At 35.7% G+C, this 144,179-nt stretch overlaps 1 protein-coding gene across 1 annotated transcript; it reads left to right on the top strand.

Moving 5' to 3' along the window:
* The first annotated feature begins 21,540 nt into the window (after positions 1-21,540).
* On the top strand, positions 21,541-85,283 carry MANEA (mannosidase endo-alpha). Its single transcript, XM_030315991.2, has 5 exons — positions 21,541-21,737; positions 35,393-35,971; positions 58,145-58,254; positions 83,429-83,505; positions 84,520-85,283. Exons 2-5 carry the CDS (start codon positions 35,431-35,433, stop codon positions 85,175-85,177), a joined length of 1,386 nt encoding a protein of 461 aa, XP_030171851.1. The 5' UTR covers positions 21,541-21,737; positions 35,393-35,430; the 3' UTR covers positions 85,178-85,283.
* The last annotated feature ends 58,896 nt before the right edge of the window (positions 85,284-144,179 follow it).

Here is a 144,179-nt window from a genome sequence, read left to right on the forward strand (position 1 = left end):
ATAGACTAAAATCTGTTGTTATATTTAAAGAAGAAAATCACTGGAGACCTTGAGAAAAGCAATTCCTGAGGAGTATTGGAAGCAGTAGCCATTGTACAACAGGCTCAGGAAAGAATGAAAGGTGAGGAAAGGTTTCTGTAGAGTCCTCTTTGATTCTTTTCGCTCATTTGTCTTCCGATGTTAATTCTAATTGCACAATGACTCTTGCTTCTCTCTTGCTTCTCCTTGTCATTGCTTTTAGTAGGACCACTCTTTTTCAATCTTGGGCTTATACTTCAGTTCCTGTTTTGGGAAAATCATACTATATGTATTATTTAAGGCCTAATCCAAATACTGCCTGTTTGATTGAATTTCCCTAATGAAATTCTGCTTAAATTTCCCTAAAGCAATCTGCTTGTCCTAAAGTCTTATAACACTTCATTGGTACTCTTTTGATAATATTTATGACTTTCTGCCTTGAGTAGGCATGTGTGTCTTACCACTCTTTCTAGACTGCTAATTTCATTAGGGAAGAAATTATATTTATTTTTACATTATACATAGTTCCCAAAATGGAACATCTAAGTACTTATTTTGTACTGTAATTTTGAATTATTAGAACTTTACAAAGTTTTACCTAGGCCTTTTGAATATTTTCCCTTCCAAAAAGTGATGATAATATTATCTGTTCTGCCCAGTTAACATTATAGAATAGTTTTCAGAATTTAAAAAAAAGAGGCATTTGAAAATGTAGCATATAGGGGCACCTGAGTGGCTCAGTTGGTTAAGCATTCAACTCTTGATTTCAGCTCAGGTCATGACCTCACGATTTATGAGTTCAAGCCCCACATTTGGCTCTGCACTGACAGTGTGGAGCTTGCTTGGTATTCTCTCTCTCCCTTTCTCTCTGCCCTACCTCTGCTTTCTCTCTCTCTCTCTCTCTCTGTGTCTCTCTCTCTCTCTCTCAAAATAAATAAACTTAAAAAAAGGATGTAGCATATAAATCACTGAAATATGGAACAAGTTATTCTTTGCCTTATTATTACCATTACAGGAGTAGTTAGTGTTGTTAGTAGTAATACTAAGAATATTTAGATATCAGCCAATTACTAGTTTAAAGCTAATCTCTTCAATTCAGAGCATACAACACCTATGGTGAAGTATCTGCCAATTTATTTTGATGAATAATTGAAGGAGCATAGATTTTACTTAGAGACTGTTTCTTTCCCTAAGGGTTCATATTAGGAGATGTAGCAAGTGATTTAGATCAAGTGTCTCAAGGCCAATTGATCAATTTATTTATTATTTTTTTAGTTTTTTTCAGTGCAAAATTAATGTGTGCTTATTATATAAATGCAAACCACTCATAAATATAAATATAGAAACCAAAACCCCAATTCCCAGAAATAACCAACTAAAAGTGTTTGGTATATTTATTTCTAAAAATTTGTTCTACATGAATACATATTTATCTTTTGTTGTTGTCCATATTGTCCTCCCTCTGTCTCTCTCTCTTTCCTCACCTCTGGAGAATGTATATAAATATATGCATAGATATGCACACTAAAGAATTTATATATGTACATGCATTCACACACATATATAATGCACATATAGATATAGTGGTAGGTAGACTAATGAGCCTACTAAATGTGGACTAAAGATGTTACATCCTATTCCCCAGAACCTGTGACTATGTTAGCTTATGTGACAAAAGTGCACATGAAATTAAAGTTAAGGATCTTGAGATGGGGACATTATCCTGAGTTATTTACTTGGGCCAACTACGATCTCATGAGTCCTTAAAAGTGGGAAGGGAAAGCAGAAAAATGGGTCAGATGAATGTGACATGAGAAGGACTTGACGTGCCTTTGCTGGCTTTGACAGTGGATGAAGAGTGTCATGAGCCATAAAATGCCATGGCGTCTAGAAGCTGGCACCTGCCCTAAGTTTACAGCCAGCAGAAAAATGCATACCTCAAGTCATTCATCAATGAGACACTGAATTCTGCCAACAATTGAATAAGGAAGAAAACTTAATCTGTCCTAAAGCCTCCAGTAAGGAAGGCAGTCCTGCTGACACCTTGACTTTACCCTAAGGAGACCCAAGTCTGACTTCTAACATACAGAACCATGCAATAATAAAATTGTGTTGTTTAAATCACTAAATTTGTGGTAATTTGATAAGATAGTGACAGAAAACTATACAGATATAAATGCATTTCTATAGTCATCTACATAGCCTGGCAGCTTCATTTTTCTTAAAAAAAAAATATACATGGACGTCTTTTCATACCATTTGCTATGTGTATATCTCACACATTATGGGTGTAATTTTGTAGGAGAAACTTCTAAAAATAGAATGGCTCACACAAAGAATAAACTTTACCAGATGTACCCAAATTAGCCTTTGGGAAGGTTCTCTCAACAAATATTTCCACCAATAATATATAGAGTGTCCATATTCTATGTCCTTGCCTGAACTGGATATTATCAATCATTTTAATGCCATGGCCTTTGAATTTTACAGGAATTAAAATTGCTTTTGTGATTATTGACTTCCATTATTTATTCTTTGTCTGAATCTCACATGGATTCCAAAGTGACACATTATGATTTTATAAGAATGGCCTATTGACCTAGTAGATTTTCTTAGTGTCTATGATGAATTGGCAGTATAAAATTAGTTATTAACTCAGAAAATATTTAGACAATTTTGAATAAAAGACCCATACTCCTGAGTCCCAAAGATTTGTGTTTGGACTTATCTGACTGGGTAGCTAACTATTCACATTCAATCAGGTACTTCATATATCTCAGTTGATGATGTTAGTAACACTTACCCAAATTCCAATGCCACTCTCCAGTCTCTTCCTACCATCATGATCCTTCCCACTCCAAGTTCTGAGAGTATTAGTTCCTAAGTAACTTAATTAAAAACATAGGAAGTGTCTTAGGACATTTTCTGAATGAATAACAGCTTATATGCAGCGAGTTAAGGTAAATCTTTGATCAATGGGGGACTCACAAGAAAATAGAATACCTCAGACAAAGAGTAGATACACTTTATCAGAGAAGACTTTTGTGAAGACTTTTTTTCAAATTACACTTGCTTAGGGAGGCAGGGAAGATGGCAAAGTCCTAAAATGGTCCTAAGTTCACCTTGTCCCATGGATACAACTAGATAACAGTCACATAACCTAGAAATATGACCTGAAGACTGGCAGAACAAACTACCCAACCAAAGGTAGGGAAGATGAGTATCAAAGAAGATAAGAAGTGTGAAGACACTGGGAGCGAAGAGTACCATGACCATCCATGTTGGGGAGGGAGCTGGTGGTGTGCAGAAGGGTAGAAAACAAACTATCCCACCAGGGACCCCACATGGGGGAAACGAATCCCCCTAACATTTGGCTTTGAAAGCAAGGAGGCCAAATCTTCTGAATTCTTAACCACTAGCTGGACTTAAAACCTGGAAATTTAAAGATTAGCAGGACTGGCTCTGAGAGAGCCTGGAGGGCATTAGGAAGTGCCTAAAATACAGCATAACAAAAGGTCTGCAGGGATAAAGGCTGGAAGCAGCAGTCTGGAAAATGCCAAGGGCAAATGGGAGGGAAGTTATTTACTCATCTCCAGCTTGGCCCAGAGAGGCAGAGATCATGAGGAGACCTTCCAGGAACAAAGGAGTTGTAGGTGCCCTTTCCCTCCCTTGTCTCCTAGCATAAACACATAGCCACCTGTGAGAACCAGTGCAGATTCCACACTTGTTACCTAACTTGCTTCTACCACCCCCTCCAACCTTGCTTTGGCAGGTCCATCCTTCCCAGTCATGCCTACTTCAGTCCAGGCAGTGTGGGGCACATCCCCAGAAAACTGCTGAAATGTCACCAACACCTCATTTCTCAAACTGCATGCTTTGTGGGACCTCGGTTCCAGTAGTGGTGGCAGTGGCATGGCAGGTCTCATTTTGCAAGCAGACCAATGCACACCTTGTTAAAAAGCACCCCACCTGGCCAGGGACCAAACACTGCCCATAACAGGCAAAGAGAGCCTCTGCAAGCAACTGGACTGAAGGAAAAAATGGCCAGGACTCAACAGCATGGCACATGTAACATACAGAAGAGACACTCCTGGAAGCCACAGGTTCTGGTGAGCAGGGGACACTGCACTGCAGGGCACTATAGGACCTCTTCTTCATAAAATCATTATCTTCAAGAGCAGAAGATGTCAGCAGGCTGACTTTCCTACCACATATTAAAAAACACATAAAGTTACACAAAATGAGGAGACGGAGGACTATCTTGCAACTGAAAGAACAGGAACAAACCACAGCAAGAGATCTATGTGAAATGGAAATAAGTAATATGCCAGAGAATTTAAAGTAATTTTAGTATTTAAAGTAATTAAATCATTTGAAGTAATGATCATAAAGATACTCACTGGGCTTGAGAAAAGAGTGGAGGACATCCATGAGACCCTTAACCATGAGATAACTGGCCTCTGGGTGGCTCAGTTGGTTAAGTGCCTGACTTTGACTCAGTTCATGATCTCACAGTTTGTGAGTTCGAGCCCCACATCAGGCTCTGTGCTGACAGTTTGGAGCCTGGAGCCTACTTTGGATTCTGTGTGTCCCTCTCTCTGGCCCTCCCCCATTCTGCTCTCTCTCTCAAAATAAATATTAAAATTTTTTTTTGGAAAAACCAATGAGATAAGAAAGAGCCATTAAGAGATAAAAAAAAAAACACAATAAATGCAATTAAAAATACCTTTGATAAGGGGCACCCGGATGGCTCAGTCAGTTAAGTGTTCGACTCTTGACTTTAGCTCAGGTCATGATCTCACAGTCGTGACATCAAGCCCTGTGTGATGCTCTGCACTAGGTGTGGAGCTTGCTTGAGATCCCCTCTCTCTCTCTCCCTCTGCTCCTCTCCTCAACTCACACACACTCTTGCTCTCTCTCTCTCAAAAAAAAAAAAAATTGATAGAATAAATAGTATGCTTGAGGAAGCAGAGGAATGAATTAATGACCTGGAAGACAGAGTAATGGAAAGCAATCAAGCTGCATATATGAGAGAAAAAAGAATTATCCAAAATAAGAATAGACTTACAGAACTCGGTGACTCCATCAAGCATAATGACATTTGCATTATAGGGATTCCAGAAGATGAAGAGAGAAAAAGGGGGCAGAAAATTTATCTGAAGAAATAATAGCTGAAAAATTCCCTAATCTGGAAAAGGAAACATATATCCATATCCAGGAGGCACAGAGATCAACCAACAAAATCAAATGAAGGATGTCCACAGAAACCATATCATAATTAAAATGTCAAAAAAATGATAAAGAAAAAAAAACCTTAAAGGAGCAAGAGAAAAGAAAAGAAGACAGTTGTATACAAGGCAACCCAATAAGGCTATCAGCAGAATTTCAACAGAAATTTTTTAGGCCAAAAGGGAGTGACACGATATATTCAAACTGCTAAAAGGAAAAAATCTGCAGCCAAGAATACTCTATTCAGCAAGGCTATCATTTAGAATAAAAAGAGAACTAAAGAGTTTCTCAAACAAAAAGTAAAGGAGTTTATGACCACTAATGCAGTCCTACAAGAAATGTTAGAGGGGACTCTGAGAGGAATGGGAAGACCATAAGTGAGAGTATAAAAAAGTTGGAAGCACAAAACCAGTAAAAATAAGTATATCTGTAAAAATCAGTAAAGGGATTCACAAAATAAAAGAATGTAAAATATGACACTATATGCCTAAAATATGGGGGTGGGGCTAGTAAAGCATAGGTTCAAACTTAAGTGATCATCAGCTTCATATAGACTATTATATGCAGAAGATGTTATATACAAACCTAAAGGTAACCACAAAGCAAAAACATATTTTTACATATGTAATACATATGCAAATAATAAGGGAAAAGAAATTAGAGTATACCAGTAAAGAAAGCCACCGAAGTATGAAAGAGAGAAAAGAGAGAAAGAATCTGAGAAAACTACAAAAACAACCACGATTAACAAAATAGCAATAAATACATGTCTATCAATAACTACTTTGAATGTAAATGGATCAAATGCTCAGATCAAAAGACATAGGGTGACAAAGTGGATAAAAAAATAAGACTCGCCTACACACTGCCAACAACAGATTCATTTCAGACCTAAAACACCTGCAGGTTGAAAGTGAAGGTATGGAGAAACATTTATCATGCATATAGGATGTCAAAAGAAAGCTGGAGTAGCTATACTCACATTGGACAAAATAGACTTTAAAACAAAGACTGTAACAAGGACAAAGGACACTATATAATTATTCAGGGGACAATGCAACAAAAGGATATAACAATTGTAAATATTTATCCACCCAGCATGGGAACACCCAAATACATAAAATGGCTAATAACAAACAAAAAAGAAGGAATTTATAGTAATACAACAATAGTAGGAGGCTTTAACACCCAACTTACATCAATGATGAGACCTTCCAAACAGAAAATCAGCAAGGAAACAGTGGCTTTCAATGACATACTGGACCAGATGGATATATTCAGAACATTCCATCTTAAAACACCAGACTGCACATTCTTTTAGAGTACACATGGAACATTCTTCAGAATTGGCTACGTATTAGGCCACAAAACAAGTCTCAATAAATTCAAAAATATAGATGTCATATGATGCATCTTTTATGGCCACAATGCCATGTAACTAGAAATCAATGCCCAGAAAAAAATCTAAAAAGAGCATAAATACATGGAGGTTAAATAATGTTCTACTAAACAATGAATGGGTCAAACAAGAAATCAAAGAAGGAATAAAAAAAAATACATGGAAACAAATAAAAAAGAAAATACAACAATCTAAAAATCTTTGGGATGTAGCAAAAGCAGGTCTAAGAGGGAAGTTTACAGCAATACAGGACTACCTCAAAAAGCAAGAAAAATCTGAAATAAACAACCTAACCTTACAAATAAAGGAGCTACAAAAAGAACAAACAGAAGCCAAACCCAGCAAAAGGAAAGAAATAATAAAGATTAGAGCAGAAATAAATGACAAAGAAACTAAAACAGAACAAAACAAAACAAAACATGAACAGATCAATAAAACTAGGAACTGTTTCTTTGAAAATATCAACAAAATCGAAAAACCTCTAGCGAGACTTCTGAAAAGGAGAAAACTCAAACAAAATCACAAATGAAAGAGGAGAAATAACAACCAACACCACAGAAATAGAAACAATTATAAGATAAAATTATGAAAAACTATATGCCAACAAATTAGACAACTTAGAAGAAATAGATAAATTCCTAGAAACATATAACTTACCAAAATGGAAGCAGGAAGAAATACAATATTTGAATAGACTGGTTAATAGCAATGAAATTGAATCAATAATCAAAAAATTCCCAACAAATCAAAGTCTAGGACCAGATAGCTTCACAGGAAAATTCTACCAAACATTTAAAGAAGAGTAAATACTCATTCTTCTCAAACTATTCCAAAAAAATAGAAGGAAAACTTCCAAATTCATTCTATGAGGCCAGTATTACCCTGATACCAAAGCAGATAAAGACACCACACACAAAAAAAGAGAAATATAAGCCAATATTTCTGATGAATATAAATGCAAAAATCCTCAAAAAAATACTAGGAAACTGAATCCAATAATAAAAGAAACTCAATCACCATGATCAAGAGGGATTTATTCCTGTGATATAAGTGTGAGTAATATTCATAAGTCAATCAATGTAATATATCACATCACTAGGAGAAAGGATTAAAAACCATATAATCATTTTGATAGATGCAGAAAAAGCATTTGACAAAGTACATCTATTCATGATAAAAATCTTCAACAAAGTGAATTTAGAGGAAATATACCTCAGCATTACAAAGCCCATATATGAAAACCTCACAGCTAACATCATGTTTAGTGGTGAAAAACTAACAGCTTTTCCCCTAAGATTGGGAATAAGGTAAGGATGTCCACTTTCACCACCTTTATTTAATATAGTCCTGGAAGTCCAAGGCATGGCGATCAAACAAAAAAAAAAAAATACAAAGGCATCCAAACTGATAAGAAGGTAGTAAAACTTTCACTATTTGCACATGACATGATACTCTATATACAAAACCCAAACACTCTACCACAATACTACTATGGCTCATAAATGAATTCAGTAATGTTGCAGAATATAAAAACAATGTACAGAAATCTGTTGAATTCCTGTACACTAATAATGAAGCAGCAGAAAGATAAATTAGGAAAGCAATCCCATGTACAATTCCACCAAAGATAATAAAATACTTGGGAATAAACTTAAGCAAAGAAGTGAAAGACCTGTACTCTGAGAACTATAGAACATTAATGAAACAAAATTGAAGACAACACAAAGAAATGGAAAGACATTCCATGTTCATGAGTTGGGAGAACAAATATTGTTAAAATGTCTATACTACCCAAAGCAATCTACAGATTTAATATAACCACTATCAAAATACCAAAAGCATTTTTCACAGAGCTAGAAAAAACAATCCTAAAATTGTATGGAACCACAAAAAAACCCTGAATAGCTAAAGCAATTTTGAAAAAGAAAAACAAAATTGGAAGTATCACAATTCCAGATTTCAACTTATATTACAAAGCTGTAGTAATCAAAACAGTATGGTACTGGCACTAAAATAGACACATAGATCAATGTAATAGAATAGATAGCCCAGAAATAAATCACAAATACATGGTCAATTAATCTTTGATGAAAGAGGTGATAATATGCAATGGGAAAAAGACAGTGTCTTAAACAAATGGTGTTGGGAAAACTGGACAGCCACCTGCAAAAGAATGAAACTAAACCACTTTCTTAAGCCATGCAGAAAAATAAACTCAAAATGGATTAAAGACAAAAATGTGAGAACCTAAACCATAAAAACCCGAGAAGAAAGTACAGGCAATAATTTCTCTGACATCAGCCTTAACAACATCTTTCTAGATATGTCTTCTGAGGCAAAGGAAACAAAAGCAAAAATAAAGTATTGGGACTGCATCAAAATAAATAGCTTCTGTATAGCAAAGGAAACTATCAACAAAACTAAAAGACAACCTATGAATGGGAGAAGATATTTTCAAATGACATATTCCATAAAGAGTTAGTACTAAAAATATATAAAGAACTTATATAATTGAACACCCAAAAAACAAATAATCCAATTAAAACAAAGTGGACAGAAGACATGAACAGACGTTTCTCTTAAGAAGACATATCAATGGTCAACAGACACATGAAAAGATGCTCAACATCACTCATCATCAAGGAAATACAAATCAAAACCACACACCTTATGTATCACTTCACACCTGTCATAATCGCTAAAATCAACAACACAAGAAACAAGTGTTGGTGAGGATGTGGAGAAATAGGAACCCTAGTGAGCTGCTGGTGGGAATGCAAACTGTGCAGCCACTCTGGGAAACTGGATGGAGTTTCCTCAAAAAGTTAAAAATAGAACCACCCTATGATCCAGTAATCACAATACTATTTAACTCCAAGATACAAAAACACTAATTCAAAGTGATTTATGCACCCCTATGTTTATTGCAGCATTATTTACAATTGCAAATTATGGAAACAACCCAAATTTTCATCAATAAATGAAGGGATAAACAAAGTGTGGTATGTGTGTATATATATATATATATATATATATATATATGCACATATATATACACAATGGAATATTATTCAGCCATAAAAACTGAAGTCTTTCCATTTGTAACAACATGGATGGAGCTAGAGAGTATAATGTTAAGTGAAATAAGTCAATCAGAAAAAGACGAATAGCATGTAATCTCATTCATATGTGGAATTTAAGAAACAAAACAAAGAGTGAAGGAGAAAAAAGAGAGAGAGGAACCAGCAAACAGACTCTGAAAACAGATACTTGCCAGAGGGGAGGTGGGTGGGGGGATGGGTAAACTAGGTGAAGGGGATTAAGAGTATACCTATCATGCTAAACACCTAGTAATGTATAGAATTGTTGACTTACTATATTATACACTTGAAACTATTATAACACTGTTAACTCTACTGGAATTAGAATTAAAAACTTAAAAAATAAAAAGTAAATTAAATAAAACTACACTCGCTTACCAAATGTCCCCAGATTCCTCTGAGATTTTCCTTAGTTGTTTTCGTTTTCTTTTGAAGTGTTTCAAGTATATTTAACATTTTAAATGACTGTACAAACTCATTTTCATATAAAGCACAGCATGAAAAAAGTGCAAAACGTTTACCATAAACATATGGTTTTGAAACTGAATACCCACAGTGGTTGCATCATCAATCCAAGTAGGCCCTTTTGCTCATTTTAAGAAACCACAGCTTTTTTCTGAAAATTTCTTGGACATTAACAGCTGCTACATCTTTGTTCACCTACTCTCTTCTGATCTGGTTCAGTTTGCTTGGCACACATTCACACGGTGTTAAGAAAGTTGTAAAAATCAGCATGAGTGCAACAGTCCTATCCACAATTTGAGGAGTGGGAGGTGGCAGACTGTGGGTGCATGCATTTCATATTATTAAGTACAGTAAACATATATCCTTAATGTTTTATGTTATAAAATATTTCCATATGCTCAAAACTATGAAATGCATGTAACCACCATCCATTAAAAATTCATTCATATTTGCCTGAGTCTTAAGTCTTTTTTCCTTGTTTCTTTGAACAGTTTTCAGTAGATTTTCTAAAATAGTCTGTGCCTACTGGGTGGTTGCTGTTACTCATTATATTGTTGCCTTTGTTGTTTGGGTTCAAATTCTCTTTGTTTTTGACCCTTAAAAGTATTCTCTCTCTCTCTCTCTCTCTCTCTGCTCTGATATATATTAAAACCAAACAGTTCGGAATTCCATTTCTATGTTGTGTGGGAAGGGGGCTATCTACATTGGTTAGTTCACCCAGCATTGTGTTCACCAGAAACTTGATATTTAAAGAAGGTGATGTGAAGAATTAGAGATTTTTTTCTTTCCTCTAGATACTGACAACTCAGGATAAGTGAGAAAAGGATACTTTCCAAAAAAGAGTATATTCTTTACTGGCAACTTAATTCTTTATTCTGCTACAAAGTCACAGAGGATTTTTAAAGGGGTCAAATGCTCCTGTCTAAAAATTTGGACAGAAAATTAGAAACATATTCATTTTTAGGGCTTTCTTCTAGAAGAGAGATTATAGTATTTTCTGCAGCTCCATAAAAAGAGCTAGGATTAGGGCATCTGGGTGCCTGACTCTTGATTTTCACTTAGGTCATGATCTCACAGTTCATGAGTTTGAGCCCTACATTGGGCTCTGCACTGGCAGTGTGGAGCTTGTTTGGGATTCTCTCTCTCTCTCTCTCTCTCTCTCTCTGCCTCTCTCTCTTTCTTTCCCTCTCTCAAAATAAATAAATAAACTTAAAAAAAAAAGGCCTAGGATCAATGTATGGAAGGGATAGATTTCGTTTAGACTTTGAGGGAAAATTTGCAGCAAGCAGACTTTGTGGGAGTCTGTTGCCTTCCAAGCAAAGTATAGTTACCATGTGTTTGGAGTGTTGTAGAAGAGATTGTTCTACTAAAAACCTGCTGTCCAGCTGACTTCTGGTATCCTCTCACAATCACCAGTAGATGCACCAGTAGATGCACCAGTAGATGCAAGTCTGGTGTAATCAAAGGGAGAGCTAATGAGCCTAAGCCAGGTACCCCCAGTCAGAATGTTCAGAACTGCAGATTAGTTTAGGTGGGAAATATCACAGGGCTTCTCACAGCAAGAACTGGAGGGAATAGAAATCTCAGGCCTGGAGGCAAAAATACCACAGGGAGAACTAGGAAGATAAGAATCATCTGGGGAGTTTGAACACATATAGGAGAAAATCAAAATCGAAAGGGAAATTTTGGAGAAAAATATTGGGGAAGCCAACGTATTATGTTCCTTGGTAAACCCAATTAAAAATTTCTTTATCTTGTTTTTTTAAATGCACTAAATATCATTGGTACTTGAAAAATAGTTTTTGAAGTCTGTACTTTCTAATTCGTTTGATATTTTCTTCTATACTTTTCGTGAACAAGTTGTACAAAATAGAAAAGTTAATGTTGCAAAATAAAGATATTTTATACTTTGAAATGAATTTTAAACATATAAAAGCAGTTAAAATATATGTGTAAAACTATGTTTCTAATCTTTCTGGGAGCATATTATATTTTTCTAATGAATCATGAAATATTAAGAGAGTGTTTAGAGAATACATGTTTATTTGTTTTATTTGCTGTGGGATCATAAATGGTAATTTGGTAAGTTCTGCCTTTGTTTTTGCACTTTTTTAATTCCAAAAGATGATTAAACATCATACTCAAGTAACTTACTTCGAAAGAAGCAGGAACATAAAAATGTTACTACCAAGTTTTTATCATACACATGAATAAATAAATGCGTGTGCTGCGTGCACACACACACACACACACACACACACAGTGCTTTGTTTTTTACTGAGTCAATAGAGAATGAATTTCTGGCCATTAATTTCTTTTCAATTAAAAAAACATGTTTTAAGACTTGCTATCTGAAAGGCATTGAGTTAGGTGCTATAAAAATAGACAGATGAATGAAGGAAAGCCCGCCTTATAGGAGCACAAACTCTTGAAAGTATAGACATTGGGGTGCCTGGGTGGCTAATCAGTTAAGTGTTGGACTTCAGCTCAGGGCACGATGTCATGGTTCGTGGGTTCAAGCCCCATGTCCAGCTCTGCACTGACAGCTAGGAGCCTGGAGCCTGCTTCAGATTCTCTGTCTCCTTCTCTCTCTCTGCCCCTTCCCTTCTTGCACTTTCTCTCTCAAAAATAAATGAATAAATGATTTAAAAAAAGAAAATATAGACATCTACAAATATAATTGAAGTAGCCCATAGAGTGGTAAGAGGATAATTAATATAAACCACATGCTGTGTGTCTCTGTATCTTCTAGACAGCAAGTTCCTAGAAGGCAGATGTTTCTTCTGAACTGATGAATTCTGACAGTAGGCACCACCATCCCCAAAACTGTGAATAATTGCATATTCAAATAAAATCAATTATTATAAAACTAACATACTGAGGAATCTCAACAAAATAAAACAGCCGGGGCGCCTGGGTGGCGCAGTCGGTTAAGCGTCCGACTTCAGCCAGGTCACGATCTCGCGGTCCGTGAGTTCGAGCCCCGCATCGGGCTCTGGGCTGATGGCTCAGAGCCTGGAGCCTGTTTCCGATTCTGTGTCTCCCTCTCTCTCTGCCCCTCCCCCGTTCATGCTCTGTCTCTCTCTGTCCCAAAAATAAATAAACGTTAAAAAAAAATTATAAAAAAAAAAAAAAAACAAAATAAAACAGCCAAAACAACCGGAATAAGATTCGATGAATCAAAACCCCAAGTTAGATCAGTGTGATTAACTTTAACTCTGTACATACATTTGACAGATAATTCTCTCACATCCAAAACAGCATTTTAACGTCCACAATAAAAAGAAGAGTAAACAGTACATCTACTGTTTTTCTTCTCACACACCATTTTTATACCAACCGGGGTATCTTATAATTAATATAATATTTACTGAATCCTCACTGTTCATTGTTTTATTTATTCAACACATTTATTGAACACTGTATTAGTTTCCTTTGCTTGCTGGAACCATTTAGTACAAACTTGGTAGCTTAAAAAAAAACATTCATTTTATTTTCTTGCAGTTCTGGAATTCAGAATTCTGAAGTCAGTTCCACTGGGCTGAAAGCCAAGGTGTTGGCTTGGTCACTTTCCCTTTGAAGGCTCAGGGAAGTATCTGTTTTTTGTTTTTTGTTTTTGTGTTTTGTTTGCTTGCTTGTTTTTGTTTTGTTTGTTTTGTTTTGTTTTGTTTTTGCCTTTTCCAGAGTCTAGAGCTGCCTTCCTTTCCTTCCTTCCCTTGCAGCTCCTTCCCCAATCTTTAAAGCTGCCAGCATGGCATTTTGCTCAGGAGCCACATTGCCTTCTCGGTCAAATTTTCCTTTCCCTGACTCTGAAAAGGACACTTGTGGTGATAGTTAGGGCCCACACAGACAGTCTTCATCTCAAGCTACTTAATCACATCTGCAAAATCTCTTTTGCCATATAAAGTCACATTCATAGGTTCAGAGGATTTGGACCTAGATCTCTTTGGGGACCATTACTCATCCTACCACATGCACCTGCTACATGCTGGATATTGGAGACCCAGCAGTGAATTAGACATCTTTGCATCTGTGCTCAAGGAGCTTGACATTGTGGGAGGCAGAAAAGATGTACAAGGCACAGACCTGCTTTTTAATTGCGTTCTCTAATAGAGGAATATTTTATCAGAGAATAAATGCATGTTCTTTCTTTTACTCTTTTAGCAAGAGAAATTGCCAGCTACTTCTTAGAATAAGCAGGCACAGAAAATCACCTTGCAGCAGACACTGCTGAGAAAAATTACTTGTGTTCTCTCTTATATAAATAGAGGATGAGTGGGCTCATCTATCTTAAGAAATAACAAGCCTTTTATTTTCCCTTTAGTGACTTTGCAGACTGCTCCTTTTTTTTTTTTTTTTTTTTATCAGGGGATTGTGGTTTTCTGGCAGAAGAAAGGTTAGGTCGATGTGGTTTAGGAGTCTATGGTATCCTGGAAAGGTAAAGAAAAACCCAAACCCTGATGCCTTAGAAAAGAACTCTGTAAAATCTGGACTATAAGTAGTACAACATTTGGGGATTTGCTAGTTAGGGTATAAAACTAATGCTCAATCACAACACATGAAACTCCTTCCCTTAAAACACTGACAGGCTCTGTACCAAGCTATATGGAGTAGTTTCCCCACTCAGGAAGTGCTGTTACCCCTTTGTTGACCCAGCTTTCAACTAAAGACATGCGTCTGTCTCAACTGCCATTTGGAATAGCGTCTTGCCAGCAGAGATGGCCCATACCCAGTCAGTATTGCATTCAATTCAGCAGCATCAATCGACTAGAAGTGAATGTTCTACTACCTCTGTATGGAAGGTAATGACACGGGAACTCTCCCATCTCCATCACTTGGAGTGCTATGACCTGGTCAAGTGCTGAAATCAGAAATGAAAAGAGCTTTTGTCAAAAGGACTTAGCCTATTTAATTGGTTTCTTAGTCTGTTTAGGGATGTTATAACAAAATATGATAACCTGATGATTTATAAACATCAAGCATTTATTTTTCACAGTTCTGGAGGCTGAAGTTCAAGATTAGGGTGTATGGTCAGGTGAAAGCCCTCTTCTGGGTCATATACTTCTTATTTTATCCTCATATGGCAGAAAGGGGCAAGGGGTCTCTCTGGATCCTCTTTTATAAGGGCACTATAGCCATTCATTAGGGCTCTTCTTTCATGACCTAAGCACCTCCAAAGTCTTCACTTCCACAAGTCATCACCTCCTGGTAGCATCACCTGAGGAATTTGGTTTCAACATATTTTGAAAGGACATAAGCATTGAGACCATAGCAGTTGAGTTTAATACTGGGGTGTGAATCAATTCTAGAAGAACCTCTACTAATGAGTAAAGAAGGCACCTTAGCCCCTGTGGCCACTACAAGACCTGGGAATTGACACAGCTCTGAGTTACAGACATGACCTTTCAAGGCCAGTTTCTTCTTTGACCTGTGTCACAATTCAGGAATTTATGTGAGAGAGTTAGACTGGATTCTTTGTTGTCAAGACCGGTAGGTACTCAAGATCTCAGGATACACATGGTGAAATATTAGAGCACTAGGGTGATGGATAAGAGTTTAGATCTCTGAATTGCCTGCTGCCATCAGCTGGTGGAGGCTTTCGTCCTCTATTCAGGGGACTTCTTGGGAGTTATATTCTTTGCATCCCAAATGGTGTCAAGATCCTAGTTAAACCTTTATAAAGCAAAATGTGATGTAAATAATGGCATGACAATTTAATTGATAAATTATTGGTGTGTTTCATAGTACTGCCTATAAATGTAATAGAGATTAAAAATGGACCATTCAGTGTGACACAACAGTCATGGAGAAGGTAGACTTTACATGAACATTGAAGTATAACATAATAAATAATTGAACTTTTTGTTTTGGGATTAATTGCATTTGTTTGTTTATTAGGATCCAAAAATCCTTCTGGTTTTGGAGGAATACTATAGTGTGTGTCTTGTGCCCCACTTCCCATTAAGGAAGTCAAAAGAACTGCCTTCCATTCAAGGAAGCTGAGAAGATATAGACATATAGCCTAGGCTCAGCTAATCAGATTTTTCCCAACAAAGACTTGAATCTTGAATAAATAAGGCAAATAATGCAGGCAGAATTGAGAAATTCTTCATGGTGGTGTCAATGATACTGAGAGGTCAGTGCGCACTTGAAAACATCAGTGCCTTAATCTGTACTGTTTTGTGAGGCTGTGCTCCCAATAGTCCAGTGCTTCTGGGTTCCCACCCATTTCCTAATTTCCTGTCTTTACCTTCCTGCTGTATTCTATTTGTGCTTTAGTTTGCCAGATTCAGTTTCTCTTGCTTGCAAAAAAGAAATCTAACATTGAGAAGAGAGGATGTGGACAAGAACTGAGAAGAAATGTCAGGTAAGTGGAGTGATGAACAAAGGGATAAAATGACATAATACATCTAGCAGATTCTAATGAAACTTCAAGGACTGGAGGGGAAAAAAGACATCAAGTATTCAGGTGACACACAGTAAAGACAGTGCTAGGACTAGAGCAAACAGTATATCTCAGAAAGTAGGATTAAATAATAATGAGTAAGTAACCTCTTAGTCTTTTATTCTTTTATCCCCCAAATAAATTATTTGTTGTATTCTTGTTATATGTCAATAACTATTGTGGCTCTGGACATATAAAAAGGGCAAAATCCATGCTGTCAAGGAGACAGTAGTCTTTTATAGTGCAGTAAGGGATTCAAATTCCCTTTTCCCAAATTTCAGGATACAAATTCCTTTCTTGTTTCAATTTAAACACTTAGATAACTCTCTCTCTCTCTAATTATTGCCACCAATTTATCAATTTTAAAAATTGATACAAGTAGAAATTCTAAAGCAACTTAGAATCCTAGTAAATCAAAGTAAGAGAGTGTCAGTCCTGAGGGCAGCATTCTCTGTTTTAAGGCCACATACCTATTTGCTAGTTACGGTTAATGATAAATTCATGAGTTTACCATGAAATAACATAGTACAGAAAAGAGGGGAGTGGAAAATCTACATATGAAAGCAGAAAGACCGGTGAGAAATTCTGCCCCACTAGTTACAACTTGACCCAGCTGCCGTTATGCACTTAATCAACTTGCACTCTCAGAAAGCCCTTCTTCCTAGAATATACAGATCTGGATCTAAATTCTATTACTACAATTCTGATAGTACTCTTGTGACTGTAATAAAACAGAATATAGAGTTTAAAGCATGAAGTGGTGTACATTCACTAGCCAAACATAAAAGAGACATGTCAAAACTTCTTTCTCATGGTCAAAAGGACATTGATGTCTCACCTTTTTCCATATCCCCCATTACTTCAATAGAAAAAAACAACTAGAAAGACATGCACCTAAAATTACAAGATGCAGAACTGAGTAATAATCCTAGTCTATGGAAGACTTACACAGCACTGATAAGGAGATTGTCCAAACTTAGTCCTCTCCCTTAATGGATGACTTCTCACACTATCCACAAGCCACAGGAGCATGCATTGTGTCTTCCATCATCCCATCAGCATACTTGCTGGAGCCCCAGTTCCCTGAAGACTCCTTATGTGGTGATATGTTGTGGTGAAGTGAATTTAATTAGCTAGGGAAGAGCTTCTCATTCAGGGAGCCAGTAATGTGTTACACGTATGCAGGATATTGACCTCCTTAACACCTTAGAAATTACTACATAGGGTCTGGGATAGTCACAACCACAGGGCCCACAATGTACACTCCAAGCAGGCTATTTAGTTCAGTTTTATGAAATATTTTCTCTGTTTTACAAATGTGAACTGTTATTTTAGTATTCTGTTTTATGCAACTAAAGCGTATCTTAACTGGTATACCTCCTCACACACTGTATATTTTGTGTGTTTCTGAGGCTCACTGAAATTGAGACAGGGAAAAGGATGACTGTAGGTATACAAGTTTGCACAAGCCTGGGAAATAAGGAGAAGGATCTTTACTGCTAATGCCAAAAGATAAATGGATGCTGTTTCACTAGTAGCAAGATAAGATCAACCCCGAGGATCTTGTCAGGTAGAGACTATTATAATAATAAATAGTAATTCAGAGAAGCCAAAAGCTACTATTAGTTTAATGTGTTAGAATAGTTCTCAACAAGAATTTGATAAGGAAAATTTGGATTATTTTCTCCCCATTTTTCCCGACCACCCTGATGCAATACATTTAAAATGTCTCTTTACTACACAAAATCAATTTACATGCAGCTCTCATGTTTTTCCTTCTGGGAATCCATCTTTAAATGAATGGCATATTTTCCAGTGCTACTTTTTTTAGTTAAGTATATATGAAAAATAGACAATTGAACTTGGCAGGAATTATAGCCATCCTATATTTGAGAAATTCAAGATTTATCACGTAAAAATATATGTGATCATTACGACAAAATATTGTTACCATACCTCCCAATAAGTAAGTAATCTACACAATAATATTTTGAAAAAAAAAGTGATGTGAAAAAAAAGGGTAACATTGTCTCTATAAGTGATATTTCAACATTTCTTGCCATTAGCAAGGGATAGGGGACCAACAGAACAGTAAGACTTATAGGATGGGGCATTAGCTGTGATCCCAATCCAATTTATAAATATTGTTATACATTGAAACTGATGGGTAGAAAAAGTGATGCAATGAGAATCTATTTACCCTAATTTATTTATGGTGGCAGGCATAATCAAACCATTTTTAAGAAGTAGGCATGCATTGGATATATTTATAAAATAAAATAACCTTTCTTTTATTCAACATCAGAATATTAATATAACTCCCATAAAAATATTAGAGGAGGGAATAATTATTTCAAAACATGAAGAAAAAAAATCAATAAAATAACCATTCTTGATTTTAAAAATTAGCAACTATAAATAGAAACCTTAATAAACCTGATAAAGTATCTACCAAAAGCCCATAGCAAGCATTATTTCATGATAAAATTTTAGAAACACTTCAGTAAAGTCAGGGACAAGATAAAGATGCTATCATTATTTCCACTAACGTTGTATGGGACATCTGGGTGGCTCAGTTGGTTAAGCATCTGACTCTTGATTTTGGCTCAGGTCATGATCTCACGGTTGGGTTTGTGAGTTTGAGACCCACATCAGGCTCTGTACTAACAATGAGGAGCCTGCTTGGGATAGTTTCTTTCTCTTCTTCTATCTCTCCCCTAAAAAAAAAAAAAAAAGTTTAAAATATTGTACTGAAGGTCCTGTTAATACAAAAGAAAACAAAATTGAATAAGTGGTTTAAGAAATGAAAAAGAAGGAAAAGAATTACCCTTATTTATACATGACATGGTTATTTACATAAAATATCCAGAGAGGTAACAAAGTAACAAAGCAAACAAAAAATTCAGCAAAATTTTATGGATATGAGACCAATGTACAAAAATTGGTGCCCTTTTTATAAACCATTAATAGCCAATTAGAAAATGTAACTTAAAGAAGGATAGCTCCAATTTTAGGAAGAAAATCTAAGACCCTGTGTAATGAAAGTTGTTTAAAACTTTAATAAAATACAAAGCATTACAGGCTATAAAAGACCTGAATAAATGGATAATTGTCCCATGTTCACTGATAAGACATTTTTTGCTAAGTTACTCTATAAAGTCAATTCCATTCCAATCAAAATCCAAATAGGGTTTTTTATGGATCTTAATGGACTCATCCTAAAGTTTATATGAGAGAGCAAAGAGCCAAGAGTAGCTAAGGCGATTTTAAAGAAGAATCATAAGAAAGAGGGGCTTGAAAAAATTTTCATTATGTAGAGTGCATGGGTGTTCACTATGTTATTATCTGTATTTTTCTGTGTCTGAAAATATTTCATAATTGAACTTCAAAAATGTAGAAAACAAAAGAGAATATCTCATGGTCTAAGGTTGGGAAGCCTCTTGTAAACAAGAAAGCAAAAAGCATGAAATTATAATGTACAAATTTGTTATCAGCTAGCAGTACCTTAAAATATACAGCTTTTGTTCACCAAGAGACCATAGAAAGTTAAAATACAATCCACAAACTGAGAGAAGCTATTTGAAACACATATAACTAACAACAGAGAAGTATTTAAGCTTTAAAAATATATAAAGATTATCTACAAATCAATTTTTTTAACAAATTAATTTTCAAAAGCAACAAGCCTATAAAAAGTGAGTCAAAATTGAGAACAGGCATTCCACAGAAACCCAAATAGCCACCAAGAATTTATAAGCTGCACAACTTCATTGGCAAAGGGTTAATGTAAATTGAAAGAGCAAATTAAAAAAGGATATTACCAGGCAAAAAGTTTTAAACTCTAAAAATAACAGGTGTTATGGGTAATCATGTGCCAGTCTAGTCCATGTGAAATGTATCTGTGTATCGATAAATCTCAAAACCCAAATGTGTAGTGAAAAAAGAAGTTAGAGGGGGAAAATGCTATATGATTCATTATAAAATCTACATCACCAGGATAACTATATTTTTAGGGAATTATACATATAAAACTATTCAAAAATGCAAGGAAATAAGTAATACAAAATTTAGCATAATGTTTATTTGTCTGGGAGGGAGATGGAAAGGGACTTCCGAGGTCTCAGAAATACTGGTATTCTGCATCTTCAGCTCTGTAGTGAGTAGCAGGGTATTCTTTTTATTATTCTTTAAAATGTGGACATACGGGATACATTCATATATGCATATTTCACAATGAACATTCCTTTTAAAAAATCTAGTCTGACTTTAAAGGCAGCCCTTACAAAATTGTTCACATCAGCAAGTTCTAGACTGTGAGTCAGGATTTCCTTGTTACCATGTCACCAAACAAAATACGGTATTCTCTTGGCTTCTGAGGCTGATGTAAGATGGAAACCTTCAGCTGTAACCTGTCTCCAAAGTACTTGTTCTTCCCACCGGCCTCATTGTTTTCAATCATTTCTCTACTTCAGAACAAATGTGACTTTATACAATATATTTGCAAATTAAATGTCATCTTTGATTCTGTACTTAGGGACTTTAAGAAAAGTTCTAGTTTTTTAAAAAAAGACAAAAAACGGTTCCTTAATTTAAAGAGCATGAAAACAACCGGTGTACATCAGTTAATGCAACTTTGGAAGGCCACATCAAGACCAGCTGCCCTCGATCAGTGGATCAGTGTGACTTTCGCAGAGAAACCTCAGAAGACCTGTTTTTAAGAGAGGGGTGGGTCATCTCTTGTTGGAGGGGGAGGTTGGGAGTTCGGCTAGAACCCGCTCCACCCCTTTTCTCCACCCGCACAGAACGCCCAGAAAAGCTCTCCCCTCATTCGTCCACGCCCCTCAGGCCCTGACGGATAAGAGGAGCCCCTGCGGGGGAAGCCTGCACCCCGCTGGCTCGCGGAGCCCAGCGTCAAAGCCCCGCCCCCTCGGGGTTGCAGGAACCCTCAGCGCGCGTCTTTGGGGAGGCGGGGCTGGATGGGCGCGCTGACGGGAGGCCGCGGGCTCTCTGCACCCGCTCTCCCTCTTCTCTCTACCCTCACGGCTCTGGCTGGATCGTCTGCTGGTGGCCGGATTCCCTGGTGAGTAGCTGGAAGATTCAGGGCCCCGCAGACGCGGCTGCGGCGGGTACGGGACCTACCCCGGGCGCCTGCGCGCTCTTCCGCCAGCCAATGTGCTCGCAGCTTCTGCGGGTGGCCTTTGACCCCGCGCCCCTCCGGCGAGCGAGAGGTGTCGCGTTACGTGCTTCGGGACCCCCCGGGGCAACTCACTCTGTCACTCTTAGCCCTTCTTTGTGTCTGGGTTAGTTTTATTGCCTTCTTTTATTGCCTGCTGTTTCCCGATCCTGCCGGCCTTGTGTCCGCCACTTCTTCGGAGAGGAACCTCCCGTCGCCTCTGTTTTCCCTTCTCTCCCCCAGCAAGTTGGGAATTCCGGGAGCGACGGAAGCTGTTCTAGGCCTTGTCCTTTTGTATGCAAACCTCAGCTAAGCCTTGAGCCTGCGGGGAGAGTGGGGGGGATCGAGGCCTACCGGGCTCCGGGTGTTGGCGGAAGGTCGCGGCCACCAACCTCCTGGAGCCTTTGGGCCACCGCAGCGGTGGTTTTTCCATTTGCTTGTTAAAACACTTTTGGCTCTATCTTCGTAGACTATTATCTTTTGTTAAGTTTCAGGATGCAGCTATGCCGGACTATGTCTTGTTACATTTTCTAAAGGAGCAAATTGAACTTCAGGCGTTTAGGACAGTTTTAGTTGTATTATTGTAAGACCCTCTGGGTAAGTGTCAAGGGAAAACCTCGAAGTGTTTAAAGACCAATAAGGGAGGATAATAGGATATGATGTTAAAAAAGACGAATAGGACTGGAATGGGTTTATGTTCAAGTATTTTAGACAGTTTGAGAGAAAAATACAAAGTAAAATCTAGGTATTGGTAATATTGCCACATTGCTTACTGGTCACTTTCACGACAATACGTTATTTCCTCCTTCTTGAGCTATATGTAAACTCCTAAAACCGGTGTAGTGCTGTGAATTTTGTGGATTTTCAGGCTCTATCTATGCATAAAACATTACCAGTGATGTTGCTGTTAGTCACGTGGTTAACAGTAAGTGTATGATCAGAAAGTAAACGGTCTTCAGATTAAATTTGAGCTGCAATTTATGAGTAGGTAACAGATAATCTTGTTTTCTAAGACCATACTACTTATTTATTTACTTATTTAAAGTTTATTAGAGAGTGAGTGAGCCAGGAAGGTGCAGAGAGAGAGAGGGGGAGAATCCCAAGCAGGCTTTGCTATGACAACTGGACTCTGGCTGGAACCTTCAGAAACATGACCTCATGACCTGAGCTGAAACCAAGAGTGGGAGCTTAGCCCACTTAGCCACCCAGGCACCCCTAAGACCGTACTATTTAAATGAAAACTTGGCCACATGTTGGCAATTTTCATCTGTGTCACAAAAAATTTTTAAACTTAATTTGTCTAGTATGTTGTAGGATGGTGGAATAGAAGGCTAGAGCTTGAATTCTAGAGCCAAATTTGCCCTGTTTCTTGCTAGTTGCTTAACCTCGGACATGTTACTTAGCTCTTCACTAGCCCACAGACTGAAAAGTTACCAATTGGTTTGTACCTCTACTGTGTCATCTGTAAAATGGCGTTAAAAAAGTTTTACTTCCTAGGTCATCGTGAAGGTTAAAGTGGAGGGATGAAATTATGCTTAACTGAATTTCTGTTAACCAGCAGGTGTGTTTCATTAAAACTGGGGTAAGGAAGCGTTGGTATAGAAACTGGTTTTGAAAGTTCCAGGTGTGTTTTCTAGTATTATTTTTTATTTACAATGGCTTCTTAGAAAATGAAATTAGAAAACAATACTAAAAAGAAAAAGCACTAGAAGCCTGTAAAATTTAGTAATAGGGTAATTAAAAGTTGTTTCTAACTGGATTGACAGCACTTTTTGAAATAATAGTTGATCTCACATTGTTCTGTGTCTGTTAGGCCTCACTAGACCTCTAAGTCAAAACCTAGAATTTCCAGAAGATGAAAAGCATAAGACACAAAAGTACAAATGATACAGTTTCTAAAAGATATTATTAGGTATAACTTCTGTGTATTATGTAATGTAAAGTGTCCTTTTCAGTCTTCAACAGCCAATACCTTGAGTAGATTCCTGGTTTGGGTGTCCATACATCTTCAGTTGTGATTTTATTATTTTCTCAGGAGACTTGTGAAATTTCTTGCCTTTGTTGAAGCAATAGAAATAGTTCTCCACTCTTTCCTTGCTAGATAATTAGACCCTGGGCATCTCAAGGGTCATTGTGGTTTTGCTATCTTGAACTTGGCAATTTATTAAAATGGATTTTTAAAATTATTGGATCTAGGTTTCTTCCTATGTAATATGTTCAATATAGACTATAAAAAAGTGAACTATCTGTATAGTCAGTAGAATCTATTTATACACATACTACCCAAATATATATCAATGTTAAAAACAGAAGGGCCTGACATTAAGTTGTTTAAGCTAAACACTTAATGGTCACTGGCTGTGTATAAGATATATGGGGCTCTACTGCAGTGTAAAGAGAAGGATTCCATTTTTGGAACTTAAAAGCAATCTAGTGGATACAATATAGGTAAATAGCATAATACAACACATAAATGCCACTTTAAAAAGTAGGTAATGCTGTAACAATAGAATATTTGAGAAAATGAGTACTTTTCACTGTGGAATCATTAGGGAAGGTGTCAAGAAGAGGCAACATTTCAGCGTTGTCTTGAAGGAGGAGTAGCATTTTAAAAGTTAGTCCTGTAGAGAGAGAATGGACCTTTAGAGAGAATTAACTATGTGTTAGTTATTAATTGCTTGCTAGATGCCCGTCTTTAATCATCATCATCCTCATCACCATCACTCTAAACAGGAAATTATTCTAGAAGTTTTATAATACCAACTTATTTCATGCCTACAAATCTGTGAATGAGGTAATAACATTGTATAGATAAGAAAAGAAGCACAGAAAGATCAGGTCATTTGATGAGTGAAATAGCTGAAAAACAAAAAACAAAACAGCTGGGGGATACTTGCTTTTAATCACAGTGATCTGCCTTTTGTTTGAGGTGACTTACTGTTAATTGTGATGTGGAGGTTGGGAAGAACCATCTATAATGATGTAATAAATGAACATTTAAATGAGTGAAATAAGTAATGTAAAAAGAGGGACCAACTTAAAATTATATTTACAGGCAAAGGTGGGGAATCAACCAGGCAACTTCCATAAATGGACGTTTTATGTTTTGTGTTCTTCTGTAGATCTGAGAAACGAATCTGAGAAATGAATCTAACAAATGTACAAAAGTTTCAGAGTTGTTCAGAACTGTTTTTTTTAATATTCATTTTGCACTTATTTTTTTTTAAATGTTTATTTTTGAGAGAGAGAGACAGAGCATGAGTGGGGGATGGGCAGAGAGAGAGGGACACACAGAATCCCAAGCAGGCTCCAGGCTCTGAGCTGTCAGTACAGAGCCCCATACAGGACTCCAACTCATGAACTGTGGGATCATGACCTGAGCCGAAGTCGGACGCTTAACTGACTGAGCCACCCAGGCGCCCCAATTTTGCACTTATTCTTAAATCCAATTGGTAAAATATTACCCTCTTCCACTTCTTTTGCAAACATCATCTTGCATAAGACACAGAACTACTTTGTCAGAAAACACACCTAATGTGTTCTTTCTTTAAAAAGAGATTAGGGTGCTTGGGTGGCTCAGTCGGTTGAGCGTCCGACTTCGGCTCAGGTCATGATCTCGCACTTTGTGGGTTCAAGCCCCGCATCAGGCTCTGTGCTGACTGCTTGCTCAGAGCCTGGAGCTTGCTTCAGATTCTGTTTCCTTCTCTCTCTGCCCCTCCCCCACTCACACTTTGTCTCACTCTGTTTCTCAAAAATAAATAAAATGTAAAAAAAAAAAAATTTAAAAAGAGATTAAATGATTTAGTGAGGGTCCCACAAGGGGATCAACCTAGCTGATTTGGACTTTGGTTTTAGATGGCAAGATCAGTTTTCTGTTACATATCCTGACTCTTCTACCTACTTCACCACCACTCAACTGGTCAGTCTCTGAAAAACCAATGTCTTACTAATTAATGCTGTAGTTATTGCTCCCATTGTCTGTGACTTAGCAATATTCATTACCATTATTTCCTAAAATTTTCTTTCTTAGGAAGTGTTAAGTTCTAATTTTAGAAGGTAGAGTAAGAAAATATCACTATTATGTTATCACCCAGAGGTAATCATTATTTATGTTCTCCTTTGTATATCTTTAGCATTGTTGAGATATTATGTTCATAATTGTTTTTTCTACTTCATTGCTTGTCAGATTTCTCACTATCTTTAAGGGAAGGATTTTTTTATTATCAGTTATCTTGATAATTTGTAAATTTCAGTACAACAAATCCCTATATACTTCCCCTGCATTTCACCAAATGGTAATATCTTAACTGTATTTGCTTTATCATTATATGCATGTACACACTTCTGTATTATGTTGTACATAATTATATACATTACATGTAACATGTCTGTGTACATAGGTGTATATATATGTATGTAATGTATGTATGTATGGAGATGTGTGTGTCTAATGTCTGATGTTTCCTCATGATTAGATCCAAATTAAATTTTGACAGGAATACCATAGCAGTGATTGTTTCCTTTTTAGGGCATCCTCTCAGGAAACTTATATCTACCTAGCCAGAATTAACTGATGAAGTTCATTTTGATCACTCGTTTAAGGTGGCGTCTGCTAGGTTTTGCACTGAGTTACTGTTGTTCCCTTTGTAGTTAATTAGGTGTCTTTTGGAGAGCTACTTTGCCAATATATGGATATCCTGTTTCTCATCAAACTTTTATTTCCTCGTTTAAAATCTGTTGATGATTTTGCCTAATAATAGTTGTTATTATGGTGGTTGCCAAATAGTGGTATTCCATTATTCTATCTAAATTTATTAGTTGCGGTGGTGCCTGGGTGGCTCAGTCAGTTAAGCGTCCAACTTCTGCTCAGGTCATGATCTCACGGTTCATGAGTTGGAGCCCCGCGTGGGGCTCTGTACTGACAGCTCGGAGCTTGGAACCTACTTTGGATTCTGTGTCTCCTTCTCTCTCTGCCCCTTCCCAACTTGTACTCTGTCTCTCTATGTCTCTCAAAAAATAAATAAATGTAAAACAAATTTTTTTAATTTGTTAGTTGGCATTCTGAGTCTTCTCTAATCCTTTTATTTATTTTTGCATTTTAAACATCAGTATGAAAATAAAAAAAATTAAAAATATCAGCATGGATTCATGAATTCTTATTTTAATACCTATCATTTATTACTTATTCCTTATTTTGGTGCTGAAATTGTCCTGGATTTAGCCAGTGATTGCCCCTCAGTCTGGCTTTTGTGTCCAATGGACATATCCCCAACACTTCTTGAGTACTTTACTTTCTGGTAAGATGATCAAGGCTCATTTTGTACTTTCTCAGCCACAGTCTGGGAATCCACATTTCTCCAAGGTAACTACTGCTGCTTCTAAGTAGAGAAGGAATATTTAAAAACCAAGAATCTTAGCATCAGATGTGTTCATTGCTGCTGGGGTTTCTTTGGTCCTAGACTGCCAGTGGGCAGAACTAGGAAATAATGTGGTTATGTTAATGTGTATATACACACTTCCCCCATTTACTGATAAAAAACACACATCCATACTAATACTGCTAATTACTGTCTGATAACACAAGTTTCTTTCTAGCCTTCACTTTATACAGAACTCAACTTTTTTGTCAGTGAAAAACCTGGGCCCCAGGTTCCAGCATATATTGTTTGTTGGCTTACTTGTAGAATACACATTAAGTGTTAAGAATTGCTAACCTGTACCAATGCAAAAACAACTTACTAACTGGAGTTTAACATTTTATATTTGTTAGAGTATGTGAAATATAACATGGCTCAAAAAAGAACTATACAAAAAGAGAAGTCACTTCCATCCTCCAATCCTTCTACCCATTCTCATCCCCCTTTATTCTGTCCTGTTTCTCCTTACCCCCATACATAATCCACATCATTATCTAATGTTTATTCTGTTTCTTTGCTCACTTGAAAAATGTATATTTCCTTATTTGCATTTTCCTTTTTTCACTTAAGAATATATCCAGAAAAATCAGTTTATGTCATTTCCAAGATCTCTTCCTCATTCAGCTGAACACTCCAGCATTTTACAGTTACAAATGGTGCTGTATATGGATTTATGTACTGTTCATGTGGTTTTGTATTTTTTGTGTATGTTGTGTATTTTTAAGGTAATTTCCATGAAGTAGGACTGAGTCCAAAGGTAAATGTATATGTAATTTTGTTAGTGCCAAATTCACAAAAAGGCTGTACCAATTTGCATTCACTAGCAGTGTTTGGAAGTGCTTGTTTTCCCACAGTTTTACCAACAGCATATATTTGTGTTTTTGTTTTGCCAGTCTCCTAGATAAGAAATGATTTTTTTGTGTGTAGTTTTAATTTGCATTTTTTAAATTTTATTTTGAGAGAGCAAGATCGGGAGTGTGTAAGCGCACACGGGGCAGGGGCAGAGAGAGAGAGAAAGAATCTCAAGCAGGCTCTACACCATCAGCGCAGAGCCTGATGCAGGGCTTGATCTAACAACCATGAGAGTTCATGACTTGAGCGAAAATCAAGAGTTGGATGCTTAACCACTGAGCCACCCAGGCGCCCTTAATTTGCATTTTTAAAAATTTTGAATGAGGTAGAATATCTTGGTATTTTCAGTTTGTCAGTTGTCCTTTGTTGACCGTATGTTCTGATATGCATATTTTAAAAGCTATAGTTAATGAAAAGACAAATTAACTATGACTTCTATTGAATCTGAATTTTGAGTCCCTCCTAAAGTGTTTCATTACGCTCAGGTTATAAGGAAATTCAGGTGGAATTACTTATTTCAATGGCTCTGAGCCCTACATCATGCATTATTCTTTGGGAGATTGTGGGGGAGATAGGAAGGGTTATTCAAAATCCCTCATTTGAAAGTAGCAGAGAAACTAAACATAAGTAGAAAATAGAAAGTTGAAGGATCTTGATAAAACCCATGCCTTTAATTTCAGTACCCATATGTGTAAAGGAATAAGGATTAATTAGAAATAGTCCAAATATTTACAAGGACTTAAACCCAGTTTTGAAGATTTTGCTCTTACTAGATTCAGATATCTTCCTCTTCACATTTCATACACAAGGGCTGGCATTCAATAATAAATTAACCCACCTTACAGAAAGACTGTGACTGTCCAGGTACTAAGCAAGAACAAAACAAAACAACAAAAGACAGGCAATAGAAACAGAATCCCTAAGGTCCAATTCAGGTTATTAGAGGTGGACTTTAATAAATGGGATTAACATGTTCAAGGAATTAGAGAAGGAAAATTTTAGCAGAAAACTGATACCTTTGAAAAGAGTCAAATGGAAATTCTAAGAGTAAAATTATAACTGAAATTAAGAAATGACAGCTGAAGAGAAATAGGAAACTAGAAGGTATTTCAGAAGTACAGAGGCATGGAGAGATATGGAGGGAAAGTTTAAAAAAATGTTATAAACACATAGGATATAGAATTCTAACATGTGTAATGTATTCCAAAATGAGCAAGAAGGCAATAATGGAGCAAAAGCAATATTTGAAGAGATTGTGGTCAAGAATTTTACAAGGCTAAGGAATGCTATTAACCCCAGATTGAAGAAGCACTTTGGACCAAAAGCAGGATAAGTATCAAGAAAACCATATTCCATGTGTATTATTCCATAGGGAAACTGCTGAAAACCAAAGAAAAAGAGAAAAATGTTAAAAGAAACCAGAGAAAAAAGAAAATACCTTTAAAAATCCTTAAAATCAGAAAAAAAAATAGTTGAGTTTTCAACAGAAACAAAAGCAGAAGATAATAGTTTGTGCTGAAAGAAAATAATTGCCAATATAGAAGTCTATGTATACATGTTAAGTTGAAGGTAACGTATATTTTCAAACAAACTAATATGGAGTTTATGAGCAGCAGACTAATACTAAAAGCCCTGTTAAAGGGAATTGTTTTTTCACCATGAGGAAAATTAGTTTGAATGGAAGTAGGTGAATGCAAGAGGAACTAAAGAGGAAAGAAAAGGGTAAATGCAATAATATTGACTGTATAAAATGATATCCTAGGGGTGCCTGGGTGGCTCAGTCAGTTAAGCCCTGGACTCTTGATTTCGATTCTGGTCATGATCTTGAAGTTTGTGAGATTGGGCCCCCCCAGCTGGCTCTGTGCTGACAGCATGGTGCCTGCTTGGGATTCTCTCTCTCCCTCTGTCTCTACCCCTCCCCCCTCTCAAAATAAATATAAAAAAAAATGATATCTGGTGGGGTTTAAGATATGTGTAAAAAAAATAATCTACACCAAAATAGGAGCTCAAAGTTGGGGCAGGGATAAAGGAACTAAAGTCTTCTAAGTGTGCTTTTATTGTTTGAGAAATAGTAAAGTTCTAATTCATACCAGTTTTTGAGAAGAATGCATGCTCTTAATTGCACCGAGAATGCATAATAGAGCAAAATGAAACCATTAAAAAGATAAGAGAGAGGGGAAAAAAAAAAAGGAAGAGAGAAAATGGAGCTTGTAAGAAGGCCAAAAGGAAAAACAAGGGCAAGAATTAGATTTAAATATCCATATTTATAGAACTGTAAATGTAGTGTATACTACAACTATTAGACAAAGACTCTCAGGTTAACAGCAATAATAATAAGTGTCTTATTTCAAAAATAACCATTTAAGGTGACAATAAAATGATGAAAATGATACTCTGTTCCAGTGTCAACCAAATGAAATCTGTTGTAGCTATATTAATATTAGGTTTTGTCTTACACTGTACTCTATCAGAGAAGAAAAGGAACATTTCATATAAAATAAGATTTAATATTTCAGGAAAATCTAGCAGTCTCAAATTTGTCTCTACATAATAGCATCAATTCAAATTATATAATATAAACATGTAGATATAAATATAGGGGATTTTTAATACTGATGATATGAACGATATAAACAAGATAGCATATTTGGTACGTACTTGTAACCACTAGCTGCAGAATATGCTTTCCTGATGTATATGGGACACTTAATGAGATTGATCATAGGCTGAGCCTTAAAGCAAGTCTCCATATATTTCAAAGGACTGAAATCATGCAGGCGATGTTTTCAATGGATTCACACTATAAATAATAACAACAACAAAAAACTAGGAAATCTCCCAAATATAATACATCTATAAATAAGTTCTCATGGGAGAAATAATGGAAATTTGAATATATTTTGAACTCAGTGGTCATAAAAGTACAGAATACAGAACTTCTAAGATACTGCTAAAGATGTAATTAGCAGTAGAGTTATGGTATTAACACATTTTAAGGAAAGTACAAAGAGTTGAGGAGTGATGGCAACAGCTTTGGTATAATGTTTAAATTATCCTGAAATCATAAAAGCAGACCAGTAAATAGTAAAACCAAAACAAATAATCTGTAACAAAACTAAAAGACAAGTTATCCCCCATGGACTCACAGTATGAGTGGAAGGGGACAGCTCTCTAATAACTATAAGACTTGTTTTCTAACTCTGTGCAGGAGGAAACAGAGGAAAGCAGTAGTGCATCTGCTTGAACTGAAGACAGGAACATTTCTAACCATAGATATTAATTGAAAGAGTGACAGCCCACTTTGAGAATAGTAGCTGCAACGGGGGAGGGAGACTTTGAAGCCTAACATCTGAAGGGGCTACAATATATTGGTTTTCAGGACAAAACCCCATATTGAAGAGTAACTTCTGGAAATAGCTTTCAAATTGAGCAGGGTAATAATAGCATACAAGCCAAGGAAATAAAAAATGCCAGATAAATGTGGGAATGGAGAAGAACCCAACTGATCTCAGAAAGACATTCAAAGCCATTGTAAGATTTCCCAAAAACAGCTTAAGTTCTATAGAGCATGAATCTAGAAAAACTATCATGATAAAGCATTCACTTCCAAAAATTGAGAGAAAATTATTTCATGTAATATTTGTCAATAGAAAAAGATCAGTCAGGTCCCATACAAAGTCCTTATAAGCAAAGAAGTGAACATACTTGTAGATACTGAAAGCATGCCAGAGAGACATGTTCATAAAATATATGACAACCATAACCTAATATTTTAATAGAAATAATTAAAATAGCTATATGAGATTTGGATGAATAAGCAAATTATGACTATGAAAAGTGAAAAATGAGCAAATTTTATAAATGAAGACTACAAGACAAACACAATAGATAATGCCCTATGCAATGTAAAGGGTACAGAAACTTAAAAATTGAAGAGATAATACAGTTGTAAAAGTTGAGCAAAATTCAATAAAAGTAATAGAGCTTTCTATAGAAGAAAATCAAAGGAGTGAAAACAAATATTAAAATTGGAAACCTTTGCTGACAATAAAAACAAGTTGATATTAAAGTTAATTTCTTAATGGGAAGATAAGGGAGTTTGTGTAAAATTGTTTTTGTTTCCTCTATGAAGCACTGTTGACCCTTGAACACTGGAGGTTAGGGGTGCTGACTCCTATGCAGTTGGAAATCTTCCTGTAACTTTGGACTCTCAAAAATTTACTAATTACCTACTGTTGACTGGAAGCCTTCCTGATAACACACACAGTTCATTAACATATGTTATTTATATATGTCCTTTATATTTGTATTCTTACAATAATGTAAGCTAGAGAAAAAAATGGTATTAAGAAAATCACAAGAGAAAATGCATTTTTAGTACTGCACTATATTTATTGAAAAATGCACATATTAATGAACCTGCATAGTTCAAACCCGCATTGTTCAAGGGTAAGCTGGATAAGACATAGATATCTGAAGATAATGAAGGAAGTTGGTGATGTAGCCGTAGGTTTGATGAAAAACAAAAATGAATAAAGTAATTCTGAGGTTAGAAAAGTGAACATACTGGAGTTTAGTGACAGGATTGTTAAGCATCTTGAGTATGAATTCATAGTGAAAGGTCAACATGGTTGTGTGTTTTGTCCAGTATAATTCTGTGGTTCTGGATCAAGGTCAAGGCACACATCATTTATTTGGGGTTTTACCAGTATGTATTAAGAAAGGAGAGAAGTGAGGAATTATAATGTTGGACAATGGACTATAAACTGTCACTAGAGACAAAACATGAAGAAAAGGAAATATAGCAAAAAAGCAGTGGACTCAGTGGATTGGACATCTCAATAAGGTCAAGGAATTACCAGAATGAGAATACTAAACTAGAAGGGCTCAAGGCACGGAAGGTTATGTTTGGAAATGGGAAAAAAAAAATAAAGATTTTGGAGTAATAAATGTTTGACAATGTCAGGATCAAGAGTAGGAGTATGACACCTGAGTTAGTGAAGTGGAGTGAAAGAAAGAACAGATCTTCAGAAGTGAGGCAAAGAGTTGGGGCGGCTAAACTACGGGACTGGATCATCCATATTGGTGGAGTCACTAAAAATAGTAATAGAAGTAGGAAAGGAGTAAGTTGTTAAAATGATCCGTGAATGGGAGATGATTAGATTCAGAAAATGGTGGAGTTTGATGCCTTGAACATTATTTTTTTATAAGGGCTCCATTCTTCTAATCTGAACTCTTATTATGCCAATATTTTGTTTACAAGCCTTTAGTGGTCCCTTGTTTACCAGAAAAGTTTTTTCTTTGGTGTAGTATGGTTCCAACATAGCACTATAGCTTTATTTTTCCTCCTTATCTTTTACTGGCTGCAGCCTACAGAGGCCTTTGTGTTTCACAATGTGTCTTTCATGTCCGGTATATCTTTGGGCACATCCTTTCTCTGACACTAGGGACATTCTTTTTTTTTTTTCTTTCCTTCTCTTTTCCACCAGCCTATGCATATTGTTCTCCTTCTTCTAAGATTTTACATTTTTTTTTCATAAAGAGTTTTTTTCAACTCCTTAATTTATATGGTATTTTATTGCTTTATATATGCCTTTCACTTCTCTTTTAGCACTTTTCTTCTTTGAGTTATAGTTTATTTGCATATGTGTCTTCTGCCTTCCTTGGGGCTCCAAGCATCTTGAACATAAGAACTGTGTCTTACTAATCAATCTATTTCATGTGGCGCTTAGCATACTATTTTTTACACAATTTAGTTGCTCAATTAAACTGAGTCTAGAATTTGTTTTGATATTCCAACCAAATGAAACATATTTTTGTTCCTTGAACAACAGTAAGGATTCACCTGTTTCTCATCTAGAAGTCAACTATTTCTACTTTCATAATGCTTGTTTTATTTTATGTCTAGTGTTAATTGGTTACATGATCTACGTTAATGAGTCCAGCTTGTTGGTGTGGTCATAGTGTATCCATGTAATAATATTAAAATATTATAACTTGGGGGGGTGTCCCTAAATTAGTCTTAGGAACAATAGAGAAAGTGTTAACTTTTTACTTCCAAAAGTTTAAGAAGGAGAATATTTGACATGAAAGCATTTTCATGAAACCAGTGGATTATTATGGTTGTAAAACAAAATCTCCAGACCTATCTACCTATGCGTTTCCATTTTCATGACTTTTTTATGAGAGGAAGAACTGATGCAAATTAGAACATAGGGATGGAAAAGAGGTAGGATACCACGTAAAGTGTCAGAGAAGGTTTAATAAAGTTTCTCAATATTTTTGTGTAACTTCTGTACATCTAATTATATATGTAATTATACATATTTATAGTATATCTAAGTTTATGGAAGGCATACACATATATTTGTGTAAGATTAATATGCATATTCTCTATTTGTGTATATGTACATATGGATATTACCATATCTACTTAAGTAAAATTTTGAAATGGGCAAAACAAAATGAATATTGGTTAGATACATGTATGTTTTAGAAAACCTACAAAGAAGGGTGAGGGGATGGTAAATACGAAAGGCAAGTGGTTGTTGTTAAGGAGAAGGGGCAGGGCTGGTGATTGGCAAGGTGCACAAAAGGTGGAGATGAATTTTTAAGCTGGCAGCTTCCATTTTGAATGTTTATACGTTTCAACCTAGATGTATGTCTTTTATATTAATCTTTAGGTGTGTTATATTTCACAATTAAACTTTACTTTGAGAAGACTGATTTTAGCCCTAAAAGAAATATGCTTGCTCATCTTAGTAATTCTTGCATATATGCATAATGGAAGTAACAGTTTATAGAAAGTATTTGTGTATGTGTGAGACAGAATTACTTGCTGATTATGTTTAACTTGTCTGTCTTTTCTATCAGGATTAGTTGTTATGAACTTGATTCTTTGGAATAACAACAGCATGATTTATCATAGAAAGTCGTATTTTATAAATCAATGTCAACTTTTCCCCAAGCCAGAAATTTGTACATAAAGATATTTTATTCATATGTGTGTATATACCTATGTACATATACACACATACCTATACATATATGTATATACATACTTAAACATAAAAACATAAAATGTAATTGTGATATTTCCAAATAAATACTGCTATTTAATCTAGCCATATATAGACTATTTTGTAGATCTCAGTTTTTGATTATACAACTAATATGATGAACTTTTAAAATCTTTCAATGTAATGAACTTTACAGATTTTTGTTTTCATTTTGAATACATTGGATAATCTTGTCAATACTACTTACTAATTACCACTTTTCAATAAATTACAGCTAAACACTTACCATTTTGGAGTTTAAAGTATGTCATCATGGCAAAATTTCGAAGAAGGACTTGCATCATTTTGTCACTTTTTATTCTGTTTATTTTCTCCCTGATGATGGGTTTAAAAATGCTGAGACCAAATAAAGCTACTTTTGGAGATCCTTTTGGACTTGAACTTCTTCCAGAACTTCATCAACAAACTCACTTAGGGAAAAACCTTGATTCCCAAAACAATGACAAAATCAACAGTGAAACAAATATCAAGAATTTAAAAAGTGTTGAAATCACTCTGAAACCTTCCAAAGCCTCTGAACCTTACCTGGAAGAGCTGCGACCTCTGAATTATTATTTGCATGTCTTTTATTACAGTTGGTATGGAAATCCGCAATTTGATGGTAAATATATACATTGGAACCATCCAATCCTGAAGCATTGGGACCCTAGAATAACCAAGAATTATCCACAAGGGAAACATAATCCCCCGGATGACATTGGCTCCAGCTTTTACCCTGAGTTGGGAATTTACAGCTCTCGGGATCCTTCTGTCATTGAAACTCACATGAAACAAATGTACTCAGCTTCAATTGGTAATTACTTTATGTGTGTGTGTTTAGGCATGTGATTGTGTGTATGTATAAAGAATTTTTTGTAGAATATTTAAGTTACTGATTAGTCTTCACATTGTTGTTAATTATAATTTTAAACATGGATTCTAAATTAAGCTGTATATACATACATATGTTCTTAAACATCTGATAAACCACCTTTTAACACTAAACTGTGTTTAATTTCTAACTTTTGGAACATTTCTGGATATAGTTTTGATTCCTAATTTAACATTCTTAATTTTATTAAATTATGGTTAACATAAGATGGCAATGAATTCTCCCACTTTATGTATATAGCTCAGTGATATTTCTCTAAGGTATACACCTGTTTAAATATTACCCCAACATGAAGTAAAATATTCTATAGCCCAGAAACTTTTGTCATGCTTCCCTTATGCACACCCACATTCCTGCCCAGGAAACTAAATCTAATTTCTATCAGTGTAGAATAATTGTGAATGTTCTACATATGACTCTATGAAATAGAATCAGCCAGTGCGCACGTGTGTGTGTGTGTGTGTGTGTGTGTGTGTGTGTGTGTGAAGTTTTGCCTAGCACATCATTTTGAAATTTACTCATGCTGTTAACTGTATCAGTAGTTGAGTCATTATTGCTGAGTAGTATTCCATTGTATGATTGTGGCAGTTTGTTTCTGCATTCATCTTGATGGACATTTGTACTGTTTCAAATTTTAGACATGTAGTATACAATTTGGTCTTGTTTTTCTGTTTTTTAAAACTAGCCTAACAATCTCTTTTTAACTTTCTGTGTTTATTTCTATTTCATGTAATAGTGATATGGTTAATTATGCTTTCTTTGCTGTTTTTTATGTCTATTCCATCTGTTTTGTTCCTTTTTCCTCTTTTTCTGCCTTCTTTTGTATAAATATGTTTATTCCATTTTATTTTTTCTTCTGACTTATTAGATGTCCCTTCATTTTATTTATTGTATGATTGCTTTAAAATTTACAATATACACTTTAACTTAACTGATAAGAAGTCTGTAGTTATTTGTATTGTTTTTTCCCTGCAGCTTTTTCTTCCCTCTAACTTCTGGCACTCCAGTTGCACACATTTACATAGAGTCACATTATCTCACAAGTAATTCATAAGAAAAAATTAAAATGGGATGCCTGAGAATTCTTCAATTTGTTAATCTACCCTTAAAAAAAGACAAAAACAAAAAACAAAACTTCTCTGTTATGTTTCCTGTGTCTTCCCAGTCTCCATAGCACTGGGACCACAAGAACAGATTGAGTGTTTTCACATTTTTATAGCTGTACAAAAGGCACAAACTTATTGAGCTGAAACATATATGGAGATGTGCAAGGCTTTTTCATGAGCAAAACAATGTAGAATTCTGTGAATCTGCATCAATTGTGTGCAAGATGACTTTCTTCTGTAATTGATTTTTTTTCCAACTGGTTTTAAAAAATCTAGCTTTCTGGCCAGCTCCAGCTCTGTGTTCTAGGATATAAAATATGACATAAAATAGGATTGGTAAATTCAGACAGCATTGACTGCTATCTCTGCTTACAATTTACTTTTGTGGAGAGGATCTTGCAAATGACTTTTTAACTATTTTGTGCAAAGAATTTATATCACATTTGAGGCTTTTTTGTTATTACAATGTTGATTTGTTTATGACTATACTAGTAGTTCTTGACAAAAAATTGATATCCGTGGAAGTTTCAAGGTTTTTTTCATGCAAACTGAACAGAATGCAATGAGTGTTTTTCCCCCCAGATACTTTTCATATAAAGAAATAATATATAAATGACATACTTTGTATGTTATAATTTAATTGTGATTAGGAAGAAAACTTTCAGTTTATATTTAGTTTTATGCCTATCTTAAGTTTATGAAGACCTTTTTTCCCCGTATATTATTTTACTACTACGTAATATGTGTGAACATGAATTGTTTCAAAACAAAAGTCAATGCAATTAATCTTAATTATAAATGTTCACAGTTTCACTGTTGATGCAAATCCTTTTTCTCTTTGGTAGATTTTCTGGGAAAAAAAAATCATTTGATAGTAATAAAAGTGACATCATAATCCATCTGTAAATAAATTATTTTCTTATCAGTTAAATTATTTTCTTATCTTGAATTATAGTCTTTGTTATTGAAATATTATTGACATTTAACATGCCGTAAGTTAAAGATACATAGCACATTGATTTGATATACATGTTTTCATACGATTACCATTGAGGCATTAGCAAACCTTTCTATCACATCTCGTAATTATCATTTCTTCTAGTGGTGGAAAAAATTAAGATCTAGTCTGTTAGCAAGTTTAATGTCTTTAATACAGTTTTGCTGTCTGTAATCACTGTATGCATATGAAATGCCCATGTCTTATTCATGTACTAGTTGCAAGCATGTACCCTGAACAACATCTCTTCCATTTGTCCACTCCTGAGCCCCTGGCAGGTACCATTTTACTGTTTCTTCATTTGTTTTGTTTTGTTTACCTTTCACATATAGGAGCTATCTGGCAGTATTTGTCTTATCTTAACATAATGTCCTCAAGATCCATCCATGTTGCTGCAAATGGCAGGATTTCCCTTTTTCTTGTGGCTGAAGAGTATTGTTTTATTTATATACACACACATATATGTATATATGTGTAATTCTGTTTTATGTATATGAATGTGATATGAATGTAAATAAAGTGTGATCTGTCACACTTTATTTATATATTTGTATGTGTGTGTCACCATGTCTTTGTCCGTTCACTTGTTGATGGACACAGTTTGGCTATTGTGTTAATGCTGCAGTATACAGTGTATATCTTTGATAATTTTAAATTCCTTTTGATTTATACACAGAATTGTGATTACTGGATCATATGGTAGTTCTATTCTTAACTTTTTTGGGGGAAACTATGCAGTTCTCCATTGTGGCTGAACCAATTTCGTTCCCACCAACAGTGCCAACACTTGTTATCTCTTGTTTTCTTGATAATAGCTATTGTTACAAGTGTGAAATGATATCTCATTGTGGTTTTGACTTGTATTAGTGATGTTGAGCACCTTTTCATGTACCTATTGGCATGTCATCTTTGGAAAAGTACCTCTTCAGTTCCTTTGCCCATTTTCTAATTGGATTCTTTGTGGGTTTTTTGTTTGTTTGTTTGTGTGTTACTGAGTTCTAGGAATTCTATGTATATTTTGGATATTAACCCATTATCCATTTGTCTTTTATTTACCAATAATTCATTTGTGTTTTCATTTTCTTAATTTCCTCATTTTCTTAATTTCTTAATTCTTGCTTCTGCAGTGTAGAAGCTTTTAAGTTTGATGTAGTCCCACTTAAGTTTTGTTTTGTTTTGTTTTGTTTTGTTTTACATTTGTGCTTTGGATATCCTATCCAAATGTTTAAGTCTGATCCATTTCTAGGTGATTTTTGCGGGTGGTGTAAGTAGGGGTCCAATTTTCTTTGCATGTGTTTATCGAGTTTTCCCAGCATCATTTATTGAAAAGCTATCCTTTCCCTATTGACTGTTCTTAGATCCCTTATCATTTATTAGTTGATAGTATATGTGGGAGTTTAATTCTGGGTACTGTATTTTGTTCTGTTGACCTAAGTACCTGTTTTTAGGCCAGGGTTGTACTATTTAACTAGTATAGCTTTGTAGTATACTTTGAAATCAGTAAGTATGATGGTTCCACTTTTGATTTTCTTTATCATCATTGCTTTGGCTATAAAGGGATCTTTTGTTGTTCCATACAAATTTGAGGATTGATTTTTCTATTGTGAGAAATGCTGGGGCACCTGGGTGGCTCAGTTAGTTAAGGGTCTGACTTCAGCTCAGGTCATAAACTCATGTTTCATGAGTTCCGTCCCTGTTTTGGGCTCTGTGCTGACAGCTCAGAGCATGGAGCCTGCTTTGGATTCTGTGTCTCCCTCTGTCCCTCCTCTACTCACACTCTGTCTCTTAAAAAATAAAAAAAAGATTTAAAAAAAATTTTTAATTAAAAAATAAAAAACAAATTTAAAAAATGCCATAGGAATTTTGATAGTGATTGTGTTGAATCTATAAATGGCTTTGGTAGCATGGACCTTTTAACAATATTAACTCTTCAAATCCTTGACATGGGATATCCTTCCAATTTTTTTATGCCATTTAGAAAAGCCTTGTAGTTTTCATAGATCTTTTACTTGATTAAATTTCTTCCTAGGTATTTTATTATTTGTGTTGCTAGTGTGAATGGGGTAGTTTTTTTTTTTTTTTAATTTTTTCCAGATGCATTATGGTTAGTGTATGGAAAACAACTAATATCTGTGTTGTGATTTTATATCCTTTAATTTTATTGTATTCATTGGTTAGACCCAACCGTTTTTTTATTTCAGTGTATCATGTCACATCATCTGCAAATAGCAACAATTTTAATTCTTCCTTTCCTATTTGGATGCTTTTTCTTTGTCCTGCCTGACTGTCCTAGGTAAGACTCACAGTATGTTGAATAAGAGTGGTGACAGTGGGCACCTTTGTATTGTTCTTGATCTTACAGAAACAGCTTTCCATTTTTTCCATTGAGTATGCTGTTACCTGTGTGTTTGTTGTATATTACTTTTATTATATTGAGGTATGTTCTTTATGTACTCAATCTATTGAGGAATTTTATCATGAAAGAATGTTGTATTTTGTCAAAAGTGTTTTTTTGTTACATCTTTTGAGATGATCATATGATTTTTATTTTTCATTCTATTAATCTGGCGTATCACATTTATTGGTTCATATATTGTTGAACCATCCTTGAATCCTAGGGATAAATCCCACATGGTCATGATATAATCCTTTCAATGAATTCTTGAATTTGGTTTGCTAATATTTTGTTTAGAATTGTTGCATCTGTGTCCATCAGGGACATTGGTCTGTAGTTTTTTATTCTTGTAGGATCCTTATCTGACTTTGTCATCAGAGTATTGTTTACCTCATTAAATAACTTTTTAAGTGTTTCCTTCTCCAACTTTATGGAAGAGTTTGAGAATAATTGGCTTTAATTCTTCTTTAAATGTTTGCGAAAATTTACCAGGGAAACCATCTGGTCTGGATATTTCTGTGTTGGGAGGTTTTTGATTACTGATTCATTCTCCTTACATGTTATCATTCTGTTCAGACTCTATTTCTTCCTGGTTCAGTTTTGGAAGGTTATGGGATTGTAGGAATTTACTCATTTCTTCTGGGTTCTATAATTTGCTGGCATGTACATGTTTATAGTAGTCTCTTATGAGTCTATGTATTTCTGTAGTCAATTGCACTTTCTACTCATCCATTTCTGATTTTATTTATTCGAGTCTTTTCTGTCATAAGTACTCGCTAAAGGGTTGTCAGTTTTGTTTATTTTTCAAAGAAAATAGCTCTTTGTTTTGTTGATTTTTTTTTTCTATTTTTCTGGTCTTTTCCACTTTGGACTTTATTATTTCCTTCTACTAACTGCGGTCTTGGTTCTGTTTATTCTACTTCTTTGAGGTATAAGGTTATAATGTTTATTTGCAATCTTTCTTAGTTCTTAATGTATGCATATGTTGCCATAAATTTCTGTCTCAACTGTTTTTGCAGCATCTCAGTGGTTTTGGTATGTTTTGTTTCTGTTTTCATTTGTTTCAAGATATTCTTTGATTCCCTTTTTGATTTATTCTTTCGCTTATTGGTTGTTCAGGAGTTTGTTTAGATTCTACATATTTCCAAATTTTCTAACTGTTTTGATACAAGTATGGCTATCCCTACTTCTGTTTGGTTTCCACTTGTATAGAATATCTTTTTATCCTTTTACTTGGAATCTTCTGTGCATCCTTAAAGCTGAAGTGGATCTCTTATTGGCACCACATAACTGGGTCTTATTTTTTATCCATCTAGCTACTTGCATGCCTTTTGATTGGTGAACTCCATTCATTTACATTTAGAGCAATTATTAATATGTAAGGACTTACTAGTGACATCTTGTTAATTGCTTTCTGGTTTTATTTTTCTGTTTCTGCCTACCTTTATAAATTATTTTCCATGGTGGTATGTCAGTTTCCACCTTTTTTTCTCTTTTGTGAATCTGCTCTAGGTTTTTCTCTTGTGGTTACTCTTGGGCTACATTTTAGGCTGAGAGTAACTTACCACTGATTGCCTGTAAATTTCTCCATCCTTTTTCTCCTACTTTTTATATTGGTATTACAGTTTATCTACTTTTTGTTATTTGTTAATTTATAGTAGCTATAGTTTTCCAGCTTTCTGTTAGCCTTGGTACTATAGTTGAGTATTAATACATCATTCTAATACAGAGTTAGAGTTTTCTACATCTGACTGTATAATTTTCAGCTTTACCAGCATGTTGTGTGCTTTCATATGTTTTTATGAGGCTGATTAGCCTGTTTTCATTTCAGCTTAAAGAACTCCTTTCAGTATTTCTTGCAAGACAGATCTAGTGATGGTGAGCTCCTTCCGATTTTGTTTGAGAAAACCTTTACTTGTCCATCATATCTAAGGGATAACTGTTGGAGATGTTCTTGGCTGGCCATTTTTATCTTTAAGCTCTTTGAATATGTCATTCCATTCTCCACTGCCATGTAGAGTTTCTGCAGACAAATCCACTAATAGCCTAATGGTGTTTCCATTTTAGGTTACATTTTTCCCCCTGTGTCTTTCCTTGTGGCCCTTGATTTCTTTTAGCAATATTTTGTGTTTCTCATTGTACAAATCTGTCACTTCCTTAGTTAATTCCCAAATATTTTATTCTTTTTGATGCTATTGGAATTATTTTTGCAATATCCTTTTCAGATTTTTCATTGTTAGTATAGAAATGCAACCAATTTTTGTATGTTGATATGTCCTGCTATTTTGCTGAAATTACTTATTCTTTTTTCTTTTTAGTACAACCTTGTAAGTGTTCTATATATAAGATCACTTCATTTGCAAACAGATAATTTTACTTCTTTCCAACTTGGATGTCTTTTCCTTTCCTTTCTTAATTGCTCTGTCTAGATCTTTCAATGCTATGTTAAATAGAAGTGGTATAAGGGCCATCCTGTCTTGATTTTCTAGGAAAATCTTTAAATCTCACTGTTGGCACTGTGGGTTGTGTGTGTGTGGGTGTGTGTGTGTGTGTGTAGTTTTTGTTGTGTTGTGGTAGTTTCCTTCTAAGTTTTTGAGTGTTTTTATCATGAAGAGTCGAATTTTGTCAGATGCTTTTTCTATATCAACTGAGATCATTTTTCCCCCTTCATCTGTTAATGTGCATACGATTTCCACATATTATATCATCCTCGCATTCCAGGAATAAACTCCACTTAATCATTGTGTGTAATCCTTTTACTATGCTACTGTATTTGTTTGGTAATAACAGATCTTCCTCATCTTAGGACGGGTTTATTTCCTGATAAACCCATAGTAAGTTGAAAATATCATGAGCCGAAAATGCATTTAATACACCTCACCTACCAAACATTGTAGCTTATTCTAGCCTACCTTAAATGTGCTCAGGACACTTAAATTAGCCAACAGTTGGGCAAAATCATCTTATAGGAAGCCCATTTTATACTAAAGTGTTAGAAGTCTGTGTAACTAACTGAATACTGTATTGCAAGCGTACATTGTATATTACATATACATTGTAAATGTATTGGTTTTTTACCTTTATGATTGCCTGGCTGACTAGGAGCTGCAGCTCACTACTGCTGCCCATCATCAAAAGAAAGTATGTTACCACGTATTGCTAGCCTGGGAAAATATCAAAATTCAAAGTATGGTTTCTACTGAATGCCTATCACTTTCACACCATCTTAAAGATGAAATATCTTAACTTGAACCGTCTTATGTCTGGTACCATCTGTATTTTGTTGAGCATTTTTACATTAGTGTTCATTTGCGATAGTGCTCTAGTTTTTTTGTGCCTTTGTCTGCTTTGGTATTAAGGTAATGCTGACCTTAGAATGAGTTAGAAAGTATTCCCTCTTCCTTAATTTTTTGGAATAGTTTGAGAAGAATTGGTTTAATTCTTTATGTATTTGATAGAATTCACTTACAAAGCCATTGGGTCTAGGGCTTTTCTTTTTTGGGAGGTTTTTGATTACTTATTCATTTTCCTTGCTAGTTATAAGTCTGTTCTGTTTATTTCTTCATAATTTAGTCTTGGTAGCATTTGGGCATCTAGAATTTGTGGGGTTTTTTTAGTTTTTTTTTTAATATTTATTTTTGAGAGAGAGACACACAGTGTGAGTGGGAGAGAGGGACAGAGAGAGGGATACACAGAATCTGAAGCAGGGTCCTGGATCTGAGCTGTCAGCACAGACCCTGAGGCGGGGCTTGAACTCACAGGCTGCAAGATCATGATCTGATCTGAAGTCAGTCACTTTACTCACTGAGCCACTCCAGGTGCCCCTGGGCTTCTAGAATTTGTACATTTCAACCTGGGTATCCAATATTTTGCCATGTATTTGTTCATAGTACTCTCTGATAATCATTATTTTTGTAGAAATTATGAGTAATGTCCCCACTTTCATTTCTGATTTTAGTAATTTGTATCTTCTTTTTTCTTAGTCCATCTTGCTAAAGGTTTATTAATTTTGTTCATTTCTTGAAAGGGCCAACCTTTATTTTCATTGATTTTTCTCTGTTGTTTTTTAATTGCCTATTTTATTTACCTCTGCTCTAATCTTTATTATTTCCTTCTTTCTGCAAGCCTTAGGATTAGTTTTTTTTCTTCTTGTTCTAGTTCCTTAAGTTGTAAAGTTAGGTTGATGAGATCATTCTTTTTTTTTTTTTTTAATGTAAAGCATTTATAGCTGTCAGTTTACTCCCTTAGCACTATTTTATCCATATGCCACAAATTTTGGTATGTTATGTTTTTGTTTTAGTCATTTCTAAATGTTTAGAAACATTTCCCTCATGATTTCTTCTTTTATCTATTGGTTGTTTAATCATTTAGTCTCTAATAGGGTGACTTATGTTGATTTATTTTCAGATACCGACTGTTATTTTTCATTACTGGAATAAACTCCATTTGTTGATGGCTTATTATTTTGTTCATATATTACTAAATTCTATTTGCTAATCTTTTAAGAAAGATTTTGTATCCATGTTCAGCTGGTATACTGATCTGTAGTTTTTCTTTTCTTGAGATGTCTTTTGTCTTTTTGTTATTAAAGTAGTGCTGGCCTCATAAAATGATTTAAGAAAACCTCCCTCTTTTTTTTTTTTTTTTTCTGGAAGAGATTGAGTAGAGTAGAGTTGAGTTGGCATTATTTCCTATTATGTATTTGATAGAATTTATCAGTAAAACTATCTTGCCTTGGTGGTTTCATTATTTAATTATAAATTCAATTTCATTATTAGGACTATTCAGGTCATCAGTTTTTTTTAGCAGAAAAAAAGCATACATATTTATTTAATATTTCCGATGCTTATATGAAAGTCCTCAGAAGAGAAATGAAGACCTGAAGAAGATGGTAGGCTTAAAATTTTATGGACCTTTTTACACAGAGAACAATAAATTGTGGGGATGTGACCAGACAAAGGGGTTTGGGCTCAAGGCAGTAGATTGTGGGACAGTGAACAGGAAGTGTAGGAGGGAAACTAATAGAAGTTCAAGGGTTATTTTAGTAGGTTTGTTTTTGCAGGTCCATTGCAGGGTTGACTCCCAGTCTCAGGAGATAAGATACTCTCTTTCTGGTACAGGGACGGCAACTTTCTCATGGGAAATTTTATGATCAACCTGCTTTTAGGTAGAAAGGGGAAAGTCAGAGAGCCCTTCTGCATCTGCAGTTTCTCAAGTACCTTCAGCTCAAAATAGTCAATATGCCAGAGCGGCATATTTTGGGATGGCATGTTCTGATCCCCTTTACTACCTTTTTTCTTTCTTTCTTTCTTTTTTTTTTTTGAAGCTGTGCTAGCAGAACATGGTTCAACCAGTTATGTTTGATTACAAATAAGTAAAACAATGGTCAATTCAGGGTTTCAGCAGAAGAATATTTTAAAAGCCAAGCAAATAAAGAAAGCTAGCCTGCTTAGCTTTGCCAGGTGTTCCCCCCCCCTTTTCTTCCAAGAACATTTTTATTTTTATTGATTGATTTCAGGAATAGAGTTGAGTGATTCAACACTTACATATAATACCCGATGCTCATTTCAACAAGTGCCTTCCTTAATGCCCATCACCCATTTTGCCCATCTCCCCACACATCCCCATTCAGCAACCCTCAGTTGTCTTTATTGAAGAGTCTTAATGGTTTGCCTCCCTCTCTTTTTATCTTATTTTCCTTCACTTCCCCTATGTTCATTTATTTCTTCTTGAGTGAGTTTTGGTCCTTATATTTTGTAAATAACTGGTCAGTGTCATCATATTTGTCAGTTTTATGAGCAGAGTTGCTTGTATTATCTCTTTATTATGGTTTTAAAGTGTACAAAGTCTGTATGTTCTGTATGTTTTACCTCTTTCATCCATGCTTTTGCTAATATTTTTCTCCTTTTTTTCTTGGTCAATATATCTAATTAATATTTAATATTATTGATCCTTTCAGTAAATGAACAGTTGGTTTCATTATCTGAAAAAGGTTGTTGTGCTGCTGTTGGATTGTCTTATAAATGTCAGTTAAAGTTCTTGATAGTATTCAAGTCTTCTGTATCCTTGCCAATTATCTACCTGTTCTATCAATTATTGATAAAGCAGTGTTGATGTGTCTTCAAGCATAATTGTAGATTTATTTATTTCCCCTTTCAGGTCTGCCATTTTTTGCTTTCTATATTTTGAAGGTCTTTTGTTAGGTACACAAACATTTAGGACTGTTATATCATTTAGACAGAGTCCTTTATTATTATGAAGTATCTCTCTTTAGTGCTGGTAATATTCTTTGTTCTGAAATCAACTTTGATGTTAATATAAACAATTCCAGCTCTCTTTGATTAGTGTTTGCCTGGTGAATCTTTTTTCATTATTTTACTTTTAACGTATCTGTTGTGTGTGTGCAAGGAAATCATTCTTTTGTCAGGTCTTGATTTTTTTTTTTTAAATCCAATTTGAAAATTTTGTCCTTAAAATAGTATGCTTAGACTTGTTTGCACTGTGATTATTTTTATGATTATATTGATTGAAATCTGCTTTATTAGCTACTTCCTATTTACTCAATTTCTTTGTTCTCCTGTTTTTTTTTTTTTTCTTTTCTGTATTCTTTTGGGTTAGTTGAACATTTTTTATGATTCCATGTACACCACATTTGCTTAGTGTTACTTCTTATCTCTTTAGTTGTTGACATAAGATTTACCAAATATACCTTTATATGATCAGGGTACTTGCAAATAACATATACTTCATATGTAGCAGAAGGACCTCTCCACATATATTCCTGGTTTTTTCCTCCCATATCTTTTGCTATTGTTGTCATTCTAGTATATAAAATGGTGTACATTACTGTTGTTTTTCTTCTAGACCAGATATTGGTTAACATCTTCTGTAAAGGACCAGCAATATTTTTGGTTTTGTGGCCCATATTATCTCTTTACAACCACTCAACTATGCCATTATCGTGTAAAAGTTGCCATATGTAGACAAATGTATACAAGACTTACAGAGGGCAAGATTTGGCTCATGGACAATAGCTTGTTGATGACAATTTTAAGCAATCATTCATCTTATAAAGTAATTAAGGAACCAATATTAATCTTTCAAGTATTGTTTATATCCTTTGTTTTGAATGTCTCCTTTGCTATACAATTGTCAGCAGGAAGAGTTTTGTAGGTTTATGTTTTCTTTTGGAACTTTAAAACTGCTGCTCCATTGTCTTCTATCATGGTTTCTGATGAGAAGTATACTGTAAGTTTTACAAAACTTTTTATATCTTTACGTCCTGTATGTTTCCTTTTTGCACTGATTTTAAAATGTTTTTTCTTTGTTTATGAATTTTAGTAGTTTAAACATGTGTGTATCTGTTGGTTTTGGTATTTATTCTGCTTGATATTCTCTGAGCTTCTTGAATTTGTTGTTTTGTGTCTGTCATCAACTTTGCATAATTAGCAATTATTTCGACATATATACCTTCTACCTCTTCTGAGTTTTCAGTTACATGTGTGTTTTACCTTAGTCATATTATATTTTAATGTAATTTTATGTGACTGGAAATTGACCCTTTCCTCAGCTCTGTTCAATCCTTTCATGAGTTTGTTGAAGATATTCCTCATCTTTTAACATGTTTTTCATTTCCAGTATTTCTATTTGATTCTTCTTTTTATTGAAGTGTAATTAACATCCAGTGGTGTATTAGTTTCATGTGTACAACATACTGGTTCAACAAATCTTATATATTACTCAGTGCTACTATAACTGTAGTCACCATCTGTCATCTTACAATGTTATTACTACATTATTGATGATTTTCTCCATACTATACCTTTCATCTCTGTGACTTATTTATTTCTTAACTGTAAATTTGTACTTAATCTCCTTTATCTATTTCACCCATTCCCCCCACATCCCTCCCTTCAGGCAACCACCAGTTCTCTATATTTTGGGGTTTGTTTCTTCTTTGTTCATTTATTTTTTAGGTTCCACACATAAGTGAAATTTTATGGTATTTGTCTGCCTGACTTATTTCACTTAATATAATACCCTCTAGGTCCATCCATGTTGTTACAAATGGCAGTACCTCATTCTTTGTATAGCTGAATAATATCACATTGTGTGTGTATACATATGTATACACCATATATTCTTTAGTGATCCATCTGTTGATGGACATTTGGTGTGCCTCCATATTTTGGCTATTGTAAATAATGCTGCAATAAACATAGGGTGCATATGTCTTTTTGAATTAGAGTTTTCATTTTCTGTGGGTAAATACCCAGTAGTAGAATTACTGGATCATTAGGTATTTCTTTTTTTTAAGTTTTTAAGGAACTTCCATACTGTTTTCCACAGTGGCTGCATCAATTTACAGCCCCACCAACAGTGAACAAGAATTCTTTTGTTTCCACATCCATGCCAAGACTTGTTACTTCCTGTCTTTGATTCTAGCCGTTCGCACAATAGTAAAGTGATATCTCATGGTTTAAACTTGCAATTCCCTGATGATTAGTGGTGTTGAACATCTTTTCATATTTTGGCCATCTGTGTGTCTTCTTTGGAAAAGGTATCTACTCAAGTCTTCTGCCCATTTTTTAACTAAATTATTTTTTTGTCAGGTTTTTTTTTGTTGTTGGTTCTGGTATTGAGTTGTAAAAGTTATTTGTAGTTTGAATATTAAACCCTTATATGATGCATGATTTACACATGTCTTCTATCAGTAGGTTGCCTTTTCATTTTGTTCATGGTTTCCTTCACTGTGCAAAAACTTGTTGTTGTTGTTGTTGTTTTGGTATACTCCTAATAGTTTATTTTTGCTTTTGTTTCCCTTGTCAAAGGAGACCTAACTAGAAAAATTTTGGTAAGGCCCATGTCAAAGAGATTATTACTATTTTCTTTTAGGGATTTTTGGCTATTATAAATAATGCTGCAATAAACATATTGTGGGATACAATTTCAGGTCTCACATGTAGGTTTTTAATCCATTTTGAGTTTCTTTTTTTTTTGTATACTGTGAGAAAGTGGTACAGTTTCATTTCTTTGCATGTAGCTCTCTAGCTGTACCAGTGCAGTTTATTGAAGAGATTGTCTTTTACCCATTGTATATCCTAGCCTCCTTTGTTATAGACTAATTGACCATATAAGCATGGGTTTAGTTTTGGGTCCTCGATTCTTGTATGCATCTTATTTTTTGGCTAATACCATGCTGTTTTCATTATTACAGCTTTGTGTAGTATACTTTGAAATCTGGGATTGTGATACCTTCAACTTTGTTCTTTTTTAAGATTGCTTTGGCTCATTGAGGTCTTGTGGTTCTGTATAAGTTTTAGGATTATATATTGTAGTTCTGTGACAAATTCTGTAGGTATTTTGATAAGAGATTGCACTGAGTCTGTAAATTGCTTTAGGACATTTCAACAATATTAATAGGACATTTCAACAACATTAATTCTTCCAAACCATGAGCATGGAACATTTTTCCATTTATTTATGTTCTTTTTAATTTTTTTCATGAATGTTTTAGAGTTTTCAGTGTATAAGTCATTTACCTCCTTGGTTAAGTTTATAGCTATTTTATTATTTTGGGTGTGATTGCAAATGAAATTGTTAATTTGTCTTTCTGCTACTTTGTAATTAATGCAACAGATTTCTGTATATTAATTTTATATCTTGCAACTTGACTGGATTCATTTATCAGTTCCTAGTAGTTTTTTGGTGTAGTCTTTATGGTTTTCTATATATAGTATCACATCATCTGCAAATAGTGACAGCTTCTTCCTTAACAATTTTGATACCTTTTATTTCTTTTCTGATTACTGCAGCTAGGACTTCAGTACTATATTTAACAAAAGTGGTGAGAGTAGACATCTTGTTTTATTCCTGATAGAGGAAAAACTTTGTTTTGCACATATTGAAACATCCTTGCATCCCTAGAGCAAATCCTACTTGATAGTGGTGAATGATCTTTCTAATATATTGTTGAATTGTATTTGCTAGTATTTTGTTGAGGATTTTGCATCTATGTTCATCAGAGATACTAGCCTCCAGTTTTCTTTTTGTGAGATGTCTTTGTCTTATTTTGGTATCAGGGTAATGCTGGACTTATAGAATGAATTTTAGAAGTTTTCCTTCTTCTGTTTTTTTGGGAATAGTTTGACAAGAATAAGTAATAACTGTTTAAATGTTTGATAGTATTCACCTGTAGATCTCATTTGAACATTTGATGTTTTGTTTTTTTTTTTCATAACCAGTGCAATTTTATTACTAGTCATTGGCCTGTTCAAATTTTTCTATTTTTTCCTGATTCAGTTTTGGCAGATTATATGTTTCTAGAAATTAATCCATTTCTTCTAGGTTATCCCAATTTGTTGATACATAATTTTTCATTCTGTTCTCTATAATGCTTTACTTTTTTTGGTGTTGGTTGTTCTTTCTCCTTCATTTCTGATTTCATTTTTTTTGAGGCCTCTTTTTTTTCTTGATGAGTCTAGCTAAAAGTTTATAAGTTTTGTTTATCTTTTCAAGGGACCAGTTTGTTTCTTTGATCTTTTTTTTTCCTGTTTTTTTTTTTCTTTTTTATTTATTTCTGCTCTAAACTTTATTATTTCTTCTACTAGCTTTGGGCTTCATTTGTTATTTTTCTAGCTCTTTTAGGTGTGGTTTTGGTTATTTGAGATTTTTGTTTCTTAAGATAGACCTGTATTGCCATAACCTTGTCTCTTAGAACTACTTTTGCTCTGTCCCAAAGATTTGGAATGGTATTTTCATTTGTCTCAATGTGTTTTTTGATTTCCTCTTTGATTTCAGGGTTGACTTCTTCCCTGTTTAGTAGCCTGTTGTTAGACCTCCATAAATTTGTGTTCTTTCCAGATTTTTTCTTGTAATTGACTACTAGTTTCATACTATTATTGAGACTTGTTTGTGGCCTAATGTGTGATCTGTCTTGGAGAATGTTGCATGTACATTTGAAAAGAATGGATATTCTTACGTTTTTGGATACAATATTCTGTATATATCTGTTAATTCACAACTGGTCTAATGTGTCAATTCAGAGCTACTTTTTCACTGTTGATTTCTGTTTGGATTTTCTATCCATTGATGTAAGTGGAGTGTTAAAGACCTCTACCATTGTAATACTGTCAATTTCTCCATTTCTGTCTGTTAATATTTGATTTATATATTTAGGTGCTTTGGTTGTATACATATCTACAATTGTTATATCTTCTTGTTGGATTGGTCCCTTTATCATTATGTAATGCCCTTAATTGTCTCTGGCCACAGTCTTTGTTTTAAAGTGTTTTTTGTTTTTTAGTTTTGTTCATGTTGTTTTGTTTTTATTTCATATTAGTATTGCTATCCCAGCTCTTTTTGTTTTGTTTTCTGGATGGCATATGTTTTTCCAGCTGTTCTTCACTTTCAGGGTGTATGTGTCTTTAGGTCTGAAGTGAAGCTCTTGTGGGCAGAATATAGGTGAGTCTTGTTCTAAAGTAATGATATGTGTGTACCTATTGCCATTTTGTTAATTTTTTTGGTATAGTTTTTCTCTATCTTCATTTGGTTTGATGGCTTTCTTTAGTGGTAGGCTTGGATTGGATTCTTTGTGTATGTGTTTGTGTGTGGGGGGCATTATAGGTTTTTGATTTGTGGTTTCCATTGGATCATATATAACATGTATGCAGTTGTGTTAATGGTTGCTTAAGTTTGAATACATTCTAAAACACTAAATTATTATTCTCCCTTTGTTTTATATATATGGTGTCATATTTTATCTTTTTATTTTATGTATGTTTTGAATGATTTTCATAAATATAATTGATGTAAAATCAATTTTTGTGTCTTAACCACTGTATTGGCTTTATAAGTGATTCATCTCCTACCTTTATTATATATGTGCTTTTGCCTGTGAAATTTTTTCTTTATTAATTTTCCTACTTGTTATGGCATCTTCTTTCCATTTGAAGAATTCCCATTATCATGTAAGCCTGGTTTAGTGGTGATGAACTCCTTTAGTTTTTGTTTAGGAAAGAACTTCTTTTTCTATTCTGAATGATAACTTTGCTGAGTAGATTATTCTTGGTTGCAAGTTTTTTTGTTTGTTTGTTTGTTTTTTTTTCCCCTTTCATTCCTTTGAATAGATCATGCCACTTCCTTTTGGCCTGAACAGTTTCTGCTGAGAAATCACCTGTTGGGGTTATGGAGTTTCCTTTATATGTAATTGTTTTGTTTTGCTTGCTGAATTAAAAATTCTCTATTGTTACTTTTTGCCATTTTACTTATATGTCTTGGACTCATCTTGTTATGAACTGTGTTTGCTTTCTGAAACTGATGTCTATTTCCCCAGATTAGGGAAATTTTCAGCTTGATTTTTCTCAAGTAAATTTTCTCTTCCTTTCTCTCTCTCCTTTTTCTGTTATCTCTGTAATGTGGATATTATTATGCTTGATGATGAGTTTCCTTAACCTAGTCTTACTGCTTTTTATTAATCTTTTTTCTCTTTGCTGTTCAGCTTGGTTGCTTCCCATTACCCTGTCTTCCATTCACTGATCTGTTTTTCTGTGTCTTTTTAATTCGCTGTTAATTATTTTTTATTTCAGCTATTGAGGTATTTGTTTTTAATCTCTGACTGGTTCTTTTGATTTATACGTGTATTTTTGTAAAAGTTCTGAATTCATCCACTCTGTTCGTAAGTCCAGTGACTATCTTTAAATTTTTGTAAATATTTATTTATTTTTGAGAGAGAGATAGAGAGCATAAGCAGGGGAGGGGCAGAGAGAGGGAGACATAGAATCCAAAGCAGACTCCAGGATCTGAGCTGTCAGCACAGAGCCCGACGCGGGACCTGAACTTATGAACTGTGAGAATCATGACCTGAGATGAGGTCAGACACTTAACTGACTGAGCCACCTAGGTGCCCTTCCAGTGACTATATTTATGACCATTACTTTGAATTTTTTTTATCAGGCATTTTTGCTTATCTCAGTTTCATTGAACTCTTTTGCTGTGATTTTTGTCTTTTTCTTTCATTTGGGACATCTCTGTCATCTCATTTTGCTTGACTCTCTGTGTCCATATATTATGGAGGTCAGCTACATCTCCTGATCTTAAAAATAGTGGCCTTCTATAGAAGAGGTCCTGTGATACCCTGTAGCTCAGTCCCTCCTGGTCACCAGAAACAGGTGCTCCTGTGGTGTTTCTTTTGCAGGCTGTGTGCACCCTACTATTGTGCCTGAACCTCATTTACCTTTGGCCCAATCAGCTGCAGTGACTGACTTTGCCTGCTGTGGGCACACTAGGCAGGGTTTGGTCGCAGTGCAGTTAAGAAGTCTGAGGTCTCTGCAGGCTTGTAGGTGGGCAGGGTCAGCAGTCAGGCTGTCTGCTCTTAGCCTGTCTGCCACAGCTATGGGATACCAAACAGAAAAACTTCTTTCTGCTCAGTGAAGAGGCTTTGCTGCTAGAATTGTGGGCATGCTGGTGTGTGAGATTACTTGGCCTCTCCCCAGGGCAGGAGTCACTTTGTAGTTGTGCGTATCCCTGCTGGGGCTGCTTTCAGGTTATGGTGGGGCAGGAACCACTTTGTTGTTATGCCTGCCAAGGCAGGAGGGTTGGATTGGCAGGTCTGCATGGGAATGTGGGGACATAGCACACAGTGCTAGAAAGATAGGTAGAGCATTAGTACTGGCTCCTGCAAATGTCCAGCTATCTAGGATGGGGGAGGGGAAGAGAAATGGCACCCCCTAGTACTTTTGTTTTTGGAGAAGTCTTCTGATCATTCCCACTCCTTTAGCATGTGTTCTGAGATTAGTAAGTGATTCTCCTTCAGGTATACCCCAGGCACTTTTCAAACTGCTACTATTGTGCTGTGTCTTTGGTTGAGTCATTTACTATGCTGGCTTTTTAGTATATGTGCTGCCGAAGTGAGCACTATGCTGGCTTTTTAAAGGCGGAACTCAGTTTCCTATTGCTATCTGACTCTCTTGGAGTTAAGCCCGGTTGACTTGTAAAGTATGTGGAGTTAAATCTTGGTGATATTAAAAGCTTCTAAAGTTCAGCCCCATAGGTTTTCAAGGCCAGATGGGGACTCATTTCCTAGTGCATATCCCAGTACTTCTAGTGTGGGGTCTAATCCTCTCCTTTCTTTGCTTGTGGTGTAAGTCCTTTTTGTGGTTAATCTCACCTGGGTGGTTGGTTCCCAACCATGTGTCCACCTCTCCTGCCCTTTTTGACGTAGCCTCCTGTCTGTGATTGACTGTGAAAGGTCTTCTGCCAGTCTTTAGGTCATTTTCAGAGTTAGTTACTTAGAGTTAGCTATAGTCTCAGAGCTGTGTCCATGGGAGGAGGTGAACCTGGGATCATCCTACTCTGCTGTCTTCCCTGAACTTCTATTTGATTCTTAGAATTTTCATTTCTGGCATATTTCCCAGCTGATTCACATATGGTAGCTGTCTTTCCTATTAGATCTTCTAATGTTTTGATAATAGTAATTTTACCTTGCTTATTTAATGATTTCAGTATCTGTTTCATATCTAGTTTGGTTCTGTTGACTTCTTTGCCTCTTGACAGTTATTTTTTTTTCTTTTTTGTATGCCTTATACTTTTTGTTGAACATGGGTCATCCTATATAGTGATAATAGTGTTTATGTCTGAAACTGGGCTTGCCTTTGTTTCTGCTAAATCTTTAGTTTGAAGGAGTGTTTAATATGTTTGAAAGAAACAGTAAGTTCTCTATATCGAAGAGAAGCTATCATAAGTTCTGTGGAGTTAAATGTATCCTAATTTACTTGCCATTGTCTTTTTATTATTGTTTTTATAATCACTTTTGGGGGTCTTATTCTTTGTAAGGCATTTTCTATTTTTAAAAACACTTAGGGAATGAACTGAGCTTATCCCCAATTTACAAGTATGGAAACTTAAGTAAAATTAATTAAAGATAAACACCTATCAAATAAGAGAATGAGAACTTGAATCTCCAGGTCTGTCCGATTTCATATCTTAACTATTACCCTGTTTAGATTCATCATTTTACTTCATAAAATAAATGGTTGGGTACCATTTATATTGAAGACCCTGTAATAAGTGCTATGGAGGGACACCATGATCAATATGACATGATCTGCATTTAATAAAATGCTAGTGTGCTAAGAATAGACCTCAATATCCCTTTTCACTATACAGTTGAAATAGTAGAAATACTCTGTAATCTTATTTATAAATGATACTTAGATTATGTGTGTTAGAGAAAATTTGCTGGTTGCTGTGAAGGTTCATTACCATTGTCAGTGGCTCAACTCTCCTTGTGAGGAAGACCATGATTGGCTTATTTCCCAGACTATTACTTGTGTTCAGAGCTCATGAGGGATACAGTCCAAAAGATATGCTGCAAAGATAAATTAGACTGTGGAGCACAGTAAGGGTATAGAATTAGACATGTGGAAATGATAATTTGACAGAATAAAAAAGCTGAAGCAGAGTAACAAGGAGGAACAAAGAACATTCTTCTCAAGCCTTAGAGTAGAACTTGAGTGAGGATAGGGAGGAAGAAAACTCAGCAGACAAGAATGAGATGGTCAGGTATTAGGAGGATCAGAAATCTAGGAATGCTGTCCAGTAGAACTTTCTGTAAGAATGAAAATGTTCTTTATCTATGCTATTCAGTACAGTAGAAAATACTAGTCACTTTAAATTTAAAGCTAGAGGACTTCCCAAGCTTGTCAACCTGGTACTTAATCCACTGGTTTTGAGGGTTAGTTTACTTCTGCCAATTATGTTTTGAGCAGACCAAGTTCTTGCTCAGATACTTCTCTTCTTTGTGTTTTTGCCTCAGTTTGGACAGATAATTCCTTATTCTCCAGCTCTTTGGCTTTGAGAAGTTTTGTTTTTTGTTTTTTTTTTGTTTGTTTGTTTTGTTTTGTTTTTTTTGTAATCCGTATTTTGTTTAATAATTGTTTGCCATTGGAAATGTTGGTCTATGTAACCTAATCTTTATTGCTAGGAACAGGAATCTTTTGATTTGAATTTCATGGGAGAATTCTGTGCTTAAAATTTTCCTAGGCTTCATGGATAATCTTTTATATATTCTTCCTTTATTATTTTGTCTCATGCTTGTTTTCTTATTTTTTGCAGGATTTTTTCATAGGTCCAGTGTTGAAACTTTCTTAATTGTGACTCTTCATTAGTGGTGTTTTTTTTTTCTTTTTATAAACTAGGCTAGTAGGCAGCTTAAATGTTTGATCAATTGTTTCCAGACCATTTTCTTACCATCATTTCCCTCTATATAATAGATTCCCTTTGTAACTAGCCATAAGCTTTCCTAAAGCCTATTATAGGTTCTTTTTCTACCTCTTGTGTTCTTAATGCTATTCTTGTTTTCAGAGTGGATAGAGGACATAGACGACCACTTCTTCTTTTTCTTCTTCTTCTTTTGGAAATGTTAATGAAAGTTCTGTTTTGTTTCCATAGATGGGGCTGCTCTGTACATGGCATGTTTACTCTAAAGTTTAAATCTTATAATTTAGTTCTCTGCTGGTTTCTAACCTTGCAGTTTCTGCATTTCCACATGCTTCTCTTTTGGTACTATTGTATTTCTCTCCATGCCTTAAAGAGTATGTTGATTAATGTAGAAATTAGTAGCATTTTTCTAATGGCCTGTTATAGCTTTATATATTAATGTGGGTTTGAATTACTTCAAATATTCCATCAAAGTGAGTGATTTTTTTTTTGCAGGCTTATGTTTCTAATACTTATTTTGTAACTTATCATTTCAAAAGTAAGTACTACAGGAAGAAACTGTAATTTTTTTCTTGAATGCTCATAATTTCCCCAAATAAGCATCCATGGTATCCTCTAGTAGTTGAATGGATAAACTGGCACATTCATACAATGAGATAGTATGTGGCAATAAAAAATAATGATTTATAAATCCACAAAAAGACATGAATGAACCTTAGTTATGTATGTATGACTAAATTTCAAAAGCCAGTCTGAAGAAGTTACTGTATGATTCTACCTATGTAACATCCTGGAAAAGACAGCAATAGAGATACTAAAAAGATCAATTATTGTCCAGGGGATTGAGAGAGGAGGGATGAATAGAGGGATGTCAGAGGATTCTGAGGTCAGTAAAACTATTCTATATGACACTGTAACAGTGGGCAAATATGCTTTTGTCAGAAGCCATAGAACTGTACAACACAAAAGGTAGACTTTGATTAATAATGATGTATCAATATTGGTTCATTATGTGTAACAAACATACCACAGTAATGCAAGGTATTAATAACAGGAACCATATGTGGGTTGGAGAGGGGGTGTGGAAGAGAATGTATGGAAACTGTACTTTCATTGCAATTTTTCTGTAAACCTAAATTCTATACAGTAAAACTTATTAAATATATTCATACCTGATAGAGTTTAAATATGACTATACAAAGTAATTAAATAGACATAGGTAATATTTAAGTAACAAAATAATAACTTATATGGGAATATGTTTCTTTTTTATTGTTGCCAATTTGGTCTTTGTTCTGCCTTTTAAGAAAAATCTGTGTGGAATACCTCCAATCAGTCCTGTTCCTGTATTTATTTTTCTTTTTGGTTTTTTCTATTAGGTGTACTAGCCCTATCTTGGTACCCACCTGGTACAAATGATGAAAATGGAGAAAATACTGATGATTTGGTACCAACTATTTTGGATAAAGCTCATAAATATAATCTGAAGGTATTTAATTTATTTTTTATTGAGATAAAATTGACATATTAATTTTAGGTGTTCAGCATAATGATTTGATGTGTTTATTTTGTGAAGTGATCATCAAAATAAGTCTAGTTAACATTTATTACCACACAATTAGAAATTATTTTTTCTTGTGATAAGAATTTTTAAGATCTATTCTCTTAGCAGCTTTCAAATACGTAATACAACATTAATTATAGTCACCGTGCTGTACATTATATACCTAGGTCTTTTTTATTTTGTGACTAGAAGTTTGTACCTTTTAACCATCTTCACCCATTTCATCCCTCCTCACACCCACCTCAGGCCAACCACACATTTGTTCTCTGTATCTATGAGGTTGTTTTGTTTTGTTTTTAAGATTCCACATTTAAGTGCGATCATAGGGTATTTGTCTTTCTCTGATAGACTTAATTCACATAGCATAATGTCCTCAAGGTCCATCCATGTTATAGCAGATGGCAAGATTTCCTTCTTTTTTGTGGCTGAATAATATTCAACCAACTTTTTGGTGCTGAATATCAGCACCATTTTCCAACAGTATTTGCTTACTTTATGTTCTTTGCCACATTTTGGTAATTCTTTTAATATTTCAAACTTTTGCATTATATTTATTAAGGTAATCTGTGATGAGTGGTTATGACTTGCTGGAAGATGAAATGATGGCTAGCACTTTTTAGCAGTAAAGTATTTTTTAATTAAGACACATTGTTTTTTTTAGACATAATGCTGTTGCAAATGTAACAGACTACACTGTATGTAGTGTAAGCATAACTTTTTTATGCACTGGGAAGCCAAAAAATTCATTTGACTCATTTTTTGCAATATTCACTTTATTGAACTAGTCTGGAACCAAACCTATAATGTCTCTGATATGCTTGTAAGGATGCAATAAGCTAAAGTATTTTTTCAAACTTGTTTTTGTTTCCTTTGGATAAATACCAGAAAGGAAATTGCTGGGTCATATGGTAGTTTTATGTTTATTTTTTTTAAAGAACTTCCATAGTGTTTTCCATAGCAGCTGAATCAATTTATATTCCCACCAACAGTGCACAAGGGTTCCCTTTTCTCCACATCCTCTACATTACTTGTTATTTCCTATCTTTTTGATAATAGCCATTCTAACAGGTATAAGATATACCTCTTTGTGGTTTCATTTGCATTTCCCCGTTAAGTAAGTGATGATGAGCACCTTTTCATGTACCTATTGGCTGTCTGGATATCTTAGAAAAAATGTTAAGAACTTTAATTGGATTGTGTGTTTTTAAAATTTATATTGGATATTAACTCCCTATCAGATATATGATATGCAAATATTTTCTCCCAGTTGCTAGGTTGCCTTTCACTTTGCTGTGCAGAACCTTTTTAGTTTGCTATAGTCCCACTTGTTTGTTTTTGCTTTTGTTGCCTTTGCTTTTGGTGTCAAATCCAAAAAAAAAAAAAAAAATTAACATCGCTAAGCTCTGTGTCAAGGAACTTGCCACCTATGTTATCTTCCAGTTTTGTAGTTTCTAAATTTATAAGATTTTAATCCATTTTTGGTTAATTTTTTGTATGGTGTAAAGCAGTGGTTCAGTTTCAGGTTTTTGCATGTAGCCGTCCAGTTTTTCCAACACCATTTATTGAAGAGACTGGCCTTTCTCCATTGTGTGTTCTTGTCTCCTTTGTTGAAGATTAATTGGCCATATCTGTGTGGGTTTTGGGGGAGGGAGCTTTCTTCTGTGTGGGTTTTGGGGGAGGGAGCTTTCTGTTCTGTTTGTTCCATTGATTTATATCTCTGATTTTGATCTTGCCAGTACCAACCACATTGTTTTGATTACTGTAGCTTTGTAATACAATTTGAAATTAGGGACCTTGATACTTCGAGGTTTCTTTTTCGTTCTCTGTTTTGGTTCTCTTGTGGTTCCATACAAATTTTAGGACCATTTGTTCCATTTCTGTTGAAAATGCCATTGGAATATTCCTAGGGATGGGATTTAATCTATAAATTGCTTTGTATAGGATGCATGTTTTAACAATATTAGTTCTTTCAGTTTATAAACATGGAGTATCTCTCCATTTGTGTCTACCTCAGTTTCTCTCAATGTCTTCTATTCAGTGTCCAGATCTTTTACCTTCTTAGTTAAATTTATTTTTAGGTATTTTATTATTTTTGATGCAGTTGTAAATGGGATTTTCTTAATTTCTCCTTGTGATAGTTCATTCTGAATTAACTTGTATCATAGAAAAAAATCTAAAAGTTTATTGAGCATATCTTTACATAGCATCAGATTTCACCCATTACTTCTAGTCAACCTTTGAGAAACAGCTGATTCTTATGATACTAAAATACAGTGGAGAGTTTACCCGTTATCTATTGCTACATAACAAATTGCCGTAAAATTCTGCAGTTTAAAGGAACAAACATGTATTATCTCACACATTTTCTAAAAGTTGAGAATCTGGAAGTGGCTGAACCTGGTGGGTCTGGTTCAGGGTCTCCGAAGAGGTTGTAGTCAGTTTCTTTGCTGGTGCTGCAGTTATCTGAAGGCTGTAGGATCCACTTCCAAGCTTCTTATGCAAAGGTTGACAGGCCTCAGTTCCTTTCAGCTGTTGGAATGGCAGTTCTGGTTCTTCATCACGTAAGCCTTCCCACAGAGTTACCTGAGTCCCCTTAACACATGGCAGCTAGTTTCCCCTTAGTGAATGATCTGAGACAGAGTCCAGTGTTTTCTTGACCTAATCTTAGAAGTGACTATCACTTTGACTTCTATGGATTTATCTACTGGTAGACCAACTAAACAAGTACAGCGTGAGAAAGATTTATAGACTGATCTCACTAATGAAAATATATGCAAAATTCCTAAAGCAAAAATGCAGATAAGAAGTGTTCATTAGCAAGAAGCTAAAGAAAGGTTTCAAGAGTATGAAATCTGAATTCAAATCTCTGCATTCAATCCTGACTCAGCCACATAAGAACTATGTAACACTTATGCCTGAGTTTTCTCATCTTTCAAATGGAAAAAGAAAATCTGCAGAGTGGTTGGAAAGATTACATGAAGTAATATATGAAAAGTGCTCAGTGTCTGGCACAGAGTAAGCGCTATATGAATGTTAAGTAAAGTTTACTGGAGATAAAATATGTCATAACAGATACTGAAATCTTGACTACATAAAAACTCATTAGTAATCTTGTAATGCAAGCTTTTTAACTTGATAAATGAGGTCTTCTACTAACCTATATCAAACATTTAATGGAAAAACAATGGTAAAACTTGTTCATTAAGCCAAGATCAATCAAGAATGCCTTCAATCGTCAGTATTATTTAATAGTGATTGAATTCTGAACAAATCATTTTAACTAAAAGTGTTCCAAGTAAAATTACCATTCTTTACAAGTGGAAAATACCTATAAAACTCATGAAAACTATCTAAAAACTATTATGTGTAAAGAGTCCAATAAGGTGGCCAAACCCAAAGAATATACAAGTCAAGAGGATTCTTGTATTATAGGGAAAAGAATGGAAAAAATGTACATTGAAGATAGTATAGCAGTAAATATACAAAGAAATCTTTGGCATTTTATGAAAGGATATAAAAGACTTGAATAAATGGAGAAACATGAATTAATTTTTTTTTTTTTTTTTTTTTAGTATTTATTTCATGGAGACAGAGAGACAGAGTGCAAGCAGGGAAGGGACAGAGAGAGAGGGAGACACAAAATCTGAAGCAGGCTCCAGGCTCTGAGCTATCAGCACAGAGCCTGACGCAAGGCTTGAACCCACTAAGTGTGGGATCATGACCCGGGCCGAAGTCAGACCCCTAACCGACTGAGCCACCCAGGCACCCCTGGAGAAACATGAATTTATTGTGAAGAGTCAAAATTGCCAAGTGGCCATTCTTTTAAACATTTGTATTTTATGTATTAATATAATTAATTTGTAAATTTAGTGCAATCCAAATGAAAAATTCTGATGAGATTTTATAGAACTTAACCACCTAATCCTAAAGTTTATAACTATGTTAGAAAAAAGTAAGACTTAAAAAAAATGTTTATTAATGAAGGGAAAAACTTGTTTTTCCAAATAACAAAATGTACTATAAAATGATAGATATTAGAAGTATGGCATTAGCATTACTATACAGAAAGAGATCAATGAAATGAAACAGTCCAAAAACAAAGCACTTTATGTGGAATTCTAGTATATAATTGAAGAATCATTTAGAATGAAGTATAAAAGGAATGTATTTAATAATCTTGTCTTCCTGGTACTGGTTTAGTTTTTTGCATTATTCACTCCACTGTTGTCCTTAAGCAGTAATTTTCATGTCTAATAATTCTTCTCAGGCTGTTCATTTTTCTTCAGGTTTATTCTTGTTTTTCTAAGGCAGTATGTTAGCAAATCTTGATGAAAATGTGAATCAGTATCTTTTCACTAGAGACTAGTTACTCTGAATTTTCAGGTTGTTACCACTCTTAAAAATCACTGAGGGTTTTTATTTGCTCTGAAACTTCTTCCAGTTTATATATCCTAATTAAATACAGCTGGTTTGTCTGGTACAGGTAAATTATTTCCAAATAAAAAGAGGAAACTTAGTTTTAATACTTCTTTCACAGCCTAAGGATTTAGTAGTTTATTGTGGAGTAGAACTGGAACTCTAGGGAAACAGGCGGGAGCAACTAGATAGGCAAATTCTTTTTTCTGTCTTTTTTTGTTTGTTTTTAATTCCTGTCCATAAAGCCTTCTCCTACTTTATAACCCTAAAGCTCTTAAGGCAGCATCTCCTAAATTAGGTGACTGGGAAGAGCTGTCATTTGCCATGTCCCCTGTACCATTCAGTTAGCTTTCATTGGCACTTGAAATCTGCAAATATACAGACCTTGCAAATTCTGGCACCAAGTCTGAAACTGGATAAGTGATATGATTTATCTTCTACAAAACAGGTCCAAGGGCTACTCTTCCTCTCTATAACTATAGATATTATAATCCTGGGATATGAGAGGGAAGGGGCCTTCACAACCCAAGAAAGCTGGCTTTTTAGATTGTACTTTCAGAGTTTAAAGGTACCCTGAGGGTGTTCTGATGAATGGGGATAGGTTTGGATTTCTCCTGTTTAAAGCTTATTGTTTAGGTGAATGTGGCAAAGATGTCTAATTGCCAACATACTTAGTCTTTTTGCATCAGATTTTTTTTATTATGTTACAGTATTTTTTTAATTTAAATTTTAGTTAACATGCTGTGCAATATTGGTTTCAGGAGTAGAATTCAGTGATTCATCACTTACACACAACACCCAGTGCTCATCACAACAGGTGCCCTTAGTACCTATCACCCATCTAGCCCAACTACCAACCATTTCCCTCTGTCAAGCCATAGTTTGTTCTCTATCATTAAGAGTCTCTTGCAGTTTGTTTCCCTCCCTTCTCTTCCCCCCTTTCCCATATGCTCACCTGTTTCATTACTTAAATTCCATATATGAGTGAAATCATATGGTATTTGACTTTCTCTGATTGACATATTTCATTTGGCATAATACATTCTAGCTCAATCTACATTATTGAAAATGGCAAGATTTCATTCTTTTTGATGAATGAGTGATATTCCATTGTGTATGTATACCACATCTTTTTTATCCATTCATAAGTTGATGGACATTTGGGCTTTCTCTGTTGTTGGCTATTGTTGATAATGCTGCTATATAAACATTGGGGTGCATGTACCCCTTTGAATCTGTACTTTTGTATCTTTTGCATAAATACCTATAGTGCCATTGCTGGATTGTAGGGTAGTTCTATTTTTAGTTTCTTGAGGAACCTCCATGCTCTTCCTCAGAGTGGCCTCACCAGTTTACATTCCTGCCAACAGTGCAAGAGGGTTCTCCTTTTTCTGCATCCTCACCAACACCAGTTGTTTCTTGTGTTGTTAATTTTAGCTATTCTGACATGTGCCAGGTGGTATCTTATCATGGTTTTGATATGTATTTCCCTGATGATGACTGATATTGAGCATCTTTTCATGTGTCTGTTAGCCATCTGGATGTCTTCTTTGGAAAAGTGTCTGTTCATGTCTTCTACGTTATTTTGAGTTTGATAGGTTCTTTATATATTTTGGATATTAACCCTTTATTAGATATGTCATTTGCAAATATCTTCTCCCATTTTTTAATGAATATAATTTATTGTCAAATTGGCTTACATACAGCACCCAGTGCTCATCCCAACAAGTGCCCTCCTCAGTGCCCATCACCCATTTTCCCTCTCCCCCATTCCGCATTCACCCGTAGTTTGTTCTCTGTATTTAATAGTCTCTTGTGGTTTGCCTCCCTCCCTCTCTGTTTGTATCTTTTTTTCCCCTTCCCTTCCCCCATAGTCTTCTGTTCAGTTTCTCAAGACCCACATATGAGTGAAAATATATCTATCCTCTGACTGACTTATTTCACTCAGCATAAAACCTTCCAGTTCCATCCACATTGCTGCAAATGGCCAGATTTCATTCTTTCTCATTGCCAAATAGTATTCCATTGAATATATAAACCACATCTTCTTTATCCATTCATCAGTTGATGGACATTTAGGCTCTTTCCATAATTTGGCTGTTGTTCAAAGTGCTGCTATAAACATTGGGGTACACAGGCCCTTATGCATCATCATTCCTGTATCCCTTGGGTAAATTCCTAGTATTGCTATTGCTGGGTTATAGGGTGGCTCTATTTTTAATTTTTTGAGGAACCTCCACACTATTTTCCAGAACGGCTGCACCAGTTTACATTCCACCAACAGTGCAAGAGGGTTCCTGTTTTTGCACATCCTCGCCAGCATCTATAGTTACCTGATTTGTTCATTTTAGCCACTCTGACTGGTGTGAGGTGGTATATCAGTGTGGCTTTCATTTGTGTTTCCCGATGAGCATCTTTTCATGTGTCTGTTGGCCATTTGGATGTCTTTAGAATTCTGCCCATTTCTTTGCTGGATTATTTGTTTTTCAGGTGTGGAGTTTGGTTAAGTTCTTTATAGATTTTGGATACTAGCCCTTTATCTGATATGTCATTTGAAAATATCATTTCCCATTCTGTTTGTTGCCTTTTAGTTTTGTTGATGATTTCCTTTGCAGTGCAGAAACTTTGATGAGGTCCCAATAGTTCATTTTTTCATTTAATTCTCTTGCCTTTGGAGATATATCGAACAAGAAATTGCTGCGGCTGACATCAAAGAGGTAGCCTGCTTTCTCCTCTAGGGTTTTCATGGTTTCCTAACTCACATTTAGGTCTTTCATCCATTTTGAGTTTATTTTTGTGCATGGTGTAAGAAGGTGGGCTAGTTTCATTGTTCTGCATGTTGCTGTCCAGTTCTCCCAGCACCATTTGCTAAAGACACTGTCTTTTTTCCATTGGATGCTCTTTCCTACTTTGTCAGAGATTAGTTGGCCGTACATTTGTGGGTCCAATTCTGGGTTCTGTTACATTGGTCTATATGTCTATTTTTGTGCCAATACCATACTGTGTTGATGATTACAGCTTTGTAGTAGAGGCTAAAGTCTGGGATTGTGATGCCTCCTGCTTTGGTTTTCTTCTTCAATATTACTTTGGCTATTTGGGGTCTTTTGTGGTTCTGTACAAATTTTAGGATTGTTCATTCTAGCTTTGAGAAGAATGCCTGTGCAATTTTGATTGGGATTTCATTGAATGTGTAGATTGCTTTGGGTAGTATTGACAAATATTAACAATATTAACACATATCAATATACAAATATAATAACAAATATTAATATACAAATATTATTAACAAATACTAACAATATTTATTCTTCCAATCCAGGAGCATGGAATGTTTTTCCATTTCTTTGTGTCTTCTTCAGTTTCCTTCATGAACTTCCTATAGTTTTCAGCATACAGGTCTTGTACATCTTTGGTTAGGTTTATTCCTAACTATTTTATGGTTCTTGGTTCAGTTGTAAATGGGATCGTTTATTTCTCTTTCTGTTGCTTCATTATTGGTGTATAAAAATGCAACCGATTTCTGTACATTGATTTTGTACCCTGCAACTTTACTGAATTCATGTATCAGTTCTAGGAGTCTTTTGGTGGAGTCTTTGGGGTTTTCCATGTAGAGTATTGTGTTGTCTGCAAAAAGTGAAAATTTGACTTCTTTGCCAATTTTGATGCCTTTTATTTCCTTTTGTTGCTGATGCTAGAACTTCCAACACTATGTTAAACAACAGTGGTGAGAGTGGACATCCCTGTCATGTTCCTGATCTCAGGGGGAAAGCTCTCAGTTTTTCCGCATTGAGGATGATATTAGCTGTGGGCTTTTCATACATGGCTTTTATGATGTTAAGTATGTTCCTTTCTTGATGGTTTTTATTAAGAAAGGATGTTGTATTTTGTCAAATGCTTTTTCTGCATCTATTGACAGCATCATATGGTTCTTATCCTTTCTTAATGTGATGTATCACATTGATTGATTTGCAAATATTGAACCAGCCCTGCAGCTCAAGAGTGAATCCCACTTGGTCATGGTGAATAATTCTTTTTATATGCTGTTGAATTTGATTTGCTAGTATCTTGTTGAGAATTTTTGTATCTGTGTTCATCAGGGATATTGGCCTGGAGTTCTCCTTTTACGTGCTGTCTCTGTCTGGTTTAGGAATCAAGGTAATGCTGTTTTTCTTCCATTTTTATTTTGTGGAACAATTTGAGATGGATGGGTATTAACTCTGCTTTAAATGTCTGGTAGAATTTTCCAGGGAAGCCATCTGATCCAGGGCCCTTATTTGTTGGGAGATTTTTGATAACTGATTCAATTTCTTCATTAGTTTGGGGTCTGTTCAAATTTTCTCTTTCTTCCTGTTTGAGTTTTGGTAGTGTGTGGGTGTCTTGGAATTTGTCCATTTCTTCCAGGTTGTCCTGTTTGTTGGCATATAATTTTTCAAAGTATTCTCTGATAATTTCTTGTATTTCTGAGGGATTGGCTGTGATAACTCCATTTTCATTTGTGATTTTATCTATTTGGGTCTTCTCTCTTTTTGAGAAGTCTGGCTAGGGGTTATCAATTTTGTTTATTTCTTCAAAAAACCAACTCTTAGTTTCATTGATCTGTTCTACTGTTTTATTTTTATTTTTATTTTTGGATTCTATATTGTTTATTTCTGCTCTGACCTTTATTATTTCTCTTCTTATGCTGGGTTTGGGGTTTTTTTGTTGTCCTGCTTCTAGTTCCTTCTGGTGTGCTGTTAGATTTTGTATTTGGGATTTTTCTTGTTTCTTGAGGTAGGCCTGGATTGCAATGTATTTTCCTCTTAGGACTACTTTTGCTGCATCCCAAAGGGTTTGGATTGTTGTGTTTTCATTTTCATTTGTTTCCATATATTTTTTTAATTCCTTCTTTAATTGCCTGGTTGACCCATTCATTCTTTAGTAGGATGTCCTTTAACCTCCATGCGTTTGGAGGTTTTCCAAACTTTTTCCTGTGGTTGATTTCAGGTTTCATAACATTGTGATCTGAAAGTGCATGGTATGATCTCTATTCTTTTGTATTTATTGAGGGCTGTTTCGTGAACCAGTATGTGATCTATCTTGGAGAATGTTCCATGTGCACTCAAGAAGAATGTTTATTCTGCTGCTTTTGGATGAAAAGTTCTAACTTTATCTGTCAAGTCCATCTGCTCCAGTGTATCATTCAGGACCATTGTTTCTTATTGATATTCTGTCTAGATGATCTGTCCATTGTTGTAAGTGGAGTATTAAAGTCCCCTGCAATTACCACATTCTTACCAATAAGATTGCTTAGGTTTGTGATTGTTTTATATATTTGAGTGTTACTGAATTCGGTGCATAAACATTTCTAATTGTTAGCTCTTCTTGATGGATAGACTGTGCCCTTCTTCATCTCTTGTTACAGCCTTTAATTTAAAGTCCAGTTTGTCTGATATAAGTTTGGCTACTCCAGCTTTGTTGATAGTTCTCCATCCCCTCACTTTCAATCTGAAGGTGCCCTCAGGTCTAAAATGAGTCTCTTATAGACAGAGAATAGAACGGGTCTTGTTTTTTTATGCATTCTGATACCCTATGTCTTTTGATTGGAACATTTAGTCCATTTACATTCAGTGTTATTAATGAAAAATATGCATTTAGAGTCATCATGTTATCTGTAGGTTTCATGCTTATAGTGGTGTCTCTGGTCCTTTGTGGTCTTTGCAGTACTCACAGAGTCCCCCTTAGGATCTCTTATATGGCTGGTTTAGTCCTGATGAATTCCTTCAGTTTTTGTTTGTTTGGGAAAACCTTTATCTGTCCTTCTGTTCTGAATGACAGGCTTGCTGGATAAAGGATTCTTGGCTGCATATTTTTCCTATTCATCACTTTGAAAATTTCCTGCCACTCCTTTCTGTCAATTTTCAGTAGATAGATCGGCTACTACCCTCATGTGTCTGTCTATCCTTACAGGTTAAGGCCCGTTTATCCCCAGCTGCTTTCAGAGTTCTCTCTTTATCTTTGTATTTTGCCAGTTTCACTCTGATATGTCTTGCAAAAGATCAATTCAGATTACGTCTGAAGGGAGTTCTCTGTGCCTCCTGGATTTCAACGTGTTTGCTTCCCCAGATTGGGGAAGTTGTCAGCTATGATTTGTTCAAGCACATCTTAGGCCCCCTTTTCTTCTTCTTCTTCTTCTTCTTCTTCTTCTTCTTCTTCTTCTTCTGGAACTCCTGCGATATGGATGTTGTTCTGTTTCATTGAGTCACTTAGTTCTCTAATTCTCCCCTTGTGATCCAGAATTTTTTTCACCTTTTTCCATAATTTTACTCTTCTCCCCTCTGCCTCTTCAATTCTGGTTTTTGCCATCTCTATTTTGCACCTCATTACAGATTTTTTTTAATACATCATGACTATTTTTTAGTTCTTTGATCTCTGCAGCAATAGATTCTCTGCTGTCTTCTATGTTTTTTTCAAGTACCAGCAATTAATCTTATGACTATTATTCTAAATTCTTGTTCAGTCATATTGTTTATATCTGTTTTGAGCAATTCTTTAGCTGTCATTTCTTCCTGGAATTTCTTTTGAGGGGAATTCTTCCATTTTTGTCATTTTGGCTAGTTTTCTGTCCCTTATGTGTTTTAAGCTTTGTATGTGTCCTGCACCTGCAAGCACTGCTATATTAAAGGGGGGTCATACATTGTCCAGGGCCTGGCCCTATAGGAGGTGTTTTTTTGGAGAGTGCTACTTGCTCTCTATTGTTGTGAGTTTGGCTACTTTGTCTCCCTGCTCTTAGTGATATTTTGAACCCTTCACCATATGTGCTTTGATTTGTTCCTTGAAGTAGCCCTGGAAAGGAAAACAAACAAAAACAACAGAAAACAAAAACACTTGAACACACAACCCAAAAACAAAAAACCAGAAACACCAGCTACTAGTAAACAACAGGGTGGAGGTGGTGCTGATGGAAGAGGCCTTATCCCATACAAAGAGAGAAATGACAGGGGTAGGGAAAAAGAAAGAATAAGAACTGACCAGAGAAACTATGTGGCTTAATCCAGAGAGAGAGAGAAAGGAAAATAAAGACGACACTTGGAAAAAGAAAAAGAAAATAGTTACCCAGACAGAGAAACTATATGGTTTAATCCAGAGAGAGAGAAAGGAGAATAAAGAAGGAGGTATAGAACATGTATCAAGAGAATAGATTGGTTTTGGTTTGTTTAAAGACCTATTTAGAGTAACCAGAGTAGAGGAGGGAAGAGATGAGAAGGAGAAAAGGAAGGAAGAATATATCTATATAATAAATGTCTGAGAATTAGATCAGGCAATGCAACAGCGCTGGTCTGGAGAAGAGGCCGTCTGGTTCATCAGTATCAATCCTGCTCCAGTAGATAGGCAGTTAGCAGGCGCAGAGGGGTGTGGTTTGGTGTAGGCGGGTCCCCCCTCCTCTGTGGGCCCCATTGGCCCTTTGCTGAAGTCCCCCCTTGTTGGTGATGGGGAGAAAAATAGTGACACCCCAGTCTCTCCTCCATGGACCCAGTGAGCCAAACCACTCTGTTCGAGCCGTCCTCACAGTGCCACGGGCAAAAACGAGTCAGTTTGTCCTGCTCCACTGACTCCCAAGCCCCAGTGCTTGGCTGAGATTCAAACTCCTGTCCGTGTGCCCTGGTACTGGGGAAGCACAGCTGTGCGCCACCCAATATGTGGTCCCCAGCTGCGGGTGCAGGGGGACCTGCCCTGTCCCACAGCATTCCAGGGAGAGGATTGCTTTCTCCTACTGTGGACTGCACCCCTGACCTAGCCACTGAGCCTGGGGCTGGCTCCCCTCTTCCCCAGGTGCACCATATGGGCAGCCAGCCCCAGTCCCCTGTCTGGAGAAAGCCCCTCAGTTAGAGATTGGCTCTTTCTCCTTCCTGATCCATGTTTTTGTTTTGTTTTGTTTTTTTCTTGTCCAGATACAGTCCTAAGCTTCCTCAGCCACTCTTGCTCTTCCCTTTGTCTCTCCACAGAAGGGGATCCCTCCCCTCCTTCGTTTTCTCTCTCTGGGTTTGCAATCATGCACCTATGGCCCATCAGATTGTCCCAGTGGGTGCCTGGAAGCATGACTGTCTCTTTTCCTCCCAGACTCTCAGAGTTCAAAGTCCTTTAGCTTCAGCACTGGTTTGTTTGTGAGATGAGGGAACTTCGGATCCCCGTTTCCCTACCATGTCGGCCCCTCCCCTCTTTTCTCCCATTTTGTAGCCTGCCTTTTAGTTTTGTTGATTGTTTCCCTCACTGTGCAGAAGCTTTTTATCTTGATGAAGTCTCCATAGTTCATGTTTGCTTTTGTTTCCCTTGCCTTCAGCAACTTGTCCAGTAAGAATTTGTTGCAGTGGAGGTCAAAGAGGTTCCTGTCTGGGTTTTCCTCGAGGATTTTGATTGTTTCCTGTCTCACGTTTAAGTCTTTCATCCATTTGAATTTATTTTTGTGTATTGTGTAAGAAAGTAGTCCTGTTTCATTCTTGTGCATGTTAGTATCCAGCTTTCCCAGTACCATTTTTTTCCGGTGGAGTATAGTTGACCATATAGTTGTGGGTCCATTTTGGGGGTTCTGTTCTGTTCCATTGATCTGTGTGTCTGTTTTTGTGCCAGTACCATACTGTCTCAAGGACTACAGATTTGTAATACAGCTAGAAATCCAGAATGATGATGCCTCCAGTTTTATTTTTCTTTTTCAGGATTGCTTTGGCTATTCAAGGTCTTTTGTGGTTCCATACAAATTTTAGGATTGTTTGTTCTAGCTCTGCAAAATATGCTGGTGGTATTTTGACAGGGATTGTATTAAATGTGTAGATTGCTTTGAGTAGTGTAGACATTGTAACAGTGTTCTAATCCATGAGCGTAGAATGTTTTTCCATTCCTTTGTGTCCTCTTTAATTTCTTTCATAAGTCTCCTATAGTTTTCAGAGTATAAATCTTTTACCTCTTCGGTTAGGTTTATTCCTAGTTATCTTATGTTTTTTTGTGCAATTGCAAATGGGAATGATTTCTTGATTTCTTTTTCTGCTGCTTCATTGTTGGCATATAGAAATGCAAGAGATTTCTATATGTTGATTTTATGTCTTGCAACTTTGCTGAGTTCATGTATTCTAGCAATTTTTTTGGTGGTCTTTCATGTTTTCTAACAGAATATCATGTTGTTTGCAAATGTGTGTCTCAAATTTTATATCTGATGATCAGAAAAATTTGAAACCAGAGAGTCTAATATTTTACAAACTTTTTAGGACAATTTTTTTGATTTGTATGTGGGGAGCAATTATGCAGTGCTTTAAAAAAGTAGACCGGGAACCATGAGACTGGGGTTCTTAGCTCTGGAGTTTTATGTTTCTTACTTCATCTTCTTGGCTTATGTTCCTCATTTTAAAATGACATCATAAGATGTCATGAAATGACATGAAACCATAAGATGGTTTTATTTATTGGATTTTTGTGTGATTTCTGTAATATTGTTGAAAGGATATTTTTGTAAATAGATAAAGTGTAATATATCCTGTTTTTATAAAGAATGGATACTTTGCTTTCTAGTTCAAACAAAAGTTAATGCTTAAATAATGACAGTAATTTACTAAAATTAAAATTTTAAGGCAATATGATACAAAGGAGGAGTAATTCTCTTAGTTCTGTGCTAATAAACTAGGGCCCACAATACACATTTGTCACCAAACCTGAAGCTTTAAGGGTAAAATAAATGGGTTTATTAGTAAAAACTTTTTTTGCTTGCTAATTTTCAGCCCCAGGAAGTAATCTCCCCTTTTCTCCAATTTGATTAGTATAGAGTTAGTATTAGTCCCTTACCCCTAAGAAAGCAGCTCTTCAATTTATCAATTTTATTTTTAAAATATTCAATTTTTTTTAGTGTTTATTTAGAGAGAGAACACATAAGTGGGGGAGGAGTAGAAAGAGAGAGAGGGACAGAATCCATCCAGGCTCTGCACTATCAGTGCAAGGTCCTGTGTGGGATTCAATCCTAAGAACCAGATCATGACCCAAGCTGAAATCAAGAGTTAGTCACTTAACTGACTGAGCCACCCAGGCGTCCCTAAAATATTCCAGTAGTTTTAATGTATTAATTGTATTCAACCTTGATTGATATTTTTCTCATTCTTTGCTTGGGTTTATTTTACTCCTCTCTTGCTACTTTCTGAGCTGAAAATGTTTTTCCTTTATTCTCTTTTTTTGTTGTTGTTTAGGAAAGAGAGTTTGCTCAAAAATGAGTTTGTCTCATAGTTAAGCTTTTGTCATAGCTCATTAGTTTTCATTACATAATAGTATAACTAGTATTAGTCACTAAGTACTTAGTAATTGCAATTTTTATTAACTTCAACCAAGAGTCATTTTAGGTTAGTGCGTTTTAAGTCAAACAAGCAAGAATAATAAAAAATACACTGTAGTTACTTGTTTTGCATGATCTTTAGCAAATGTGGATTAATTTCTTCAAGGGGGAGCAAAGTAAATGAGTAAAACTAAAATATAAATCATGAGTTTTCAAAGAGAGATATCTGCTCTCTCATATATTTGTCAGTGTATTCACTGGAATAAGAGCTATATCACTTTTAACTGTCACTGAGTAGGTTGGTTTTGTAAAAACTGTAAAAATCAGGGGTGCCTGGGTGGCTCAGTCAGTTAAGCCTCTGACTTCAGCTCAGGTCATGACCTCATGGTTCATCTTTGAACCCCACATCGAGCTCTGTGCTGACAGCTCAGAGCCTGGAGCCTGCTTTGGATTCTGTCTTCCCCTCTCTCTCTTTCCCCCCTGCCCCCCGCTCATGCTCTGTCTCTCTCTCAAAAATAAACATTAAAAAAAAATTTTTAAAGGTATAGGAGGGCAAAGACAGGGTAGAAAAAAATCCAGCTCTGATCTTTAGTTTTTTAAATTGTCCTTAATGTTTATTTATTTTAGAGAGAGAAGGAGGGAAGGTGAAAGGGGGAGGGGCAGAGAGAGAGAGGAAGACACAGAATCCAAAGCAGGCTCCAGGCTCTGAGCTGTCAGCACAGAGCCTGATGCAGGGTTAAAATTCATGAACCGTGAGGTCATGACCTGAGCTAAAGTCACTTAACTGACTGAGCCACCCAGGTGCCCCATGCCCTCCTATATCTTCATGAACATAGCAGTGAAACAGTACTTGAGTGAGACATGTTTTGGTATATTTGTGTCATTGTTTGGCCAATATTCCTGTTTCCTTTCCCCTCCGTGGAAAAGAGTAAGGGTACCTCTTGCCCCACTGATGTTGGGCTTGACCTCATGGCTTACTTTGGCTGATGAGATGTGAAGAAACGTAATGTATACCATGTCTGAGCATAAGCATTGTCCATGGTCGTGTTCCTTTCTCTTCAACGAGAACAGGATGCACCAGGTGCTCTTTGTGCCTAGGACCCTGAATGGTAAGGCACACAGAGCAGACCTGAACCTGATCCACAGTCTAGAGCATTGTTAGGTATGATCTTTCTATATCAGATTTGTTGAGGGTTTTATGATGAAAGGATGTTGTATTTTTTTTAAATGCTTTTTCTGCATCTATTGAGATGATCATCATATGATCTTTATCTTTCATTCTGTTTTTTTTTTTTTCCAACGTTTTTTATTTATTTTTGGGACAGAGAGAGACAGAGCATGAACGAGGGAGGGGCAGAGAGAGAGGGAGACACAGAATCGGAAACAGGCTCCAGGCTCCGAGCCATCAGCCCAGAGCCTGACGCGGGGCTCGAACTCCCGGACCGCGAGATCGTGACCTGGCTGAAGTCGGACGCTTAACCGACTGCGCCACCCAGGCGCCCCTCTTTCATTCTGTTAATGTGATGTATCTCATTGATTTAAGTATGTTGAACCATCTTGATTCCCAGTGATAATTTCTACTTGGTCATGGTATATAATTTTTTTAATGAGTTCTTGAATTCAGTTTGCTAATATTTGTTGAGAACTTGTGCCTGTCTTTTCAGAAGGTCCATAGTTTTCTACCCATGTGGCATCATTATCTAGCTTTGGCATCACGGTAATGCTGGCCTCATACAATCAGTTTAGAAGTGTTTCCTGCTCTTCTATTTTTTGGAAAATAGTGAAAAGTATTAGCAGTAACTCTAAATATTTGGTAGAATTCCCAGTTAAGTAAGACATCTGGTCATGGGGTTTCATGAATCAGGAAGCTTTTGATAACTGATTCAATCTCTTAATGTGTGCTTAGATTTTCTTTTTCTGTGTCTTTAGGAAATTATCCAGTTCTTCTAGGTTATCTAATTTGTTGGCATATAATTATTCAGAGTAGTCTCTTATCCTATTTATTTTGATAGGGTCTGTTGTAATTTCTTTTTTGAGTCTTCTGTCTCATTCTCACTTAAGAGTTGTAAATTTTGTTAATCTTCGCAAAAAAACAGCTCTTAGTTTCGTTACTCTTTTCTATTGCTTTTCTGGTTTCCATTTGATCTTTGATCTTTATTATTTGATCTTTATTATTTCCTTCCTTCTGCTAACTTTAAGCTTAATTTGTTCTTTTTCCAGTTTCTTGAGGTATAAAGTTAGGCTGTTTATATATGACCTTTCTCATTTTCATTTTTTAATATGTGCATCTATCATCTATAAACTTGTCTCTGAACTAGTTTTGAAGCATTCCGTTGGGTGTGTTTTGTTTCCATTTTCATTTGTGTTGAGACATTCTTTGATTTCCTTTGTTTTTTAATGGGGTATAATTGACATGTAACATTATATTAGTTTCAGGTGTACAGTGTAAAGATTTTATATTTATATATATTGTGGAATAATCACCACACTAAGTCCAGTTAACATCTACCACCACGCATGATTGTAAAATTTTCTTGTGATAAAAATTTTAAGGTCTAATCTCTTAGTAAATTTCAAATATGCAGTGCAGTATTAGGAACTGTAGTCACTGTGTTCTACATTACATCTCCATTTCTCTCTCTCTCTCCTCCTTCTGGGACCCCTGTCATGCAAATGTTTACTTGATGTTCTCCTATAAAAATCCCTTAATTTAGGTTCACTATTTTTCCATTCTTTTTAATTAATTTATTTATTATTTACTTACTTATTTTTTGCTGTTCTGGTTGGTGAGTTCCTATGCCCTGTGTTCGAGTTCACTGAACCTTTCTTCTGTTTCATGCTATTTAATCCCTCTTGTGTATTTTTCAGTTCAGCTATTTAATTCTTTAGCACTTTCATTTCGTACTTTCTAATATTATCCCTTTGTTGAAGTTTTCACTTTTTTATCCATTCTTCTGAGTTTTGTGACCATATTTAAGATTATTAATTTCAGCTCTTTATCAGGTAAGTTACTATCTCCATTTTATTTGACTCTCTGTTGGTTTCTATGCATTAGATGAAACAACCATCTCTCCCCGTCTTGAATGGTTGGCCTTATACAGGAGCCGAACCTTAAAACTCAACCCTGCCCTAGCTTTTGGCTGTCTGTTAAGATTATTTTTAATGTTTATTTTTTAGAGAGAGAGGGAAAGCAGGAGAGGGGCAGAGAGAGAGAGAGAGAGAGAGAGGGACAGATGATCTGAAGCAGGCTCTGCACTGACAGCAGTGAGCCCAAGCCCAATGTGGGATTCAAACTTAACAAACTGTGAGATCATGACCTGAGCCAAAGTCGGATGCTCAACCAACTGAGCCACTCAGGCACCCTCTATTTTATTTTTAATAGATCCCTGTAGTTGGGGTATTCCAAATAGTTATACAAAGCAAGAGAGAGCCTCCATCAGCACCTAGATTCAGGCTGATAAACCAGAGCCTTAGTTAGGCAGTAGCTTTAAAAAAAAATTTTTTTAAACGTTTATTTATGTTTGAGACAGAGAGAGACAGAGCATGAACGGGGGAGGGTCAGAGAGAGGGAGACACAGAATCTGAAACAGGCTCCAGGCTCTGAGTTGTCAGCACAGGGCCGATGCAAGGCCTGAACTCAGGGATGGCGAGATCATGACCTGAGCCGAAGTCGGCCGCTTAACCGACTGAGCCACCCAGGTGCCCCAGGCAGTAGCTTTTTAAAGAATACAAATAAATACAGTCCAGTGGGACCACAGACGTGAGACCCACCAGTCATCAGAGCCAGGCAATCTGGATATGTTGCCTGCATGGCAGTTGTGAAAATTGTAGCACCAGACAAGTTTATTAGCTCCTTTCTGGGAGACTCCACAAGCTGTGAAGCAGAGGGAGAGCGCAAAGACCACATCCTCTCACCTACATTCCCTGAAAGCACTTCTGTATGCTCCAGATGTGTGCCAAACCTGAAATCTTTCCCTAAGGCCGAAGCTCCAGGACAAGCAAGTCTGCCTTTTTTTTTGACAGAATGGGGCTGTGTTTCAGTCTGCTGTGTGCTGTGCCACGAAGTACCTGTGCCACCAAGTCTCTGGTTAGTGCATTTCTGGGAGACTCCAGAACTCCAGCACTGCTGCTACCAGAGCCAGGCATTCAAGGGTTATCCTCTTGGTTGCAGCTGCAAAAATCAGGGCACCAGACACATGTAAGAGGCCCCCTCTAAGAGATGCTGATGCTCTGAAGTGCAGCAGAGGGAGAACCAGAGATAGTGCCTGGCCCTCTGAGGGCCCAGGAAAGGTTTACAGTCAGCCCGTAAATGTGTTTAATTAGAAGCCTGCCTCTCAGATTGCAGTGATGACAAACTATTAGGCTTCTTTTACAAAAAGACTGAGCTCCTAGTTGTTACCTGTTGCTATGCCAAAGAGGTGGTATCTGTTTAAGAATTATTTTTCTGTGTGTTACAGTCCTGTGGCATTTGTGAGCATTAACTCCACTGGCCAGCACAGCCAGGTGATGTGGAGGTGTCCCCTGGAAGCAGCTGTACAAATCAAGCCACCAGCCAAGAACTTAAGTTCCTTTCTTGAAGATAAGGGCAGGGGCATATTCTGAAATTTGATGTTCTACTGCAAGGCAGATGGAGAACGTAAATACTGCATCCACTGAGCAATTCTCTGGATATCTATAAATGTGCCAAATCAGAAGCCTTAGGTCAAACCCTCTGGTCAGAGCTCCTGGACAAGCAAATAGGCTTCTTTCTCCATTTGGGACTGGGTTTCAGTCTGCTATCAATACTCTCCCAGGGGAGTGCCAGTCTGCCAAGAACTGCCTCTCTGATTGTTGTGTTCCTGGGTCCCTTAAGATGATAAGCTCCTTGTTCTTGAGAGCCAGGTGATCAAGGGGTGTTTCCTGAGTGGCAGACACAAAAACTGGGTCACCAGACATAAAAACCGGGATACCAGACATGGGTAAAAGCTCTCCTTTAGGAGATACTGGTGTTCTAGAGCACAACAGAGAGAGAGATCAGGAAGAATTCACCCACCGGCCTTCTTCCCCAGAGAGTATTCCCATAGGCCCCTGCCTCTCAGATCAATGCTTTAACATTAGCAAATGAGTCTCTTTGACATAAAGTCTGGGCACCTTTCAAAGAACTGTTTCTGTGCTGGGCCCCGGGGCAGGTGAGTCGGCACGTGAATCTTTTAAGAACCATCAGTCTGATGGGTATGAACCCTGTTGGTCTTCAAAGCCAGATGTTTTGGGGACTCCTCTGTCAGGTGGCAGTCTTAAAAGTGGGATACCCAATGTGGGATCAAACACTTTGCTTCTCTGGGAGAAGCTCCAGCTTTTGAATCCCCTTCTGATTATGGATCGGGGGTGGGTTTATCATAAGATTGTCTCAGTCTTTCCTATATACTTTGATATGGTTTTTCCCATGTTTGCCAGATGTGAAGAGCTCATGCTGCCAGGTTTTAGGGTTTTTTTTTTCCAGAGGAAATTATTCCATAGATATAGCTATAGATATAGTGTGTCCATGTTAGGTGAGTGTAGGATCTTCTTCCTACGTCACTATCTTGAATTGGAACCGTTTTTTATTTTCTTTCCCTACTAGAGTTAACATTTATATCAAATAAATTATAAAGTAAAACTACAAAGAAACAAAAATATTTAACACTCACAGAGACACAATTTTGTAAAGAGGAAAGTTAACCATAATTAGCATAAGTACAATAAATTATATCTGTTGATATTTTAGGGGAAAGTATTACCAGAAGAAACACAAAAATACTTTTAAAATACAGCATCATTGTCACAGCACATGGAAACATTGCCATAAAAAATTAACGATTTTTGCTTAATTTTTCAGCCCTCTTTGAATTTATATTCTGAAATTTGATGTTCTACTGCAATTCCACTTCAGCATGGAGTATCTTTTCCATCTCTTCAAGTTTTACATGCATCCTTAAAGCTGAAGTGTATCCATTGTTGGTACCAAATACTTGGGTCTTAGTTTTTATCCAGCCAGCCAGAGTGCCTTTTGATTGGTGAATTCAAACCACTTATGTTTAGAGTGATTTTTTAGTAAGTCCTTAACCATTAATAGCTTTTATATTTCCATTATTTCTTTTTACCTCTCTTTCTGCCTACCTTTGTAAATTGGTTATTTTTCATGGTGGTATGTTCTGTTTCCTCCTTTGTCAATTTGCTGTGGGTTTTGTCTTATTATTGATGTTCCAATTGACCTCCTGTTTTTTTCTTTAACAACTTATTGTTGCTGTATTTATTTTTCCTGCTTTTCCTCTGACTTTTATACTGTAGTTGAAGAGTTGACACACCATCCTAATATAGAGTTACAGTTTTCTAAGGTATATTTTTACTTTTACCTAGTGTGTTGTGTACTTTTGAATGTTTTTATGTGGCTTATTAGCATGTCTTCGTTTTAGCTTGAAGAACTCTTTATCAGGTTGCTTGCAAGGCAGATTTAGTGGTGGTGAACTTTATTTCATTGGTCTGGGAAAGCCTTTATTTCCTCTTCATATCTGAAGGGAAACTTTGCCAGATTAAATATTCTTGGCTGACAAGTTTTTGTCTTTCAACACTTCAAATATGTCATCATGCTCTCTCCTGGCCAGTAGATGTTCTGCAGAGAAATACACTGATAGCCTAATGGGAATTCCTACGTAAGTTACATTTTTTTTTAAATTGGATGTCTTTAATATGCTTTATTATTTGTGACAGTTATGTCTTATAGAAGGTCATTGGGTATTGAGATAAAAGGGTTATCTATTAGTTGGTAGACTTGGACATACATAACTTTCCTCAGGTTTGGGAAGTTCTCAGCTTTTTAAAAATTTATTTATAAACTCTGCCCCCTTCTCTGTCTCTTCTGAAATCCTGATTTATTCTGATATTTGCCTCCTTTATGGATAATCACCACTCACATAGGCTTTCTTCACTTTTTTTTAACTCTAATTTCTCTCTTTTGTGTTATTTCAAAATTCTTATTCTCTGTGTCAATTATTCTTTCTTCTGTGTGATGGGCCTTGTTATATATGCTCTCTGTTTTATTGAATTATCAGCTCCAGAATTTGTTCTGTTTCTATAATTTCATTCTCTGTGGTAAAAAAACATTTTGTTTGTATTTTTAATTCCTGACTTCATTGAATTGTCTTTCTGAATTTTCTTAGAACTTGTTGAGTTTCTTCATTATAGCTATCTTAAATTCTTTATCAGTTAGATCAGAATACCCTGTGCCTGTGAGCTTGATTGCTGAAGAATATAATTTTCTCTTAGTAATGCCCTGTTTCCTTGAATTTTCATAACCTTTGTAGATATTTATTGGTGCTTTCACATTTGAAGTAGAAGATACCTCCTTAATTCTGCTTACTGTCTTCAGATGGGGTATTATGTTCTATAGTATTGTTACTGTATTTTTCCTCTGTGTTTTTGAAGAAACCTTCTCGTCATCTTGTTCCTCCTTTGGGGCAGTTTTCTAAAGCTTTTAGGTTTTCTCTGGTTCTTATAATTTACCAGACTACAAGCATTTCTTTTGTTTTCTAGAAGGTGGCACTATAGCTCAAGTTTGTGCTGTCTACTAGAGACTACTCTCACGGTGGCACTTGAGAATCCTGCACAAGGAACTAACAGACCTCGAGGGGAGGTGTGGGTTTAGCACTGGGTGCTCCCACAGACCCAGTAGGATGATCCCAGGAGTGGTACTTCTTGTCAAGCACAGTCCTTCTCACACCATTTGAAATTCTTACCTGCTTCTTTTCCAGTATCCTCCCAACTTCCAGTTATAGAGCTCCCACCTTAGTACTCCATGTGCTGAAGCAGAAAATGGATTTCTCTAGTTGCCGTAAGTAGGCAGTCACTGATTTCTTTTCCCTTGCAGGAGAGGTCACTGCCACCAGATAAATCAGCACCCTTCAGTGTTTTCTTAGCCTGGAACGTTTCTCTTACTGCTTCTTCTGCAACCAAACTCCTATATTTTTCCCTTTAGGGTAGTGTGCTAGAGTCTGCCTTAGGGAAGTCTAGACTCAGGAGCATGTTCTCTCTCTGATGTGTGAGTGCCTGTTCAGATCTGCACTCACCCGATTTTTGTCCCATAGTGGCAAGAGGGGTCTAGGCAGTTTGGCTACCTTCTCTGGTTCCCCAGCTCTTACAGAGGTTGGTTTGTCTCTTACTGGCTGCACTGGTGGGTGAGACTCCTGCCAGGTTCTTTGGAGTAAGGTGATAGGTCTGAAAACACCCACGAGGGTGCTTTGGTTTATGTATGAATGTCAAATCTTTTGATTAAAAAGGGGGATAAGTAGGAGAAACATTTTATGCCAGCATGTTGCTGACCTCACCAGGACTGTCAGATGTTCACTTTAGAATGTTCACTTTGGCTGCAGGGTGGAGAGGAGCTGGAGAGGTCAGAAGTAGAAACCTGAAATGAAGAAACATTCATGATTCTTACTCCATAATCTAAAGCATTGCATTTCATTTTATTTATAGTATTCTATCATTTATAAGGTTATTTTAGCATTGGTCTAATAGGATTTTCCCATTGAATGAGAAATAGTAACTAGGTTACATCATTAAACCTACAAAGTGATATTATAATTAAAAAGTTTGAAATATATGAGGGGAAAATGAAAATATTATATATTTATCAATAATGGCTTTTTTAATTACTGTAAATATATTGAGCTATACTTTACAAAAGAAGGAAGGATGTCATTTGTATCTGACATAGGCTGTTTGCTTAATATGGTACCCTTTATTTATAAAATGAAAACTTAGAAAATACAACATTCCATCTAAAGGGAGAATTACCCAAGGTAACATTACATAAGAATACCTATATCCTTACCAATCTGCTTTCATTGAAGTTAAAAAGCAAATACCAGAGCTACTGAAAACTATGACTATCCTAGCAATACTTACAACACACAGAATTGAATTTGATCTTAATGATAAAACTTCCTATTAATAAAATGAAGTCTCGATAATATTATACAATGTAGGGAATATTTTCATTAAATGCTATCTGACTTTAAACTTCTGTGACAATTGTTAGCACTGATTTATGTAAAATTCATTTTACTTTAATTGGGTAATTGAAAACAAAGGCACTTTATATTGCAGTAGCATAGAAATTTATTTTTATTTTTACATAGAGAGCAAGAAGCTCAAGCAGACCCCATGCTCACTCAGCATGGAGCCCAATGTGTGGCTTGACCCCATCACCCTGGGTGGGATCATAGCCTGAACCAAAATCAAGAGTTGGATGCTCAACTGGCCAACCCACCCAGACACCCCCTAGAAGTTTCTAATTACGTGCATGCTTCATAGAGACCAAACCCTAAAGTTAAGATAAACATTTTGATGTTATTCAATTGTCATAAAGATGTTTAAGGACTACTGATAAGTCAGTAAAATTAGTAATGAAAGTGAAAATTTTCACATTATTTGATACTCACATCTTAAGTACTAGTTGGAAGTAGCATTCAAAATGGCTTTGCTAGCCATAATTAGTTTTTTAAAATTTGTATATAAGTAATGTTTTTCAGTTTACAAAATGATTGTTCTGTGCACAGTATTTAAAAAATACTTTTGGTTATGGTTGAGATCTATCTATAAACCATTATCAACAAGCATTCATAGTACTAGCACATATTATTTTTTCAGTAATTTTGGAATAAATCCTTCGAGTAATAGTACACATATGTAGATTATTTTGTGAAATATTGTTTTAATGATAGAAGACTTTGTTATTTAAAGATACCTGCTATTAGGACGCTTGGGTGACTCAGTCGGTTAAGCATATGACCCTTGATCTCTGCTCAAGTCATGATCTCATGGTTTATGAGTTTGACACCCTTGTGGGGCTCTGCACTGACGGCGTGGAGACTGCCTGGGATTCTCTCTCTCTCCCCCTCCCCCACTCTGTCTCTCAAAATAAATAAACTTTAAAAAGATATTTTCTATTGACTCCATTTAAATGTAAACTTAGTTGGTCATACCTGGGAACAGAATCCATCCAGATTTTTCTGGACCATGTTCTTTTAAAAAAACCTATGTCTGGATGTAGAATATATCCCTATTCTTTATAAGAAATATAGGAAGACATATTGGATGGTGGTCGGACATTTGGGTTCTGAATTCAGATTGCCCATTTTGACTCCAAGTGTCTGACTCACTTAGTAACTACTTTAGAGAGTCATGAGAATGGAGGTAAAAAGTATAAACTGTTGAGCATATTATTTCACAGTAACAACATTGACTAAGAGCTTTCTCCCTTAGAATTCTCTGTTGACTACTTATTGAACATAAATGTTATCTTAAATTAATGAAAGTATATTCCACGTTTTAATAACCCTTTTTACATTATAAATAATTTCTCTAATCAATTTTTTGTTTTAGGTCACTTTTCACATCGAGCCATATAGCAATCGGGATGATCAAAACATGTACAAAAATGTCAAATATATTATAGACAAGTGAGTTTCTTCTGTGTTTATAATTATTTTTTATGAGCCAGTGATAATTACAGTTATAAGAAGAGTAAATTTAAATGTATTTGAGAGATTTGAATGAGTTATGATCTGATACATTAAAACTAATCATTTTGAGGAATATTTATGAAATTCCTTATAATTCACTTTCTGTGTAAATTGTTCACTTTACTGTTTATTAAGCTGTTTATGATTTCTCATATCGTATAAATGATATAAAATATTTTAAATTGATGTTATTAAACCACAAATATTGAGTTTTGTCTAATTATTAAACATGAACTGCTTCTCTATCAGTGGACTCACATCTAATATTTATATTTAATCTGATTATAAGGAAACATTTATTAATTTTGTTCAAGGATTTTACTGATGAGAACTGTGACAGATACTATATACTCTTTAAAAGAAACTCGTCAGCAACAGGGAGACATTGATTACTAGTAGGAAGCAGTTGACATATTCATATAGAAAATGGGCTTCTTATGGTATTGGTCATTATTTGTAAACCTCAATATAAGATAATTAATTTGTTGTTAGGTAATGTCTTCATGTATCCAGTATCTCATTTTTCTAATCTGCAAAATTGAAAATACTTTTTTAGTCATTACCCATAATACAACTGATCCCCCTCAAAGTGAACAATGTGCTTATTAAAATGCATGCATTACCGGGGCGCCTGGGTGGCGCAGTCGGTTAAGCGTCCGACTTCAGCCAGGTCACGATCTCGCGGTCCGGGAGTTCGAGCCCCGCGTCAGGCTCTGGGCTGATGGCTCAGAGCCTGGAGCCTGTTTCCGATTCTGTGTCTCCCTCTCTCTCTGCCCCTCCCCCGTTCATGCTCTGTCTCTCTCTGTCCCCAAAATAAATAAACGTTGAAAAAAAAAAATTAAAAAAAATAAAATGCATGCATTACCTTCATTTTCAATATAGAAACAGTTATGGTCTATGGAAAATGAGTTGCAGATATTCATTTCATTTTTACATATTTTTGTATTTTAGGTATGGAAGTCATCCAGCCTTTTATAGGTACAAGACTAAGACTGGCAATGCCCTTCCTATGTTTTATATCTATGATTCCTATATCACAAAGCCTGAAAAATGGGCCAATCTGTTAACCACCACAGGGTCTCAAAGCATTCGCAATTCTCCTTATGATGGACTGTTCATTGCACTTCTAGTAGAAAGCAAACATAGGTATGATATTCTACAAGGTGGTTTTGATGGAATTTACACATATTTTGCCACAAACGGCTTTACTTACGGCTCATCCTATGAGAACTGGGCAGGGCTAAAATTTTTTTGTGATCAGTTCAACCTACTGTTTATCCCAAGTGTGGGCCCAGGATACATAGACACCAGCATCCGTCCGTGGAACGCTCAAAATACTCGGAACCGAATCAGCGGGAAGTACTATGAAACTGCCCTGGGTGCCGCACTCCATGCCCACCCCAGTGTAATTTCCATCACCTCTTTTAATGAGTGGCACGAAGGAACTCAGATTGAAAAAGCTGTTCCCAAAAGAACCAGTAATACGGTATACCTAGATTACCGGCCTCATAAACCAAGTCTTTATCTAGAACTAACTCGCAAGTGGTCTGAAAAATACAGTAAGGAAAGAGCTGCTTATGCATTCGATCATGAGCTGCCTCTTTCTTAATGCATTTATAATTCTAGAAATCAATAAACATTTTTTGTTTTAGGAATAACTGTCAATCAGTATACACTGATACACTTAATAAAAAGAATTTGTTCTTTTTTAAAAATGGTAATGTCATCATTGCCACCCTTCACAATGCTGCACTGAAAAAATGAGAGAAAAGTGCACAATGTTCTGAATTTGCAGTTAAAATTCTACTTTGGTACTTTCATTTCACAGTAAATGCTTGTGTTACATAATTAGTGCACAGTTACATCAAACTTGTATTCTGGGCCCAAAGAAATAGATTGTGTGCATATTTGGTATGTCTACTGAGGAAAATAAGGCTTAAACGATAGTGTACATGTTTCATGTAGAATTTTTTCAGTGATTCAGTCATCCAGAGTTTGAACACTAAAGTCTCCAATAAAAATACTTAAGGGAATGTAATCATAACATCAGTCTTACTGTGAATCCTATTGTGTGAGGAAGGCCTGCATCATCCTTTGAGGAATTTTGATAAACCATAGCACGCTTGGTGTTTTGTCCGTCTAATGTGTCTGCTTCACATCGATGAATTACAGATTTTAGAAGCTGTGGAAAGTTGTTTCATAAAAGTTAACAATTGCTTATCAGTTATTAAGAAAACATAGTTCACAATTGTTATTCATATTTTAAAATTCAACGTTAATCAGAGACCAACTTGTTAGTATCAATTTTTTTTCTTTCTTACCTGTCATTGGATTTCCTTCTTGTTTTTAGCTATTTTTACCAAAATAGAAAAAATTTACTTAGCATTTTAAGGCCATGGAAGTGAAAATATTTTTATATCTTAAATCCATTCCTACATTTTACTTTTACCAATTTAATGATTGAAATAATCTCATTTAAAATACTTTATTGTATGTAATAACATCCCCATGTAAAAACATCATACATTCATGGTACCTATCACGTGTAATGCTTGTGATCAGTTGTTTGTCATATTGTGACAAATTAATCTACCTGTATGCTAATAATGAATCTTTATTTTTTTTTAATGTTTATTTATTATTGAGAGAGCACGAGCAGGGGAGGGGCAGAGAGAGGAGACTACAGAATCTGAAGCAGGCTCCAGGCTCTGAGCAATTAGCACAGAGCCTGACACAGGGCCCAAACTCACAAACCATGAGATCATGACCTGAGCCGAAGTCGAACACTTAACCGACTGAGCCACCCAGGCGCCCCAACAATGAATCTCTTTAATAATAGAGTATATGTCATTCTCCAGTTCTTATAGTTAATATTTGTAATTAGAAATATAGTAAAAAATATATGCTTACATGAATATTATTTATTAAAGAGAAGCAATTGGGCAGTACTAATCAAAAATACATATAAATCTTCAGGGTTTAGAGATACTCATACAGAAATAAATTAACAACAGTAGAATTAACAGTAGAATTAACAGTAAATTAACAATTTATCATAAAATAGTCCATCAGGTGATGAAATTTATTTTCAATCAGTGATTTTGAAGTAAAATTTCTTTGAAAAGAGGCAAGATTAGTGTTAAACTTATAACTTAATTTGCCATTTCTCAGAATGATCAGACGATGGGAAATTACAATAATAGTAATCCACTTTCTCAGAAAATGACAAGAATAAATCACTATAATGATGTAAGCAAGCATCTTCATAGGACCACTCATACAGATAGAACCTGTGGATTTTTTTTTCTTCTATCCAGTTAGCCACTGTATGCTATCCTAGGGATGAATTCTAAATACATCATGCCTAATAATCACACTGTATTAAATTTTGAAGAATACTACAGAGGAGTTTTTGACATTGCTTGTACTATATATTTGAACCTACTGTGACAGAAAAGTTTTGTGAAATGGTTCTGATTAAGGGAAAGTGGATAAAAACAAGGTCAGCAAATCCTCAACACAAATACCATCACTTCCTATTTTGCTCTCATTGCAGACCTAGATAATCAACAGCATGCTTTACCTCTGAACTTGACCCCATCCAGCCAGTAACAATCAGACTTCAAAGTAAGATAAAACAGATTCTGTCTTCAGTGCAGAAAGTTATTCTCAAGGGAAGAATGTTTGGAATCTGATATAATGGTTTAAGAATTTATATGAACATCGTGTGTCTTTTCACCTGTTAAAAAAATTATTAGGAATCATCTTCAATAATTACCCTCAAAAATGCTCTCAAAACCCTTCCTCAGGTATTCATTACAGCTGCCTGCATCATTTGACTTACAACACAGTTTATATCATTATAATCACAAGTAAATGAGAGCAAAGAACTGATTGCCTAAACTATATAGGTGTAAATTCAATAAACAGTGTAATATATGCAATGCATGAATCATAATTCTTTTATGGTTTAATCAGTCTGTTTTGACTGTATAGAAAATCTTTGTTTTATTGTCCCCTTAAGGACTAATATTGTCAAAAACTGCTGTTATTAGTGTTTAAGTTGTACGTTAACTTTTTTGTTTTGAAATTAAAAAATGACTATTTTGTTATATTAACTTTCATTTAATAAAAGCGTACATGAAATAATATATATAAAAATGTTTCTACTTAATGAAATATTTAATTTCTGATGATTAACAGATGAAAGTAGTATTCATTCAGCACTCTTTATTTTCTGTTTGAAATACGCAACACTCACAAAGTCTATCTTTAACTGCATATACATTTTATATATTTTTTTTCAACGTTTATTTATTTTTGGGACAGAGAGAGACAGAGCATGAACGGGCGAGGGGCAGAGAGAGAGGGGGACACAGAATCGGAAACAGGCTCCAGGCTCTGAGCCATCAGCCCAGAGCCCGACGCGGGGCTCGAACTCACGGACCGCGAGATCGTGACCTGGCTGAAGTCGGACGCTTAACCGACTGCGCCACCCAGGCGCCCCATCTTCATATACATTTTAAATGTAAATTTGCTAAACATGTTTTTTTTATTTGGGAGATGTTTTCTTATTTTTTTTATTCTTTAGGCATAATCATGTTCTAACTCTTATGAAATTGGTCTTACCGTAACAAGCTACCAGAAAGTCTACCAAGTTTATAACCATGCACTTTTCAAACTAATCAGTTACTCAGTTTAAACACGATGACATGTGTGAACTCTATAGTCCCTACAGAAACAGCTCTTAAAACTCTGTATCTAAATTTTGGATTAAGGTCAAACACCCTCATGTCCCATAGTGCAGAAGCAATACTTTATTTATTACTATTAAAGTATAAAGCAATACTTTTAAAGTATAAAGCATATAGTATAAAGGATAAAGTATAAAGCAATACTTTTAAAGTATAAAGCAATACTATTAAAGTATAAAGCAATACTTTATTACTATTAAATACTTTGTTACTTTATTTATTAATAAATAATATTTATTTATTTAGAAAAAGTCCAGTTACTTTCATAAATATCTACAATTTCAAAATGAAAAATGGACCTAGCCACAGCCACAGGCAGAAACGTTTTTTGGCTCACATGTTCTCTGTTTAAAAATAAACTCCAAATTGAATTTTATACTGACTTTGTTACATGTCCACGTAAAGTCTAAATGTTATTGTATGTTTACTGTAAAATTATCATTGAGAATTCAGGTACTACATTGGCTTAATTACAAAGACTCACTTATCCTTAGTCTAAAGAACTTAGTAGTAGTGCTGTTACATTTCAATTATCCGTGGAGAGAGGAACATTTTTCAATGCGATTAGTTTTTGTTGGTTTTACATAATTTAGATTATCAAAAGAATTTAAAAACTAGTAAGCAAATGATCATACATCTAAAATTTACTGAAATTAAAAGAGTAGCACTTTTTATTCTTAGTGTTCTAGATCCCATTTAAAAGCATCTTATATATTAAATTGTAAAAAAATTTAACCATGAATTTAACCATAAAGAGACTTTCAGAAAATACCCATGAAATAAATATCTCATGACATAAAACAATAGTGTACTATTATAATTCTATATACAATTCAACTTATGGTATATGATTGTATCTTCATGCTTTGTGTTTTTGACTTAAAAGAATTGGTTAAAAATCCAAGAAAAGATTGTAAACAACATAAAGTGACACTCTTTAGCTATTCAATCACATTTAAAATTCATTACAATTATATTCGTGCGTAAAAGTATGTTTGAATCAGTTTTATAAAAGCCATTATGAAGACACTCACTCTTTTGATAATATCTAATGTAATGTGATCTTTACCCTGATTTTGCAAATACAAAAAAAAAATTAGAAGAAATTCAATTGTAATAAATGCAATAAAGTTTAGAAATTTATATATTTAAACAGTCATCTAAATGTAGTGTGCCAGAACTTTTTTTGTATGTAGTAAGTTTATTTTGAAGACTGCCATTCTATATATTGTTTTTTTACTTAGATTCATTAGCCATGTGGCACACTATTAAGCCATTAATATTAAAGTAGAGCAATCTGATCTTTGGCTTCATGTAAAAAGTTAACTGTAAATCTGCTAAATTCTTACTTGAAAATTGGTGTTATATTCATTTTAATTAAAGTACATGTGTCTTGAAAATACTCGACTTTTTAGCCATCTTGTAAAAAATGTTGAATGATAATCACTTTATGAATAAGTAGCTGAGCTCAAATTCTGTTTTATTTTTCATGAGTATTATGTATTTTCAGCTAAAGACTTAATCTCCAAATATTCTTTTAATGTACAGTATTTCACTATTTTCACTTGAGTCATTCTTATATAGGGTGTAGGTAATATTTCCGTTTTTTAAAATATGTGTACTCTTTGAAAAACATAACATTTTTTTTGCAAAAAGGGGGGGCCTGAGTGGCTCAGTTAAGTGTCCAACTTTGGCTCAGGTCATGATCCCATAGTTCATGAGTGAGCCCTGCATTGGGTTCTGTGCTGACAGCTCAGAGCCTGGAGCCTGCTTTGGATTCTGTCTCCCTTTCTCTCTGACTGTCCCCCACTTGCTCTCTCAAAAATAAACATTAACATTTTTTAAATCTGAACAATGAAGCATGAGATTTTAAAAAGAATATACATATACAGTGCTAGCATACGTGGTTGACTACATATTTCGTATTGAGCTTGAGTAGTTAATATAAAATGTTATATGTTTCTTACTGCTATAAAAGAAGCACCTCCTTTCCTCTCCAAGGTAAAGTTCACCTTGTCAACACAATTTAAAATAAAAGTTATAAGGAATATAGTCAATCGTACTATAATAGTGTTGCATGTGACAGGTAGTAACTACATTTATGGGGAGCACAGCATAATGCATAGAGTTTTTGAATCACTATGTTGTATACCTGAAACTAATGTATATCAACCAATGCAAAAAATTTCAGAAAAATAAATTTCTCAAATGGCCATTATACCTCGTGTCAAAAGTGTAAAAACCTACAGGAACCTGTCAGGTAATAAAAATAAAATGCATCAGGTCTAAGACCCTAGAGAGAGAATCCTAGGAACTGTGGACCACTCCTAAAAGGAATAGCTGCTAATCAGCTCTGTCAATGTTCATTTTGTAGTTAGGCATCACTAAAATGAAGAATTAGGTACTATGTCCATGTGTGTATAAGTTTTTCTAATTATAACATGTTGGCAAATATCACAGATGATTTTAAAAATATTTGTTGGTTGGGGATCACTAATATGTGACCTCTGATATAAAGAATGTAAAACTATTGAGAATATTTGTCATAATGTTTTATTACACTTAAGAGGATTTCATCTATCAAATTATTGTGATGATTATTGGATAAATTCCAGGTATATAACAATAAAACTCAGGGAAAGTGAATCCATGAGGGTTCTGATTATATGATAGCTTTTCCCAGATCTTATCTAGTGCAAGATCAGAAATAAAGCACCTCAAAATGAGTTAGATGTGTATCTCTTCACCAGTCTTCTCTATTATTTAACCTAACTTGATTTTTGAATAGCTGATGTGAATTTTATTTACTAAGGTCCTGGAAGGCTTTATTCTATTGTTTGTTAGGTATGGATCTATGTTTGAAACTTCAAAAATAAATAGAAAACACTATAAGTAATTGCATTTAATTATAGCCCCCACTTTTGACTTTTTGATGCCTGCCATTCAGTCTTTCTTATTCTCAACTTCCTGTTTGTTTTAAGTTTTTATTTAAATTCTAGTTTACATATAATGTAATATTACTTTCAGGAGAATTTAATGATTTATCACTTACATATAACACAGTGCTCCTCAGAAGTGCCCTCAACACCCATCACTGATTTAGCTCAACCCCGTCCTTTCTCCCCTCCAGCAACCCTGTTTGTTCTTTATACATAAAGTCTTGTTTTATGGTTTGCCTCTCTTTCCAACCCCCCCCCATGTTCATCTGTTTTAAATTCCACATGAGTGAAATCATATGGGATTTGCCTTTTTCAGACTTATTTTGCTTAGCATAAAATATTCTAGTTCCATCCATGTCATTGCAACTGGCAAGATTTCATTATTTTGATGGCTGAGTAATATTCCGTGTGTGTGTGTGTGTGTACATGTGTATTCAACTTCTTTATTCATCCATCAGTTAATGGACATTTAGGCTCCTTCCAAAATTTGACTATTGTTGATAATACTGCTGAAAACATCAAGGTGCATGTGTCCCTTCAAATTAGTATTTTTGTATCTTTTAGGTAAATATCTAATAGTACTATTGTTGGATCATAGGGTAGTTCTATTTTTTAACTTTTTGTGGAAGCTCCATACTTTTTTCGTGACTACCAGTTTGCATTCCCATCAACCACCAACAGTGCAAGAGGGTTCTCCTTTTTCTTCATCCTCACCAACACCTGTTGTTTCTTGTGTTGTTAATTTTAACCATTCTTATAGGTGTGAGGTGACATCTTTTGAAGTTTTGATTTGTATCAGTGGGGCACCTGGGTGGCTCAGTCAGTTGAGCGTCAGACTTTGGCTCAGGTCATGATCTCACAGTTCGTGAGTTTGAGCCCTGCATCGGGCTCTGTTCTGACAGCTCAGAGCCTGGAGCCTGTTTCAGATTCTGTGTCTCCCTCTCTGTCTGCTCCTCCCTTGCTCACACTCTGTCTCTCTCAAAAAAAAAAAAAAACAAAAACATTTTTTAAAAAAAATGAAAAAACTGATGAATGATGTTGAGCATTTTTTCACATGTCTTTTGGTCATCTGTGTGTCTACTTTGAAAAAAATGTCTATTCAGGTTTTGTGCCCATTTCTTAAGTGGATTATTTGGTTTTTGGGTGTTGAGTTTTTTTTTTTTTTAATAGATTTTGGATACTAACCCTTCATCATCATTTGTCATTTGCAAATATCTTCTCCCATTCCAAAGTTTGTCTTTTAGTTTCGTTATTTCCTGTTTTGTTTCAAAAAGGATACTAGTGATTTGTTAGAATATGTAATATGTGACAAAAAGTCTCCATTGAAATGGAGCAAGAATAGGAATATACGTGAAGCTAGCATTGAAAGGAAAACAGTATTAATGTAAATACACTGCTATACTGGTGGTTACAAATTTAACTTTAAGCTTTTGAGTAGCCAATATGGTAAAGCATCTAATCATCCACATATTGGGTAATGTCCATAGCATAAAATACAAATAAATTTCTCAGGAAAAGTAGAGCTATCTTAAGGATGTCCATTCTCAGGGTGCCTGGCTGGCTTACTCAGTTAACCCTCCGACTTCAGCTCAGGTCTTGATCTCATGGTTTGTGAGTTCAAGCCCCATGTCAGGCTCTGTGCTGACAGCTCAGAGCCTGGAGCCTGCTTTGGATTCTGTGTCTTCCTCTTTCTCTGCCCCTCCCCTTCTCACACTCTATCTCTCTCTCAAAAAATAAATAAACAGGGGCTCCTGGGCGGCTCAGTTGGTTAAGCGTCTGACTTCGGCTCAGGTCATGATCTCACGGTTCGTGAGTTTGAGCCCATGTTGGGCTCTGTGCTGACAGCTCAGAGCCTGAGCCTATTTAAGATTCTGTGTCTCCCTCTCTCTCTGACCCTCCCCCATTCATGCTCTGTCTCTCTCTGTTTCAAAAATAAATAAACATTAAAAATTTTTTTTTAAAAAATAAACATTAAAAAAAAAAGATGTCCACTCTCACCACATTTACTCAAATTAGTACTGTAAGTTCTAGCCACAACAATTAGACAACAAAAAAGAAATAAAAGGCATCTAAATTGGTAAGAAAGAAATAAAACTATTTGCAGATGACATGATATAAGACAAAACCATGGACTCCACCAAAAAACTATTAGAAATAAAAAGTGAATTCACTAAAGGTGCAGGATACAAACCTAATATATAGAAAATCTGTTGTCTTTCTATATGCAAATGACAAAAAAAGACATTCAGAAAACAATTCCATTTAAATTGCATCAGAAAAATACCTAGGAGTAAATTTAACCCAAGTGGTGAAAGATCTGTACTCTGAAAACTCTAAAACACCAATGAAAAAATTGAAGATGACACAAACAAGTGGAAAGATATACCATGCTCATGGATTGGATTAATATTGCTAAAATGTTCTTACTATCCAAAGGAATCTATAGGTTTGCTGCAATCTCTATCAAAATACCTAGAGTATTTTTCATAGAACCAGAATGACACTAAGATATATATGGGACCACATAAAGCCCCAAGTAGCAAAATCAATCTTGGAAAAGAAAAACAAAACTTTCCCAGATTTCAAGATATACTACACAAAGTTGTAGTAATCAAAACAGTATGGCACTGGCACAAAACTTGAAACATTGATAAATAGAATAGAGAGGTTAGAAATAAACCCATGCTTATATGGTCAATTATGACAAAGGAGGCAAGAATACAATGGGAAAAAAGACAGTCTCCTCAATAAAGGTGCTGGAAAGACTGGACAGCTACATGCAAAAGAATGAAACTGGATAACTATCTTACACAATACAAAAAATAAAATGGATTAAGGAAAGACCTAACTGTGAGACCTAAAACCATAAAACTCCTAGAAGAAAATAGGAAGTAATCTCTTTGACCTCAACTCTAGCAATGTAATTGTAGGTATGTCTCCTTAGGAAAGGACTATTGCCTGAAAATTAAACTGTTAAACTAAATTAACAAACTATTGGACTATACCAAAATACAAAGCTTCTGCACAACAAAGGAAACCATCAGCAAAATGAAAAGGCAGCCTACTGAGTGGGAGAAGCTATTTGCAAAAAAAATCCAATAAGGGGTTAACATCCAAAATATATAAAAAACATCTATAACTCAACATCAAAAAAATCTGATAAAAACATGGGCAAAAGACCTGAATATACATTCTCCCAAAGAAGATCTACACATGACCAGTAGACCCATCAACATCACTAACCATTAGGAGATACAAATCAAAACCACAATGAGATATCATCTTACACCTTAACCAAAGGACTAAAATTGAAAAAAACAGGAAGTGTTGGCAAGGATGCAGAGAAAAAGGAACGCTCATGCACTGTTGGTGGCAATGTAAATTAGTGCGGCCACTGTGGAAGTTCCTTGAAAAATTACAAGTTGAAATAGATATGTTCCAGTAATTTCCCTACCTATTTACCCACAGAAAATGAAAATACTAATTTGAAAAGATATATGCACCCCTATGTTTATTCAGCAGTCGCCAAATAAGGAAGCAAAGTGTCCATCTATAGATGAATGAGTAAAGAAGATGTGGTAAATATATATAATGGAGTATTACCCATAAAGAGAATAAAATCTTACCATCTGCAACAACATGGCTGGACCTAGAGGGTATTATGCTAAGTGAAGTAAGTCAGACAAAGACTAATACCTTAATTTCACTCAAATGTGGAATTTAAAAAACAAAAATGAATAAATAAAGCAGAAACAGATCCATAAATAGAATGAATTGATGGTTGCCAGAAGGGAGAGGAGTGGGGGAATGAGCAAAATGCCTAAATGAGAATGGGTTGGAGATACAGACTTCCAGTTAGGGAATAAAGAAGGCACAGGGATGAAAGGTACAGCACAGGGAGTATATCAATGATATAATAGTGTTGTATAGTGAAAAGATGATAGTTACACCCGTGGTAAATATAGCATAATGTATAGATTTGTCAAATCACTATGTTGTACACCTGAAACTAATGTAACATTGTATGTCAACTATATTTCAATTACATATATATAATTGTGTGTATATGTATGTATATATATATATATGTATGTGTATATATACATATATGTGTACATATACATATATGTATACATATATGTGTGTGTATATATAGAGAGAGTATACATATATATATATATATAGAGAGAGAGAGAGAGAGAGAGAGAGAGCTTAGTATTGAAAGAGGAATTTCTTTTAGAGGGTTCTTATAAAGAGGATACTGTAATATAATGAACAATATACTTTTTAAAAATTTTTTATGTTTGTTTACTTTTTGAGAGATACAGAGCACGAGTGGTGGAGGGGCAGAGAGAGGGGGAGACACAGAATCGGAAGCAGGCTCCAGGCTCTAAGCTGTCCGCACAGAGCCCGACACAGGGCTCAAACTCACAGACCAGGAGATCATGACCTGAGTCGAAGTCAGATGCTCAACCAACTGAGCCACCCAGGCACCCCTAATGAACAATATTTTTATCAACACTCTCCTTATAATATGTCAAGACCAAATTTCATAGGGCTTTTCTTATAAATGTCTTTACATATGTGATTTCAGTATCATGCTAAAGCACAGTCACTGAAAGCCTTTATACCTATCCATCCATTTATCTCAAAAAGTGGATAGTCCATGTATCCTTCAAGCAATTCTTCCCATAATTTTTTGAGTTATTTGTTAATTAAAATTTCTTGAAGTTTTGCCAGAAACTGGTGATGGGGATTATACATGAATAAAACAGTAGCTACCTGCTTTCGAGATACTTAAAGTTTTTAACAAAGCATTATGTTTTAGGTGATGCAGTTTACGTTTTTTGATTCCTCATGCCTAATCAGCTATATTCATAACAGAAACTTTCTGATAAATAATCAAAATAAAAGGCTGAGTCAAATATATATTAGTTCCAGAAGGGAAAATGAAATATATAGAATTTTATACAGAAAAAAATTGACATTTGCTGAATTGGTTGTACATTAGCCATAGATCACCGTTCATTTACAAAAAAGGAGACCAAAATGGTTACTGATAACTCATCTGCCCGGTTTCTATATCTTTAAAATGGAGGCATTGGGCTGAAAAACAACTAAGACCGCTATCTGGAACTAAAATTATTTTTATGTTATCAATAGCATCAAAACCAAAAGAGAGAGAGAGAGAGAGAGAGAAACAAGGTCTGCATATCTATAATAAAGACATAAATGGTAGCTGGAAAAAAAAACGATTTGATAAAATCATACAAACCTTAAAATTAATATCTGTCATCCACTCTGGATTTTATTACTCTCATGTCTGCCTTTCAAATAATATTGTTGTAGATATTAAATGTGTTAATACAAATAAAGTGCTAAAATAGTACTGAAACATGGTAATATTCATAAATGCTGGACATTCCTGTAATTTTTATATTCAAGAACAATTCAAATGTCTGTCAGTGAGCGAAAGGATAAATGAACTCTGGTACATTCATTTTTACTAAGCATTAAAAAATAACAAAACACTGATACATGCAACCATGTGGATAAATCTCAAATGCATTATGCTAAGTGAAAGACGTCAGCTGCCACTTACAGGTTTTCCCCATTTACCTGAAAGCAAAACATTCCTATGAAATCTTTTATGAGCTAAAATCACGTAAAGCAAAGAAACAATTGCCATTTCACAAAAGCAAAAATCCTCTTCGGATTTCTTTTGGTTAGCAAAAATAGATGCTATTATAGCTCTTTCCTGAAACAAAAATGGCATAAAGCAAACTTTTGATAGCAAGAGAAGCATTTGTATACATTGTGATTCTACTTATATGATATTCTCGAAAAGGCAAAATTCTACAGGCAGAATACATTGGTGGTCACCATGGTTTAGGTGTTGGGGACAGGGGCTGGATTACAAAGGAGCAACACAAAATAATTGTTGATTGCTCAATGCTATACATTTGTCAAAATTCACGGGGCTATACAACTGCTTTCCACTCAACAAACACATACACACAAAAGAAACAGGTTAATTTTCTGTATATTAGTATTTTTAAGCCTATAATGTGGTACTACTAGATATTCATACAAATGACAAAAATTTAAGAAGACTTAGAATGCTAAAGCAATCATCCTTTTGTGGTGCCAGTATAAAATACTTCACCAACTTTCAAAAACATTTGGCAATTTCTTATATAGCTAGACATATCTTTACACTATGACCAACAATGTCACTTCCACTAGCAGAATTTCTCATCTTCAATCCTCATTTTCTTTTCCCAATCTCAAATCATGCCATTGTCATTCATGCCACACAACCAGAAATGTGATCCGTCTGTGCCTTACCACACTCTCTCAGTGCCCTAAACCACATCAGCCATTAAGTACTGCTACCTTTTTCCCCTAGATATTTCCTAAATATTTATGCTATTCTCCATCTGTATAATCTCTGATCATACTTAAGACATCATCATGTTTTCACTTGGCCTATTAGATCTTCTCAACTAGTTTATATACTTGGAGCAGTATCTAATTCAAATCACTCTCTAGATCCAGAGTCTAGGTCATTCTCTTGCTTCGAATCTTTTAAGTGATTGCCAATTTCCTACAGAATAAAGCACAAACTTCAGAAGGTATGTTAGATGTCTCATTACTCTTCAATGCTTATAGGAACAGTCTCATCTCCTGGGTCGTTTTTTCCCTCAAACTTTTTGCTACAATATTTTACTTTTAGAGAGATTGTCAAACACAACTTGCTATTTCATAATCCCATGAAGATGTGTGTGTGTGTGTGTGTGTGTGTGTGTGTGTGATGTCTTTTTCATTGTTCCTCACTTATTTACTCCTACTTGAAAGAGGTTAAGAATGGAACAGGAAAGCATAGGTAGAAAGGAAATAGACATTTCTAACAAGTATCTAATGTGTGTCAAACACTGCATTAAAGTTTTGTACATTTTATTTCATGTGATAATCGTCTAACATTCTGAAGTAGCTTTTATTTATTTTATAATTGATACTATATTACAAAATTTGTCCATGTCCTACAGCCACTTGAGTAGAGATGGGTCTGAACAAACTATGTCATTCTACTATAGGGCCAACTTACCTAGAACTATTTGCCAACACTTTCCCTACTCACATAGGTTAGATACTCCAACTACACTTCTATCCTAGCACTTACTACTTTGTATTGAGATAAGCTTCATGGGTGATATCTTTCTAAAATAAGCACATTGGGGGTGGGGAATATCTTTGGTTTCACTTTTTTTTTTAAGAATATAAATATGTCATACACAGAAAAAGAACATAGTAGATATTTAGTTTTTTTTTAAAAGGCTGTCATGGACCCAGCACTAAATTTAATGAAATGTAGCATTCCTCATAAATCTGAAACCTCAGGGAGTGTGTCTTTTCCATCTTTACACTCCCAGTGTGACACAGATTAGGTGCAAATTAAATACTTGTTGAACTGAAGACAGATTTATATGAAGCTTTGCATATACAAAACAATGTGTTACACAAAGGTTTCTTCTCATGAACATTTCTTATTATTATTCTTGTCCTCTTAGTTACTGGCAAGAAAATTGTAGATGTGTTCCATGAATTGATGGTTAAACCAAATAATATTGGTATATATAATTTATTTTTATAATCACTAATTAAAACTTTAAAAATAAAATTGTAGTTGCGGGCTACCTGGCTGGCTCAGTCAGTTAAATGTCCGACTCTTGATTTTGGCTCATGTCATGATCTTATGGTTCATGGGACTGAGCCCCCACATCAGGCTCTGTGTCTGGTGTGGACCGTGCTTAGGATTCTCTCTCTCTCTCTTCCTCCACTGCTCATGCTCACACATTCGCTCTCTCTCTCTCTCTCTCTCAAGATAAATAAACATTTAAAAAATAAATAAATAAAATTGTAGTTGTATCTCACAAATTTTATTTTGTTGTTTTTCCGACCCTTTCATACAAAGTCAATTTCAGGAAAGCTCTGTAATGCAAACAAAAGCAATAAACAACTCCATTGCTTACAGAAAAGTAAAGCTATTCTGTTAATTAAATACATTAGTGGCAGAAATTCCATAAGTGTCCCAATTAAACAGATTTATAATCAGTCATTTTCTCTAACAGTATAATGTTTGAGATAGTCATAGCTTCTGAGGTATTTGCATAATCCCTGTGCTCTTCCCACTAAATGTTTTGCTAAATTTAACACAGCTATTAAAACATAACATGCACCAGAAAGTTTTAAAAAGTAAATATTGACATGCTTTTCAATCAATATTAAGATTTAGAAAACCATGTGTTGAATATTAACCTCATTTCTCCATTAATCATAATTCCTCCTAGATCTTTCAATTTTAAGTAAGACAGTAGAGTGAATTCTTTCTTACTGTGACAAAGTCCCACAGATACCATACAGCATATTTAGCAATTGATAAAGTATGATGATTGGGTTGGATAAACAGTTATCCTAGGAAACCACATTCTGGAAAAATCTTGAGGAGGTTGTTGAGTCAAAAGGTACACATTCTTAGATATAGGTCAGCCCTTTTCCCACTTCCTGAAACCTCCACTACCTTCTCTGTCCAATTTGTGATCTTGCTTCCTATTTAACTAAGAAAGTAGAAGAAATTGAAGATGATGCCCAATGAGTCATTCCTTTATATAATCCCCTCCCCATAAGTGTGAGTAGGATCTATAATCTATACTCATTTATTTCCAACAGACTACATCAAAGTTAACGTGTTAGCATTTCTGCAATTATATGGCAAAGGTGAAATGATTTTGAAGATGTAATTGAGACACCTAATCAGTTGACCTTGAATTAATCAAAAGGTATATAATTCTTGGTTGGCTGCCTAATCAGTTGAATGCTTTTTAAAAAAGGCCAGAGGTTAGAGACAATACATTAGAGACACTGTCTTACTGACAAGAAGCAAACCACCATGAATCTTCAGCTTCAAAGAAATGAAGTCCCCCAACAACTGCATGAGCTGAGAAGACGACTCAGCATTACATTTTCCTCAGCACCAGCTGACACCTTATTTACCACCCTGTAAGACCCTGAGCTGAGAATCCAGGTAAGCCGTGCCAGGTATCCTGACTCAAGGAAACTGTGAGATAATAAAATATTTGTTGTTTTAAACTGCTAAATTTTTAATAATTTGTTACATAGAAATAGAAAATTAATACACAGTCAAAAGAAAATGTGCATAAGCTGCCACCACCACATGCATTCTCCTGCACACATCTGGGCTCATAAACTCTGTCAGCCTTTCTCTTAATTATGAACAAACCATCCTTATTTCATCTAAGTCCAGTTTCTCCCTCTGGGTTCTAAACCTTACTTCCCCTTTGTGATCAAAGGCACAAAACTGACAGTGGTACTCTCTTACTCAGAAATCATTAAATCTCCCCCTTCTCTACTGACTCATTTCATCATCAAACAGGGTCTAGTTTCTTCTGGCTTCACAAAACATACCACCTCTGTGGTATCATCTCCAAGAAACAATAACCCCAGTCTAGTCGTGAGAAAAAAAAAAAAATCAGACACGCGCAAATTGAGGGACCTTCTGCAAAATACCTAACCAGAATTCCACAAAACTGTCAAGATCATGCAACAAGGAAAGGCTGACTGTTATAGGCCAGCAGAAACAAAGGCAACATGGCAACTAAATTCAGTGGTTTCTGGGACTGGACGCTGCAACAGTAGAAGGACATTAAGGGAACAACTGTTGAACTCTGAACAAAGTCTGAAGCAGTCTGTGTTAGTTTCTTAGGCTTGACAAATATACCATGGTGGTCCCTCACCTTCTTTAGGTGAGGTCCCTCACCTTCTTTAGGTGAGGTCCCTCACCTTCTTTAGGTGAGGTCCCTCACCTTCTTTAGGTGAGGTCCCTCACCTTCTTTAGGTGAGGTCCCTCACCTTCTTTAGGTGAGGTCCCTCACCTTCTTTAGGTGAGGTCCCTCACCTTCTTTAGGTGAGGTCCCTCACCTTCTTTAGGTGAGGTCCCTCACCTTCTTTAGGTGAGGTCAGGTCCCTCACCTTCTTTAGGTGAGGTCCCTCACCTTCTTTAGGTGAGGTCCCTCACCTTCTTTAGGTGAGGTCCCTCACCTTCTTTAGGTGAGGTCCCTCACCTTCTTTAGGTGAGGTCCCTCACCTTCTTTAGGTGAGGTCCCTCACCTTCTTTAGGTGAGGTCCCTCACCTTCTTTAGGTGAGGTCCCTCACCTTCTTTAGATATTTCTTTATTGCTGAAATATCAGTGAGGACTTTCCAGTGAGTCCTTCTTTGACGATTCTATTTTATTTTAGATTACACCTACTATTTTCATGGAACACAAGTTTATAGCATACTTACTTTTACATAATAAGGAAATAAAATGAAGGTAATATCTCCATGCACAAGTAGTTCACAGGCTAGAAACAAAAGAATAATTTCTTCACAAGGTAATCATTGTTTCTGCTTGTCCAATGTCCCTTAAGTTTTTATGATAAAAAGTCTGTATTTGAGGAACAACCTTTCCCTATTCTATGTGGTCCTGGTGGGATTATTAATCCCAGAATCTTTAGATTGGACATATGGTAGAAACTACCAAATGAATCTACTCCATTTGCAACAGTGATTGCTCCAGGGCTAGAAATGTGAACCAAGCTCAGTTGATCTCTAATAATATAGGCTTGGAGCACTCCCTAGATACATTTTTTCCCCCACATGGAAATCTGTCTGAGAAAAATCGAATATACAGGAGGAAGCAAAAAGCAAGAGTTGGAGAAAAAGAGTCTTGATAACATATCTGGACCCCTCAAATTCTACCCTAAACTACATCTGCCTTTTGGCTCCATTCCATTAGCCAGTAAACCTTTCTTTTGGATTAAGCTAATTTTAGTTAGATTTAATTCATGGAACTGAAAGAGTCATGATCGATACAATTGTATATAGTATTATAAATCTCAATGTAGAGGTAGATATGGAAAAGACATTACAAAGAGTGAGTCCATCCTCTCGGAAAGGCTAAGGAAACATTCACAGAGGAGTCACTCTTAAATTTTAAAGTCTAAAACCCAACATTTGGGCAAACCAAGAAAATATGTTAATGATTTTCTGAGTTCTTACTATGAGATAAGCATGGTCTTAAGCATATCACATATATTGTGAAATCGATTCTGTTATTGTCTCCAATTTTTTAATGAAGGGAGAAAGCAATTAATAATTTGGCCAAGTTTACACCTGGTAATTGAACCAGCAGCAGCCAAATTCCATTGTATGATCTTTTTGGGGAAATGGGTTTTATGATATATAATTTTTGAAATGTTTCCCATATGTTCTAAGAAATCACTAACTAATACATAAAAACTTTATTTGCGATGGGGGCACCTGGATGGCTCAGTCAGTTGAGCGTCTGACTCTTGATTTTGGCGCAGGTCGTGATCTCACTGTTTTGAGATCCAGCCCCACATTAGGCTCTGCGCTGACAGTATGGAGCCTGCTTGGAATTCTCTCTCTGTCTCTGCCCCTCCCATACTATGCTAGCTTGCACACACATGTACATGTTCTCTCTCCAAAATAAATAAATACATAAATAAACCTTATTTGTTGTGGACTGGATTTTCTATAAAGGGTATAATTTGAGTCCTAAAATCATCTAACTTTGGTTTAATTAAGGTGAACAATATACTAAGGACCAATGGGTAAAACAGACCAGTGGTTTATTACCTGTTAGCTACTAACCCCTGAGTGGAGCGGTTATTTCTAAGCATATACAATTATGAACAACTTCTTATGGGAATCAAGTATTTCTCCTAGTGCGGCTGAACCACTGAGTCAAGTAGAGCTGGAGACAACTGCTTGGATGAGTTAGTGGGTGTTCTCTCCAGGAGTGCAACTTAGTCAAGCAAACAAAAACAGTTGAGACCTGTAAATGTGATACTTTTAAAATGCTTTAGCTCCGAGTGGTAGCAAAATATTTTTTACAAAAAACATGTTAATTTCTATGAGGAAGAGTGACAAATATTTTTGAGAATGCATAAATAGCCCTATAAAAACTGACAGTTTTGAGAGAACTTCAGATTTATTTTATTTGCTAACAAAATCTAATACCATCCAACACCAATTGATCTAGAATTTTCTATCTGCTGCAGCCTCTTGAACTTTTTCTTATGAATATTTCTCTTATAAAACCATTTTAAGCTTAATCTGTAAATTATGCATGATATATTTATATAACCATTATATATTTTTACATAGAAGAAAAAACATATTATTTAAATTAAGTATGTTGATTTTGCTGCCTCAAGTAAGTATGTCTTGTTTAGTTTCAATAGGGACCTTCTTTCTTAATACACTACACTTACAATATAACCCAATATTTTCTGCCTATATTAGAAGGGGACTGTATTGATGAATATTAAATTAACTTGCTAGTAAGGACTGAATAACAAAACCATACCGCAGATAATTTGTTTAAGTTTGTGTTGTTTTATCATTAAAGTCCACACGAAATTAGCTGTTTCTGTAAAGTTTCATTCCATAATTTATAAAATTGAGAACATTAAAAAATAAAATATATTTGTGCAGAGATGCCTAATAAATGAGAACACATTATTTTCTATTTTTTCTCAATGCCAGCTGCCACAGACTCATATTTGGAAATTTTCATGGTTATTACAGTATTTGAAAATTATATGAAATCACATTGAATAACTTATTTTCAGATATATTTACTAAATTTTCTTTATCTGTACTTATTACATTACCTAAGTGTTCATAAACTTAAAATTCCATACTGTTATGATTAAGACCTGGATTCACTTAAACATGGCTTTATTCTATTTTATTTCATTTTACTTTTATTGACATATAGCTGATATACAATATGACATTAGTTTCAAGTGTTCTTACTTTGGCTTAATGGAGGTAATTTAAATACTTTAGAAAATTATGGAGCTTAAGTCTAGTTACCATCTGTTATCATATAAAATTATTATAATATTATTGACCATATTCTCCATGCTGTACTTTATATATTTATTTTATAACTGGAAGTTTGTACATTTTAATCCCTTTCAGCTATTCCACCCATTCTTCATCCTCTCCAAACATCAATTTATTTCCTATATCTATGTGGCCTGGTTTTGTTTTATTTCATTTGTTCATTTCGCTTTTTTAGATTCCACATGAAAGTGAAATCATATAGTATTTGTCTTTTTCTGACTTATTTCATTTAGCATAATACCCTCTAGGTTCATATCATAACAAATGGCAAGATGTCATTGTTTTTTATGGCTGAGTAATATTCGTGTGTGTGTGTGTGTGTGTGTGTGTGTGTGTATTACATTTTCTTTCTATCGTTATCTATATGGACTATAGATATATCCATATCTTGTCTATTGTAAATTATACTGCAATGAACATAGGGGTACATATATCTTTCTGAATTAGTATTTTTGTTTTCTTCAAATCAATGGCCAGAAGTGGAATTGCTGGATAGTATGGTAGTTCTATTTTCAATTTTTTGAGAAAACTCCATGCTATTTTGCATAGTTGCTGCAGCAATTTACATCCCTATCATCAATGCACAATGGTTTCCTTTTATCCACATTTTCAAATATTCACTTTATTCAAATAATATCTGACATTCTACAGATGTGATTGTAACACCATGCAGATTGATCTCAGTAATCTATCATTGGTGAAGCACACAAAACTTTTCTTTAAATAAGGTATCTTTCACTAACTGACAACTGTTCTTTTGTTGCTCAGCATTATGGCATCGTATATTATTAAGATAGCTGAGAAAATATTGATTTTCTTTAATGATGCCTTGCAACATTTCAGTCCTTTTGACTTTTTAACTTTTGTAGGCATTAATCCAAGGATCCTAAACTGAAATATATCTTCTTTACTGTGCACTGATTTCCAACAGCTCCGGAGAAATGTATTTTTATTCACCATTTATAAGCATCATTAAGCATCATGCTTTCTTAATGGTAATTACTATGCTCTAAGAAATAAAATATTTCCAACTATGAATTTGAGAAACCTATTTTACCTAACTAGCTTCAAGTGAGCCAACAATTTATAGTGACACTTTCACGAAAAACTTGATAATCAACTTGGAAATAAGCTTAAATCTTTCATTTTCATATTTTTAAAAATTTCCCTAGGGTATCTTTTTCTTTTTCTTTCTTTTTTTTTGTTTTTTTCTTTTTATCTTCATTTCTTCCTTGCTTTCTATATTTCCCCCTTCCTTCCCCCTCCCTTCCTTCTTTATTTCCTTGCCAGTTTCTTTACTTCCTTTCTACAAAAAAGCTAACTGCTCCAAATAACATTTCTTCAGACCAGGTTTTTTAACAGGTAGAACTATTGGGATACAAAGTATATGATGATATACATTTTAAAATTCTCTCTTCACTTTTTAAATCTAAATTCCAAAGTGATTTTTACATGTTATAATCTGTCTTGAACTTTGTAGACTTCAAAAGTAAGTTTTAGTGGAGATGGTCATCACGTTTTTTATAAATTACAAACCCTCAATTATATAATAGTTGAACTTGCATCACTCCCTACATATATTTTGATTAGAGCACATTGATTCATCATAGATGAGGATGATATTTATGACTAATAGTTTTTGAATATCTACTGACTATGTTTTAGGTTGGTGGTTTCAATAACCTTCAAAACATCCTTGTAGGGCAAAGGAGCTAACTTTAGCTCCAGTTTTAGTTTCCTCATCTGTAAAATGCAAATAATAATAGCACACAACTCCTGGAGTTATGTGCCATTAGTTGAGGAAAATGTTGCACAGTAACCTACACAGGGTTGCAGAGCTAACAGTTTAGGACCAGGATTAAACCTTTCCTGTTCAACTCTATAGTTTATGTGCCTAATTGTGCTATAATGACATACTGAAGGCTAACTGCTCCTGGAAAGAACCCCTTCCACTAGCTCCTGCACTGCTCTCCATTGGATTGGGAAGTGGTGAGGGGAGGGGAAATGACAGAGTTTGGCTTTACTTTCAGTCTGACTGTGACTTCCCATCCTCCAATCATCTCAAACTTATCTTGAACCAGTTCCAAGATGGGTCTATAATTAGACTTAATCATTCATATCCCCATAAGATACCATCAATACAAATAGCTATTGTGTCCTATATTCTTGTTTATCTTAGTTCCCTGACAAAAAGTCCAAACTTCATATCCTTTATCAATTTACCTTCACATGGCACTAAACATTATTTTAATCTGACTCAAGCTCCCATTCTTTCCTGTGGCCTACAGACTCTAAGACAACCTCGGTTATCCCACCTTTCTGGTGCTCAAGTTTTTGTGTAATTTCTTCCTTTTGTGTGTGGGTTGGGGGGGGTGGTGCTGGGAGTCGCTTCTAACTAATAAAATATGCAAAAGTGACTAGATGTCACATCTGTGGTTATGATCTGAGATTGAAATTTCTGCTTTGCTAGAAGAATCTATCGCTTGCTGGTTTTGATGAAGCAAGTAGTTTTACTTGAAAGGTCTCATGACAAAGAACTGAGAGTAATCAGCTGACAGCAGCAAGAAACTAAGACCCTTAATCCATCAGTCTGCAAGTATCTGAATCCTGCCAACAACGACATGAGTTTGGAAGTGAATCCATCCGTAGTCAAGTGTTGAGAGCATAGCTTTGGCTGACACCTTCACTGCAGCCCTTCAGAGGACCAGACAAACCATGCTTAGACTTTTGACTCACAGAAATTGGAAGATGATAAATCTGCACTGTTTTCAGCTGTTACGTTTGTGATATTATTGTTACACAGAAATATGCAACTAACACACCCCTGAATCCCCCCAAACTCTTTATCTATGATCTCTAGAATTCACTGAGGAAATAGAGGCCATCAGAAGAGAATTTCTACATCCATCAAGTATTCCAATCTACCTACAGTTTGTTCTTCATTATTCAACTGTCTCTTCTATTATAATGTATAGACTTTCTGTGTTCCTAATGCCATTTTTTGAATTGTGCATTTAATCCAATTACCTCTCTTCACATCAAAGACTCTGTTTCTAGAATTATTTCCTCCCTCTTCATCATCAATTTTTCTCTATCTATTGGAGAGTTCTCATTTGTATAGAAGAATGTGTAATATCCCCATCATAAAACAACAACAAAATCTTCCCTTGACTTTATCTCCCACCAGTTACAGCTCTCTATTCCTTTATACAGCAAATATCTCTGGAGAGTTGTTTATACTCTCTACTTCTCCTGATTTTCTCTTTCGGATCCAGTTAAATCTTTCTTTCCTATCACTCCACTAAAAGTGCTCTTATTAGGGTCTCTAATGACCTCCAAATTTCCAAATTTAGAAGGTAATTCTCAGTTTCCATCTTATTCAAACTCCCAGCAGTGAGTTCAGTTCATCATTTCATCCTCCTTGAAGAACTTTCTTCCCTTAGTTTGGTGACATCACCCACTTTAGGTTTTCCTTCTAACATTCACTGCTCTGTGCTTGTGTCTGTGCTGACAGCTCAGAGCCTGGAGCCCGCTTCGGATTCTATGTCTCCCTCTCTCTCTGCCCCTTGTCTGCTCACACTCTGTCTCCCTCTCTCTTTCAAAAATAAACATTAAAAAAATTAACATTCAAAGTTCTTTTTCAGTCAACATTGCTGCATGCTCCTGCCTTTTGTAACCACTGAAGGTTACAAGGCTCTGGGCTCTGTCCTTGCTTATCTTCTCTTTTTTATCGACATTCTCTTTCTAGGCAACTTTGTCTAGTACCACAGATATGCAAGTAACTTCCAAAACTATATCTATAGGATATAACTTCCAAAAGTGTGTGTATAAGCCCTGACTTTTCATCCAAATGTCTAGGCTTATATAGCTAATCTGAACTTGGGTTTCTAATAAGTAATTTAAATTTAACTTTTAAAAAACTGAATTTGATTTCCTACATCCCACCAACATTTGCTTTCCCAGCAAGTGGCATCAGCATACTCTCTGTTCCTCATACCAAAATGCTTAGAATCAATCTTTACTTCACATCCTACATCCATTCCTTTGTGGAGCATGTGCCAGTTCTGCTTTTACAATGTGTCCCAAATATGAAAGTTTCTCACTCCATTCACTAACTAGGACTAGTTTGGTTGTAGCCACCACCTTTTCTTCCCTGACTGTAACTTCTCAACGTGCTTCTATTTTTGGAAACATATAGTCTATCTCCTTCTTAGTAGCTAAGTGATTTTTTTAAGTTTATTTTTGAGAGAGAAATAGGGGGGAGGGCGAGCATATGAGTGGGAGAGGGACAGAGAAAGGGGGAGACAGAGAATCCTAAGCAGGCTCCCATTGTCCTGAGCCGAAGTCAAGAGTTGAACACTTAACTGACTGAGCCACCCAGATGCCCATGAGTGATTCTTTTTAATATGCTAAATTATACATTATGATATTTCATAAAACTATCCAATGACTCTCCTCAACAGTACGAATAAAATCCGAAGTATTTGCAGTAGGTGCCCAAGCCTGCATGATCTAGCCCCTGCTTCAGTCCTGATCATCTTTCCTTCGTTATTCTTTGCTCACTCCACCCCAGCCACAAAGACCTTTTTGCCTTCTCTACAGCACTCTATGCAGGTGTGTTCCTCAGGCTCCTCCTTTCTTTGTCCCTCTGTTTCCTCTTCAGAATGATCCTCCCCAAGATATTTGTAAGGCTCCCTGCAACCGTCATTTCATTTTTGCTTCTGTCCAAAAGTTTCAAATTTTTCCCTGACTATACTATTTAAAATAGCAGGCATATCACTCTCTATTCCCTTGTACTATGTCACTTTTCTTCAAGGATCTTTTACCAAAAGACAATGTTATACAGCTGTTTTTACAGTCTGTGATCCTTTCTGGAATTCAGGCTCCATGTCCTGGTACGTCCTCTTTGTTTACTCGCTGCTGTATTGCAGTGCACACAAGTTCCTGAGGCGAAGGTGAAGCGTGAACAGAGCAGCAAATCGTAAAAATTAAAGTATCAAAATATCACCATTTGTTAAATTATAGAAAAGTCTGTCTTTCATTAAAATTTTTATATCGTGATGAAGAATTTTCTGTCATGCAATAGATTCATCGCGTAGTGCTACAATTTATTTGTAACTATTTATGTGGTTTTGATGATCTTATCACATTTCTGATAGATTCATTTTTCTTCTTTCTGGGAAATAGGGGATCTTGTCTCCATTTTCCATGTTCAACTCTCATAGCAGTCTTTATTATCTAGGCTTTTAAGAAATTCTCATTAACTGAATCTTTTCTGCAAATTTCACTGAGAAAAAAAGAATTATTTAGGACATTTTATAACATTCATTACCTAATCAGTAATCCCCTAGTTAGCTTTGATCTTTCACAGATGGCAAAAACGTTCAAAAGAGCGTTCAAAACTTTTGAAAGACATTTTGTCTTAGCTAGCAATGCCTCATATCTCCTTCCAACTTTCTTTTTAAATGTGCCAACATACCTCTGTATGTTTTTGAGACCAACACAAAGCTTTTCCTTTTTCCCATCTTTTTCATTATAAATATCATAAAAGAATCCGACTCCTTTTTTCTGAGTCTTTATTTAATATGCTTCTCACACACCTGCCCATCCTCATAATAAATTTTTAGCACATAGCCAATTTGTCATTTAGTGCCTAAGAATGATGCTATATTTCCAGAGATGAGTCTGTGCCAAACTTGCATAGCCTCATCGTGCATGACTGCAAAAGTATTCGTCCATAGAGTTCTTCCGTTTAAACACCTTTCTCAAATTCCCTCCAAAATTGAAGAGGAGAGTCTCATACTAAAAATGCTTCATTTCAATGCGCTTGGACCTCTGACAAAAATAAACGTGGATGCACTATTAGTAAACTATGTACATACAACAAATATGACTTTGGGATGAGGTTTTAAATTTGAAAACAATCAAACAAACATACAAACAAAAACCCTGTCGCTCTGTGCCTTCAAATTAGCATTTCTTCTATCACTCCATTCCTCTTCTCCATTTAGAATATGTGGTTCTGTGCTTCTTGCATTTGAGATTAAAATCTGGCTCTAAGAGTTTTTCTTAAAACTGCAAGTAGTTTCCATGGAAACACAGCATGACTTCTCAAATGTCAGCTTTCTCAAACTAGCACTTGCAGTTTATGAAGGATCCTTCATTGAAGTGTGACAATGTCTTTCACCTCTGTGAAGTAGGTAGGGAATATTGTAACAAGAAGAGATACCATGGGCATACTATATAGTTAAATATTATTTCCACACCTAAAAATACAAAGTAAATACCTCTCAAATTAAAAATTGGTGTTTTCAGAATAATTATCTTCCTGCATTCTAATAAAGAAGGAGTAACAGAGAAACAAACACAGGAAGCATATTGGTTTCTTTCTCTACAAAATATGTTAGAAGAGCTGTGTTCTGCCTCTTGCACTGCTCTCAAATCTACTTCACACGGCATAGCCTCCTCTCTTAGCTGGGAGCTCCTGGGCCTGGCCAAGCACTGGGTTAAAACATGGAAACTGGACACAGACAAAGTTGAGAGAAAAGTAGGCAACTCATCTTGTGAATTGCACATACCAAGCGGGCTCCTATGATGGATTAAGCACAGAAAGTGCTGAGCTGAGCTGGGGCTCCTGGTTTTCCTTGGATAATGCCATAGGAAAGAAGATCAAACATATGGATCAATGTACATGTGGATTTCCTTTCATGAGCACAGCCATGAGCTCTCCACAGGGGTCCCAGACCATTGAGAGTTCCTCCTTTCTACCTGGTGACTGTTTCAGATAGATCTGCCTCAATCCCTTCCACTTCATACTCTAACACAGACCTCTACTGCAATGTGCTGAGAATGACAGGAGCAAATCAGTGGTTCCCCCAGTGTACATGTGGCTCTAGCCTCTGGGATTGCCCTTGTAGGTCCCCAGAGGACCTCTAGAGATGTGAAAGGGTTGTTCGGGACTTCCCTCTGAATCAGTTCTAAAACAAGCAAGAAGAAAAACATTCAGCATGTTTCTGTCACTACAGTCAGAATTCAGCTAGGAAAACTGAGTAGAAAATTGCGGCAATGAATGCAAACAAACACGACTAAAAGAGACTTTTAGATAAGAGGTCATTTGTAAGTTCTCATTTTAGGAGTTTCTTTGAAGAAAGCCTTAATTTACCTCTTGATTTCTTCATATTAAAGAAAGAAGTTAATTGGTGAATAACTTACAAAGTTTTCTTTCTGGGTATTGGTTGGTTGAAATTTGGCTCAGTTTACTGCATCAGTTATCCACAGAGTGGCTCTTCCTTCTTCTCCTCCTGCTCTTCATCCCTCCATCCCTACACTTCCTCCTCATCTTTCCAAATCTTTTTGGTAATTCTTTGTCACCTTGCTTTTAAAAAATGGCTCCCCCCGCCTGGGTGGCTCAGTGGGTTAAGCGTCTGACCTCAGCTCAGGTCATGATCTCACAGTTTGTGAGTTTGAGCCCCACAGAGGGCTCTGTGCTGACAGCTTAGAGCCTGGAGTCTGCTTCTGATTCTGTGTTTCCCTTGCTCTCTGCCCCTCCCCTACTTAAGCTCTCTCCCTCTCTCTCAAAAATAAAGAAAACATTTAAAAAAAAAAACACTTAAAAAAATGGTTCTCCCACATTACCCTCCTATGTTTTTTGTGCACCTTTGACCTTGTCTTTCATATTAAATGCATGTCTAAAATGCTCAATTACCTTTGGCTGTCCATTTACATTTTAGTGTAGACAATAAAACAGTGATAGGGACATCTAGGTAAAGTTGTATTGAGTGTAGTTTTCATGTGGGTTGTTCATCTGGACTATTTATTTATTGAAGCATTTTCTGTCAATGTCATTGGGTCTTTCCTCTTGACTGATTGATTCAGAGTACTTGGAGAATTTTTTTTCTGTCTCCTGACCTGGCTGCTGGCATTCTATGGGATAAGTGAAGGAGAAGGTTTGAAGACTTAAGTAGTATGTACACTTCAATTTACTCCTTCTTTTCTGTATGGACTCTTTCAATTTGGTCTGCTCTCTCCTAGTTCAAGAATCCTCAGTTTGACTGAATCCAGAAAGAGCCCCAATCACTCTCTGGATAGAGGAAGAGCCATTGCTCAGTTGCAAAACTGAGATGGATATGTGGAGGTCTACCAATACCTTAAAGGGATCTTCAGTCAGCCTTGTATAACCCTACTTTCTGCCCCGTTTCCAGAAGTAACTAGTAAAGTGAATTCTGGAGCCTTTTGAAGGGTTGTTGTTCTGCTTTCCCTACCATTGGCTCCTGTTTTCTTGGGTGCACCAAGTCTGTTCCTCTTTTTGCTTCAACTTTCCAGCTCCCAAATTTGGTTGCTATTGGGTCTCCTCCCATTCTCACTGTACTTGTCATTTTCTTATAAAATTTTCTCTCCCAATCTTCAAATCTCCAAAACTTATAAACATTCTTTTGGTGTCATTTAATGGGATTTTAGCAAGAAGTAGAACATAATACATACATTCAACATGCCCTTATTTGTGGTTTCATTCTTTATTTTGCTGCACTAGTAATCTGTGATTCTTAAGGTTATACTTGAAAAGTCCTACAGATATCAGATACTTTCTTTGTCTTGTTTCATAGATGAGAAGCTTAACTCTAGGGAAATTAACTGAACAATAAAGTTTATCACAGTAGATTTGAGATTTGAACATAAGCCTTCTATAATTTTCAGTTCTCAGAATCTCAGAATTTTAAAGCATGTAGAGCCTAGAAATTATCTCAACAAAACCCTCATATTTTGAACCAAATACCAGAGAAGTTAAGACATGTACCTGGTCAAACTTCCAGATAAAGCTTTGACTGCCTGACAACCAATCCATATTGTCACACGTTCTTTTCAGAGTATTTCTTCACAGTTACTTAAAGATGGATTTAGAGGAGGAAATAGATGTGGCTCCATGTTTTGGAATGTAGATGAAAAGTAAATGATATCTGTACTTTGAGGTTTTCCTCGAGTGTCTAAACTTAATAAGACCAGCTGACTCAATAGTGGTGTTAGCGCTTAGCAAAGTTCTGGTAGAATCTATTTCCATTAAAAGAAGACACTCGTATACTTAGATTATTCAGAACCCCCACAAATCATAAGATGGTAGGATTGATTTAATACAAAATGTTTTAATATAGGAAATGTTGCATCATATATATGCAACCCAAACTAATGTAGCAATGATAAAACAACTATTAATGGAAATGTTCAATCATGAAACTCGAGTAAACTTTAACTTCAGGCTAAGAAATGAAACTAAAACAAAAATGCAAAACTTTCCAAGCTTTTACCATTCCCACACTTGGGAAAACACACACACATACACACTCACATACACGCACACATATCTCAATACATAAAAAGGAGCTGCAAATAAGTGGGTAGGTTAATATTAGCTTCAGGAAATATTTACTGTCATGCTATAAACTTAGAAAATAGGATTTTATAATGAAGTGCTAACTTTAATTATAGCAAAGAGATTAGCAGCACAACAATTAACATGTAAAGCATATGCAAATAGGTCATTATTATGTAAAAGTCAAGCTGAGGTTCAGTGCTAAAAATCTGAATGTTTAGTGAAAACAAATAAAAAGTAATGACTAAGTCACTTTAGCCACAGAGTAGCTTCAGAGAATATCCTAGAGGATCATAGAAATGGAAAGAAAATAAATATGCTTGATGATTTTAGGAACAGGAGTAATTCTAGCTTCTGAATACAACATGTAAAACTGACCCAAGTACAGCTTAAGCAATAAAAAATGACTTCTAAATTGATTAAGCCTTTACATTGGGATCAATCTTCTAATTATATCATTTTTTGCTAATGGCAAATTTCCTATTTATTAATTTTTTTTTTATTCCAAGTGACTTGGAAACCATTTGTACTGAAAAGAAAAGGAAAATATTAGGGGGTCACCCAGACTGAGCCCTGCAGGGAGTCCTGTTTTAGCACCACCTGAGGCTCTGGAGAGACCAGTACCGAGTCCAGACTGATTTGAAAGCAATGTGTTGCCCATCTTGCTGTTTACTGAACAATGTTCTATTGACACTTGCCAATACATATGTGGGTCCCCATGCAGGACTGACTCTGTTTTCCCTGGATCTGAGATCAAGGTGCTGCTATTTAGAGTGAAGTACAAGTTAGTCCAAGAAAGCATTTAGGGCAATTCTGATTCCTTTCATCCCTTGGATCACTATCTTTTTGTTCTCTATCGTTGGTTTGGTTGCTATTTGAAGTGGTCAGGACAGTTTCTTTCTTTCTTTCTTTTTTTTAACTCTCTCTCTTGTCAGCCATTCTTATTTATAATCTTTTCCAAACTCCACATCAGGAAAACTTTCTAGGTCATTTCTGTGTGTGTGTGTATTAAAAATCTAAAGCCCCAAAATGATGGTATTAGGAAGTGGGGACACTGGGAGTTGCTTAGGTAATGTGGGTGGAACCTTCCTGAATGGGATAGTGTTCTTATAAAAGAGTCCTCAGAGAGCTCCCTTGCCCCTTCCCCCAAGTGATGACACAACAAGAAGTCTGTGCTCTGGAAGAGGGCCCCCACTTGACACTAAATTTCTATTGTTTATAAGCTACTCAATCTGTGGCATTTTGTTATAGCAGCCCGAACTAAGACAGTCATCATTATAGTGTTGATTATGATTAGATAATAACAAGTCTGTTATTAGTCCCTTACTAGTGTCAGGCATGAGGCTTTGGGTGTTCTATGTATGGTGGAATTTTATCCTGAAGTATTAATTAATATAGCTATCTTCGCGACTTCTCTAACCTCTTCTCTGGCATTTGTAACCCAGGGGCTATTTTCCTTCTGTGTATCTTATACTAAAGGGAAAAGAAAGATTGAAAGAAATTGCCAATATATAGGGAAAACATGGTTTTCTTTCCAGAAAAAGACTTTTTCGTAGATGAAATAGCCTGTGGAAATGAGAGGAAAAAAATGATGTTACATGTAAAACGTAAAGGAGAGACTGGATGGTTTGGAGACACTTCTAAGATGAAACTGTGATGGGTCATGAATTTCCCCTACCCTCACCAATCTATCAAGGGCAAAGAACCTGATTTTCCACAGTTTGGATGCTTGTAAGCTCCTTCTTGGAAAAAATGGTAGGAAATTTGAAGATCCTAATGGAAATAGGGCTGAGGAAAGAACTTCATCCCTGACCAAAGCAGCACTAAACTAAACCAGAATATATCCGTGAGTATAGAGTCACTATCATTATGTACTGCATACATTAGGAAACTGAGATTAAGAAACTTGTGCAAGATCAATTATTCAGTCATTAAAATTTTTTTAATGTTTATTTATTTTTGAGAGCGTGCGTGTGACAGAATGTAAATGGGGGAGAGATGAGAGAGAGATGGAAACACAGAATCTGAAACAGACACCAGGCTCTGAGCTGTCAGCACAGAGCCCAGTCCTATGGAGGCTTGAACTCAGGAGCCATGAGATCATGACCTGAGCCAAAGTTGGAGGATTAAGTGACTGAGCTGCCCAGGCTCCCCATTCAATCATTTTTGGAGCTGGGATACAAGACCATGTAGTCTGGTATCAGAGCTTTCATTTATCATAATGTTTGTTCTACTGCTTCTAAATATCTACTGCAAAATAATTCAGAATAAGGATTTATCAATATAGTGACATTCCCTTCCTCTAAAAAGTATCCATCTTCTCAGAGGATAATGCTGAGCTTCATTTTTTTTCTCTACCATATACTTATTTTCCTCATAGAGAGATCTGGAAAAAGGGCATTTCTGACAATGAAAAATAACCGCCCCATCCTTATGCAGTCGGGGCTTTAGAATGTCAATATCACTTGCAGGTGTTCACATTTTAGATTTGTGGGAAACCTAACACAATTTAGATAAATGGATTTTTAATTAACAAAAACTGAATTCCAACCCAAGGGAGAGTACTTCAACCTTAGAATTAGCTGTATAATAAATCTAGTTCTTAAAATGTCAGCCATGCCCACCCGCCTGCATTTCTGATAACTGTGCTATGGTTTCCAAAGAGCTATCAATCTGACCTCCCGGTATCAGTTACTGAAATAAGACTTGCACAAGAGCAAAGTAATTTTAGTTTATATGATCAAGTCAGGTTACTGTGTCTTTTCTTTAGCATAAAACACATTACAGGATCCAACATCAAACATGGCAACTAAGGATATAAGAGGATGCCGGGTACAACCCACCACTACCTTCTGCCCTTCTTCTCTATAATACGTTCTCAAAAATTCAACCTAAGATTTCAGGAGCCTTCAAGTTCACCCAAGATCCAGAGCTATCTACACCTGGAAGCATGGAAAGTGAGTAACACACTAGAACACTACATACCATAGCACCAAGGTAGAGCTTGATCTTGGTAGCCACTAGAGCTATGGCATGTGGGGGAGTGGTTACCAAAGTGTTGGCCTATCTAACTGAGGCCAGGCCACTTCAGGAGACAACTTTTCTTTAATCCAGCTCAGGCCAGTGGGTGAACACTTGGCAAAAATATCTTGGAATAGAAGATTCATCTTGACAAAAATACAAACAAAAACAAAAAGAGTTCTTCACTGATGTATGTCTTACATATAAAATGCATATACCAAATGTAAAATGAAACAATTTAAAACTGCCAGAATATATGAGAAAACCTAGATGACCTTAAATTTGGTGATCAGTTTTTGATGTAACACTTAAAGCGTGATCTATAAAAGACAAAAATGTGGTAAGTTAGTCTTGAATGCAATTAAAAACTTTTGCAAACCATACTATTAAGAGAATGAAAGACAAGTTACAGACTAGGAGAAAATATATGCAAAACATATATAGGATAAAGAACCTACCAAAAATATGCGAAGAACTCTTCAAGCACAAAAATAAATTAAATCAGTAAATAATGAGCACAAGAACTGAATAAATACCTCATCAAAGAAGATATAATGATAGCAAATAAGCACCTGAAAAGATACTCAATATCACAGGTCATTAGGGACATACAAATTAAAACTATAAGGAGATACTGCTATACACATATTAGAATGGCTAAAATCCAAACAACTGACATTTTCAAATGTTGGTGAGGATATAAAGCAACAGAAACTCATTCATTTCTGGAAGGAATGCAAAGTGGTACATCTACTTTGGAAGACACTTTGGCAGTTTCTTTCAAGGCCGAACTTAATCTTCACTTGGGATTCAGCAATACAACTCTTAGATATTTGCCCAAATAATTTAAAAACATACATCCACGCAAAACCCACACACAATTTTTTTATAGCAGCTTCATTGATAATCACCAAAGGCTGGAAGCAACCAAGATGTCCTCCAATAGGTAAATTGATAAACGAGTTCGTTTACATCCATACAACAGACTACTACTCAAAAGAAACAAAGTATCAAGCCACACAAACACAGGGATGGATCTAAAATGCATATTACTAAAGAAAAGAAGCCAGTCTGAAAGGCCACATACATATACTTTCAATTATATAACATTCTAGAAAGGGCAAAACCGTCAGGACAACTAGCAGATCAGTGGCTTCCAGGAGTTCAGTGGTTGTGGGGGAAGGATGACTTAGAGGGAATGGGAATGTTAGGAGCAGGCAAAACTGTTCAATATGATACTGTAATGATGGTTATATGCAACTATGTATTTGTCAGAACCCATAGAACTTTCCAGCACAAAGAATGAAACTTTAGGTATGTAAACTTTTAAAAAGTCAATTCAAATATTTAAAAAGATACCACAGGACAGAATACAAGAGTAAATGAATGTGAAACAACTTCACTAAAGGGGAGGGAGTGAAAGGTGCTGACTGAAGTAATTTGGGAGATGTGTGGAGTCTGTAAGACTAAAGGCAGAAGAAACTGCTTGTAAGTACTATACCCTGGTTGATAAAACTGTTTTGCACAGCATAACTGGTTGACAATTTTGCTAATGTTTTACATGTCTACTGCAACTGAACAATTAAATTAATGGGTTGCATACCAGGTTTCTTGTTGTTGGAGTGGGGGGCTACAGAGAAGAAGAACTAGAAGGATTCATGGGGTGATGGAGTAGAGTTTGTGTAAATTTATATTCAGCTTAATATATAAGCAGGTGATGACATATAGAGATATGTATAGATATTTAAACATACATGAGCTAGTATATACACACATATTTTCTTGATCTGTCAGCTGAGAGGGCATAGAATCAACAACATTCTAGTGGCAGTGATCACACTCAGTACTCAGATCTTGGTTTTCTCATTCTCCAATAAAAAGAGCCAGTTGCTCCTTGAAGAAATGGCTGATTCTAGGCCTGAAGTAGGAAATGTGTAGGAGGAGCCTGGAGCATTTTGTAGTGCCTGAAAGGAAGGGAATGTTTGCCAAAACAAACAAATACAACAAAAACAAAACAAAAAGGCACTGTGTGTGCATACATCAAAAGGACTCAGGAACTCAGGAATTAAAATGGTTCCCAGTGACCAAGGCTGGTAAAATTTGAACAAATAATGAAGCAGTATTAGTTCAATCCGAAGTAAAATATAAATATTTATTAGATCATATTAATATAACTACGAGAATAAACAAATAAAGAGGAGGAAACAGAAAAGTTCTCCTGTGCTGAAGAATTCCAAATAATTTATGTAGGTATCCTAACCTCAAGTAGGTAGAGCATAACTTCCTACACATTGAGTGTGGGCTGCATAAGTGATTTCCATCCATAGAGCAAAGTGCAGAAAGGAAGAAGAAAAAACAGTAACTTTACAGTGAAGAGATCTGACAATAACTACCTTAGACAGGTGATGAATGTTAACATCAACGGTGTTAAGTCATGTTGATAGTATGTACTCCAGATATGATGTGATGAGAATGCCACTTCCTCTCACAAACCCATAACCCCAGTCTAATAATGAGAAAAATATCAGACAAATCCTAATTGAGGGATAGTCTGCAAAATACCTGACCATATTCTCAAAACTGTCAGGGTCATCAAAAATTGATGATACACCATCACAGCCAAGGAGACATGATGTCTAAATGCAGTGTGGAATCCTGGATTAGAATCCTGGAACAGAAAATCTGAATAAACTGTGGCAAATGTAAGATGTTAATAATAGGGGAAACTGAGTGTGAGGTATATGGAAATTCTCAGGACTATCTTTACAATGTTTCTGTAAATCTAAAAGTATTCTAAAACAACAAAGACATTTTATTTTTTTAACTTAATTTTTTTTTTACAAAAAGTTATTTCAAAAGGTACATGTCCTATGTATATAGCTCACTGTTGTTTAAACTCTTGTATATCTACCTCCCAGATCATGAAATGGAATATCACCAGCACCATCAAAACCTCCTCATTTTCCCCCAGTCCTCTATCCCCAGTCCCTACCACTCCTCTTCCCTCAATGGCAACTACAATCATGACCTTTAACAGCATGGATTAGTTTTGCCTGTCACTGAATGTAATACATAGATGGAACCACACAGTGGTAAGAAAATTCTTTTTTAAATGACATATTGGCTCAAGTCCCTTGAGACTCCAATGGGAATGCATTTGCCCTTGATTATCAGCATTTAAGGGTATAAAATTAAGGGTACTTGTCAGCAGTTGGCACACCTTGTATTTGACTTCAGGTATAATTTAAGCTATTTGGAAATGAAATAATTAGGAAGAGTAGAAGAATATATGAAATTTTGTCTTCATTTCTGTGTAAGACTTTTTTTCCCCTAACCTTTTTAATTATACAGAGTTTGCATTCCCAAAAGTATTTTATATTATTAGCACCACACTCTAACCAACTGAGCTAATTGGCCACTTTAAAGTATTTTTTAAAAACGTATTTCAACACTTTCTGGTTATCAGTTGATACGGCCAATGATAGTTATTAGGTTTTCAGATTATGAGCAGATGGCATTTGTATTTTCAATGACTTACTCCCCCTCTTTTCATACAATCTAAAGTCTGGGCTTGTTATTTCCTTATGGACTAAGCCCTGTGAAAGTGTGTTCTTAATTTGCTGAAACTACTAGTCTGACAAGTCTTTAAAGCAAAGAGTTTTATTGAAGTTTATTCCTCATGCAGCCTGCCACATGACTGGTCATCTATGAGTTTTTTAAATGCATATCTCCAGGCCCGCCCAACCCTACTGAATCGGACTCTTTGGAGTTAAAGACTGAATGTCTGTAATTGGATAACATCACCATGCCAATTCTTTTGCACACTCAAGTTCAAGGACTTTTTCCTTGGCATCAGACACGGCATAATTGATGAATTTTTTCATAGTATGTTTTAAAATATTATTCAAAACCATTTTAAATGAGTGTGTATGTGTGTGTCTGGAATTTCAAAAGGTATACACTATAAGTCAAATTCACAGAATTTGTAATTTTATTTCCTATTACTGATTTCATCTTACTATCTAACCCTAGTTTCAAAAGACTGGAATAAAGAACAAAAAATAAACCTTAAATTTAGCTTATCCATTTCTCCTGGTTCAAAATAGTGTTTTTCATCTGTATAAAGTCTCTTTTGGAAAATTATTCAATCTTTTCATGAGTTAATCATAGGAAATTATAGCATTTACCCACTTTGCCTGTTCTGAGAATCTTTCACGTCATTATGTGTAGTACTCTATGAAAAACAATCACTGCCTCCTAGACATTTTTCCTAGCTGGCTAAGTCACCCCATGCTTGTGGCCTGTTTTTTCAGGGATATGCTAATGGAAAAGTTTTAAATTTTCCCTTTCTACATGAAGGGAACAAAGTCCACTACCAGTCTCCTTTCCTCTAAATATTAGGGTTCCTAATTTTAAAAATGAGTGGTGGACATATAGGCAGTTTCCTTCTCTTTAAATAAGACCATGTTGCTTCCCACTCTGATAAAGCTAATGTTTATTAAGTATGTTTTATGCTTAACTGTGTTCTAGGCATTTAATCTCCACAATAATGTAGAGATTGGCTTTTCATCATTTCTATTTTACTGAGGCATAATGAGATCAACTAAATTGCTCATGGTATATAGCTAGTGGGCAGTGGGGCTGATATCCAAAACCAGTCAATCTTACTCTAAGGCCCTATGCTCCTTCCACCATGCTATATAATGTTCTCACTCATTTATTCAATAGAGATATATTGAATACCACCTGCTATGGACAGATCACTAGGGATATAGCAATGCATGCAAAAGACAAGGTCCCTGTTTTCATGGACCTAATGGGGGAAGAGCGAGATAAGGAAAAAATAATAATAATAAACAAACATATAATTTAATGTTGAATTATAAAAGGTGCTATGAAAGAAATGTTCACATATGGTTTCATTAGATAGGATTATTAGGGGAGAATTATCTTAAGAAGGTAACATTGAACTGATACTGAAGGGTAATAAGGACTCACATAAAAAAAAAAAAAAGAAAACAGAACAACATTTCAGACAGAGGGAAGTAGGGTGAAGACCTCAACATGAAAAAAAATTTTTTTGAATGTTAGGGAGTGTTGGACTGTGTACTGAGCACTGTAATCAAGAGTGAAAGTGGTAAGAAAAGTTGGAGAAGCAGGTAAGAGTCATAATATACAGGACTATGTAATTCAGGGTAAGAAGGCAGATTAATCCTAACATCTCATATTTTAAGCAGGGTGATGACATGATCTGATAGGGATTTTCAAAAATATTTTGGCTGTTGTGTGTGGGAAATTAATTTTAAGAAAGTCAAATAGGAATGGGGACAACAGTTATACTTTATAACTCTTTAAAATGAAATATGTTGACTTTGTGAAGATTTGGGAAACTTACCAACCAAATAGATAAGAAGGATTTTTTGCTAGTCTCCCTCAGTGCTGCAGAACATTATGAAATAAAGGCAAAGGGAAATGTTAGGGCTGTTTTTTATGTTAATGTAATGCTTTTCATCTTATATTAATCTGACTATTCTGTAAGTTATTTTCTTTTTCCTGATATCATACAACATAGCCTCAGATGATCCTCCCAAGATGTTTGGGCTTTATTCAGTCCTTAAAATTGATGAAAGTTCCCCATAAATCTATAGCTATAATTCGCTAAAAGAGATGCCTCACAAAATCCAAACTGGCAGAGTTTTCATCTGTTTTGAAAATTTAAACAAGTTGAAATTGATTTGTCTCATTGACCAAATGTTATAGTGCACATTTCACAGAGATGTTACTTATCTGGTTTTGTGGACAACATGCATATGTAATCACTATGTCATCTACTTTTTAGGAGCTTAAAAGTTATGTTTTCATTCAAGAAATGATTGAAAGGGGCATCTGGGTGGCTCAATAGGTTAATCATCTGACCTCAACTCAGGTCATGATACTGAGGTTCGTGAGCTCGAGCCCTGCGTCAGGCTCTGTGCTGACACAGCCTGGAGCCTGCTTCAGATTCTATGTCTCTCTCTCTCTCTCTCTCTCTCTCTCTCTCTCTCTCTGCCCCTCCTCCACTTACTCTGTCTCTCTCTCCTTCAAAAAATAAACATTTAAAAAAAAAAGAGATGATTGAAAACCCATGATGTGAAAAACTCTGGGGTAGGCATCATGGCCAAGAAGATAAATAGCACACTGTTTTCACTTTAAAAAATTGTACAGCCAAGTACAAGGAGGCATAATAAAGACAACATAGAAGACCTACTGTGATAAACAAGAAAGAAGTGATTGCTTTTAATCATGATCAGAGAGAATGCCTTCCTCAAGCTATTGACCTGGAATCTGAGACAGAGAATATTGCTAGTAGGCAGGTAATTTATTTTTAGAAATAGTTTCAGGGAAAAAGAGTGGCAGATGAGGCTGAGGGATATAGGGGAGGAGAAAAACAACTCCAGGGTATATTCTTGAATAGGTCACTACTAACAGCATCTTGGCTTGATTCTCCCTGGACCTTTTATGGAACCATGGAAGTGTGTTCCAGAACTGCCTAAGGACAAAAGAGGTCAGAACTTAATAACAGCAATTCTCTTTCTATTCTATAAATAGTCGCCCACTGGGGCATTAACTCTCCCACACTCCCAGGTTGCATATATGTGGCCATATTGGTTCCCACAAGTGTCCTGTGTCAGAGAAGCTCGGGACAGAAAGCAAAAAGATCACTGGTACAGCTAATGGGAGGTGCTGTCTGGTCACATCTGTACAAAGCTGCTTGCCTCAGCAATGATTAAATCAAAAGATGAACTGAAAGAATGTAAGAGGATGGGAAGGGGAGCAAGATATTCTTAATAAAGAAAACTTTAACATGAGGTAGCATTTGAGCTAGAATTCAGAGATATATTATGATTTTTATATGCAAAGACTAAGAACATATAGTAAGATGAGGAAATTATGTAGAAATGTATTTCAGAAATCTGGTGGACAAATATACAGATCTGGAGAGTAGAGAGTATGTTGGTAAGGGGATTATGATAGGTAAGTGTATCTATAGCTTTTGGGTTGGAGAGTAAAAGATAATAGACTCTGTACCATAATTGTCCAGTGGATGGAAGTTATTGGCCTGATCTGGTTACAGACCTCTGGGTCCAGGAAAGTCAGATGTATTATTATGGTAGAAAAGAAGTTCTCTGTAGGAGGATGTTGTGATGTTAAAATACATCCACGAATTATCTTACAGTCCTTTCAAGAGGTAAAGCTTAATTCCCCCCATATTAAAAGTGGGCTGGATTTAATAACTTGCTTCTGACAAATAGAATATGGTGAAAGTGAAAATCACAGCCAGTCTCACAGTTCCAAGACCAGATCATAAAAGGTATGCAGCTATCTCCATGTCAGGAGAACACTAAAGCTTTCCTATGGCCCATATGGTGAGGAATGGAGGCCTCTAACAGCCAGCAAGAAACTAATGCTTCTTACAGTAACCAGGTAACAATCAATAAGCAGACATTAATAGAATCCTACCACACATCGAAAAATGGAGTATTATAATTTTGTTTTTTCATCAGATACTGGATCATCTCAGAGTTATGGGTTCTCAAGGATAACTCATGTTTACATAAGGGAATCCATTTCCGATTTGGCCCGAAGAATGTGTGGATAATAGGGAAATACTAAAATATAAGCCCTGCTCTCTTGGTTCTCTCATTTCAAAGGAAGTTAGTGGAAAGCCTGGAGGAAACTGGTAGATAATAGATTCCAAATTCAAATAAATTCTGGAATAATTCTACAGTTTCCTTTTTAAATATAAGGAATATGATATTTTGAAATATATTAAGGCACCTTTTTTTTTATTTAATGGGTTTGTGATGGTCTCACTAGTCAGTCAGAATGAAGGCATCCTTTTCAGTGTGTATGTGGAGAGTGATAGTTGATGGAGCAGGAATGAAAAGGGAGCTTAAGAGTTAATGCTGTACTCGGTTTATAATGCTAGAAATAGTATTTTCATGAAATACAATTACCTAGATATCTAAGCTTTTCCAGAGATAGGATTTTCTAAATCTTTTTAGTATATGAAGAGATAAGCCTAACAGACTCTAGTCATATATTTTCTTTCATATTGCAGAGAAGACACTCCCATCTGTTTATGATGATTAGGTCATAAGTCTTGCTCTCCTAAGGTAAATAAGGTAGTTTCAATGTCAAAACTCCTTTCTTCTTTATCACTGAGCACCAAAACTTTAAGGTGAGGGTTTTGAGAAACATCCATATTTGTAGGTTAGAATTTGGAAACGTAGTGGCAAGTGGCATAATTCTATGGAAATTGTGATGGCATTTGCAAATCCCTAGTAAAATGCTCTGGATCCAATGTGCCAATGGTGATGTCCAGAGGCATGTGGATAGGCTTGAAGATGTGCATGCATATGTTCCTCTAAGCCTTTATTTGTTGTGCTATGGCTCTGGGCCTACAGATACACCCTGAGAGGAAAAGTAGATGTGCAAAGTGGGACAGTAGGCATCCTGTCAAACTTGCAGTTTCATGACAGAGCTATTACAGATTGGAAATTCGAGACATAGGACAAGTATCTGCAGCCATAGTCCAGAAGTGGCTGCCAGAACAACACAAGTAGAGTAACATATGATTAGTCGTACTTAACCAGAACAGAGAGCTGACCAGTTCAAGACTCCCCACAGCCAAGATCATAGAAGATGCATGGAGCATTCTTAGAAGGTGGAGGAGGGACAGTAAAGTATCCTCCAGACTGCAAAGTCACTTTGGGACCAAAAAATGAATCAAGCCACACCATGCCATTTACAGAGTTTTGTTCAGAGTAACTTACTAATGGGGGAGTTGGATGGACAATAATCCAGGCAAAACACAACTATGCAACACAGCGTTTGTACCTTAATACCCAAATGTGGAATTTAGGAATTTATGGGAAGGGAAAAAAAAGAAAGAAGCAAGCCATAAGAGGCTCTTATTGATAGAGAACAAACTGAGGGTTGATGGAGGAGGGGGTGGGCTAAATTGGTGATGGGTATTAAGGAGGGCACTTGTTACGATGAGCACTGGGTATTATATACAAGTGATGAATCATTAAATTCTACTCCTGAAACTGATATTACAATATATATTAACTAACTTTAAATAAAAATCTGGGGGCGCCTGGGTGGCGCAGTCGGTTAAGCGTCCGACTTCAGCCAGGTCACGATCTTGCGGTCTGTGAGTTCGAGCCCCGCGTCGGGCTCTGGGCTGATGGCTCAGAGCCTGGAGCCTGTTTCCCATTCTGTGTCTCCCTCTCTCTCTGCCCCTCCCCCGTTCATGCTCTGTTTCTCTCTGTCCCAAAAATAAAATAAACGTTGAAAAAAAAAAATTTAAAAAAAAAAAAAAAAAAAAAAATAAATAAATAAATAAATAAAAATCTGGAAGAAGAAAAAAATGCCCAGATTTTATAGAGCAAGGGGCATTATGATAAGGTCAAAGGGTAGTTATCTAACGTGGTATCATCTGTGTGCCAAAGAGAAAGAATCTGTTATCTCTACTAGTTATCTAAACTTTAGGGAAAATCAGAACAAGCCTACCTGCATTCTGGTCAGGCATACATTAACCTCCGAGAGGTCTGGAACACTTAGCCCAAAAGGAGGTCATTGCTGGGATATGAACAAGATGGAGTCAGTATTGTTAGCACTCCTACATACAACATGTGGGTTTACAACCTGAGTCTCTTCAGCTGACATGAGAATTCATAAATGGTCACCTTCTCTCAAAAGGTAAGAGATAGACATCTGAAAGAAAACCTTTTATTCCAAAGAAATGGAATTAAAGAGTCATTTGTGGGCCACCTGAGTGGCTCAGTCAATTGAGCGTCTGACTTCGGCTCAGGTCATGATCTCGCAGTTCTGGAGTTTGAGCCCCACATTGGGCTTGCTGCTGTCAACCTGTTAATGCAGAGCCTGCCTCATATCCTATGTTCCCCTCTCTCTGCCCCTCCCCAGCTTTTACTCTCCCCCCTTTCCCCCCCCCCCCAAAAAAAAAGGATCGTTTGACATTATCGACTCAAACTAAGATTACTGGATTAGGTAAATTTAGTTTTCCTTCCCTCAGTAGTCCACTGGGGTTGGAGGCTTTTCAGGAAGAGCAGATCAGATAGAAAGAATAAGAGGTCAATGCACTCTTTTATTCCTTTGAACTGCAATGGAAGTGAATATGTTACCCTGCCAAATTTATCTCCTTGTGAGTGTGATTATGTACCAAATTTTTCTGAATCCTATGAAACCATAGATAAAAAAATCCACTTATCTATTTTAGTTGAATTATCTTGTAGTGGAATGAGAACAGGCAACATGGGCACAATATAATTTTTGAACCTGGATCCTACTACTATCATTATGTAGACATGACCTCATGAGTTTTCAGACTTGCTGACTCTGCTGTGATTTTTATACCATTTAGTGTGTCTATATTACAAGAACATAAGAGGCTATCTTGCTTAATGGGAGATGTCTGTAATTTTTTCCAGTTTAAAATGTGTTCTTATGAGTGAACAGCATTATTTACCACTTTCTGAATGCATATACACTGAGATAATTTATTTTTATGACAACAATTTCCATGCATTGAGGCATGTTGTATTTTCAGTTAGCTTGCATTTTCTGAGACATAGATAAATCAACTTTAATCCTTTTTTAAGGTCTATTTTTTCTTAGTTTTTGTAATAGCTATTAAAGAATTCCTTCGAAACAAATTAGCTTTCCTAAGGCTGTGTATATTCAGCCTATTAAAATTTGCAACAAAAGTTTATAATGAAAACCACTCAGATAATTCAAAGATGAGGCATTGTTACAGAATTAAAATAACCCCTTAGCTCTTAATGTGGTTTATTATGTGAGCAGGGCCACTAAGAGTGACAGGGAAAAAAAAAAGATTACTTTTGTTAATGTCAGCTGCCTGATATTAGCTCATCTCCCACCCATTCTTCAGTGAAATTAAACTACTTTCCTTTATTTGACAAATCCTTGAAACCTAGTGTTAGCATTGTTTCTTCTTGAAGCACAAGAACGTTCCATTCCTATTATCTCTCCAGCATTCCACCAAACACATCTTTAAATACAATTACCTATCTTCAACCTCTCATTTGTTGCTTCCTCTTAAACCTACTCAATGCCACTATTACATTAACTTCTTTTTTCTCCATCATTTCCTATGTGTTTGCATTACTAGTAAGCTGGAGCTGCACCACTTTTATTTTTTCTATTGTGGTGAGAGCACTTAACATGAAATCCCCCCTCTTAAATTTTTAAATGTACAATACAGTATTGTAACTATAGGAACAATGTTGGATAGCAGATCTCTAGAATATAATCATCTCATATAATGGCAACTCTATACCATTTGAATAGAAACTTCCCATTTCCTACTCCCCTAACCCCTCATGACCAGTATTCTACTCTCTGCTTCCTTGTGTTTGACCATTTTAGATACATCCACACAAGTTGCTAAGTAAAATCAGTCAGTCAGAGAAGGACAAACACTTTCCATTTTTTCAAGATGGCCTAGCTACCTACTTTAATGAAGGTTGAAACCAATGGGCATATTCAACTTCTCTCTCCATGACTTAAAAAAATCTTGCAAATTAAATCCCCCTAACACCTTTTTCTTCTAATCTATTTCCTTCCAACGTCCTTCACAATTTTTTTTTCCATCAACCATATCTATTACATCATGTATCATCAACTTTTTCCATTCAACTGAAAGTGCACAGATCTTTGCACTTGAAAAAATGGTCCTTCCATTCTTGTTATACCCTCAAATTGCAATATCTGTCTTCAATGCCCATTCAAACACTCAATCCTAATCCTTTACATTCTGTCTTCTATCCATTTCATACTATCTTGTTTATGAATTACAGCTTATGTTTTGTAATCTCTCTATCCTCACTCTATAGTTTATTGTAGATATCTTTCAGTAGAGAGTTTAGTTTTAGTTTTAGACAGTTTCTAGTTTATTGTAGATATCTTGAAATCCTTTTCTTTCTCTCTCATTGTTATGGGCTAATTGTATTCCCTCAAAGTTTATATGTTGAGTCCTAGCCCCCAGCACCTCAGAATGTAGCTATCTTTGAACATAGGTCCTTTAAAGAGGTAATTAAGTAAAAATGAGGCTGTTAGGGTTGACCCTAATCCAATCTGATTGGTGATCTTATAATAGAGGGCTCTTATGACCTACAGAGACACACTGGGGATCTTTTTTTACAGAGAAAAATCCCTGCATGGCACGGTTAATGGCAGCTAGCTGCAAACCAAGGAGAGCAGTCTCAGAAGAAGTCAAACTTGTTGACATCCTGATCTTTGACAATTAGCCTCCGGAATGGTAAGAAAATATATTTCTTTTGTTTAAGCTGCACAGTCTATGGTATTTTGTTATGGCAGCAAAAGTGTTCTACACTCAGTTATTGTGTGTGTGCACGTGTGTGTGTGTGTGTGTGCACGTGTGTGTGTGTGTGTGTGTGTGTGTGTGTGTGTGTGTTGATTCCCCACACCACCAATAATTTTCTGACAACAGCTGGGTGCCCTATTCAACTCAATTCTGACAACTATCTACCTAAAGCTAGCATCATATTCCACAGGGTAAGGGCTCAGTTCTGCAAGACTGCCCTCCTCCCCCATGCTCCTCTCAGATGCCAATTGTAAGCCCATCTTATCATCTGGGTTTCTGACTACAGATTAGAGATTTCCAAGACCCTCTCCTCAGGTTAATTTGCTAGGGAAGCTCACAGAACTTAGAGAAAGACTTTACTTACTAGATCACCAGATTATTATAAAGCAATAGATCTCAGGAACAGACAGATGGAAGAGATGCGTAGAGCAAGGCTTGGGAAAAGGATGTGGAGCTACCATGCTTTGCCACTCTTCTGATCTCCTCATGTTCACCCACCTGAAAGCTCTCCAAATCCCACCCTTTTAGGTTCTTATGGAGGTTTTATTATATAGGCATGCTTGATTAAATCATCAGCTGTTAGTGACTGGACTCAATCTCCAGCCCCTCTCTTCCCAGTATGTTTGTTTAAGGGTGGAATGGAACTGAAAGTTTCAACAGTCTATAATCACAGGTTGGCTCTCCTGGAAACCAGCCCTCATCCTTAGGTTTGTTGCAAAAGTCACTTCATTGGCAACAGAAACATGTTTATTGTTTCCATTCCTTAGGAAATCCTAATGGTTTTAGGAGCTCTGTGCTGGAAGGATGTCAAAAAGTAAACATATTTCTTCCCATAATCGCAATATCACACAGCCCTAGCAAGCTAATTTACCCATTGAACACTGGTAATCTCACTTCTCACTTCATCCGTGTTCTCACCCTTCATCTAAGTTGGCTGGCTCATCTTCCATTTACTTCACATTTTATCTAAACTTATTTTATTTCCCTTAATGTCAACTTCTTCCTTAATTATTTTCTAAAAGTCTATAGTCACCTCCAAACAGATCACTTTGAAATCTATATATTTATTTCCAACAGTTCATATAAAATATGTCTCCTTGTTCTGTTATCAGCTGCACAGCTTCACCTCAGTGACACACCAGCCCAATTCTGTATACACAAAATTAGACTTGTCTCCATATGTTCAAGGCATTGTGTACTTTTTGTATCCTTGTCTATTATATACATGGCCCATATCCTATTTATGGTGCCACCGTTTTCTCTCATTTTAATCACTGAAACTCCTGTATTTATCCCTCTGCAGCATCTCTCAATTTATTTCCTTTTCCATGTTGCTATCACTGGAGTTCAGGTCATGATACTAATGGAAAACTTCAGCCTCTCTAGCTGAATTGAAGCCCTCTGTATTCTACCCCAAAGAAAAAGCAGCGCTGATGGAGGTCATGGTGAAGAATATTATTAGGTCATGGCGCTGAGAGGTAAGAGTTTTTGTCATGAGTATTAAAGTGATTCAGAACTCTTATTTTTATGACATTTGTCCCTTTTCCTTTGGATTCATGTGTATGTGTCTCATGTTTATTTTTTTTTTATCTCTCTTATTCCTTTTTCCTTTTGTAAGAAGAGGGTCACATCTCCACCTCTCTTTTAGTAAAATTTACCCTCATCCTCACCTCAAAGTTTAGAAAATGAAACAGGAACAAGAAGGACTCAATGAAGATAACCAATACAGACTAAATTGCTTAAAGGTTTTTTTTTTGTTTTTTGTTTTTTGTTTTTTTTTTAACTGTATAGTAGATTCTCTACTGAATGTTCTGTAAGATACTCTGCTCTGGCTGGTCAGACCTCGAATATATTCACCTCCTTTAAAAATTTCATTTGGTGATCTTTCAGCAAATAGCTCCCAGAAGTTGTCCTGTTCCAGTAATTATTATGTGATGGCCTCATGGAGTCTGATCACATGTGACAGTTCCATAGTTAAAGACCAACGGAACCCCTCTGTAAATTTTAGTGCCTTTTCTTGTGTTGCTTCCTCCCCTTACAGTTCCACCCTAAAAATTCCAGCTGCTTAGGCTTCACTGATTTTTGCTTGCTAACTCCTCAACTGAGCAAAAATGCCACCCTTATATAAATTCTCTGTCCCTGCTCCACAGTCTGGAATACACATCCAGGCAGAAAGCTGAAACAATTGTAGGTCTTAGCATGTTTTTTCCTCTCTTTAAGGGCAGTCAGCTCTGGGTATAGCCTAATGTCTGGAAACAGACACACAGGTTATTTGTACATATTTATTTGGTTATTTACACAGAAGAAAAGTCTAGTACCATTTACTCCATCATGACCCGAAGTGGAATTACTCAGATACATTTTTTTTTTAATTGAAGGTCAGATACAATTTGTATTCCCACTTTACAGAGAAGGAAACTGAGGCACAGATAATTAAGGTAATTTGGCTCAGATAACATAGATGTTGAATATTGAGCCACAATTCAGATATGGATCTCTGTGACAAGGCCTATTATCAACTGATGGCAGTTCACCTCCTCTCATGGACGAATAGGATCTTTGAGATTCTTTCAGGCTTTGTAAAATCCAATTATTAACTATAGTCGTAGTAGTAGCAGCAGTAACGGCACCAATAATAATAGTAATGGGGCAAAGAATGGCCGAATTTATATGTAAATAGTAATTTATACTTTGCAAAGTAACTTCGCGTTTATTTCTCATTGATCTTTACAAGGCTTCCAAATTTCCTCACTTTCATTGCTTCACCTGTGCTGGGAAGAAAAGCTGTAACTTTTGCTATGTTCCTAAGAGAAGGTATGCATGCTCTCACTAATGTGACAGGTGACCAATAGGTGAGATGAGAAGGGGATAATCAATCTGTGAAAAAGGAGTTTTTACATTTTTTTAACTACTTAATGGCATGAATTAAAAATAAAATCGTATTTATTCATTTTTTTAAAGAGGCACCTGGCTGGTTCAGTCAGTAGAGTATGCAACTCTTGATCTTGGGGTTGTGAGTTTGAGCTCTACGTTGGATGCACAGATTACTTAAAAATAAAATCTCTTTAAAAATATTTTAAAAACTGCTCATTGGCAGAAAAGTTGCCTCTTTATTTCTCTGAGGATAAAAATAGTCTAGATCAAAATGACCTGATTTAAGCTTATTTGATAGCTTCTAAATTTGGTCAGTGGCATGGTAATTTTTACAGATTCATAGAATTTTAGGTTTTGAAAGTTTGCTCACTGTGCTTTTTTCCTAATTGTTTCAATAATTACATTATTGAAATCAAACAAAGGCTAAAAATAAAATGAAATGGAAAAGTACCTAAGGCTTTGGACACCTGAGATTATGCCCACAGAATCAAACATGTCGAGCCAGAAATTTAGATTAGAATTATACTAGCATGAGGGTGTAACTAATATGAAAATAACTGTGGCATTAAGTGTCTTAAATTATAGTATTTAAAATTTTCTCAATCATGTACATTGTATTATCTAAATGCATCAGTGTTTAAATCATTCTTTTGAGATTACAGTTTCTAAAGGAGAAATGGGGGGGGAGAATATTAAAATGTCAGTAATACAAGTAGAAAAGCAAAATATCATTCTGGCTAAACTGATGATTACTTTCAAATACAGATCTTTGAAGGGAGGAGGTATATTAAATAATCTCTGTTCTAATCACAAAAGAGCACAATGATTGCTCTTGTTCTGTTGTTGCTGTCCTTGAGTTTGTTTAGTTACTTAAATCAACCTATCATCCTCTTCTGTTTTGAATACAAAACAATGTTTTAAAATTGTTATTTCCATAAGTCAGAGAAAGACAAATACCATATCATTTCACTTATATGTGGAATTTAAGAAACAAAACAGATGAATGAACATAGGGGAAGGGAAAAAGAAAAAGAGAGAGGGAAGCAAACCATAAGAGAGCAAACCTCCCAACTATAGAGAACAAACTGAGGGTTGATAGAGGGGAGGTAAGCAGGGCATGGGTTAAATGAGTGATGAGTTAGTTCTAAGGAGAGCACTTGTGTTGAGCACTGGATGTTGTACGTAAATGATGAATCACTGAATCTACTCCTGAAACCAATATCACACTATATGTTAACTAACTAGAATTTAAATAAAAACTTGAAAAATATATAATACAATTATTACTTCTTGGCCTCCAGAAAGGAAGAGAAATAAAGCCTCCATTTTGATTCCTCATGAGAAAGTCTCATTTTGAATCAAGTGTTCATCCCAAAAAATGTGGGGAACTTTCAATCCCCTACATTTGTATGGCATATTCTCCTGAGTAAAAAGCACATGAGTTATTCTAGAAAAAGCCATTTTATTGCTTACTTTAAAGGTCCATGTTCTAAAAAAAACAGGTTAATGGGAAAGGTTAAAGGTTAATGGGTTAAAAGTTCTAATGGGAGTAACAGGAAAGGTCCAAGTTTGGGAGTCCTTATTTATTAAAAATTACATTAACATCTAGGGCATAGAGTTGTAGAAGGGTGAACATAATAACTGTTAACACAAATCAGTTTCATCCCTCATGCTTCTGTAATTAGGGCCATAGTTTACCCAACAGATATACTTGCATTTTAGACCATAAGTTGACACATCAGCTGAGTGGAGCTCACTATGGGGAAAATGCACGTGTTACAGAGGGATCATCTTCAGTATATAGACATGGAATAGGAAAAGCATTATGGTTACAGCATGGTCAGTTGCTTATTTTTTTTCCAACATGGCTCTTGTCATAATCATAAGCCTTTGGAGGGTTTATAAAACAAGATCACTTCCCAGGATGCACTGTGGGAGAGAAATTCCCTCACCATGGTAGGGAAGCATGGCCACATCCTACCTGCCCTCATGGCAACTAGTTTCACTTGTGCGTGGGAAAAATGGAACTGTTATCTCATTCATTGTACACCCTCACTTGTCCCTAAATTAATATTTCTGCCAAACATTTTACTAATTTAAAATTAAAACTGTACACATGGCATGCCAGAGTTCATTACTTTCAGTCCTAAAGGACTATCTTTGCTAATGTGAAGTCAGGAAGCCAAAAAGCCTGTTTCTGGAATTAATTACTGTACTTGTTGTAAAAGATTAATAAACATAAAATGATTTGGAAAACAATATGGACTGAGTATGACACATGTGTGGGGAAATGGAGAAGGTAATAAGAAAATCAACCTAAATTTGTTGTAGGACTCCAAGATAAAAATCTAGCCCATCTACCATTTTTCTCTTTTATTCCTTTCTTATAGGCCACACTTTCTCTTTTTCCAGTATGCTCCTGAGTTCATCTTTCTTTTAAAGCAGTGCTGACCAAGTTGAGGTATTACACATAATCAATTGGCATGTGGTTTGCACATTTTTTTTTTGCACTGGAAGAATGTGGACATGAATTCCTGACTATCTCAGTGTGTAAAATCCTCAACATATAAATCTACGTAAAGTGCAATCATCGTGAGTATTTGGGCAAGTGTGGCTGCCAGTGACTGCAATACCTCTTTGCATGCACTATCAAAGGCATTGAAAGAATGTTGGAAAAAAATTTTAGAATGGAAATCACTGCCATTTCACCCTAGATTTCTACAAAGAACACCACAGACCGTGGGGCATGGAAATTTCCATTGAACTATGCTTATTTCTCTCTTGCATTAATTTCAGTTCAAGTTGACTGGACTGCTTCAATAAAATAGAAAGCAAAAGCAATGCCAACCCATACCTTTTTCCAGATCATAAAAATTACTATACTCTTGAGAACATAACTCTAGAGAAATATGTTATATGTTATATAAAACAACATTCTGAAATAAAGTAATGAAAGGTATCCTTTTATGAGGAATTAGTTTAATATTTTTTAAAAACTTGATTCTAGATCTAAGGTTATTGGAGAATTAAGTAATGCCTTTAAATTAATACTTGACCCAGTTTAGTTATTTAATAAAGTTTCTGATGTTCCTGTCATTGATATGTATATTAACCACATATGGAAGAATAATATTTGAATATAAAAGCTGAATTATTTCTCTTTGTATGAGTCTAGCAAGAGTGTCTTTATTCTGGTTGATTCTAGTGATATATGAGGAAGTTACCTCAGTGGCACACATTATAGCTACATTAATTGGTGATCTATTTTATTTTGTTTTCTTATGAGTATTTGGGGACTTAAATTCCATTTTGAAACAGAATTATTTTTTTTATGTTTATTTTGAGGGAGAGAGGTGGGGGGGAGAGAATCCCAAGCAGGATCCAGGCTGTCAGCGCAGAGCCTGATGCAGGGCTCAGTCTCACAAACTGTGAGATCATGACCCAAGCTGAAATCAGGAGTCAGACGTTTAAGTGACTGAGCCACCCAGGTACCCTGAAACAGAATTCTTATGAAAATAAGCATAATCAAATAGATATATATTTTGTTCTCTGCATATAATCAGGCCATTAAGTATTCTGTTTTTTCTTATCTAAGATTTACTCCATAAATCTATCTGAATAGGAGGAATTACCTATTATGATGTTAATAAGTAACAAGCATACTTCTCCTTGAGAAATTAATAAATAATTGAGTTTCAGGATACTGAAGAACTATAATCATTGGTGGAAGAAATTCCAATGATATTGTCACTGTTGGAAGAAATTCAAGATGCTCTTTGCTACAGAAGGAATATATATTAAAATGGTTATAGAAATAAAAAACATCCAAAGAATAATTAAAATATTAGTACATAAAGCTTCTCCTATCCTCTCATGCATATATGCAAATGAGTTCCTTCCTATGAAATGTCAGAGATTTTCTCCATAATTAGCTTAAGGGAATTATGTGACCTAGAACAGAAATTTCAAATGGTAGTACCCCAAACATTCATAGTTCTTGGTACTTGCTTTCTATTATAGACCTCTAATGAGAAAAAGATTCAATACTTTAGAACTCACGAGTGGCTTGTAAGAATACATGACTCTGAGAATTTTAGGGTGAGAATATAACACTGTTCTGGGGCACCTGGGTGGCTCAGTCGGTTAAGCATCCAACTTCATGGTTCATGGGTTCAAGCCCTGCCTCAGGCTCTGTGCTGACAGTGTGGAGCCTGCCTGGGATTCTGTCTCTAACCTCCCACCTCTCTCTCCCTCTCTCCCTCTCTCTCTTTGTCTTTCTCTCTCTCTATCCCCCTCCCCCACTCACATTTTCTCTTTCTTTCAAAAATAAATACTTAAAAAAATAAAAGAATGTAACACTGCAACATTTAATAAAGAAGAGATATTAAGCTTACGCCCTTTTCCCCTTATTTATGTGAAATGGTTGAAACGGCATGTAGTAATTAAGTGGTAAATATATTACAAATGTAAAAATTAATTCATTAATTTGCTCAATAAGTTTTTTCTTTTCCCCAGAAATCACGGTGTACTGCATTGCTGCAGGAGCTATATATATGGAAGTGAAGCACATATCAGTGCTAGGGGCAGTCAAGTACAAAGAGCACTATAACACAGAGAGTACTCAGTGCTATAATAGAACAAAGAGCAAAGTCATCCAGGAACAACACATGGTAGGTTCTCGGAGAAAGGGCAAAAAATTGGGAAATGGCTGTCAAATGGAGTCACAATATCAGAAAGGGCATAAACGATTTGTAAAAATCAGCATATATTTAAAAATAAGTAAGATAACCTCCAATAATTCTTATTTTAGATTAAAAAAACAGTATTAAAGTATAGTGATTGGTGAGTGGGGTTGAGAGCCATTTTATTTAGGCCTATGAAGTTGCACTTTTGACAGAGATCTGAATAATGAGAAGAAACCATAGGATCTTAAGGAAGGGCATACCAGATAACAATAACTACTAGTGCAAATGGCCTGAGGCAGGAAAAAGTTTGACATGTTCAAAGACAAAGAGAAGGGCAGTAGAACAGTGTGGGTTTACAGGGGAATAAGCTCAGGGGATCTTGTATGACTTAAGCTCATAGATGTAGAGACTTGTGTATTGATTTAGCCTTGCAGGTAATGTAAGAATTCTTAATTATAATGGAGAATCTTAAGCTGGGGAATAAATCCTAGGTCAATTGTTCACTTCTATATCACTGTACCTAGAAGTAGGCCAGCCACAAAGTAGTTACTCAATAAGTATTTACAGTGAATACATGATTGCTAAGGCAATGTTTGAAAAGTGGTGATTAAAATATGAAAAGAGAACTCATATCCATTACTAACATTCTCTATATGTCATGCTATCACTATTACATGATTTTTAAAAATATCATTAAAAAAGACATGATCATTTAAGCCGGCTGAAATAATCCAATTTCTTTTCTGCACCCACAGTTTATAGTTTTTAGTTTATATCATTATGTAAGAATACTAGTAGTGGCCTTGGGACAGCTGTCAAGGAATATCTTCTTAAGAGGATGATACACCTAAAACCTTAGACCTTTGTTGAGATTTTATGTGTTATTATTTAAAAGACGATTTAATCGGGAACCAAAGCTTTTTATGGGGCTCCCTTGTCAAGCCAGGGCTCACACTGGCATATCATTTTACTAGTATCTACTACATAAAAAAATAAAAATAAAAATAAAAAACTTCAGAATAGTTTTAAATCTCACAACTTAGACATTTTTTATAATGATTTAAGAAATAAAATATACTACAACTTAAAAAAAAAACTTTAGATCCTTGGAATGGATGAGAATCTGTGAATATGATGGCTTGTGATTAAATTTTCATTTTCGAAGAGATTGAAAAAGCACAACGATAAAGCTGGTTCATCCTTACATAATATGCTCAGTTAATCTTAGGAGAGCACCTCAAACAACAAAAAGCATTCAGAAAATCCAAATCTTCTGAAACTTTCTAATCCTTGCGTGCAATGCTGTTCAAAATTGGATTTCTTTGGAATTGTTCTATTGTATTTGTGTCAAAACAGGTAATATTTTTCTGGTCCACTAAACTAAACCTTATTTCAACTTTGATGGATATAAAATAGCTCCTTTTTATCTGGGAAGGATATAGCACATAGTGCTTACGATTTTCTCTCAAAGAAACTTATTTTGTTCATACTGTGGAACTAGTACATCGACTCTGCAAGCTTTTGACATGAAAATCTCATGTAGACTCTCTTCTTACCTATACCAAATGGGATTATTAAATGAAATATTAATATGTGCAATTACCTGGACTGATAACAATGAACAAGAAGAAATCAGAGAAGGAAAGCATATAAACAATGAATATTCACTCAGGGGACTCTCTGAAAAGTTATTTTAAGATGATTTTAAGAGCAATTTTAAGTTCACAGCAAAACCTGGTTTTTTTAAATGTTATTTTTAAATGTTTATTCATTTTTGAAAGACAGAGAGAGACAGAGCACAAGCAGGGGTGGGGCAGAGAGAGGGGGACACGGTCTCTGAAGCAGGTTCCAGGCTCTGAACTGTCAGCACAGAGCCTGATGAGGGGCTTGAACCCCAGAACCATGAGATCATGACCTGAGCTGAAGTCGGATGCTTAATCGGCTGAGCCCCCCAGGTGTCCAAAACCTGTTTTTTAAAAACAATATGTACATAAAATGCAAGAAGGGAGTATGTAGGCAAGAGTAAATCAAAGTAGCAAAATATGTAAGACTATGACAGTAATAATGGCAAGTATTTATTGAGCACTTCAGATGCTATTTAAAATACTCTATATGTTATTTAATTTAACCTTCACAATAATGTTATGATAGCTACCATTACTTTCTTCTTTTTACAGATGAAGAAACCAAGAGCAGAATGGTTAAGTACCTTACAACCCCCCATTTAGTAAGTGAAGGGGACATATTTGAATGAACACAGGTAGCATGTTCCAGAAACCTATGGGGCAGCTTGAGAGGCATCGCTTCGATTTCCCTCCAAGAAAGTTGGCTGTTTGGCCGCAAGAAACACAGTTGGCTGACAGTGCCTCATTACAATATCTAAATTTTTGAACCAATATTACACTCTTCCCAGGCTTTCCCCAGCCAATGAGGAGCATGGCAGAGATGCTGGAGTCTGGCATTTCTACCTATTGTGAGTCTGCTCTATGGGTAATTTTGCTCCAAAGCTCCTTTGGCCAGATGAGAATGTGACAGAATTCTATATCAGTTTAAGACTTTCTTCTCTTTTCACAGAAGACAGATCTGGATTGCATTCTGAAGCCTCTTCCTGCACACCCCCTCCCTCCCTAATTAAACTTCTGCATTCCTAAATCCAGTTCATGGTCTGTTTCCCAGAGACACAACTCAGACACAGTCACTCTCAATTACTCTGTGATGATGACTCTAAGAAAACACAGAAAAAATGAATTTGTGACTTAATGAAATTAACAATGTGTTTTATATACTATATGCCAAACACTATGCTAAATGTTTTCTATTTACATTGTATGTTCCTTAAGTGCTTAACAAACCTTAAATGGTTATATGTATTTTTTTTCAGAATTACAGATGAAGAAAACTTCTAAAAGCTAAGAAAGTCACTCAAACCAATAAACAAAACAGAATTAAGATTCACATCCATGTGTTCTTGAGTCCATTACGACACCAATTTTAAAATAAAAAAAAAAATCTAAACTCTTCTAAAGTTACTTGTAGAGATGAGAAGAAAAACTGGACATACTGCTTAGTGAAAATTATAACAAATAAAAGAAGGAAGAATATTCAAACATTCCTTGAATTCCATCTTTTGTAGCAAAGAAAATGACTTTCAAGCTAAAAATCTAGAACAATATAAAAAAGATATTACTGCTTGAGGTAATATGTAAATGGTCTGAGACACTCCCTAGTTACTTTAAATTAACCCAAGTCTCGAAACAGAAGATTTATACACTAGGGAGCCGTAGAAATGTACAAATATGATCTGAGTCACTGCCATAAATATTTTAATTATGCAGGAAGAGAAAAATGCAGGACAACCAGAAAGAAGCAAATGACTCAATTTTCAAAAAGAGGAAATGTGTGGCTACATTATATATTGACCTCTGCATAAAAAAAAATATGGAATGGCTCTCAATTAGACTTAATTTGTATTTTTTTTTAATTTATATAAAGTCCAACTAAAAAGATCAAGAAAAATACATGAAAGATTATACAACGTACAGAAACTAGAAATACCCCAGAAACTAGAAATACCCTATCACACATATATACAGATACAGATACATTAAGAACAAAATTTGGTTTTCTTCACAAATTGTTTTATAATTTTCCAAAGTCTACACAGTGAATGATAGCTTAGAGACATTAGTCTAAATATCAGCAAGAATTCACACAGGCAGGGCCTCTCGTTTCCACTCTCTGTTGCTTCCTTGATTTGTCACCAAGAGGTTAAGTGTTGTCTTAGTCTGTTCAGGCTGCTATAACAAGATTCCACAGACTGAATAACTTACAAACAACGAAACCTTATTTCTCACAGTTCTGGAGGCTGGAAGTCTGAGATCAATGCATTGGCATAGTCACGTTTCGGTAAAGGCTCTCTTTCTGGTTCACAGCCAGTGCCTTCTCTCAGTTCTCACACAGCCAAAGGTCTTGCAGCACTTTCCTTCCTTCCTTCCTTCCTTCCTTCCTTCCTTCCTTCCTTCCTTCCTCCCTCCCTCCCTCCCTCCCTCCCTTCCTTCCTTCCTTCCCTCCTTCCCTCCTTCCCTCCTTCCCTCCTTCCCTCCTTCCCTCCTTCCCTCCTTCCCTCCCTCCTTCCTTCCCTCCCTCCTTCCCTCCCTCCTTCCTTCCTTCCTTAATGTAAATTCCAGTTACCTAACATATAGTGTAATATTAGTTTCAGGTGTTCACAATAGTGATTCAACAGTTCCAAACAACACCTGGTGTTCATCACAGCAAGTGAACTCCTTAATCCCCATCACCCGTTTAATCCATCCCCCTACTGCCCCTCTCTAATAGCACTCAAGAGGGCTCTGCTCCCATGACTTAAGAACCTCCCAAAGGTCCCACACCTCTTAATACCATCATCTTTGGGGATTAGGATTTTAACATGTGAATTTGGTGGGGGGACACAAACACTCAGCCCATAACAAGTATCCTCAGGAACCTGGCAATAGGGCTTCCATTGTCTTAAGCTCAAAATTCAGAGACGCAGTGATCTCCAATCATATGGAGAGCAAAGAAGCTAGTGAAATTACGTTTTTGTTGAGTTGTGAGATTTTCAAAAATTATTAGGTAAGTCAGGTTTTTCTTTTATTTGTTTTTTAAAAAAATATGAGTCTCTAGAAAAGACCCAAGATTTCTGGGTTTTTAGAGTATGTTTATTTTTTTAGAGAGGGAGAGAGAGAGAGCAGGAGCAGGGGAGAGGCAGTGAGAGGGGGAGAGAGAACCAAGCAAGAACAATGCTGCCAGCACAGAGCATGAGGCAGGGCTTGAATTCAGAAGCCTGAGATCATGACCTGAGCAGAAATCAAGAGTTGGATGCTTAACCACCTGAGCTACCCAGGTGCCCCAGAATTTTTTGGGTTTAAACTCCAGTCTCCTTCTCTAACCAGTACTGTGACAAGCCACTTCATTTTTCTGGGACTAAAATTTTCTTATATTAAAATCAGTACATTTCTAAGGTTACTTGGAGATAGAAATTTCTCTGACTGTATAAAAGGTCTATTAATGAGTGCATTACCACTGTAGTGAGTAGAGGTCGTGATGAGAAGAATATCTTTTACTTCATTTTTTTTAATGTTTGTCATTTGCACATGGCAAGAAAGCTTAATAAAAATCAGCAGATCACCCAAGGAAGTATCAGGACTGCTTCTTACTAAGTTGAATAAGAATAAGTAAGAAGTTTGTAAAATACTTTAACTCCAGAAAAAGAAAAGCCATTTAAAATGTGGTTCATACTGAGCACTTATTACACATTATGTCATTTTAAAAATGCTTTTCAACTTTACAATTTGCCTAGAACTTATGAGAAAGGTGATACTATATTACAGTGGGCAAAAGATGAACTTTTCAATAGAGGACCTAGGATCAAATTGGGCATCTGTAAGAAAAATGTGTCTGGACACTTACCATATAAAAATAACCAGTTCAAAATGCATATCTAAAAGTGAAAGGTAAAATAATAAAGTTTTTATTAAAAAGGAATCTTTGTGAACTTGGTAATGCAAAGATTTTTTAAATAGGACTCCAAGGCAGTAATCACAAGAGAAAAACTTAATCAGCTGTAGTAGAATAAAATTAAGAATTTCTGTTATCAAAAACCACCTTTCAGAGAGTGATAAAAAATCTGCAAATCATGAAACATTTTCATAAAACAAATATTCAACAAAAGCCTGTATTAAGAACCCCTACCAATAAGAAAACAAGATAATTCAATAGAAAAATGGGCAGACATTAACACTTAATAAAAGAGCATACCCAAAAGTTTAATATATATGTTAAAAGGTGCTCAACATGTTAATACATATGATAAGTATTAGGGATTTGATAATTAAATCCTAATAAAAACCCACTGCATACCCATCAGAAGGAAAAAAAGAAGAACATAGAAGTATTAGGCAATGGCAAAAATACGAAATAACCAGAACCCCAATGCACAGATGGTGGGAGTGTCAGCTAGTAAAACACTTTTTTTTTAAGTTTATTTATTCATTTTTGAGAAAGTGAGTAAGCACATGCGCACAAGTGAGCTGGAGGTGGGGAGGGGCAGAGGAAAACAGAAAGGGAGAATCTCAAGCACTGTCAATGCAGTGCTGGACCAGAGGCTAGATCTCACCAACAGAACCCTCAGATCATGACCTGAGCTAAAATCAAGAGCTTGACATTTAACCAACTGAGTTATCCAGGTGCCCCAACAATTTAGAAAATTAGATGCTCATACTACTAAAACTATATATACATAAGACTATATAACAATATAACACATACATAATAATATAGCAATTGTACCCCTAAGAATATATTTAACAATAAGCAAATATATTCCCTTGAAACATCTACTCTAATTGTCATAGCAAAAATATTTATATGTTCCAAACTGAAAACTATTCAAATGAACAATAATAATAGAATAGATACATTGCATAAATACCACTTGGCACTGAGAAAGAATAAACCAAAACTACATACAATATGAATGAAGATTAAAAAAATAATATTGAAAGAAGCCAGACACAAAATACTATATATTTAGGACCCTATTTGTATTAAGAGCATAAACAGAAAAAAAAAAAAAAAACTGGGCTGCTGTTAGCGAATGTAACATTGTTGTGCAAGCAGCCAAAAGGCACCCTTTCTTCAGGCTGATGAAGAGCATATGGCTTGGTTGATGGAGAGGGATGAATTTCAGCTCCTGCTAATGTTCATCACTGGCCATCCTTGTGCAGGGCACAATCGTGTGTGGAGGTTCTGGGGCTTCCTCCTACTCATAAGAAACTACTCTGAGAAGAAATGCTGATCTTCTTGCCCTATAAATATCACCAATCTTTCCTCTTTTCTTTTACTCCTCCCATACTATCTTCTTGAAACCAAGGGGATACTTCATATTTACAGAATAAATGATCAACAATAATCAATGAGAACTTTAAATGGCAATGTGTAATCTGACAGCTGTCGTCCCCCAAAGCAGTATTCTATAGGTGGAAAAAGGAATATAATTCATGAGAACCCTGAATCTTAGGAGCCCAAAGAGTAGATGACCATTAAGAGAAGACAAGAAGCAAAAATAACTACAAAACAGGTGAATACATCACAGAAATTTAGTATTAAAATGTTTATATCAGTGTCCTCTCCAACTGATTTATGAAGAGGTTTGGCACATAACCCAGAGGTTAAAACAAGAAGAAGAAAGAGTATATATTCTGTGTGTTGGCAATTATTGAGTATGGACAAATCTCACCCTGTTTAACAGTGAGTAAATACAAAGGAAAGAGAAAAAAATTTTTGTGACTATTTTTATCTAAAGCAGATTTTAAGAGTATATGGCCTCTATTCTATAAAAGAAGAATAGAATATGATGAAGAAGAAACATAGTAATCGAAGTAAATGAGAAGATAGTTTACAAGGAAATTAAAACAACCGGACCCCTGTTAATGATGGTAAAAGGAAAATTAGTGCCATAGAACTCTGGATCAGTAAAATAAAGGATACAATTGACCAGTTTTCATGTATGTAGAGGAAAAAAGCAA

The sequence above is a fragment of the Lynx canadensis genome, chromosome B2 (genome assembly GCF_007474595.2).
Source record: "Lynx canadensis isolate LIC74 chromosome B2, mLynCan4.pri.v2, whole genome shotgun sequence".
Classification (NCBI taxonomy): domain Eukaryota; kingdom Metazoa; phylum Chordata; class Mammalia; order Carnivora; family Felidae; genus Lynx; species Lynx canadensis.

What these genes read in the sequence shown, in the direction of transcription:
- MANEA (XM_030315991.2), top strand. Translation starts at nt 35,431, where the DNA reads ATGGCAAAATTTCGAAGAAGGACTTGCATCATTTTGTCACTTTTTATT. An exon ending in CTCATAAATATAATCTGAAG is followed by an intron (nt 58,255 to 83,428) that starts GTATTTAATTTA and finishes TTTTTGTTTTAG; the next exon opens with GTCACTTTTCACATCGAGCC. An exon ending in GTCAAATATATTATAGACAA is followed by an intron (nt 83,506 to 84,519) that starts GTGAGTTTCTTC and finishes TTTGTATTTTAG; the next exon opens with GTATGGAAGTCATCCAGCCT.